The sequence below is a fragment of the Oncorhynchus tshawytscha genome, linkage group LG05 (assembly GCF_018296145.1).
Source record: "Oncorhynchus tshawytscha isolate Ot180627B linkage group LG05, Otsh_v2.0, whole genome shotgun sequence".
In the NCBI taxonomy this organism is placed as follows: Eukaryota; Metazoa; Chordata; class Actinopteri; order Salmoniformes; family Salmonidae; genus Oncorhynchus; species Oncorhynchus tshawytscha.
In genome coordinates this window covers 63,853,181-63,997,359 of record NC_056433.1, presented here as the reverse complement: position 1 = coordinate 63,997,359, position 144,179 = coordinate 63,853,181, and the positions used below count along the sequence as shown (strand labels likewise).

Here is a 144,179-nt window from a genome sequence, read left to right as displayed (position 1 = left end):
ATAATAGTGGAGAGAATGATTTATTTCAGCTTTTATTTCTTTCATCACATTCCCAGTGGGTCAGAAGTTTACATACACTCAGTTAGTATTTGGTAGCATTCCCTTTAAATTGTTTAACTTGGGTCAAATGTTTCGGGTAGCCTTCCACAAGCTTCCCACAATAGGTTGGGGGAGTGAATTTTGGCCCATTCCTCCTGACAGAGCTGGTGTAACTGAGTCAGGTTTGGAGGCCTTGCTCACACACACTTTTTCAGTTCTGCTCACACATTTTCTATGGGATTGAGGTCAGGACTTTGTGATGGCCACTCCAATACCTTGACTTTGTTGTCCTTAAGCCATTTTGCCACAACTTTGGAAGTATGCTTGGGGTCATTGTTTATTTGGAAGACCCATTTGCGACCAAGCTTTAACTTCCTGACTGATGCCTAGAGATGTTGATTTAATATATCCACATAATTTTCCTCCCACCTATTTTGTGAAGTGCACCATTCCCTCCTGCAGCAAAGCACCCCCACAACATGATGCTGCCACCCTCATGCTTCACGGTTGGGATGGTGTTCTTCGGCTTGCAAGCCTCCCCCTTTTTCCTCCAAACATAACGATGGTCATTATGGCCAAACAGTTCTATTTTTGGTTCATCAGATCCGAGGACATTTCTCCAAAAAGTACGATCTTTGTCCCCATGTGCAGTTGCAAACCATATGTCTGGCTTTTTTATGGTGGTTTTGGAGCAGTGGCTTCTTCCTTGCTGAGCGGCCTTTCAGGTTAATGTCGATATAGATACTTTTGTACCTGTTTCCTCCAGCATCTTCACAAGGTCCTTTGCTGTTGTTCTGGGATTGATTTGCACTTTTCGCACCAAAGTACGTTCATCTCTGGGAGACAGAACGCATCTACTTCCTGAGCGGTATGACGGCTGCGTGGTCCCATGGTGTTTATACTTGCGTACTATGGTTTGTACAGATGAACGTGGTACCCTCAGGCATTTGTAAATTGCTCCCAAGGATGAACCAGACTTGTGGAGGTCTACAATTTTATTTCTGAGGCAAAGAGGCACAGAGCTTGAAGGTTGGCCTTGAAATACATCCACAGGTACACCTCCAATTGACTCAAATGGTGTCAATTAACCTATCAGAAGCTTCTAAAGCCATGACATCATTTTCTGGAATTTTCCAAGCTGCTAAAAGGCACAGTCAACTTAGTGTATGTTAACTTTTGACCTACTGGAATTGTGATACAGTAAATTATATGTGAAATAATCTGCCTGAAACAATTGTTGGAAAAATGACTTGTGTCATGCACAAAGTAGGTGTCCTAACAGACTTGCCAAAACTATAGTTCGTTAACAAGAAATTTGTGGAGTGGTTGAAAAACGAGTTTTAATGACTCCAACCTAAGTGTATGTAAACTTTTGACTTCAACTGTACTTAGACTTGGAATCACTGGCAAGTTTAATAATGTAACACTAGTCACTTTAATAACCTTTACATACTGTTTTAATTATCTCATATGTATATACTGTATTCTATTCTGCTGTATTTTAGTCAATGCCACTAGAAGCTTCATTGCTTGATCTAATATTTATATATTTGTTAATTCCATTCTTTTACATCTGCTAAATATGTGTATGTGACCAATGCAATTTGATTTGATTTGGGCCATTTTGGTTAGTTTGTGACTGTACAGTATGAAGCTGAAGGTGTTGGTTGGTCAGAATCAACCAGTGAGATAGCAGACCTTCAGGATCTTGCCCACAGTGAGATACAGTTACTATGATTAATGGAGAGTACCACGTATTGACATTCTGCATTATGACAGTAACTCTCACTGAACGTCTGGAGTTTAAGTAGTGCCCAGAGTTGCTATTGGGCATTTATATTTTCTTCAGAGTGGTCATCTTAGTGAAGTAGTGCCCATTTTTACAGTCTAACCTGGAAAGTATAGAGCCAGCCAAGTATGCAAGTAAGGCTTTATATTGTGAACTGTACTCGACTGACATACATGGAAGAGATTACTCATTGTTCCAATTCCATCTGTATCCTTTTTACAGCTACAATATTGGTTTGGGATCAAAATATATATATATCCCGCTCTAATTTGTTATTTTGCACGGTGACTTGTTCACCTGTCAAAAGGCCTGTAATGGGAAGTCTTAGCCGCCTCAATGCTGGTTAATTGCTTTTCTTTGTCAAAATCCAGTAAAAGGAATATGACTCACTCTGCATATTCTAGACAGCTTCTCCTGTGTCTACCTGATGACTCTCATTCCTTCCTTCCGGTCTGATTTTCTGCATATAAAGCCCACCACTGGCACTTTCTGGAAGATTCTTTTATTTTTCAGTAGCAACAGGAATGTGAGAACGCATCCCTAGGGCCATGAGACGGTGGGCCAACCACCAGCAAGCGTTCATAATATGGTAAACTACCAACAACTGTCAATAATCAAGACCTGTCATGAATAGTGTGGAAAAAAGTAGTCCAGAGAATGTTGGGAACGCACCAAGGCAACAACGATCCTCCCTACCATCACCTGCCCTTAAAGAGGTGGCATGTTAAGCTCTACTGCACACCGTAGTTGTATAGTAGCTAACTATCGTAACGTGAGGTGGGAGGAGAGGAGAGGAGGGGAGCCTGAGGCGTGACCTGGGCATGGGAGTGCATGGGAGTGCCCTCTCCCTCTCCTCCAACATGTTCCTGGAGGGTGTACCTCTGTCTCTGGACTTACATAAGATACAGCTGCTGGGGTCATTGGTTTCATGGGCCCTCAGTCATTGCCACTGCTTATCACAATCAACACTTTATTCATGTTGCTATTTATACATCAATGCATTAAGGCTTAGGCGAGGAGGAGGAAGTGAGTGCTGAACTCTGCCTAGGGGGAGAAAAGATGATGAGACCAATATAACTTAGTTCTTCAGGGATTAACACCATTTATTACAGGAGCAGTACAGGACAAAGTTGTAGTTTAATTAGGCTGCTGTGCAAACATTATGTGTATATGTGTGTGTGTGTGTAAGGTGTTGAAGAGAGTTTGAATCTGTTGATTCAAAAGGTGAGTGACACCCCAACATTAGGTTACACATACAGTAAGCCTCCTGTATGTTTAAACAGAAATACCACAGTTTTGCGGTTCATTCTCCATATGACCTTGTTTGAAGAGGCCGACCCACAGTTACCACAGACTTATCTCCCCAGTGGAACAGATGCGGGTGGTTACTGCTCAGATTTTTCAGGCCAGGGGAACAGATGCGGGTGGTTACTACTCAGGTGTTTCAGGCCAGGGGAACAGAGGCGGGTGGTTACTGCTCAGGTGTTTCAGGCCAGGGAAACAGGGGCGGGTGGTTACTGCTCAGGTGTTTCAGGCCAGGGGAACAGGGGCGGGTGGTTACTGCTCAGGTGTTTCAGGCCAGGGGAACAGGGGCGGGTGGTTACTGCTCAGGTGTTTCAGGCCAGGGGAACAGAGGCGGGTGGTTACTGCTCAGGTGTTTCAGGCCAGGGGAACAGGGGCGGATGGTTATTGCTTCTGGTGTTTCAGACCAGGGGAACAGAGGCGGGTGGTTACTGCTCAGGTGTTTCAGGCCAGGGGAACAGGGGCGGGTGGTTATTGCTTCTGGTGTTTCAGACCAGAGGAACAGAGGCGGGTGGTTACTGCTCAGGTGTTTCAGGCCAGGGGAACAGGGGCGAGTGGGTCCTGCTCAGGTTTTTGTAGGCCAAGGGCACCAAGATAAACACACCACCAGTACAATTTGGGGTGGCAGGTAGCCTTTTTGTTAGAGCGTTGGGCCAGTAACCGAAAGGTTGCTGCATCGATTTCCCGAGCTGACAAGGTAAACATCTGTTGCTCTGCCCATGAACAAGGCAGTTAACCCACTGTTCCCCAGTAGGCTGTCATAGTAAATAAGAATTTGTTCTTAATTGACTTGCCTAGTAAAATAAAGGATCAATTTAAACTAATACAATTGACAACAGGTGGAGGTATAAGCCAATCATCAACCTCTGCCAGTGCACCTGAAGCACTTTCATTGGTTACTGGTAAATCATAAATGAAACCAATGCGCTGCAGTAGTTGCACTTGTGTTTATTACCCTGTGAACACCTGCTCTAATGGTCAGAAAACACACACAGCAGCAGCATACCTGTAGACCTCGGCTAACAAGGCAAAGTTTACCAGCCGCTATTTACGTGTTCAGGAGATTTATGGCAGGGCAGCAAATAAGCCCTGGTTTACCTTTGTGAGCCAGCTGGCCAGCCCAGCCAGACCTCCCTGTTAGGTACACAAACTTTCCTATGTTCATAGGGAACAGGCCCTTGAATAGCACTTATAAGGTGAAGAGTTGTGCACATGGCTGTCCGTAGTCGTAGATTTCAACATAGGATTATAACTGGCCTGATTTCTAGGCCACAACCCATCACATGAAACATACTGCAGTCACACCTAGTGGTTTAGATAGATAGATAGATAGATAGATAGATAGATAGATAGATAGATAGATAGATAGATAGATAGATAGATAGATAGATAGATAGATAGATAGATAGATAGATAGATAGATAGATAGATAGATAGATAGATAGATAGATAGATAGATAGATAGATAGATAGATAGATAGATAGATAGATAGATAGATAGATAGATAGATAGATAGATAGATAGATAGATAGATAGATAGAGTGCCTTGCGAAAGTATTCGGCCCCCTTGAACTTTGCGACCTTTTGCCACATTTCAGGCTTCAAACATAAAGATATAAAACTGTATTTTTTGTGAAGAATCAACAACAAGTGGGACACAATCATGAAGTGGAACGACATTTATTGAATATTTCAAACTTTTTAACAAATCAAAAACTGAAAAATTGGGCGTGCAAAATTATTCAGCCCCCTTAAGTTAATACTTTGTAGCGCCACCTTTTGCTGCGATTACAGCTGTAAGTCGCTTGGGGTATGTCTCTATCAGTTTTGCACATCGAGAGACTGAAATTTTTTCCCATTCCTCCTTGCAAAACAGCTCGAGCTCAGTGAGGTTGGATGGAGAGCATTTGTGAACAGCAGTTTTCAGTTCTTTCCACAGATTCTCGATTGGATTCAGGTCTGGACTTTGACTAGGCCATTCTATCCTGGATATGTTTATTTTTGAACCATTCAATTGTAGATGTTGCTTTATGTTTTGGATCATTGTCTTGTTGGAAGACAAATCTCCGTCCCAGTCTCAGGTCTTTTGCAGACTCCATCAGGTTTTCTTCCAGAATGGTCCTGTATTTGGCTCCATCCATCTTCCCATCAATTTTAACCATCTTCCCTGTCCCTGCTGAAGAAAAGCAGGCCCAAACCATGATGCTGCCACCACCATGTTTGACAGTGGGGATGGTGTGTTCAGGGTGATGAGCTGTGTTGCTTTTACGCCAAACATAACGTTTTGCATTGTTGCCAAAAAGTTCAATTTTGGTTTCATCTGACCAGAGCACCTTCTTCCACATGTTTGGTGTGTCTCCCAGGTGGCTTGTGGCAAACTTTAAACTACACTTTTTATGGATATCTTTAAGAAATGGCTTTCTTCTTGTCACTCTTCCATAAAGGCCAAAATTTGTGCAATATACGACTGATTGTTGTCCTATGGACAGAGTCTCCCACCTCAGCTGTAGATCTCTGCAGTTCATCCAGAGTGATCATGGGCCTCTTGGCTGCATTTCTGATCAGTCTTCTCCTTGTATGAGCTGAAAGTTTAGAGGGACGGCCAGGTCTTGGTAGATTTGCAGTGGTCTGATACTCCTTCCATTTCAAGATTATCGCTTAACAGTGCTCCTTGGGATGTTTAAAGCTTGGGAAATCTTTTTGTATCCAAATCCGGCTTTAAACTTCTTCACAACAGTATCTCGGACCTGCCTGGTGTGTTCCTTGTTCTTCATGATGCTCTCTGCGCTTTTAATGGACCTCTGAGACTATCACAGTGCAGGTGCATTTATACGGAGACTTGATTACACACAGGTGGATTGTATTTACCATCATTAGTCATTTAGGTCAACATTGGATCATTCAGAGATCCTCACTGAACTTCTGGAGAGAGTTTGCTGCACTGAAAGTAAAGGGGCTGAATAATTTTGCACGCCCAATTTTTCAGTTTTTGATTTGTTAAAAAAGTTTGAAATATCCAATAAATGTCGTTCCTCTTCATGATTGTGTCCCACTTGTTGATTCTTCACAAAAAAATACAGTTTTATATCTTTATGTTTGAAGCCTGAAATGTGGCAAAAGGTCGCAAAGTTCAAGGGGGCCGAATACTTTCGCAAGGCACTGTAGATAGATGCTTTGGTCATGTCCTCTGAGTCTGGGTCACGCCCCCAGAGCTCTGCTCCAGATGACAACAGAGGGGATGGAAGATTCTAACCTTTGAGGACTCCAAGACAGACATTCCACACAGGTATAGTAGACCATGTGGTGTGAGAAAAATGAGGCACATTAGTGCAGGATTGATGTTTCATCATCACCTCCATCATTCACTTTCATTGTGCAAATGAAATCCACTTCTTGATTTGATTATCTGAGGCAGCTGTAATATACATCATGAAAAGTGTTACTAGAAACAACCACATAAAAGTTCATTTAAACACCTCTGGATAAATAATAGACTGTGCGTCTATTAGACGGATGAAGAAGACAACTACCTCATCTCTCACTCCTTTTCCCCTCCCTCTTTATCCTTGACCTTGTCTCAACCCCAAACACTGTGCGTTCTCTCTCCTCTAACATTTCCTCCATTCTTTCCCCACACACTCAGTCTTTTCCCCTGCCTCTCATCCTGGCTGGCTATCCTTATTTCTCTGCCCATCTCCTACCTCCTCTTCTCTGTCTCTCTCCCTCCTTCACAGGAAGAGCTTCTCCACTGTGGCAGTATCAGCAAACGCGAATGAGAGCTTTAATAATTTATTCAGAGGAAGAAAGGGATCACATCCAGTGGTGAGAGAGATATCTGCTGAATGAGAGAGAAGGAGAGAGCGAGAGAGCAAAAGGGATGAGTGTGTGTGTGTATACTTGGTTATGAACAGTAGTTACGCACTCCCTACACATTCCCTGTGACACTGTATATGAAGTCATAAATCAAAAAACATTGCACATGGAATGCTTACTTACAAGCCCTTAACCAACAATGCAGTTCAAGAAATAGAGTTAAGAAAATATTTACTAAATAAAGTAAAGTAAAAAATTCTATAAAAAGTAACACGATAAAATAACAATAACTAGGCTATATACAAGTGGTACCAGTACCGACTCAATGTGCGGGTTACAGGTTAGTCAAGGTAATTTGTATATGTACAGTGGGGCAAAAAAGTATTTAGTCAGCCACCAATTGTGCAAGTTCTCCCACTTAAAAATATGACAGAGGCCTGTAATTTTGACAGAAAAAATGAGAAAAAAAATCTAGAAATACACATTAATTTATTTATTTGCAAATTATGGTGGAAAATAAGTATTTGGTCAATAACAAAAGTTTATCTCAATACTTTGTTATATACCCTTTGTTGACAATGACAGAGGTCAAACATTTTCTGTAAGTCTTCACAAGGTTTTCACACACTGTTGCTGGTATTTTGGCCCATTCCTCCATGCAGATCTCCTCTAGAGCAGTGATGTTTTGGGGTTGTTGCTGGGCAACACGGACATTCAACTCCCTCCAAAGATTTTCTATGGGGTTGAGATTTGGAGACTGGCTAGGCCACAAAGACCCAGCCACGTTTCATCTTCAATGTCCTTGCTGATGGAAAGAGGTTTTCACTCAAAACCTCACGATACATGGCCCCATTCATTCTTTCCTTTACACGGATCAGTCGTCCTGGTCCCTTTGCAGAAAAACAGCCCCAAAGCATGATGTTTCCACCCCCATGCTTCACAGTAGGTATGGTGTTCTTTGGATGCAACTCAGCATTCCTGTCCTCCAAACACGAGTTGAGTTGAGTTTTTACCAAAAAGTTATATTTTGGTTTCATCTGACCATATGACATTCTCCCAATCTTCTTCTGGATCATCCAAATGCTCTCTAGCAAACTTCAGACGGGCCTGGACATGTACTGGCTTAAGCAGGGGGACACGTCTGGCACTGCAGGATTTGAGTCCCTGGCGGCGTAGTGTGTTTTGTTACTTTGGTCCCAGCTCTCTGCAGGTCATTCACTAGGTCCCCTCGTGTGGTTCTGGGATTTTTGCTCACTGTTCTTGTAATCATTTTGACCCCACGGGGTGAGATCTTGCGTGGAGCCCCAGATCGAGGGAGATTATCAGTGGTCTTGTATGTCTTCCATTTCCTAATAATTGCTCCCACAGTTGATTTCTTCAAACCAAGCTGCTTACCTATTGCAGATCCAGTCTTCCCAGCCTAGTGCAGGTCTACAATTTTGTTTCTGGTGTCCTTTGACAGCTCTTTGGTCTTGGCCATAGTGGAGTTTGGAGTGTGACTGTTTGAGGTTGTGGACAGGTGTCTTTTATACTGATAACAAGTTCAAACAGGTGCCATTAATACAGGTAACGAGTGGAGGACAGAGGAGCCTCTTAAAGAAGAAGTTACAGGTCTGTGAGAGCCAGAAATCTTGCTTGTTTGTAGGTGACCAAATACTTATTTTCCACCATAATTTGCAAATAAATAAATTAAAAATCCTACAATGTGATTTTCTGGATTTTTTTTCTCATTTTGTCTGTCATAGTTGAAGTGTACCTATGATGAAAATTACAGGCCTCTCTTTTTAAGTGGGAGAACTTGCACAATTGGTGGCAGACTAAATACTTTTTGCCCCACTGTAGGTAGGGGTTAAGTGACTATACATAGATAATAAACAGCCAGTAGCAGCAGATTAAAAACAAGTGGTTGGGAGGTGTGTCAATGTTAATAGTTTGGGTGGCCAATTTATTAATTGTTCAGCAGTCTTATGGCTTGGGGGTAGAAGCTGTTAAGGAACCTTTTGGACCTAGACTTGGCACTCAGGTACTGCTTGCCGTGCGGTAGCAGAGAGAACAGTCTATGACTTGGGTGACTGGAGTCTGTGACAATTTTTTGGGCCTTCCTCTGACACCGCCTAGTATATAGGTCCTGTGTGGCAGGAAGCTTGGCCCCAGTGATGTACTGGGCCGTACGCACTACCCTCTGTAGTGCCTTACAGTCGAATGCTGAGCAGTTGCCATACCAGGCAGTGATGCAACCAGTCAGGAAGCACTCGATGGTGCAGCTGTAGAACTTTTTAGGATCTGGGGACCCATGCCAAATCTTTTCAGTCTCCTGAGGGGGAAAAGGTGTTGTCGTGCCCTTTTCACAACTGTCTTGGTGTGTTTGGACCATGATAGTTTGTTAGTGATGTGGACACCAAGGAACTTGAAACTCTTGACCCGCTCCACTACAGCCCCGTCGATGAGAACGGGGGCATGTTCGGTCCTCTGCATGGCAGATGTGTTGTTGCCTACACTTACCACCTGGGGGCGGCCCGTCGGAAGTCCAGGATCCAGTTGCAGAGGGAGGTGTTTAGTAGCTTATTAATGAGATTAGAGGGCACTATGGTGTTGAACGCTGAGCTGTAGTCAATGAACAGCATTCTCACATAGGTGTTCCTGTTGTCCAGATGGAAAAGGGCAGTGCATCATCTGTGGATCTGTTGAAGCGGTATGCGAATTGGAGTGGGTCTAAGGTTTCCGGGATGATGTTGTTGATTTGAGCCCTGACCAGCCTTCCAAAGCACTTCATGACTACCAACGTAGTAGTCATTTAGGCAGGTTACCTTCGCTTTCTTGGGCACAGGGACTATGGTGGTCTGCTTGAAACATGTAGGTATTACAGACTCAGTCAGGGAGAGGTTGAAAATGTCCTTGAAGACACTTGCCAGTTGGTCCGCGCATGCTCTGAGTATAGTGTCCCGCTCTGAGTACAGTGTCCCGCTCCTTGATAGCGGCAGTTCTAGCCTTTAGCTCAGTGCGGATGTTGCCTGTTATCCATGGCTTCTGGTTGGGATATGTACGTATGGTCACTGTGAGAATGATGTCGTCGATGCATTTATTGATGAAGCCGGTGACTGAGGTGGTATACTCCTCAATGCCATTGGATGGATCCCAGAACATATTCCAGCCTGTGCTTGCAAAACAGTCCTGTAGCGTAGCATCCCATGTCATCTGACCACTTCCGTATTTAGCGAGTAACTGGTACTTACCTGCTTTAGGTTTTGCTTGTAAGCAGGAATCAGGAGGATAGAATTATGGTCAGATTTGCCAAATGGAGGGCGAGGGAGAGCTTTGTACACGTCTGTGTGTGTGAAGTAAAGGTAGTCTAGAGTTTTTTTCCCTCTGGTTGCACATATGACATGCTGGTAGAATATAGGTAAAAACTCATTTAAGTTTGCCTGCATTCAAGTCCCTGGGCACTAGGAGCACCACTTCTGGATGAGCATTTTCTTGTTTGCTTATGGCCTAAAACAGCTTGTTGAGTTCAGTCTTAGAGCCAGAATTGCTTTGTGGTGGTAATTAGAAGGCTACGAAAAATATAGATGAGAACTCCCTTGGTAGATAGTGTGGCCTACAGCTTATCATGAGGTATTCTTTCTCAGGCGAGCAATACCTCGAGACTTCTTTAATATTAGATATCGCGTACCAGCTGTTATTGACAAATGGACACACACCCCCACCCCTCATCTTACCAGACATAGGGAAAACCCAGCCAACTGTATATTATTGGTGTCGTCGTTAAGCCACGACTCATGAAAAATAGTTTTTAACGTCCCTGTGATAGGATAGTCTTGAACGTAAATCATCCACTCGCCCAATGAATTCTCACAAGACACCGCGATATCCGCCCCCTGTAAGTTCTGTCTTTTCTTCACACAAATGACGGGGATTTGGGCCTGGTCTCGGAGAGTATATCGTTTGCGTTGGACTCATTAAAGAAAAAATCTTTGTCCAGTTTGAGGTGAGTAATCGCTGTTCTGATATCCAGAAGTTATTTTCGGTCATAAGAGATGGTAGCAGCAACATTATGTACAAAATAAGTACAAAACAATGCAAAGAAACACGAAATAGCACAGTTGGTCAGGAGTCCGTAAAACTGCAGCCGTCCCCTCCGACACTATTATGTAGTCTGTACACCAAGCCATTCCAAATGCAACCCTTCAGCCAATTTGTAGACCGTGCTCTAAAATATGATTTATTTGCTCCCTTGCTTGTCCGTAACTTTGTATTTACAGAGAGTGGAAAGGTACGGCAGCAAGCTAAGTGAGCCTCCCAGTGCGGTGCTGAGGTGAACGTGACTGTAAATGCCTGTTAATTGAGTGGGTGTCTGAGCATAAGGGTCCACCAGTGCTAGACGCTAGCAGCTAGCACAGCTGGAAAGAGAGCAGAGCAGCTCCGGGCTCCACCTCACCTCGGAGCCGCCCGCGGTTTGGGAAACTCTTTACCCAACCAAGCAAGCATGAGCCTCGGGTTCCATGAAGGCCTGGAGAGGTGCTTTCATACAAACCAGTCTAGTTGCCCCCCCAGCTCTTGTAAATTTAAAAGCAGTTTGAAAGGCAACGCTTGTGGAGAGGTTATGTTGCGTCTGTGTGGTGGGGTTCTGGAGCCGGGCTAGCTGGTAACACCTGCCTCTTACTGAGGGCTGTCCAGAACAGGACTCTCTGGGATTCCACTGAAAACATGACCTACTTTCCTGTGTGTGTGTCTGCATGTGCATGTGCATGTGTTCCACAGACATTAGGGTGTGTTCACCAAAACATACAGCAGAGAGATGTCAGTTCATACAGGACCACTAGAGACACATAAATGAAGAGTGGTGCCAATGATATTCACTCAGGTGTTACTTCTCATTTTCTATTGCTCATTGCACCCTACTTATGCCAGTTAGTGTTCCACTGGGACCCTCCACTTAAAAGGGATAATGGCCACCGGACCTCTTTTTAAATGTATTTTCTCAGGTAGCATTTCACTTCTGCCACCAAGAGAAAGGAAACAAATAAAAGCTTTGACAAGACTACATAAACAATACATGGGACCCAAAAATGACTTCCCATGCTATGCCATGTGATGAAGAATGCATGCTACATGCATGTCCAACTGCTTGACAGATTACAGCAAGCCAAAAGGATGAATGGTTTACAGTGATCAATGCCTATGCATGTTACAGAATACAGTGTAAAGTGAGAAGCATGGTAGACATCTGACCTTGGTGGATGCTCAAGGTCTAGACAGGATGTTTTTTTCATGTTGTTTGACCTACTTTATCCCCTCCACATTTATATATTGATCTCTTTCTTCTTTTACATTTTTTGACACCTTGGGGCAAAAAAAAACATAATTAACTCCCCACAAAAACATAGATATTGACATCTGCTGAAAACTGCAAAATGGTTCACTTGGCAACCCCCTTTCATGATTAAAAGCTATAACCAGGGCAGAAAATATTTAAAGCTCAATTTATGTCTGTTTTCCATGGGTTGGAGGTTGTGTTTTTTATGGTACATTCTTTCACACAAAGGGAAAAGGCAGGAGTTTGAGAGTCCTTGCATCCATTCATATGGGCATTACCATGTTCTTTAATGGACTTTATTGGGCCCAAAGGAGGAGGACGTAACCCTGTTTATTTAAATGCTCAAAAAACAAAAACCTTTGACCCCTTTTGTCTGATGGGCTGGTAGCCCATTTGATTGGGATCTTTTTCCACCAGCATTTCTTAATTGAACAAATTTTTAAGAAAATCCAGGATGTTTCTCCCCCGAACTTGTCCCTGACTTTCAGAGGCTGGATTTCTTTGGCATTCCGGTGGTAATCGGGGCCAGATATCCTGGTCGCTGTAGAGTTCCAATGGGAATCCATCTGCATTATAAATCTAACACTGTTTGATCAACCTCCACTCAGATTGTTACAATCAAAACCTGTTTAAAAAACCATCAAAACAGATTGTATGCCAACCAGATGACTGACTGGTGGCTGGGGCCTAATAGTAAAGACATGTCATTTAACATAAAAAAATGTTTATTGCCTTTTCATTTGGCATGAACACAACCATTGTCAAACAAATCAATTAAAAAAGTAGGCTACCTACGCATGTTCGTCCAGCATCCAAACAGAACACTGTGCACCTGCACCATTGAGGTTAATGGAAAGAGAAATCTGTTTAAAAACACCACAAAGTGTAAAGACATTGGGCAATTGTCATTGGGTCTACACTCTTGTAGCCTGCATTAATTAATAGGTCTTGCTGATAAAAAAAATAAAAGTGGCTGAAATACGGGACTGCCCGGGATGACAAGGGTAGCCACATGTGGATTTCTTTTTTTATACAATGACAGAGTTGGGGGGTGTTCGTTTAATTTAGAATAAGCTTTTATATTTACCACTGTAGCAGTACGAATTGCATTTTAAACAAATAGGAGAATAGTTTGAATTAGCATGATTTAGAGACCCCCCCCCCCAAGTTAGACTTTGTTGCATTTATGGGGGCTCATGTCTCATTCAGAGGGTCTGAAACCCCCCTGAACCCCCCGTAATTCTCACTCTGCACTTATCTCACATTTCTAGGGTTTTGTATAATTTGACTTACTTCCTTTCCTTGTTCGTCCATCATAGGTTGATGATTACCATGACACGATTCATTGGTGTGAGTCTGGGATACGGTGAGTATCAGCAGATGGCTGATGAAACCAATCTGAGCCCGGAACACTCTTAGGCACACTAGACATGATATCTTGGTAGCAGTCTCCTGAGGGATTGCTTTGCTGCTGTCTCTTCACCATTATATTTGTGCTGAGGTGGTAGCGCCATCCCGGATGAGATTCCGCCAGATGGGATGATCCTGAGCAAGACTTTCCCATGACCCTAGATAGATGTTAAAGCTCTTGACGGGAGGATTTCAGGGTGTCTTTATAGAGTTTCTTTGGCCCATCTTATGCTCGCTTCCCTTTCTTCAACTTTTCAAAGAAGATCTGCTTAGGGAGACGGGTAGCAGGCATCCTGGTCACATGGCCCAACCATCTGACCTGTGCTTAAGCAGTTTGGGAATGCTCATCAGTGTGATTCTGTCCTGCCATGTGATCCTCAGGAGCTTCCTCAAACAATTTCCTGGCATGGCGTTGGTAGACTGTATAATGGCTTCGCAGCCATAAGTAGGTGTCGGTAATATGATTGCCAGGTAAACCTTCACTTTTGTTGCCAGTTTGATGCCTGCTCTTTCCCACACCGAATCTCACAGATGGTCAAAGGCTGCACTAGCCTTGGCGGTCCTGATGTTTATTTCATTGTCTTTGTCAGTGCTTCCCAAACTGGGGGAGTGCCCCCTAGGGAGAGCGTGAGGTGTCGGCAGGGGGGCCTTTTTTTTAAGGTATAAACTTACTCTCGAAAGTTGTAAAAGTAAAATGCACAAGGTGCAATTTCATAACTGGGTAGTGCATCATCAGTTCCTCTTGTCATGTTAGTCATTGCATACCTTAGAGAGATATTTATAATTTGTCAGAAATGTCCAGATCAACTAGCCCATGTCAGCTAATGTTTTTTAGCCCAAAGATATTTTTGTAATTTTTATGTCACTCAAATATCACATGAATACACATTAAACATTGCCAAATGTATAGAATTGCAAGAAACAGGACATTGTGCACGGGACATTGTGCTACCAACATAGGTGAATGTTTGCTACCAAGGTAGGTGAATTTGTCCACAGCTGACAGTTTCTGACCTTTCACAGAGACGGTTGGGTCCACGTAAGGATTACCGGGGCAGGTTGGTACATAACTTTGGTCTTTTTTGTACTTAATGTGAGGCCAAAGTTGTTACAGGCAGAAAAGTTGTATGCAGTCATCTGCAAACAAGAGGTCAGGGAGAGTCCCCTCCTCCACTTTTGTTTTGGCATGCCTTCTCCTCAGGTTGAACAGCCCCCCATAAAAGCGGTAGATGAAGCGAATCCCAGTGTGGTCTCTTGGGAAGGCAGCATGGTGGAGAAGATCATGCTGAACAGGGTTGGTGCTAGAACACAGCCTTGCTTCACTCTGTTTGGGGCTGGAAACTGCTCAGATGACTCTTGGTGATCTTGCACACTAGCCATCATGCCATCATGGAACTGCTGCACCATTGTGTTGAATTTTTCTGGGTATCCAAACTTTTCCATGATCTTCCAGAGGCCCTTACGGCTGATGGTGGCAAAAGCCGTTGTCAGATCAACAAAGGTGAGGTACAGGTGTGATTTTTGCTCTTGGCATTTGGCGAGCTGCAAACACCATGTCAGTGGTTCCATGTTTTATTTTAAAACCACACTGGCTCTTGGGCAGCAGGCCTTGGTCTAGGTGGTCTGTTAGACGGTTCAGGAGGATTATAGCTAAGATTTTTCCAACAATTGACAGCGAGGATATGCATCTGTGAAGCTAGGACAACATAGTCCCTGCCTATCTTCCGAAAACATCTGTTACCCTACCTCTTCAAACAGTATTTTAAATAATCCTCCTCCTCACCTCAACCCCCCCCCCAAATTATAAAATTAAAATATAAAAAAATACTTAACCAGAACATGCACTTTACCCTGATTGAGGACTGAGCTGAAGAGTTCGGCCAATCTGGCAAAGATTTTGTCTTTAAATCAAATAAAAGTTTATTTTTCACATGCGCTGAATAAAACAGGTGTATGTATACCTTACAGTGAAATGCTTACTTACAGGCTTTATCCAACAGTGCAAAAAAGGTATTAGGTGAACAATAGGTAAGTATAGATATAAAATAAAAAGTAAAAAAGACAGTGAAAAATAACAGTAGCAAGGCTATATACGGTAGCGAGGCTATAACAGTAGCGAGGCTATAACAGTAGCGAGGCTATATACGGTAGCGAGGCTATAACAGTAGCGAGGCTATATACGGTAGCGAGGCTATAACAGTAGTGAGGCTATAACAGTAGCGAGGCTATATACGGTAGTGAGGCTATAACAGAGCGAGGCTATAACAGTAGCAAGGCTATATACGGTAGCGAGGCTATAACAGTAGCGAAGCTATATACGGTAGCGAGGCTATAACAGTAGCGAGGCTATATACGGTAGCGAGGCTATAACAGTAGCGAGGCTATATACGGTAGCGAGGCTTAACAATAGCGAGGCTATATACGGTAGCGAGGCTATAACAGTAGCGAGGCTATATACGGTAGCGAGGCTATAACAGTAGCGAGGCTATATACGGTAGCGAGGCTATAACAGTAGCGAAGCTATATACGGTAGCGAGGCTATAACAGTAGCGAGGCTATATACAGTAGCGAGGCTATAACAGTAGCGAGGCTATATACGGTAGCGAGGCTATAACAGTAGCGAGGCTATATACGGTAGCGAGGCTATAACAGTAGCGAGGCTATATACGGTAGCGAGGCTATAACAGTAGCGAGGCTATATACGGTAGCGAGGCTATAACAGTAGCGAGGCTATATACAGTAGCGAGGCTATAACAGTAGCGAGGCTATATACGGTAGCGAGGCTATAACAGTAGCGAGGCTATAACAGCGAGGCTATAACAGTAGCGAGGCTATATACAGTAGCGAGGCTATAACAGTAGCGAGGCTATATACGGTAGCGAGGCTATAACAGTAGCGAGGCTATATACAGTAGCGAGGCTATAACAGTAGCGGTATATAGGCTATAACAGTAGCGAGGCTATATACGGTAGCGATATATATGGTAGCGAGGCTATATACGGTAGCGAGGCTATATACGGTAGCGAGGCTATAACAGTAGCGAGGCTATATACGGTAGCGAGGCTATAACAGTAGCGAGGCTATATACGGTAGCGAGGCTATAACAGTAGCGAGGCTATATACGGTAGCGAGGCTATATACGGTAGCGAGGCTATATATGGTAGCGAGGCTATATACAGTAGCGAGGCTATATACGGTAGCGTGGCTATAACAGTAGCGAGGCTATATACAGTAGCGAGGCTATATACGGTAGCGAGGCTATATACAATATACAGTAGCGAGGCTATATACGGTAGCGAGGCTATATACAGTAGCGAGGCTATAACAGTAGCGAGGCTATATACAGGCACTGGTTGGTCGGGCCATTTGAGGTAGTATGTACATGAATGTATAGTTAAAGTGACTATGCAAATATGATAAACAGAGAGTAGCAGCAGCATAAAAGAGGGGTTGGGGGGACACAATGCAAATAGTCTGGGTAGCCATTTGATCACCTGTTCAGGAGTCTTAGGGTTTGGGGATAAAAACTGTTGAGAAGCCTTTTTGTCCTAGGCTTGGTACTGCTTGCCATGCGGTAGTACTGCTTGGCACACCGGTACTGCTTGCCATGCGGTAGTAGAGAGAACAGTCTATGACTGGGGTGGCTGGGGTCTTTGACAATTTTTAGGACCTTCCTCTGACACCACCTAGTGTAGAGGTCCTGGATGGCAGGTAGCTTAGCCCCAGTGATGTACTGGGCCGTACGCACTATCCTCTGTAGTGCCTTGCGGTCGGAGGCCGAGCAACTGCCGTACCAGGCAGTGACGCAACTAGTCAGGATGCTCTCGATGGTGCAGCTGTATAACCTTTTGAGGATCTGGTGAACCATGCCAAATCTTTTTAGTTTCCTGAGGGGGAATAGACTTTGTCGTGCCCTCTTCACGAATGTCTTGGTGTGTTTGGACCATTCAAGTTTGTTGGCGATGTGGACACCAAGGAACTTGAAGCTCTCAACCTGCTCCACTACAGCCCCGTCGATGAGAATGGGGGCGTGCTCGGTCCTCCTTTTCCTGTAGTCCACAATCATCTCCTTAGTCTTGGTTACGTTGAGGGATAGGTGTTTATTCTGATACCACCCGGCCAGGTCTCTGACCTCCTCCCTATAAGCTGTCTCGTTGTTGTCGGTGATCAGGCCTACCACTGTTGAGTCATCTGCAAACTTAATGATGGTGTTGGAGTCGTACCTGGCCGTGCAGTCGTGGGTGAACAGGGAGAACAGGAGGGAACTTAGCACGCACCTCTGAGGGGCTCCAGTGTTGAGGATCAGCGTGGCAGATGTGTTGCTACCTACCCTCACCACCTGGGGGCGGCCCGTCAGGAAGTCCAGGATCCAGTTACAGAGGGAGGTGTTTAGTCCCAGGATCCTTAGCTTAGTGATGAGCTTTGAGGGCACTATGGTGTTGAACGCTGAGCTGTAGTCAATGAATAGCATTCTCACATAGCTGTTCCTTTTGTCCATGTGGGAAAGGGCAGTGTGATGCTCTCATGCATGCCACAGTGTTGCTTGCCTCGAAGCGAGCATATAAGTGATTTCGAGGGTCTGGTAGGCTCATGTCACTATGCAACTCGCGGATGTGCATCCCTTTGTAGTCTGTAATAGTTTGCAAGCCCTGCCACATAAGACGAGCGTCAGAGCCAATGTAGTACGATTCAATCTTAGCCCTGTATTGACGCTTTGCCTGTTTGATGGTTCGTCGGAGGGCATAGCAGGATTTCTTGTAAGCTTCCAGGTTAGAGTCCCGCACCTTGAAAGCGGTAGCTCTACCCTTTAGCTCAGTGCGAATGTTGCCTGTAATCCATGGCTTCTGGTCGGGGTATGTACGTACAGTCACTGTGGGGACGACATCCTCAATGCACTTATTGATAAAGCCAGTGACTGATGTGGTATACTCCTCAATGCCATCGTAAGAATTCCGGAACATGTTCCAGTCTGTGATAGCAAAACAGTTCTGTAGTTTAGCATCTGCTTCACCTGACCACTATTTTATAGACTGAGTCACTGGTACTTCCTGCTTTAATATTTGCTTGTAAGCAGGAATCAGAACGACACAATTACCAAATGGAGGGCAAGGGAGAGCTTTGTACACGTCGCTGTGTGTGGAGTACAGATGATCGAGAATTTCTTTCCCTCTGGTTGCACATTTAACATGTTGATAGAAATTAGGTGGAACTGATTTATGTTTCCCTGTGTTTAAATCTCCGGCCACTTGGAGCGCTGCCTCTGGGTGAACGGTTTCCTGTTTGTTTATTTCCTTATACAGCTGACTGAGTGCGGTCTTATCTGTCTGTGGTGGTAAATAAACAGCCACAAAGAGTATAGCTGAACACTCTCTAGGCAAATAGTGTGGTCTGCATTTTATCACAAGATACTCTACTTCAGGCGAGCAAAATCTAGAGACTTCCTTAGATTTCATGCACCAGCTGTTGTTTACAAATATGCACAGACCGCCCCCACTCGTCTTACCGGAGTGTGCTGTTCTATCTTGCCGGTGCAGCGTATATCCCGCTAGCTGAATATCCATGTCATCATTCAGCCACGATTCTGTGAAACATAAGATATTACAGTTTTTGATGTCCCGTTGGTAGGATATTTGTGATCGTACCTCGTTCAGTTTATTGTCCAATGATTGCACGTTGGCGAGTAATATTGACGGTAATGGCAGCTTTCACACTCGCCTTCTGCAAATCCTTATGAGGCACCCCGTTCTGTGTCCTCTGTACCTGTGTCTCTTCCTCTTACAAATAACTGGGATGTTGCCCTTGTCAGGTGTTTGGAGAATGTCCTGTGCATCCTGCTTGTTGAAGAAAGAAAATGTTGTCTAATCCGAGGTGAGTGATCGCTGTCCTGACATCCAGAAGCTCTTTTTTTGCCGTAAGATACGGTTGCAGAAACATTATGTACAAATATTGCGAAACCCCCCCACATAACAGCACAATTGGTTGGGCGCCCGTATAACTGCTGCCATTTCACATCATAGTGCCTGGCCAGCTGGGTGTCCAACCAGTCTTTGCTGGGAACACTAGTTTCTACCGTAGGCGCACAGCAGGTGAAAGAGGAGAACATCGAGCAGCACTTTCTTAAAACTCTAGGCCACAGTTTGGAGTCCTTAAGCCTCGACTCCAAAGATGCAGAGGTAGATTGGACAGCTATCAGAAATATGCTGCATTCTACAGCTCTCAAAACCGTTTGTGCTGCCACAGGCAAACACAAAGACTGGTTCAATGAGAAGGATGCAGAGTTTTGGCACTACTTCATATGAAACACTGCCTGCACAGAGTCTACCTGAATGATAGCAGCTCAGAGTCCAAGAAAACTCAATTTCTCAACATCCAAAGGACTGTCCAGTTCAAGCTTAGAGCTATGACAAAATCTTGTCCCAGTCAGAAAGCAGAGGAGATTCAATCGTATGCCGACAGCAACAACACAGAGTGTTTCTGCGATGCACTCCAGTCAGTCTATTGCCCACAACCCTCAGGAAACTACATTGCTCACAGAGAAATCCTTGCCAGAAGGACTTACTTCAAAGCTCTACTCTACATCTTATGAACTTTAAAACTTTCGTCTTTCCAGGGAACTGGTCAGAAGATTACTTTAGGGGCTAGCTTTGCAATACTGTAGGCTATACAGTGCATTCGGAAAGTATTCAGACCCCTTTACTTTTTCCATATTTTGTTACGTTACAGCCTTATTCTAAAATTGATTAAAGAAATGCTTTCCCTCAGCAATCTACACACAATACCCCATAATGACAAAGCAAAAACAGTGTTTTAGAAATGTATGTGGAAAAAGTTAAGGGGTCTGAATACTTTCCGAATGCACTGTATATCCACTCGCATCTCAAAGCTATCTGCTCAAGATACAAATCTCATCCTGTCTATACAATAGAGCAAAATATAATGCAATTGTGTAAATATCGTTGCTGGTGCTTTATTGTTCTGTGCATTGGGTTGCTGTATTTATCGGGGCATGGCATAACTGGCTCTGTTTGAGGCAGTGTATGAGTGGCTTTACGAGGTAGTCACAGCTCTCCTGAGAGAGAGTGATGTAGAGGACATAACAGTAACATTGACTGGGGCTAACTGCAGCTCGGCTAGAGACAGCTAAAATCAACACCACAATTACACACTGCACTGAAAGACCGGCCAGTAAAACACATCTCTGAGAAACACTGTTTTAGATTTTCCCCTTGACTTTTTCCTTCCAACAGAATTTGGGAGAAAAATAGTCCTTGTATTGGCGTAACTTTCTCCTCCACATGCATCTTACTCAGAGTGCAGAGAAGTATGAACATAATAACTTATAGACATCTAAAGAACTGTTTTCATGTGATATTTCAATTCATGATGAAATAATATACTAAGGAAGTGAACAAATCCTAGGCCTTGGTAAGTAAGGATGGTGAGTGATCTTTCTCACAGGCGGTAGGGCCTATAGCGTCCTACATTGTGTCTTTGTGGTTTTTCACTCCTCAGGCCTCTTGCTGTGCTTATAGGGGCCCCATACACTGTGGTTAGGTCCCTTCACTGTCCCTCTAAGAGCTTCAGTTCCTGAAGTTTGGGCGAACTCCCTGACTTAAGGAGTATTACATCCTACATCTTTATGGCCCTTCACTAAGCATTTTTAGACCTTACGCACCAGGTAGGGTTTTGGAAGAAAATATTGTCTATTCAACATGAATCACATTGTGACCCACCACCAAATGAGAAAGATAGCAAGGCAGAGACAGAAAGTGAGAGCAGACAGTAATATGAGGTATTTTAAAACACCACATGGAATACCTGATCGTGAAATAATGCACCGGCATTGGGGCCAGGAACTCTGCCTTAGAGCTCCTGGGCAATGTTTCTCTTAACAAGATCATAAATTAGTTTGTCAGTTTGGTTCTAAAACCGGGGGCCAAGCGAGGGTAAGAACTTAACCTGAGATTGAGGCTCTCAGTATTCACTCTCGGCACTAATTTGCCAAGTTGGCCACAATAACTAAATACTTACACAGTGAGGCCCAGTCTGCTGAGACTAGCTGCACCATGAGGCCCAGTGTGCTGAGACTAGCTTTACGGTGAGGCCCAAGGTTAAGATGTGTGAGCTGCACCGGGAGGTGTGTGTGTGTGTGTGTGTGTGTGTGTGTGTGTGTGTGTGTGTGTGTGTGTGTGTGTGTGTGTGTGTGTGTGTGTGTGTGTGTGTGTGTGTGTGTGTGTGTGTGTGTGTGTGTACTGTACTTACAAGTACAGAAGATGGGGAGAGATACTGTACTTAATGTTAGTTAAGGATACAAGTGTGATTTATTAACTAGAAGATGGGGCCGCTCTGCAGAGATATTGTTTATTAAAGGACATTCAAAGAAAAATGGATTTCACTTTTTGTGCAATCTGTTAGATTTCTGCATAAAAGCCTGGGGGTTCTGCACACAATAAGCTTATTACCTAAAATGGATCAATTGAAAGTGTGGGTTCACAGATCCAATCCAGGTTAGTTGGTCATAGCAGCATACCACTGCTGGCTTGAAGCTAAGCAGGGTTGGTCCTGCTCAGTCCCTGTATGGGAGACCAGATGCTGCTGGAAGTGGTGTTGGAGGGCCAGTAGGAGGCACTCTTTCCTCTGGTCTAAAAAATATCCCAATACCCCAGGGCAGTGATTGAGGACACTGCCCTGTGTAGGGTGCTGTTGTTCGGATGGGATGTTAAATGGGTGTCCTGACTCTCTGAGGTCATTAAAGATCCCATGGCACTTATCGTAAGAGTAGGGGTGTTAACCCTGGTGTCCTGGCTAAATTCCCAATCTGGCCCTCAAACCACCATGGTCACCTAATAATCCCCAGTTTACAATTGGCTCATTCAACACCCTCCTCTCCCCTGTAACTATTCCCCAGGTCGTTGCTGTAAATGAGAACGTGTTCTCAGTCAACTTACCTGGTAAAATAATGGAGAAATAAAATAAAAAAGTGTTACAGGAATTAAATTCCTCTATGTTTTAATACCCAATTAAAATGAAACACTTTGTCAAGTCATAAGAATTTGTGAGACTCTTATTTGTATAAAATGGACAGAGACCCGTCTTTAAAATCAACCAGCAGCATTTATTCTCGAGAGTACTGCCCATGATACATTTTACCACAGGTTATAAACTGAAAATGACGTCAGCGTTTTCTAACTGTTCCGTCTCTTCTTGACACTGGTACAAAGGCTGTATAGTTCTCAAGCCTTCCCACATCATCTAGAGCCAAGGCCAGCCTGTGTAGATAAGCATTCTAGCCAGTCTGGCGATATAGTTCATTCATTTCTACCAAGGAACAGACAGTCATTGTTCTAATTCTTGATTATATTTACACACATTATATTCAGTACTAGGATTAAAAAGAAAATTCATACATATACAGTAATATAATAGTATTCTGATTAGTCAGTCCTGATTGAAATGTATACATAATTAGTCATTATTGATAAAATAGTCCCTTAACAAAAATAAATAAAATATCTGAGACATGGTTAAGGAAGAGTGTTGTGAATACTGATGTTAACCTTTCTGGTTATAACCTTTTCGGCAAGACAGATCTTCCAAAGGTGGGGGAGTGGAAATATTTACCAAGGATCACCTTCAGTGCTTGGTTGTCTCCACCAAGTCTGTCCCCAAACAATTTGATTTGCTGGTTTTAAGCATTACACTTTCAAATAGCTCTTTGTTGACTGTTGCTGGGTGCTATCGTCCTCCATCAGCACCAGCCTGTACCCTACCTTCCTTAAGCTCTCTCCTGGCCCCTTACACTAAGTCTGAATTTGTCCTGCTAGGTGACCTATTATTATCAATCCCACAAGGTATGACTCAAACACCCAGAAAACACCCAGAAAACATCACTCTCCTTGATGTTATCCTCACAAATAATCCTGATAGGTATCAGTCTGGTGTTTTCTGTAATGATCTTAGTGATCACTATTTTACAGCCTGTATTCGTAATGGCTGCTCAGTGAAACGACCTGTCCTGATTTGTTATAGACAAAAAACTTCAATGAGCAAGCCTTCCTTCATGAACTGGCCTAATAGAATAGAATCAGTTTGATCCCCTCTGTCGAAGACCCTTGGACCTTCTTTTTTGATATTTTCAGGGGTATTGTTAAAAATAAAATAATATGAGAATAAAAAAACAGTTCAGCCCCTGGTTCGACCGTGATCTTGCGGAGTTACTCCAGCTCAAGAATTGCATTTGGCGAAAAGCTCATCACACACATACTCAGGCTGACTGGCTATCGTTCAGGCTAATGAGAAATAAGTGCCCTCAGGTTTTCCGGAAGGTCAAAGTTAGTTACTTTAAGGAGCAGTTATCTCTCTCTCTGTGGGTCTAACCCCAAGAAGTTCTGTAAAAACGATTCTAGATTCTGCCCGCACACGCCAGCCAGACTAGCATCATTAATCTGGACAGTTCTGACTTAGAATATGTGGACAACTACAAATACCAAGGTGTATGGCTAGACTGTAAACTCTCCTTCCAGACTCGTTTGAAACATCTCCAAACCAAAATTAAATCTAGAATAGGCTTCCTATTTTGTAACAAAGCCTCCTTCACTCACAAACATACCCTCGTAAAACTGACTATCCTACCGATCCTCGACTTTGGTCATTTACAAAATAGCTTCCAATACTCTACTCCGCAAACTGGATGCAGTCTATCACAGTGGCCCCCCCTTAGACAACCCACCACTGCGACCTGTTTACTCTAGTCGGCTAGCCCTCGCTACATATTCGTCGCCAGACCTACTGGCTCCAGGTCATCATTATGTCAAATCAAATTTTATTTGTCACATACACATGGTTAGCAGATGTTAGTGCGAGTGTAGCGAAATGCTTGTGTTTCTAGTTCCGACAATGCAGTAATAACCAACAAGTAATCTAGCTAACAATTCCAAAACTACTACCTTATAGACACAAGTGTAAGGGGATAAAGAATATGTACGTCACTCAATATTAGTGGTGGCTGTTTAACAGTCTGATGGCCTTTAGATAGAAGCTGTTTTTCAGTCTCTCGGTTCCAGCTTTGATGCACCTGTACTGACCTCGCCTTCTGGATGATAGCGGGGTGAACAGGCAGTGGCTCGGGTGGTTGTTGTCCTTGATGATCTTTATGGCCTTCCTGTGTCATCGGGTGGTGTAGGTGTCCTGGAGGGCAGGTAGTTTGCCCCGGTGATGCGTTGTGCAGACCTCACTACCCTCTGGAGAGCCTTACAGTTGTGGGCGGAGCAGTTGCCGTACCAGGTGGTGATACAGCCCGACAGGATGCTCTCGATTGTGCATCTGTAGAAGTTTGTGAGTGCTTTTGGTGACAAGCCAAATTTCTTCAGCCTCCTGAGGTTGAAGAGGCGCTGCTGCGCCTTCTTCACGATGCTATCTGTGTGGGTGGACCAATTCAGTTTGTCTGTGATGTGTACGCCAAGGAACTTAAAACTTACTACCTTCTCCACTACTGTTCCATCGATGTGGATAGGGGGGTGTTCCCTCTGCTGTTTCCTGAAGTCCACAATCATCTCCTTAGTTTTGTTGACGTTGAGTGAGAGGTTATTTTCCTGACACCACACTCCGAGGGCCCTCACCTCCTCCCTGTAGGCCGTCTCGTCGTTGTTGGTAATCAAGCCTACCACTGTTGTGTCGTCCGCAAACTTGATGATTGAGTTGGAGGCGTGCGTGGCCATGCAGTCGTGGGTGAACAAGGAGTACAGGAGAGGGCTCAGAACGCACCCTTGTGGGGCCCCAGTGTTGAGGATCAGCGGGGTGGAGATGTTGTTGCCTACCCTCACCACCTGGGGGCGGCCCGTCAGGAAGTCCAGTACCCAGTTGCACAGGGCGGGGTCGAGACCCAGGGTCTCGAGCTTGATGACGAGCTTGGAGGGCACTATGGTGTTAAATGCCGAGCTGTAGTCGATGAACAGCATTCTCACATAGGTATTCCTCTTGTCCAGATGGGTTAGGGCAGTGTGCAGTGTGGTTGAGATTGCATCGTCTGTGGACCTATTTGGGCGGTAAGCAAATTGGAGTGGGTCTAGGGTGTCAGGTAGGGTGGAGGTGATATGGTCCTTGACTAGTCTCTCAAAGCACTTCATGATGACGGAATTGAGTGCTACGGGGCGGTAGTCGTTTAGCTCAGTTACCTTAGCTTTCTTGGGAACAGGAACAATGGAGGCCCTCTTGAAGCATGTGGGAACAACAGACTGGGATAAGGATTGATTGAATATGTCCGTAAACACACCAGCCAGCTGGTCTGCGCATGCTCTGAGGGCGCGGCTGGGGATGCCGTCTGGGCCTGCAGCCTGGCGAGGGTTGACACGTTTAAATGTTTTCCTCACGTCGGCTGCAGTGAAGGAGAGTCCGCATGTTTTAGTTGCGGGCCGTGTCAGTGGCACTGTATTGTCCTCAAAGCGGGCAAAAAAGTTATTTAGTCTGCCTGGGAGCAAGACATCCTGGTCCGTGACGGGGCTGTTTTTCTTTTTGTAATCCGTGATTGACTGTAGACCCTGCCACATACCTCTTGTGTCTGAGCCGTTAAATTGAGATTCTACTTTGTCTCTATACTGACGCTTAGCTTGTTTGATTGCCTTGCGGAGGGAATAGTTACACTGTTTGTATTCGGTCATGTTTCCAGTCACCTTGCCCTGATTAAAAGCAGTGGTTCGCGCTTTCAGTTTCACGCGAATGCTGCCATCAATCCACGGTTTCTGGTTTGGGAATGTTTTAATCGTTGCTATGGGAACGACATCTTCAACGCACGTTCTAATGAACTCGCTCACCGAATCAGCGTATTCGTCAATGTTGTTGTCTGACGCAATACGGAACATATCCCAGTCCACGTGATGGAAGCAGTCTTGGAGTGTGGAATCAGATTGGTCGGACCAGCGTTGAACAGACCTCAGCGCGAGAGCTTCTTGTTTTAGTTTCTGTCTGTAGGCAGGGATCAACAAAATGGAGTCGTGGTCAGATTTTCCGAAAGGAGAGCGGGGCAGGGCCTTATATGCGTCGCGGAAGTTGGAATAGCAATGATCCAAGGTTTTTCCAGCCCTGGTTGCGCAATCGATATGCTGATCAAATTTAGGGAGTCTTGTTTTCAGATTAGCATTGTTAAAATCCCCAGCTACAATGAATGCAGCCTCCGGATATATGGATTCCAGTTTGCAAAGAGTCAAATAAAGTTTGTTCAGGGCCATCGATGTGTCTGCTTGGGGGAGGAATATATACGGCTGTGATTATAATTGAAGAGAATTCCCTTGGTAGATAATGTGGTCGACATTTGATTGTGAGGAATTCTAAATCAGGTGAACAGAAGGACTTGAGTTCCTGTATGTTGTTGTGGCCACACCACGTCACGTTAACCATAAAGCATGATCCCACCATTGTTCCTGTTCCCAAGAAACGCCCCCGCCCCTCTTCTTACCAGAAAGATGTTTGTTTCTGTCGGCGCGATGCGTGGAGAAACCAGCTGGCTGCACCGTCTCCGATAGCGTCTCTCCAGTGAGCCATGTTTCCGTGAAGCAAAGAACGTTACAGTCTCTGATGTCCCTCTGGAATGCTACCCTTACTCGGATTTCCTCAACCTTGTTGTCAAGAGACTGGACATTGGCGAGGATTGGCGAGGAGAATGCTAGGGAGTGGTGCACGATGTGCCCGTTACCTATTCTATTCTAGGTAAAGATCCGCCTTATCTCAGCTTACTGGTCACGATAACAACACCCACCCGTAGTACACGCTCCAGCAGGTATATCTCACTGGTCATCCCCAAAGCCAACACTTCCTTTGGCCATCATTCCTTCCAGTTCTCTGCTGCCAATGACTGGAACGAATTGCAAAAATCGCTGAAGCTGGAGACTTATATTTCCCTCACTAACTTTAAACATCAGCTATCTGGGCAGCTAACTGATCGCTGCAGTTGTACATAGCCCATCTGTAAATAGCCCACCCAATCTACCTACCTCATCCCCATATTGTTTTTATTTACTTTTCTGCTCTTTTGCACACCAGTATTTCTACTTACACATCACCATCTGCTCATCTATCACTCTAGTGTTAATTTGCTAAATTGTAGTTACTTCGCTACTATGGCCTATTTATTGCCTTACCTCCTCACGCCATTTGCACACACTGTATATAGACTTTCTTTTTTTCTATTGTGTTATTGACTGTACGCTTGTTTATTCCATGTGTAACTCTATGTTGTTGTTTGTGTCGCACTGTATTGCTTTATCTTGGCCAGGTTTTTGTAAATTGTAAATGAGAACTTGTTCTCAACTAGCTTACCTGGTTAAATAATGGTGAAATAAAATAAATAAATAAAATAAAACAGTTAAAGACCTGGAGAGTAAAACCTCCTCCTCACAGCTGCCCATGTCCCTTAATGTTGATAGTGTGGTTGTTACTGAGAAGAAGCACATGGCTGAGCTCTTTAATCACCACTTCATTAAGTCAGGATTCCTATTTGACTCAGCAATGCCTCCTTGCCCGTCCAACATTTACTCATCTCCCACCCTTTCCAATGCGATATCCCTGATGTTTCTCCCTCTTTTTCCCCTGCCCACCCACCTACAAAGTTTCTCCCTGCAGGCAGTCACTGAGTCCGAGGTACTAGAGGAGCTCCTGAAACTTGACCCCAAAAAAACATCTGGGTCAGATGGTTTAGACCCTTTCTTCTATAAGGTTGCTGCTCCTATCATCACCAAGCCTGTCTACGACCTTTTTAACATGTCTCTCCTCTCTGGGGAGGTTCCCATTGCTTGGAAGGCAGCCACGGTTCGTCCTTTATTTAAAGGGGGAGATCAAGCTGATCCTACCTGTTATAGGCCTGTTTCTATTTTGCCCAGTTTATCAAAAGTGTTGGAAAAACTTGTCAATAATCAACTGTCTGGCTTTCTTGATGTCTATAGTATTCTCTCGGGTATGCAATCTGGTTTCAGCTCAGGTTATGGATGTGTCACTGCAGCCTTAAAGGTCCTCAATGATGTCACCATTGCCCTTGATTCTAAGCAATGTTGTGCTGCTGTTCTTATTGACTTGGCCAGTGTTTGATACGGTAGACCATTCCAATCATGTGGGCCAGCTAAGGAGTATTGGTGTCTCTTAGGGGTCTTTGGCCTGGTTTCCTAACTACCTCTCTGAGTGCAGTGTATAAAGTCAGAAAATCTGCCTGTCACCAAGGGTGTACCCCCCCAACTATGTTGTTGTCTTAGGTCTCTATTTATGTAGTGTTGTGTTGTCTCTCTTGTCCTGATGTTTGTTTTGTCCTATATTTAACTATTTTTAATTTTTAATCCCAGCCCCCATCCCTGCAGGAGGCTGACTTGCCTAGTTAAAGAAAGGTAAAAAATGTTTTTACAAAATGATGCAAACAACTAGCCGTAACACTTTATTTGAATAGTCTGTAGAGCATCTACAGATGGACTATTGGTAACATTTCCACTATGTACTCGCTTTAACCCTTAACCCTTACCCTAACCCTAAACTTAGCCCTTACCCTAACCCTAAACTTAGCCCTTACCCTAACCCTTAACCCTTACCCTAACCCTAAACTTAGCCCTTACCCTAACCCTAAACTTAGCCCTTACCCTAACCCTAACCCTTAACCCTTATCCTAACCCTAAACTTAGCCCTTACCCTAACCCTAAACTTAGCCCTTACCCTAACCCTAACCCTTAACCCTTATCCTAACCCTAAACTTAGCCCTTACCCTAACCCTAACCCTTAACCCTTATCCTAACCCTAAACTTAGCCCTTACCCTAACCCTAAACTTAGCCCTTACCCTAACCCTAACCCTTAACCCTTATCCTAACCCTAAACTTAGCCCTTACCCTAACCCTAAACTTAGCCCTTACCCTAACCCTAACCCTAACCCTTAACCCTTACCCTAACCCTAACCCTTAACCCTTAACCCTAACCCTAAACTTAGCCCTTACCCTAACCCTAACCCTTAACCCTTATCCTAACCCTAAACTTAGCCCTTACCCTAACCCTAAACTTAGCCCTTACCCTAACCCTAACCCTTAACCCTTATCCTAACCCTAAACTTAGCCCTTACCCTAACCCTAAACTTAGCCCTTACCCTAACCCTAACCCTTAACCCTTATCCTAACCCTAAACTTAGCCCTTACCCTAACCCTAAACTTAGCCCTTACCCTAACCCTTAAACCTTATCCTAACCCTAAACTTAGGCCTTAACCCTAACCCTAAACTTATCCCTTACCCTAACCCTTATCCTAACCCTAAACTTAGCCCTTACCCTAACCCTAAACTTAGCCCTAACCCTTAACCCTTATCCTAACCCTAAACTTAGCCCTTACCCTAACCCTAAACTTAGCCCTTACCCTAACCCTAACCCTTAACCCTTAACCTAACCCTAAACTTAGCCCTTACCCTAACCCTAACCTTAACTCTTACCCTAACCCTTAGTCTTACCCTAACCTAAACTTAGCAAGCTGTTGCTTATCAACAGATAGTTTGTTGATAGTATTACCATCTGTAGAGCATCTACTATCCAAATAAAGTGTAGCCCAACTAACTTTCCTGCTTCGATATCAAGCTGCTCTGTCCGCACTGATTGATGAAGTAATTCAATGAGCTAAATGATAAAAACTGGTGATTTCAAAGATTTAAAAAAGGAATAGAAAATAATGACAAACTGTACTTTTTGGGGGTTTGAAACAACTTTATTTTGCTCGTCGGAAGAGTGGAACGAAACAAAGAAAAGGATTGTTCTGTTCAGAAGGAAAATAATTTGGGCTCCAACCCCTGCTGGCTACACTTGATTCTCTAGCTGCACGGTCAGAACCAATCAGACTTGTTGATAAGCAATAATAAACCTGAGGGAGAAACTCTTCCTTAACCATGTCTCAGTAATGAGTTTTTACATCCAAATTAGAATGTGTACACCTGGGGAAAGACAAGATCCAGGTTGAACCCCAGGGAGAGATGTGATTGGTTCATCTTGGCGAATGGGGGAGCTGTACTCAGCCAGAGGCCCATAAAACCAACATGATTTATATGAAGAGAAGATCAGGTCCAAGCTCACATCTGAGTTATGTGTTCAACAGGGACCAGTCTTCACACACAGAGGAAGGAGCATCTCTGCACAGACTACTTCAGGGATCCGTGTTTAGTTTTGATCAAAATTAATGTTACCTTGTAGCTAGCTATGCAGTAGATTGTTAGATACAATGTACTTGACTTGATGAAGGGGTGGAATGACAGCCAGATGGACAGTCCATGTGGTGGTTTGTGACTGGAGTTCATTGCAGCGGGGTTGAGATATTCAGGTCTCTCCTTGGTGCCTACAATACAGACACTAGGGATGGCTGTCAGGAGTGGAGATGTGGGGACCAATCACAGAAGTGAACAGAGTTATCAAGGCTTGATCTCGAATTGAGACCCTGGGATACCCTGGGTTACTGAGGATGTTATGGCTATCATTGACAGCATGTTTTAAAAAAGTAATATCAACGAAAGATGTGTAATCATGCCTGTAAAAGCTCTACACTCTGAAATATGAGCCAAATTAAATCTCTGCTTTGCTTGTTTTCTGCTTCACTAACTCAGGTCATTTTTTAATCTATGTTTTTAACTACAAGCATTAGAGAAATTACATGCTTCAGGCAAAGATACTGTTAAATGATATCTGATGAAGAATTACCCAGTGTTTGCACTGGAATTAAGAATATGGGCTATTTCAGTGTTGGAATGCCACATCTTAATCCAACAAGGCTTCAAGGCAATTGGTATTATTCTGTATGTAAATCTGTAATATGCCATATAGTATGATATGTTACCTTACGTTAAATTACATTATGAATGAAATAGCGGTTGTACAGTATCATACGGGTTAGAAGACTTATAGTATCATACATCTTTCCCGGACATGCAATAACATACGAATTGGATGATATAATTTAATATCTGCCTTGGACGACGTGTTGTATTTCACGTTTTTCTCTAAGACCAGGTTGCTTGTTGCTCTATGACAACAAAGTAGAATTACAGGGAGAAGTGAAGTTGGCAGTTCCGGAACTATAATGACAAAGTTATAGAATAAGTTCAGAATAAGAGTTAAGAAACATGCTACAATTGTCCCAGACACGACTCGAACACGCAATCTTTGGATTGCTAGATTGTCATCGATTACGTCCGAACAACCTCCCTACTTTGGTTTCTGTGTCAAGTAACTAGACCATTAATTGGTATCATACAGTGTCTATCTACCTACCCATGAATTCTACCTACCCAATACAGTTGAAGTCGGAAGTTTACATACACCTTAGCCAAATACATTTAAACTCAGTTTTCCACAATTCCTGATAATTATTCCACGTAAAAATTCACTGTCTAAGGTAAGTTAAGATGACCACTTTATTTTAAGAATGTGAAATGTCAGAATAATAGTAGAGAGAATGATTTATTTCAGCTTTCATTTCTTTCATCACATTCCCAGTGGGTCAGAAGTTCACATCCACTCAATTAGTATTTGGTAGCATTGCCTTTAAATTGTTTAACTTGGGTCAAATGTTTCGGGTAGCCTTCCACAAGATTCCCACAATAAGTTGGGGGAGTGAATTTTTGCCCATTCCTCCTGACAGAGCTGGTGTAACTGAGTCAGGTTTGGAGGCCTTGCTCACACACACTTTTTCAGTTCTGCCCACACATTTTCTATGGGATTGAGGTCAGGGCTTTGTGATGGCCACTCCAATACCCTGACTTTGTTGTCCTTAAGCCATTTTGCCACAACTTTGGAAGTATGCTTGGGGTCATTGTTTATTTGGAAGACCCATTTGCGACCAAGCTTAAACTTCCTGACTGAAGCTGTTGCTTCAATATATCCACATAATTTTGCGACCAAGCTTAAACTTCCTGACTGAAGCTGTTGCTTCAATATATCCACATAATTTTCCTCCCATCTATTTTGTGAAGTGCACCATTCCCTCCTGCAGCAAAGAATCCCCCCTCCCTCTCTTCGGCTTGCAAGCCTCCCCCTTTTTCCTCCAAACATAACGATGGTCATTGTGGCCAAACAGTTCTATTTTTGGTTCATCAGACCCGAGGACATTTCTCCAAAAAGTACGATCTTTGTCCCGATGTGCAGTTGCGGACCGTAGTCTGGCATTCTTATGGTGGTTTTGGAGCAGTGGCTTCTTCCTTGCTGAGCGGCCTTTCAGGTTATGTCGATATAGGACTTGTTTTACTGTGGATATAGATACTTTGTACCTGTTTCCTCCAGCATCTTCACAAGGTCCTTTGCTGTTGTTCTGGGATTGATTTGCACTTTTCTCACCAAAGTACGTTCATCTTTAGGAGACAGAACGCATCTCCTTCCTGAGCGGTATGATTGCTGCGTGGTCCCATGGTGTTTATACTTGCGTACTATTGCTTGTACAGATGAACGTGGTACCTTCAGGCATTTGTAAATTGCTCCCAAGGATGAACCAGACTTGTGGATGTCTATAATTGTTTTTCTGAGGTCTTGGCTGAATTCTTTTGACTTTCCCATGATATCAAGCAAAGAGGATCTGAGTTTGAAGGTAGGCCTTGAAATATATCCACAGGTACACCTCCAATTGACTGAAATGATATCAATTAGCCTATCAGAAGCTGTTAAAGCCATGACATAATTTTCTGGAATTTCCAAGCTGTTTTAAAGGCACAGTCAACTTAGTGCATGTAAACTTCTGACCCACTGGAATTGTGATACAGTGAATGATAAGTGAAATAATCTGTCTGTAAACAATAGTTTGGAAAAATTACTTGTGTCATGCATACAGTAGATGTCCTAACCAACTTGCCAAAACTATAGTTTGTTAACAAAAAAATTGTGGAGTTTTGAAAAACGAGTTTCAATGACTCCAACCTAAGTGCATGTAAACTTCGGACTTCAACTGTAAATACCAAAAAGAAGCCTTGAATCTCTTTTTTTGACACGCACGCACGCACACGCACACGCACATGCACACGCACACGCACACAGACATATGCTGGAGCAGACTCAAGGGGTTTGTCCCTAGTCTGCTTATTCCCTGGGATCCTTTTAAGTTGTTGGTTGACACACAATGGCCCAGAGTGACAGCCTGTCCTCCAACGAGCCCAGATAGCAGAAGAATGCCTCTCTAGAAAGGGTGGGCTGAGTGGTTTATATTGTCTCCACACTGAGGTCCTAACCCCCTGTGTTGGCTCCCTCACCTCTCACCTCCTGTCTTCTCTAACATGCCTTTATTGACTGTTACACACTGGCCATGGAGACAATGACCCAACAATTAAAAGACCCCCAAAGGAAGGGCCAATGGAGTCACAAGACATCCCCCACATCTACCAGGGTGTGTACGTGCGTGTGCATGCATGCGTATGTGTGTCCATTGTATGTGCATTGTGTGTGTTTGCTTGTGTGTGTGTGTAAAGCGTTTAATTGAAAGTGTGGTGATAAAACCCTAACAATACTGGACCACTGAGATGCTACTACCATCCCAGTCCCCCCACCCCCGTCAGGCCATGAATATTAACAAGGGGGTTTTTATCTTTCTCCACAAACAGCAGCAGAGACAACAGACACCTCTGTGTTCATCATGCTGATCATGCTGCCTTTCATTTAGGATGAATTATCAGCCGAGCCCATTGGATCTCAGGGATCAGACACGTAGAGGGCAACCTCTATTTTTATCCAACAGCTGCACCTTAAGCCTTAACTGTTTACCTTTAGTATTATATTGTGATTTGTCCAAAGATTATTTCACAAATGTCCATCATCACCTTCATATGCCTCCATATCTTTCTAAGAGTGGTGGTTCAGGACTCCTAACTCAAGTAATCAAAGATTCCAAGTCCTTAAGAGCTAGAGCAAACTTCTCAGAGATCATGTAGATTATGATCATTTTCAGTCAGGAGTATGTTCAGCTGTTAGGTAAAGCTCTCTCTCTCTCTCTCTCTCTGCTAGGGCTGGTCTTTAATGAAGTGGAGAGAAAGACCTCTTAGCGGCTAATGCTCTGTAAGAAACACACGCACACATACACACACACACACACACACACACACACACACACACACACACACACACACACACACACACACACACACACACACACACACACACACACACACACACACACACACACACACACACACACAGGCATGCACACACACACAGGCATGCACACACACAGTGCAGCTCTATCAAGCGACAGTGGTGCTTCTATTGTATCTCTATAGAGCCTCCTGCTATATATGGCTGTACCTGTTTCTGCTCTAGCTACCGTGCTAACGGTGCTGTTATTTCTGTGGCATGGAAATGTGAAGTGAAGCCCTGTAATGAGGCTGCTAATAGTCTGGTTGATCTCTGACATTGTGTTTCTGTCTGGGTTCTGCAGGGCGATGGCCACGCCAGATAATCACCTCCACGAAGGACTCCCGGGCCTTTCAAATGTGACTTTTAGCCCTGCTTAGGAGTAACACGTTCATTTTGTGAACTTCAGCTAATGCTCACCTGTCACTTGTCATCAGTTTTGATGAGGTTCGTGAGTTGCTGTTTGTCCTGCTTTATTAGTTTGCGCTGCGATGAAACGATCTGTGTTTCATTACGGCCTTCTGGAAACAATCCTCTGTGTCATTTAGGTATGGATTACACACACATGGGTACACACACACACACACACACACACACACACACACACACACACACACACACACACACACACACACACACACACACACACACACACACACACACACACATAGGGAGTATACTCTTTTTGTTCAACAGACTATATGGGAATTAATGGAAATATATGGGAATTAATATTAATACCATTTAAATGTAGATGATTTTTGCATTGGATATATTTACCATATCATATGGAGACAGAAACATAAACCTTTTACCTTATCATAAGTAGACATAATTGCAAATGATTAAATCCTTCCAATATAATTTTTTTTAAACTATTTAGTTTCGATTTGAACTTTAATTAAATGAGTTGACTCTTCACATGGGAGGATTTCACTGAACAACAAAAGAAAAGGAATATTGGATGATCCCCAATGATCCATCGCATTTCCCAAAAACAAAACTAAGGAGAAGATTGTGGACTTCAGGAAACAGCAGAGGGAACACCCCCCTATCCACATTGATGGAACAGTAGTGGAGAGGGTAGTAAGTTTTAAGTTCCTCGGCGTACACATCACAGACAAACTGAATTGGTCCACCCACACAGACAGCATCGTGAAGAAGGCGCAGCAGCACCTCTTCAACCTCAAGAGGCTGAAGAAATTTGGCTTGTCACCAAAAGCACTCACAAACTTCTACAGATGCACAATCGAGAGCATCCTGTCGGGCTGTATCACCGCCTGGTACGGCAACTGCTCCGCCCACAACCGTAAGGCTCTCCAGAGGGTAGTGAGGTCTGCACAACGCATCACCGGGGGCAAACTACCTGCCCTCCAGGACACCTACACCACCCGATGTCACAGGAAGGCCATAAAGATCATCAAGGACAACAACCACCCGAGCCACTGCCTGTTCACCCCGCTATCATCCAGAAGGCGAGGTCAGTACAGGTGCATCAAAGCTGGGACCGAGAGACTGAAAAACAGCTTCTATCTCAAGGCCATCAGACTGTTAAACAGCCACCACTAACATTGAGTGGCTGCTGCCAACACACTGACTCAACTCCAGCCACTTTAATAATGGGAATTGATGGGAAATGATGTCAAATATATCACTAGCCACTTTAAACAATGCTACCTAATATAATGTTTACATACCCTACATTATTCATCTCATATGTATATGTATATACTGTACTCTATATCATCTACTGCATCTTTATGTAATACATGTATCACTAGCCACTTTAACTATGCCACTTTGTTTACATACTCATCTCATATGTATACACTGCACTCAATACCATCTACTGTATCTTGCCTATGCCGCTCTGTACCATCACTCACTCATATATCTTTATGTACATATTCTTTATCCCCTTACACTTGTGTCTATAAGGTAGTAGTTTTGGAATTGTTAGCTAGATTACTTGTTGGTTATTACTGCATTGTCGGAACTAGAAGCACAAGCATTTCGCTACACTCGCATTAACATCTGTTAGCCATGTGTATGTGACAAATAAAATTTGATTTGATTTGACCTCCTCAATGTCCACCTCTTGAACATCAGACTCTGAGGCCTCATCTTTACTGTCATTTTCCAACCCTGTTGAGGATGGTTCGTTGTCAGGCTCAACAAGCCTCAAATTTGCCCGGATGGCCACCATTTTTTCAACCCTTGTATTGGTCAGCCTGCTTTGGTGTGTGTGTTCCCAAACAAGGACCAGTTGCACTCTGAGGCGGCTGATGTTGGTGGGATTTGGAGGAGGATGGAGGCAACAGGGGAAAGAGCCTCAGATCCACAAAGTCCCTTCCACCAGGTGGCTGATGAGATATGTTGGCATGACTGCCACATTTAATCTCCACCCCAAAGCCCTTGCTTGGAAGTGTACTTTGCCAGACTGCCAAGAACCTTGCCCTCATCCAGGCCAAGGTGCCGAGACACGGTAGTGATGACACCATAGGCCTTGTTGATCTCTGCCCCAGACAGGATGCTCTTGCCAACATGTACACTGCGGCGTGAATGAGCTTTAGGCAGAAGTCTTCATGCTTTTTGATGTATTTCAAAACTGCAGTTTCCTCTGCTTGGAGCAACAGTGAAGTGGGCAGGGCAGTACGGATTTCTTCTCTTACATCTGCAAGCAGAGTCTGAACATCAGACAGGATGGCATAGTTTCCTTCAATCTGTGCAGTGGCTACTGCTATAGGTTTCAGGAGTTTCAGGCTGCCTACCACTCTCTCCCAAAATACATCATCCAAGAGGATCCTCTTGATGGGGCTGTCCATGTCGGCAGACTGTGATATGGCAACTTCTTGGAGAGACTCCTTCCCCTCCAGGAGATTGTCAAACATGATGACGGCACCACCCTAACAGGTGTTGCTGGTCAGCTCAAATGTGGTGCTCTTATTCTTCTGACTTTGCTTGGTGAGGTAGATTGCTACTATAACTTGATGACCCTTCACATACCTAATCATTTCCTTGGCTCTCTTGTAGAGGGTATCCATTGTTTTCAGTGCCATGATGTCCCTGAGGAGCAGATTCAATGCATGAGCAGCATCGCCAATGGGTGTGATGTGAGGGTAGGACTCCTCCACTTTAGACCAAGCAGCCTTCATGTTCGCAGCATTGTCTATCACCAGTGCAAATACCTTCTGTGGTCCAAGGTCATTGATGACTGCCTTCAGCTCATCTGCAATGTGGAGACCGGTGTGTCTGTTGACACTTGTGTCTATGCTCTTGTAGAATACTGGTTGAGGGGTTGAGATGATGTAGTTAATTATTCCTTGCCCACGAACATTCAACCACCCATCAGAGATGATTGCAATACAGTCTGCCTTCTCTATGATTTTCTTGACCTTCACTTGAACTCTGTTGAATTCGGCATCCAACAAATGAGTTGATAAAGCATGTCCAGTTGGAGGGGTGTATGCTGGGCGAAGAACATTCAGAAATCTCTTCCAATGCACATTGCCTGTGAGCATCAGAGGTGAACCAGTTGCATACACAGCTCGGGCAAGACATTCATCAGCATTTCTCTCACTACGTTCTTCCATTGAGTCAAAATAACTTCTGATTCCAGGAGGACCGTGAGCTGTTGCTATCAATAAGGTGTCTGCTTCATCATTTTCACCCCGAATAGAAGTAGAGGAACTTTTGTCAGAGGTTTCTTGTTGTGAGCGCTGAGGGAACTTTATGCACTTGGCCAGATGATTCTGCATCTTTGTTGCATTCTTCACATGATTTGGCACAGTATTTGCAAATGTACACAGCTTTTCCTTCTACACCAGATGCAGTGAAATGTCTCCACTCATCAGATAGTGCCCATGGCATTTTCCTGTAAAGATTAGAAAGAAAATTGTAAAACAAAAGATAATACAATTACATGTACAGATAAATAGTTAATCAGTAAGATTAGATTAGATTCCTTTGTAAATGTTTTAAAATGAAACATGCATGGAAACAGGTGAATTAACACACTAAAACCCACACGGTAGCAAAAACTAACTAGCAGAAATTGATAAGAAGTTAGATATGATTTAAACACTTTGCTGTAGGCTACTATTTCCTAGTTAACAAAAAATCATGTATGTCATATAAAATATATTCACCCCACCCAGTATTGAAATCAAAACTTACCAGAAAGCATGTAGTCCTTGGCTCAGACAGTGTAATAGTGTGGGCTAAATGGCATCTCATTAGTGTGCAAGATCTTGAGAATCAGCTGTACATGTGATGGAAGAGTGCACTGTGCATGCAGAGGGTTGCAATTCCATTGAATTGGGGATAGTTTAACCAAAATATGCCACAAGACCTAGAATTGCCTTGTGTATCCCACAAAAAAGGTTCACTGTTATAAGCTAATGTTTCAGATGAATTTAAGCAAAATATCCCAAATCTCCGGAAATTTACCGGAAAGTTTCCGACCCTTTGCAACCCTAATCCTCTGGACTCAATATTTATCATGTAATCAAAATTGGTAGTGTGATACTTTGAGTTGAGCATGTTTACTTGGATGGACAAAGCACACAAATGGATACATTTAGTGATGTCATAGCAAACGGGCAACAGCTTAAGAAAGAGGAGTGAAACCTGAACAAACGATTGTTGAAATCTGAAAGTAATTCAACTGGTACGACCATACTTTTGTATGTCTATATTGTAAAGACATTTTACAGGCCGGTTTCCCATCAGAAGAGCTAGAGATGTGTTTGATAAATCCCTACATCAACATCTGTTGGCATGCAGCAGCTACTATCAGTAAACTTTATCTGCGTTAAACTTTTACCAGATCCCTCCACTGAGACGCTTTCCTTACCATCGGAGATTACATCAGTCCATAACGCTCAGCCCTTTCATCTTATTTGTGGATTTCTGAGAGTTTGAACATGACTCCTTTAGCCTGACATGGTTTAAAAGCCAAGACGAGTGGTTTCCTTAATTTTACAGGAGTAATCACAAACAAGCTTATGAAAACCCTCCCCTGTGGACTTAATTTAAACAGACACAGGTGATGTGTTTATAGCCTAAACTACAGAGACCAGATTGGGTGAGTATGAATCTGTTAGACAATATTTTTCTCAATGCCTATTATTGTCCTTTCTATCATCCTGCTTGTCCATTATTTGGGTTGATCCCCTGTCACAGCCACAGACACCTACTGTGTGGTTAATAGTTTCACTTGTCTAGTTTCCTGGAGTTATTGAGAGAGAAAGGCATCTCCACAATATAACGTCCTTCAGATGGTTCTGGAATATTGTGTCTCAGCTGTTCTGCAGTTACTAGTGTCTGAATATGATGATCTCTCCCATTTTACCATGCTTATGTCTATGGCACTTACAGTGCCTTCGGAAAGTATTCAGACCCCTTGACCTTTTCCACATTTTGTTACGTTACAGCCTTATTCTAAAATAGATTCAATGAATAAAAACTCCTCAGCAATCTACACACAATACCCCATAATGACAAAGCAGAAACAGGTGTTTAGAAATGTTTGCAAATTATTTCCATAAGTATTCAAAACTAAGCCATGAGGTCGAAGGAATTGTCTGTAGAGCTCTGAGACAGGATTGTGTCGAGGCACAGATCTGGAGAAGGGTACCAAAAAATGTCTGCAGCAATGAAGGTCCCCAATAACACAGTGGACCATCATTCTTAAATGGAAGAAGTTTGGAACCACCAAGACTCTGCCTAGAGCTGGGACTGAGCAATCTGGGGAGAAGGGCCTTGGTCAGGGAGGTGCCCAAGATCCCAATGGTCACTCTGACAGAGCTCCAGACTGAGCTGAAGGACAACGACCTTCAGGACAACGACCTAAAGCACACAGCCAAGACAATGCAGGATTGGCTTCGGGACAAGTCTCTGAATGATATTTCAGTTTTTTTATATATATATATAAATTAGCAAACATTTCTAAAAACCTATTTTTACTTTGCCATTATGGGATATTGTGTGTATATTAATGAGGGGGAAAACTATTTAATCAGTTTTAGAATAAGGCTGTAACCTAACAAATTGTGGAGAAAGTCAAGGGGTCTGAATACTTTCCAAAGGCACTGTATACATACTCCTTTGGGAGCAGACCTCCATCCATGGGATGAGTCCCAAATGGCTCCATATTCCTTATATAGTGCACTACTTTTGTCAGAGCCCTATGGGCCCTGGTCAAAAGTAATCACTTTTTAATAGCACCTCTCACAGAAAAATACTGTGGAACAACATGCCTTTGCTAATTTGACTCACATTCTCAGACACTTTTGAAACGCGTCACAACCTTTTGGTAAGAACAGCACATCTGTAATTATCGCAAACCCTTAGAAAAATATGTAAAGTCCAACTATCCTGCGCAGTCTAGTGTGACAGCATGTTACCTCTGTGTCCTCCTGGTGAGTTACCTACTACTGCCATCTGCAGGTGGTCACAGGAGCATTTCCCTGGTCCTACAAACTGTTACTTCTGCTTTCTGACCATGTAATACTGTATAACTCTAAACAATGCTTTGGACCTTGATAACAATAGAGAGTTCTACCAAGGAGCTGTTAAAATCAAACCCATTTACATTTAAAACATGTTCAAGGGTTATTTACATTCTTGTATAAGCTCACAAGACTGGTGTCAGAGTACTGTTGGTCTTAAAACCCAACCCAGAACAGTACACAGTAAAAACATCAACCCAGAGGAACACAGCCACATGAGTCACTAGCTCTAATGGGTTCAGGGCAGACGGCTGCACGTTGGGCCTTCCCCGGTTGCAGGTGCCATAAAACAAAAAACTGAAACTCTGGTCTCATAAATAATTTCTGAATGATGAATTATCGAAATGTCCTGGCCAACAAATCACCCCTAAGCTAGGTTTAAAACACAAATACCCTCTCAAAGGGACTTCTTTCTGAAGGAGATTTAATGAGACTGTTGCTCTGGGACTTCTCTTACTAAGAGATTGTTTTACAGCCACTCATCCATATACCGTGGACAAGTCAGAGACCCATAAAGAGAAATACAGTATCACCAGCTTACTGTTTTTACCTCAGTCTAAACTGTCATTCAAAACCTTCAGGCCATTTCGTATGTTCTGTCTGCAAACCGTACAAGGTACACTGTACCCCACTTATCTTACTATGATTTGGATGGTGTATTGTAATGTCGGAACATGGAGTAAATAACAGTGTTTAAATTAATACAGTACTACATATACAAATACATTATTTCTCAGGTGCTGAGTAAAAAGGACAACGAAGACCAGACAATGGTTGAAACTTCAGTCAAGCAAACTTTGGGAACATAGATCAGAGTACAGCTGAAATCTGGGTAGAAAATCACCAGTTGCAAGGCATTCATGTCAATGCTGTAACTTTTGAATGACTTTTTGGGTCTAATTCTTTTCACACCAAGCCGTTAGTGGAGCAGTGTTATAGGAAGAATGGAACAACACTAATGCCTTTTGAGACAGTGCCACCTTCTGGAATGGCATAGACAACATGGACCAGTTGTGGACCGTAGAGTAACCTAACACTGACTTCTATCATAGACTTGTAGTAGGCAGGGGTTTACGTTGCCTATGATGATGTACTGTATGGAGTGCGTGGATGGTTACTATACCTTAGTATACTAAGTTAATGTGGTGTGAGGATGGTGGAGGAATTTGGAGAGAAAGGATGGTGGTGTGTTGACCCTGAGGATAATGGTGTATGGTGTATGGAGAGTAAAGGTGTTAGCATACTGAGGTTCGGTTAGCTCCTAGCAGAACTTGGCTTGTCGAAGCGATCGTCATACTCCCTAAAGACCTTAGTTTGAAAAAACTGGAAAGAAGTGTCAATATTACTGTTGTTTGTCCCTCTTAAGCCACCGTAACAACAAGATGGCCAGAAACATTTCCACAAAATAGTCCGAATTAATCTAAGATAAATCAAGAAATCTGTCATTAAGTTTTTGCCAAGGAGGTCATAGTCGCACAATTACATCTAGCTAATATGTATGGTCAGTATTGCTCAAGTACAATTTTTTGTCATGAAAACTAGTAGTACCATTGGACTAATGATTACACCCCTGTTGACCAATCACAGACGAATGGGTGTACACTTTGGCTACCGAACTTCGACTTGCCTCAAAATGTATTTTGGTGTGCACAAACAGCTGAATAAAACCTTGCCGAAGACCAAAGTGAACCCCCCATAATTTGCATAATATATATATGCGCAAACTGTTTAGACTGGGAAGCATACGGTAAGCTTTAGGATTGTGGTCTGTTGACCATGAGGGCAGTGGTGTGTAGGGTATGAGGATGAATAGTTATAGTGGAGTGTGCTGTTCACACCAGCTCATAACTCAACGCAAAATATCTGTGTCTCACCAGGAGAACATTGATTCACTTCAGCCATATCATTCCCGTCACAATACACAACATCACCATAACAGTACAGAACTACACCATAACAGTCTCTAATTAAACACCTCTAGGAACATCCACATGGATTTGAGGAGATTAACGGAACTGCCTCGCTCTCCTCATTCACTCATCTGCCATGACCAAACCCCAGTGGAATGTCTGTCTGCCCAGAGAGGTTGGTTCCATAGAGATTAGAAGAGTGATGGCCGTGGACAGAAGGTCCTGTGTGAAACCTTCATCCCTGTCTGGAAGGGAGGGGCCAGACACGTCCTGAACCAGGGGTCCTCACTGCTGGGAATCTGCACCTGCTCTGACCAGTCGCAAGCCTGACAACCACATCTTATAGTGTGACTACCTCAATTGTAGCCTATAAAATAAACATGCAACAGTAAGAGGAAAATATGTGTGATTATAATCCATTGGAACAATGAACCATGGAGTCCATTATGTTTATCCAGGAAGAGATGCTCAGTTTTGAGTATTGATATTTCATCAACTATCAGAATGATGGGCTATGTGTATGAATGCATATTGTATTTTCTGATAATAATAAAACATGTCAACTCCACCAGGCCATGGTTACTCCCCTGGGTGGGGGCTTTACGGGGCTGTCCTCTGGATAACCTTCCCTGTGTCCGAGGAGAAAATGCCAGGCTGTTTAGTGTAAAGACTTTAACAGGGGACAGCAGTCAATCGGCGACCAGCATGCTTTCTTTTCATCAACACAGTTCTTGCATCACAACCAATCACGTCTCTGTGTCCCTGTCTGACACGAGCAGTGCCGGCACTGGGCAGTCCAAACATCTGATCCTGTCATCCCGGCACAGCACACAGAGGTGAGGGGTGAAATCACTCGCACATGGGCCCTAACACACACACTACTGTGTTTGGAGAAATGGCATGCTCCACACTCCTGACCCCTGACGCACAGAGCGGATTGCTCCGAAAGAATATAAATACATTCACCGGGAAACATGAGATGGTATCAGGAGAGGTCCAGACTTTTTGTGGAGTAGTAGAAGAGGCAAGAACCATACAGGAAGCAAGATAAAGAGTGTTCCTATAGACGTTGAGTACCTTCGGAAAGTATTCAGACCCTTTGACTTTTTCCACGTTTTATGATACAGCCTTATTCTAAAATGGATAAAAATTTTAAAAATGTCGTGATCAATCCACACACAATATCCCATAATGACAACGAGAAAAAGGGTTTTCGAAATGTTTTCAAATAAATAAAAAAACATTTAAATAAGTATTCAGACCCTTTGCTATTGATCTCAGGTGCATCCTGTTTTCATTGATTATCCTTGATATGTTTCTACAACTTGACTGGACTCCACCTCTGGTAAATTCAATAGATTGGACATGATTTGGAAAGGCACACACCTGTCTATATAAGGTCCCACAGTTGATAGTGCATGTCAGAGCACCAAGCCATGAAGTCGAAGGAATTGTCCATAGAGCTCCAAGACAGGATTGTGTCGAAGCACAGATCTGGGGAAGGGTAACAAAACATTTCTGCAGCATTAAGGATCTCCAAGAGCACAGTGGCCTCCATCATTCTTAAATGGAAGAAGTTTGGAACCACCAAGATGCTGGTGGCAGCATCATGTTGTGCCGATGTTTTTCAATGACAGGGCCTGTGAAGACTAGTCGGGATCGAGGCAAAGATGAACGGAGCAAAGTACAGAGAGATCCTTGATGAAAACCTGCTCCAGAGCGCTCAGGTCCTGACAACAACAAGGTTCACCTTCCAACAGAACAACATCCCTAAGCACACAGCCTAGACAAAGCAGGAGTGGATTCGGGAAGTGTCTCTGAATGTCCTTGAGTAGCCCAGCCAGAGCCCGGACTTGAACCCGATCGAATATCTCTGGAGAGACCTGAAAATAGCTGAGCAGCAACACTGCAGAGAAGAATGGGAGAAACTCCCCAAATACAGGTGTGCCAAGCTTGTAACGTCATACCCACAATTGTGTATGTGATTGATTGAGGAACCTAGAGTGTGTAGGGGCATTTGTGAGTGTGTGTGTACATGGCCTTATTCTGCATAGTAGGCTCTTTGTGTATCCCTGTAAACTTCAAGAGGCACCACCACTCAGCGTGCTCCAACTTTATGTCAACGCATTTCTGACAACATTTATATAACGTTTACATAACCCCATAAATATACAGGTGTATTTACCTGCTGAGACAGGAGAACAGCCTTTCCCATGTATGCTGTGAGAGCTGGCTCTGTGAAACACATCGGAGCAGTGATTTGTATGTTTTTTTTAAGGTTCAGGTTTCAGGTTGACACGTTGGAGCCATTGGCCATGTGACACTCTGCAAGGTCAGCTAGAGTTTCAGACTTTTACTTAGTGGTTAACAAACTCTTTTCATTTCACCTTCAACACACTTTTCTCCCCTGTCATTCCACAGTGGGTTGTAATTACTAATTATTTGTACTCCAATTTTCCCACCTAAAGGACCTGTTTTACCAGGATGCTCTGCTCTCACTGCAGTGAGGGTTGATGCTGAAGCGTTGTGGTGACACTGTGCTAAAACGTTTAAATGAATCACCCAGCACAGCGGTTTTCCTCAGTCTGACCTGGCTGGCTTCTCCCTTCCTGGTCTTAATGCTGTGGTATTAGCTCAGTTGAGACTGATTTACAGACTCTTCACAGCACAGTATATTAAAGCGACGCAGCCTGCCAATTTGCAGGGGTGTTGCAGGTGTCACTGGGAGAGTGTGAGGTGAGCTGGACCAGTTCAATGGCCCCATTATGAACCTAACATGTGCAGAGAAGCACAAATATACTGCTGAAAAAGATCTCTCTCTCTCTTTCTCTCTGTCTCTCTTTCTCTCTTGCTCTCTCTCTCTCTCTTTCTCTCTGTCTCTCTTTCTCTCTTGCTCTCTCTCTCTCTCTCTACAACTCAAACGCACCTGTTCTGGACAAGACACGTTATGTACTTGTATATACAGAGAATCTTTCCCACAAGCACGCTGTTCGGCATATACACAGGCACACACTCACACACACACAGGCACACACTCACACACACAGGCACACACACTCACACACACATGCACACACACTCACACACACAGGCACACACTCACACACATAGGCACACACACTCACACACAGGCACACACTCACACACACAGGCACACACTCACACACATAGGCACACACACTCACACACAGGCACACACTCACACACACAGGCACACACTCACACACACAGGCACACACTCACACACATTGGCACACACACTCACACACAGGCACACACTCACACACACAGGCACACACTCACACACACAGGCACACACTCACACACACACAGGCACACACACTCACACACACAGGCACACACTCACACACACACAGGCACACACTCACACACACACAGGCACACACACTCACACACACAGGCACACATTCACAGGCACACACTCACACACACACAGGCACACACACTCACACACACACAGATGGACCAACAAAGTTACAGCTGGAGTGTTAATATTGTTTAACCAGCTGTCATTTAGCAAAGAACGATAATCAACCATTTTGTTTGAGGAGAAACTTGGTAAACATGTCTCAGACTTCCATGTTGCTTTTACAGTATTCCCAAAATATTTAGTTAGCTTTGGCCAGAAGCACTGAAGGGGACTGTGCTGAGATGTGCTGCGCTGTGAGGTTTCAAGACACTTGACACACTAGATTTGTCTGAACAAAACCGAATACACAGAGGTTACATAAACATGCCTTCTCTTCCTCTTGACCAAAACATGTCTATACAGTCAAAGACAGACAGAGAGAGAGTGCAGAAGAGTGAAAAGGAGAGAAACAGAGAGGAAGAGGCGTGGTTTTGGACTGCTTTATTGTTATATCCACTATGGAGCAGATAACCTTGCTGCTCTGAGACTGTTCATCACCTATACAGGAAGCAGCTTCTACATGTTACAGTAGGTATCTTGTGGTAAACATCCAACTCTTCTGTAATCTGTGAGGAGGGTGAACTATTACCGTTTTTTTCGATTGCTAAACGACAGTGGGCACAACTGGAGTCACATGTGCAAAACTCTAACTACAGTCTGCACTACCAACAGTCACCTGAGCTAAACAGTTCACATCACCTGCAAAACTCATTCCAAGCAACACAACTCTTAACACATGGCTCAAAACACGCTCAGTGCAGCCAAACACTATGCACAACCCTCACTGAGATAACACACACTGTCACTCAGAACACACTGAGAGTAAAAACACTAGCATCAAACACCAATACAGAAAATACAAACTTTTCATCTAGTAATACTTTATACTTTACAAAGTAATATTTTCTTCAAAGAAAAGAGTGACATTATTTCACATGATTTATAATTTTTTTAGAACATAACAATTCTTTAAGGTAAATGAAAATTAGCCGTTTGCTTCAATAGTCTGTAGTAATTTACGGAATTACAGTAATGAGAAAAAAAAGGTAGAAACTAAAAGTACATATTGTAATTCGAACAAATAATTGAGGGGCTAATCCTGCCTCTCTCTAGCATCAGGCCACAGGTTTTCTTCAACATCACATCTAATGTTTTCTCTTGCCATGCACCTGGGGAAGAACCTTCTGGAGTGCCTTATCCATCCCTGGCAGTCCTCTGGACTCGTGTCCTCACATCCGGCACGCATGGCTTCCAAAAGAGACATTTGGTCATGTGGGTGGTGACCAAACACTTTCCACCTCCAGGCAGAGAAAAACTCCTCTATTGGGTTGAGGAATGGTGAATATGCAGGCAGGTACAAAACCATAAATCTGTGATGTGCTGCAAACCAATCTGTGACAGCTGCAGAGTGGTGAAAAGCAACGTTATCGCAAACTATGACAAAAACTTGGGGGTTTCTTACTGGCTCCCCCTGTTCTGCTGACACTAGCTGAGCATAGAGCTGTTCTAGGAAAGCTATAAGCCTTTCTGTGTTGTATGGGTCAAGGTTAAATCCAGCTTCATCGATAAATACAAATGAATGTGGTCTTTCCAGTGCTTCCACCTCCATTACTCTCTGAAAAACAGTAAGTGCACAGTTTTACTGTAGAAATGCTAGTGTTTTTTTTTACTGTAAATATTTTGTATAGCTGTGTACGTAACCTCAGACGTCTTACCTGGACATATTGGTATCTTTGCTCTTTTACCCGTTCACTGTTTCTCTCGAACGGTACAGTGTATAACTGTTTCATTGTAACTTGGTGTTTCTTTAGGACTCGAGCAATAGTTGTTGTGCTGACAGAATTAACATTTTCAAATATATCATTATCAGCTAGCACTCTATCTTGAATCTCCCGCAGTTTTATTGCATTGTTGTCAACAATAGCATTTTCCTGCGCATCTGAAAATATTTTTCCTCTTCCCCCTGTTGGGGGCAGCCTTTGGGTCCTGTTGTAAAAATATATTTTACAGTCAAACTTACTGTAATATATATCTGTGTAAACATTCTATAATTGCAATACAAAATAGATTCCTGTAATGTTTTCATTTACTGTAAGGATGTAACTCTCACCTGTTTGCATGATGGAAAATTCGCATTACAGATGCCACTGTGGATCTTTGCAGATTGGGTTGCACCCTCAACCCTGCCTCTCTCAATGAGAGACCATGGTTCATGGTCATCTGAAATAACAGCTCTTTGTCTTCTTTGTCTTCCTCCACGCATCCGCCCTCTCCCTCCACGAACCCATCTTCCTTGTTCCATTTCCAAAATGAGTCTTTCTGAGCTCTACCTATATATACTGTAATATGTGTGTGTGTTCACTAACAAGTCTAAAACAAGACACCTGCTTAGCCTTTCAGCTGAAATTGCATTCAGCAGTGTTTGAAAGGCACAAGGCTGAAATCTATTCTGTTTTGAATGTGTGGTTCACAGTTTTGACAGCAGTGTGTTAGCATTTGAACAAAGTGCTGTAAATCCACAGTGTTGTGCAGGTTGTGGTTAAAGTCATGGGATAAGTGTGTAGAGTTTTGAAAACTGTGTTCAAGCAATGAAAAACGAACTAGAGTTTGGTCCACATGAACTGCTGCTGTGCAGACTGTAGTTAGAGTTTTGCACATGTGACTCCAGTTGTGTCCACTGTCGTTTAGCAATCGAAAAAAACTGTAACAGTGGGTCATCAGTCACTGGACCACAGGGTCTGTGAATCATATCAATCATGGTGAATCACACATCACCTCTTCTGCTCTGGTGTTACAATGTAGGCCACACACGGACACACTGTGACCCAGAGACAGATCGATGCATAACATCCCCAACATTAACTATCAAATATCCCATATTTCTCAGATGAATGTGACATTTTTGTACATGTGTGGGTGGGGAGGGGGGACAGTTAAATGCAGCAGAAATATTCATAGAGCACATGTATCATGTTGTGTATCTAAAATCCTTCTCTTCATTTCCTCAGCCTGGTTTCCCTTATAATTTCCAGTACTTGGCGTCTCATTCTCTCTCTCCCTTCCTCTCCCCTCTCTGTTTCTTTCTCTCTACCCACCCCGGTCTCTCTCTTCTCTCTCCCCACCCCTGTCTCTCTTTTCTGTCTGCCTCTCTCTTCTCTCTCTCCCCCCACCCCTCTCTCTTCTCTCTCTTTCTCTATCTTTCCCTACCCCTGTCTCTCTCTTCTCTCTCCCCACCCCCCTGTCTCTCTCTTCTCTCTCTCTTCTCTCTCCCCACCCTTGTCTCTCTCTTCTCTCTCTCCACCCTTGTCTCTCTCTTCTTTATCTCCCCACCCCTGTCTCTCTCTTTTCTCTCTCTCCACCCATGTCTCTCTCTACTCTCTCTCTCCACCCCTGTCTCTCTCTTCTTTATCTCCCCACCCCTGTCTCTCTCTTTTCTCTCTCTCCACCCATGTCTCTCTCTTCTCTCTCTCTCCACCCCTGTCTCTCTCTTCTTTATCTCCCCACCCCTGTCTCTCTCTTTTCTCTCTCTCCACCCATGTCTCTCTCTTCTCTCTCTCTCCACCCCTGTCTCTCTCTTCTTTATCTCCCCACCCATGTCTCTCTCTTCACTCTCTCTCCACCCCTGTCTCTCTCTTCTTTATCTCCCCACCCCTGTCTCTCTCTTCTCTATCTCCCCACCCCTGTCTCTCTCTTCTTTATCTCCCCACCCCTGTCTCTCTCTTCTCTATCTCCCCACCCCATCTCTCTCTTCTCTATCTCCCCACCCCTGTCTGTCTCTTCTCTCTCTCTCCAACCCTGTCTCTCTCTTCTCTCTCTCTCCAACCCTGTCTCTCTCTTCTCTCTCCCCATCCCTGTCTCTCTCTTCTCTATCTCCCCACCCCTGTCTCTCTCTTTCTCTCTCTCTTCACCCCTGTCTCTCTCTCCTGTCTCTTTCTCTCTCCCCCACCCGGTCTCTCTCTCCTGTCTCTTTCTCTCTCTCTTCACCCCTGTCTCTCTCTCCTGTCTCTTTCTCTCTCTCTTCACCCCTTCCTCTCTCTCCTGTCTCTTTCTCTCTCTCTCTCTTCACCCCTGTCTCTCTCTCCTGTCTCTTTCTCTCTCCCCACCCCTGTCTCTCTCTCCTGTCTCTTTCTCTCTCCCCCCCCCCTGTCTCTCTCTTCTCTCTCTCCCCCACCCCTGTCTCTATCTTCTCTCTCTCCACCCCTGTCTCTCTCTTTTCTCTCTCTCCACCCCTGTCTCTCTCTTCTCTCTCCCCACCCCTGTCTCTCTCTTCTCTCTCTCTCTCCACCCCTGTCTCTCCTTCTGTTTCTCTCTTCTCCCCCCCACCCCTGTCTCTCACTTATCTCTCTCCCCACCCTGTCTCTCTCTTCTATCTCTCTCTTCTCACTCCCCCCACCCCTGTCTCTCTCTTCTATCTCTCTCTTCTCTCTCCCCCCACCCCTGTCTCTCTCTCCTGTCTCTTTATCTCTCTCTCTTCACCCCTGTCTCTCTCTCCTGTCTCTTTCTCTCTCCCCCACCCCTGTCTCTCTCTTCTGTCTCTTCTCTCTCTCTTCACCCCGTCTCTCTCTCCTGTCTCTCTCCCCCCCCACCCCCGTCTCTCTCTCCTGTCTCTTTCTCTCTCTCTTCACCCCTGTCTCTCTCTCCTGTCTCTTTCTCTCTCTCCCCACCCCTGTCTCTCTCTTCTCTCTCTCTCCCCACCCCTGTCTCTCTCTCCTGTCTCTTTCTCTCTCTCTCTTCACCCCTGTCTCTCTCTCCTGTCTCTTTCTCTCTCCCCCACCCAGTCTCTCTCTCCTGTCTCTTTTTCTCTCTCTTCACCCCTGTCTCTCTCTCCTGTCTCTTTCTCTCTCTCCCCACACCCCTGTCTCTCTCTTCTGTCTCTCTCTCTCTTCTGTTCTTCTCTTTTCTGTCTGTATATTATAGTATTCCCTTCAAAGAAATCTCAGCAGCGTTTCCCTCTCCATTAATCTCAGCTAGGTCAGTCTTAAGCATTGAGCTCCTTAATGTGACCTGACAGTTGATTGGACGATCATTAGCCATCAGAAAGTTACTACCGTTTAGACCTCATTACATTGATTTCCCTTTGAAGGCTGAGACCCTGAATCACAAATCTGCTAGGACCAATTTAATGTCACGATAACCAGGTGGCTGGGCGCTTGCAGAATAGGTTAATGACAAAAACAGAGGGCATTTCATCATGACCATGTAAGGTTTTCTCCTATTGCTAATTCAAGCCATAATAAATCTCCATTTAAGTCAGTGCAGAGTTTTTATAGCTTCAACACAAAGTAATCTGTGATTAATAGGTTCATTCATACTGTCTAGTTGTAGCATACAGTCACATGTGTTTGTTACTGGGCATATATGTTATTAAATGTGGCAACACATTGAAAATAACCTACGGATTCAGTCTTGTATATTTAGATACAGATGTTGGATCTTAATTTGATCACCCTGTTGCAGGATAACTTTCCTGAAATGCAGGAAATGTAAAACTTATAGTGTATATGAAGTTTAAATAGGCTTCTGAAATGTGCCATTTCCACTTTGAAATTTCAGACTTGATTTTCCCTTACGAAAAATGTATTAACCCCTACATTTCCTGTTGCTGTAGGATTATTTTCCTGCTGTATCAAACTGGCTCAGATTAAGATCCTACATCTGTGTCACCTGCTTCATTAATGAAACATACAAACCCGCTGTTAACTACACTTCTCACTCAACTTTTAGCAGAATCAAAAATCCCTTATTGTCAATATCCCCACTAAGCCAAGTTTGTCTCGAACTTACGCCAGCTTGTTTAGATTGTGTCTGATTGGTTTGTGTATGAGGGACATTACTCCTTCCCTCTCTCTTTCTCTCTCCTCCAGTAGGTAGAGCTGACATGTCAGGGCCCAGGGCTGAACCCGGGTTTGATTTGCGAGTTAAAAGAGCAGAGATAATCACAGGGCCTCTGTCTTAAATGACCAAAGCACTTTGTGTTTATGGGCTCATGATGCAAGCCAGAGACACAGACCAAACCGTTTTTAATTTGTCCAACAAGGTTTTAGTTAAGACTCCACAAAGCAGGGACCTGAGGAGCTGGGGACCGGGGGAGGGGAAGGAGAGAGAGGGGAACAAAGGGAAGTGGAGGAGAGAGAAGGGGAGAGAGGGAGAGGGAAAGAGGGGGGAAAGGGGAATAGCAATGAATCAAGCTGAAAAAGTGTTGCCACTGAGCCTCAAGGTGCCCAAATGGAGCCAATTATAAGTGAAAACACCCATTGCAGACCAGCCCATTGGGGGACATTAACGGGCAGGGTGGAGGGGTGATGTTTGCAGACACAGGGAGATGGGAGGGAGGGAGGTGGGGGGGGATTGCTATCTTATAACGCAATTATCCTGTGTTTGTTTTAGCTCTGCCGATAGCTCTACAGGCGTTTCTGAAATGATGCATCCTTGGTCTAGTGTTCTCAGCAGGATAAGAAAATATATCACATCATTTTACTCACTGTGACAAACTAAGCAGATTTCCAAACAGACAGTATAACATTTCACCCAAAGCAGTTCCAACACGTGGCATTTCTTGATCATTCCTTCCTTAACACACTTTAAATGGCTCATTTGTAGGGTCAGTCGAGCACACTTTAGTTGGGATTTCCTGAAGTATTTCAGATCCATGCATTGATAAACTCAAGCCAACATCTGTGCTAGTAATTAGAAATAATATGTATATTGTTTGGCAACTGTAGTGTAGTGGGCTTTAAGGAAAGAGAAGCAGGGACTGGGGTGGGCCCAGGTTGCATAGAACCCGACCTGAGGAATCAGACTTTAGCCAGGAACAGGAGAGGGGAGAGAGGGGGAGAGAAAGAGAGCAGGAAGAGGGGGGATAACATGTAAAAAATAAAAAGGGATTCTAAACTGTTGGCAAACCTGAGGTGTGTGATTCATAGAGCCTCAACTAGACATAACATACTCTGACTGAAGCCGTCAAGACGGTTCTGCCTTACCCAGCTTTTCCATCCACACAGATCCTCAGCCTGGTGGTGCTCATCAGAGCTACTGTAGACATGAACACAGACAGACAGACAGACAGACAGACAGACAGACAGACAGACAGACAGACAGACAGACAGACAGACAGACAGACAGACAGACAGACAGACAGACAGACAGACAGACAGACAGACAGACAGACAGACAGACAGACAGACAGACAGACAGACAGACAGACAGACAGACAGACAGACAGACAGACAGACAGACAGACAGACAGACAGACAGACAGACAGAGACAGACAGACAGACAGACAGACAGACAGACAGACAGACAGACAGACAGACAGAGGAAGATGGGAAGGTGAACAAGCTACAAATTCATCTTTTTTTATATACAAAAGACAGGGTGGAAACTATGCATGGGAAATGAGGCTGATTATGTTTAAATCTGAAATATCTGCAGTAAGCTAGGGCATTCCTGAAGATGGGCTGTGATGTATGGATGTAAGATGTTTGTGGAAAAGTGTAATGCCCTGATGGGGCAGCAGGTAGCCTAGCGGTTAGAAAGGCGAGCCAGTAGCCAGAGAGTTGCCAGTTTGAATCCAGGGTCTGACGGGAAAAATCTGTCATGAAGTGAGCTGGTAACAAATCCTAGATGCCATTGCCTGCTATTGTGCCCTTGAGCAAGGCACTTAACCCCCCACAACAACAGCTCCCTGGGCACCCAGTGTAGCACCTCCCTGCACCGCACTAAAACCTGTGTATATATGTGTGTCTTTCAGCAGGATTGGGTTAAAAGCGGAAACCACATTTCGTCTGGACTTTGTGCAATTGACCAATAAAGTGATCTTAATCTTAATTGAGTCATCCATCATTTTGAAATCAATTCCATGTACATTAGCCTACAGTATACTTAAAACAGGACATGCTAATATCAAGGATTCAGTCAAAAACATGAATTCATGCCTAATAAAGTCTATGATTCATGATAAGATGATATGGGCCCAAATCCTGTAAAAACATGAATTCACCTTATACACATAACCATGGTAGTATTAGTGCTTGTTGCCAAATATAATTCACAATCCTTCTTAAATAAACATTTGATGTATCACCCCTTTCCTCTCTGCGGCGAACGTCTGTTATTTTACAAACTAATTCATGAGTAGCCGGTTTATTCCCTATACCATTTCCTAGCCTCACATTAATGACTGATATCCTTCATGTAAATGACAGGAAACAGGACAACTGATATCCTTCATTTAAATGACAGGAAACAGGACAACTGATATCCTTCATGTAAATGACAGGAAACAGGACAACTGATATCCTTCATGTAAATGACAGGAAACAGGACAACTGATATCCTTCATTTAAATGACAGGAAACAGGACAACTGATATCCTTCATTTAAATGACAGGAAACAGGACAACTGATATCCTTCATTTAAATGACAGGAAACAGGACTGCTGATATCCTTAATTTAAATGACAGGAAACAGGACTGCTGATATCCTTCATTTACATGGCAGGAAACAGAACAACTGATATCCTTCATTAACATGTCAGGAAACAGAACAACTGATATCCTTCATTTAAATGACAGGAAACAGGTCAATTGATATCCTTAATTTAAATGACAGGAAACAGGAATTCACCACTTTATCTGACCAGTTAAATATGATTTATGGATCAAATCTGCCCATTTGAATGTATTTCCCCTTTAGTCCCTGGGGTCCTACTGCAGATTCCTGTCATATCTGAAAACCTTAGCAGATATACCTAGCCAGTTGGCCTTACACTGTGAAGGTTGAAGGCACATAATTTATCTTTGTCTCAAACTACGAGTAGACAGAGAGCAGACAAGCTACTGTGGCTGACTGTTTTTCTCCTTGGAAGTCTTGATTTACGAAGTATTTCTGAAGGTCGCCCTAATAGAAAATAAAAAATTATTACTGAAGTTTATGGATAGGCTCAAGTTGTTTCAGCACCCATATTTACTGGACAGGCAGGAATTGCTAGTTTTCTAATGAAAGTCAGATAGAACCCTTGAGCATATAAAGATGGGCAGGCATGTCACACACTCCCAGAGTACAGTATATCTATACTGTACATTAAAGCACACACACACACACACACACACACACACACACACACACAGAGAGAGAGAAGCAGAAGACCGACGACATAAATTATAAGTCTGTTACATTTTACCCACATGCTATACCTGAAACATATATGTACATTATAAAATAAAAATGTCTTATATCATTGCCTTGCTATGCAAACATTTTGCACGTCTGCTCCATAAATCAGTACACAAAATGTGCCGTGGAGAATTATAACACAGAGAGAAAACATACAGAGCCTTTTAGCTGTCCAGGCAAATATGGATTCGCTGTGCTTCTTTAAAGGGGAAATTTATGGATGTGTGCTGTTTCCTCTAGAGGACGCTGCTAATTCCCCTAAAGAGGAAAAGATACTGTCTCGGAGAGGCGTAAAGAATTGGCTCCAGATTCACTGGGAGCACAGCCCCGGCTTAGACGTACTCCACTTTATTTATTAAAGAAAGAAAAGTTGTTACAGGACTGTTTCCCTTGAACGCAGCCCAAGCGTATCCAGTTCTGCGGTCACAGGAAGAAAATGTATTTCTCAGTCCACTGCATACTAACACAGCTGACAACACTAAGTCCCCCTCTCAATCACTCTTTCTTTCTCCGTCCCCCTCTGTCTCTTCACGTCTCTCTCTCTACTTTTCTCTCCTGTTCTCTGTCCCTCACACACACTCTGTCTCTCTTTTACAAGGGCTTTCAACTGCTCCCTCTCTCTCTTTTTCCATCAATGTTGGGAACAGTTTGTACTGTTCAGGCTACTGGTATGGATATGGTCGAGTACTGTAGAATACTCAAAAGCTACAGTATATGCCAGTTACAGTATGCAGGTTACCAACGTCTTTGGTAAATGGTGGAAACTTCTTTATACGAGTTTGTCCCCCCACCCCCGTCCCACACACACATCCCTTTTCCTTGTCAACATTTCGAGGGACATAATACCTCCAGTAAAGTACAGTACAGGTTAGTGCAAGGTGAGCATTAAGGGAACGGGAGGTCATTCCCAGCTAATATCGGTATACGGGACTATTAGAGCACAGTGTCTGGGGCTGGACATGACAATGACAGACAGACAGACAGACAGACAGACAGACAGACAGACAGACAGACAGACAGACAGACAGACAGACAGACAGACAGACAGACAGACAGACAGACAGACAGACAGACAGACAGACAGACAGACAGACAGACAGACAGACAGACAGACAGACAGACAGACAGACAGACAGACAGACAGACAGACAGACAGACAGGCAGACAGGCAGGCAGGCAGGCAGGCAGGCAGGCAGGCAGGCAGGCAGGCAGGCAGGCAGGCAGGCAGGCAGGACTATTAGAGCTGCCTCAGAGCACTACCGACAGCACAATGCTAATACAAACATATCATCATGACTTCTGGCATGGCAATTTAAGACTGGTTGTGTCACCGGAGGACAAAAGAGCTCACACAATCACAAAAATACTTGTGTGCAAATGTATTATGATACTAAGTGTGCACAGTATGTTTTCCAGCAAATGGGTGTGGTACTCCCACCTTCGAACCCAACACCAACAGGAATGTGAATGGAGAGGATGCCCGTGCCCATAGCTGGCCATGGCAGGTGAAAACTGATTACTTCCATTGAACCATAAATTGATCATGTTGGTCATGAACTGTTTTTATTGTCTGTGCATCTGTAGACTGACATCCTCAGATTTCAATGCAGATAAAGCATGGCAGCCGTTGGCATCACACCTGTGGGGGCACTGTGATTGGCTCTTACTGGATCCTGACTGCTGGACACTGCATATGGTGAGAACCACTGCCAGGATGGAGTCCAGAGTGTGAGGTATTACTAGAGAATGTGAGTAGGAAGAGGTCATTGAGGTCATGAATGTGAAGCAGAATATTGGGAAAGTATAGTGTACTGTAAGTCTGAGTATGCAGATACAGTATCATTCAAGGTAACTTGATGTAACCCTATGATGTTTGGTATATCCTCCCCATGCATGCCTGGAGATGTGTACCATGTGGTGATGGGAGAACATGACCAGAGTGTACAGGAGGGAACTGAACAGGTCAGAGACGTGCTGCACATCCTGGTTCACGCTGACTGGGACATTCACATGGTCGCCGCTGGTGAGTATCCATCTGATAGACCTAAAAAATGCCAAAGACTGCCACAAACCTTGTATAAAATATGTTGAATTTGTACCTGTGAAACAACGTCAGATCTTCAACATTATATATCCACTATAAGAAAAAAAACAAGGCTGGGCAGCACTTCCTTCTGGAGAGTTGATTTATCTACAGCTATTCATTTGGTCTCCCATCCAGGTTTTTAACCAAGCCCAGCTTTAATATTTGCCACTGACTACTACCAATGTGCTATCTTGAGAATGATTATTAAGAGATCTCTTAAAGGGAAAGTTCACAATTTTTCTACTTCGTAATCATCATTTCCATCACCACTCGAACATGTGTGAAAATGGCACGTTTCTATGATTAATAGTAAAAACTATAGAGAAAGATAAGTGTTTCCACTGATATCATCAACCAATTAGTAGACAATTAGTAGGCGATGCCAACTCACAATTTGTCAAAATCACAAGATGCACACCGATGATGTCTTTGGAAATACTCACCTTCCTCTATCTTTTTTACTACAAAACATAGAAACACACCATTTTCACATAGGTTGATGTTGGGGTGTTGCTGGAGATGAATGAATATGAAGTTCAAAAATGTGGAAGTTTCCCCTTTAATAACTAAATCGATGCACTGTTGCTATTGAAGTCATTGCATTTTTGTTTGAGATGTGAATTTAACATATAAATTATTAATATGTAGAAACTGAATATTGAACAAACAAACCAAATATCAACGTTTGACGGAGATGTATCTTCTGCTTGGATAGTTCCATCTATACCACTGATTTAGTGTTTGTCTACAAAACTCTATCTCAAACAAAAAGTTAAAGAATAGGACTAAATGAAATCAAACTTAAAATGCACTTTAAATAAAGAAATTAAATTAGTTCTATTCTTTAACTTTGATTCTTGATTGAGATGGAGACATGAATCCAACATATCAATTATTAATTTGTAGAAGAACTGAAATTAAAGCCAGACTAAGTCAGTGGCACAAAATCTCCTTAAATTGTTGATATTTGGTTGCGTTGAAAACCAAATACAATTCAATATCACTTGAATAGCCTATTAACTTGTTGACAAGCTAACAAATGATATGTTGTATTCACATCTCCAACTAAACCAAAAAAGTTCAAGAATAGGATTAAGCCAGTGACTCAGATTAAACCATACAAGCATTAGATAACCTTTCAATGTTGATATTCAGTTGTGCTGTCAACCAAACACAATTCAATAATATTTTTGTAATAAAGTAAATATCCTAAACTAATGTAACAGTATTTATTCAACCTTAAAATGAGTAACACATCCATGGCAACATTTTGAGGTCAGCCTACGGTAACTATAAATATCTTCTTATGTAATCATAGAAAGCTTGCCTGTTCAAGTTAGCATGCAAAGGTCGCAGGTCTGTGTAGATCTTCATAATTGCTATAATAATTAGTGCAGAATCTTGAACAGCAATCATTACACTATGTATTTTAAATGTAATATCATCTGCAATCCAGGTCATTTGGTTGTGCTATTAGATAAAGCACAGTGATGACACATTAAGTTGTTGTAGAAATACAACATATCTGATATTGTATTCCCATTTTAACTTTGATGTGCTTTTAAATGGTTGAATACGCAGTGATAACACAATTAGATGACAAGTAAACCAAAAATCATACATTGTTTTGTTTCCATTGGAATTTGGCTGTGCTTTTTGAAGGCATAATGATACCACATTGGGAAATCAACAAACTTCTGGCTGTCTTTTTGAGTGGGTGAATAAAGTTTGAAATATCATTGATCAAAGTCTCAACCAAATATTACCTAGTGTGACAATGCTTGCAATGCAAGGATTGTGGGTTAGATTCCCGCTGGGGCCATCCATATGAAAAAAACGTATGCACTACTGTAATGAACGGATGAAACCGTCTGCTCAATGGCATATATTATATGTGTGGCTATGAGAAGACTGTGGGCTTGTGGCATTTGAAGTTTCATTTCAGGCTCACTATTTGCCCCTGTTGATGTCAAGTCACGCAACAATTTTAAAGGGACAGTGCGAGATTTTAGCAATGAAGCCCTTTTTTCTCTCTACCCAGAGTCAGATTCATTAAGGATACAAATTGTATGTCTCTGCTTGCAGTTTGAAGCATGCTAGCTGTACCTGAAGACTTCCAGTCATTGCGCTGACGCTGGCTGGCAATGGCTCATAAAACTACCTTCAACTTCCTTCAAACTGCACGCAGAGACATACAAATTGTATCCATTAATTAATTTGACTCTGGTTCAGGGCTTGATTGCCGAAATCTCACACTATCCCTTTTAAACTGTAATCCTTATTTGCTACATTTATTTTACTTATAAATGAATGACATATAGCCATTTATTTTTGAAGAATATAACTAATAAATGCCGCATGAGTTTAGTTTAACTGTCTTACCCCATGAGAACCCAAAATGTTGTTCTCCAATGTTTGTAGACAATATAAATGTAAACTAACACGGTATATCCTCAAAACATGGTTAAAACTACATCTGTCTACATCTGTCTATGAATTTGAATTTCTCCAGGCCCATCCCTCAGCTTTATACCAAATGTGGAAGGACCACCAGAGGGCAGGCTGGGCTCACGGATAGTAACCCAACAAGGCATGGGAGACAAGGTAACCAGAGGCAATTAAGCACAGCTGACGGTACTAATGACATACTCTCCTTCCCCTATAAGAGAGAGAATGGAACCAGCAGAGAGGGGAGGGGAAAACTATCTCTGGAAGATGGCCACCGAGAGAGAGGAGCTATCCAGGAAGAAGCACTAAGACGGTGACAATCCCGTGACTTTTGTTGTAGTTTAAAGATAATCCTATTGTGTTCCTGTTTCATCCGGAGAAGAAGATGTATGTTTTTCCTTGGAAGATTTTCATTGATTATGTTGGAGTGTTTGTGTTGACCAAATGCCCTCAATAGAGAACTGTGTTCAATCAAGAAAACCTACTCATGACTCGTTTATTCCACCTTCCCGCTTTAGAGTGACGCCCAATTACTTGGTCCGCTCACATTGGTGGAGAATGCGGGCATTAGGTGGACGAGTGACACAAGGATAAGTGAGTAAATCAAGATTCTTCCAGTAGACCCGGAGGAACCATTCAAGAACGATGGATAACGCCCTACTACAACAATTGATCACGGCACAGCAGACAACCATAGAACTCCTGCAACAACAGCTGAGCCAACGAGAAGAACCTAAAGTTAAGCCAAGAGCGGCTGCTCACGCCATCTTATTTCGTCTCTCCAAGGAGGATGATATTGAGGCCTTCCTCATGACCTTCGAAAGGGCAGCCACCTTGGAAGAGTGGCCGCCCACAAAATGGGCGAGCGCATTAGCCCCTCTTTTGACCAGGGTGGCTCAGGAAGCCTATTTTGATCTGGATTCCCGCGAAGCTGCGGACTATGGGCGACTAAAAACCGAGATCCTGTCCCAGTACCAGCTGACTGCCAGAGATAGGGCTGTAAAGTTCCATCAATGGACCTATACAGCTGATCAACCCGCCCGTGCCCAGATCTTCGCATTAATACGACTGACGAAACAGTGGCTAGAACCTGGAAAGGGAGTAGGACATGTGATAGAGACACTCATAGTGGACAAGATATTGAGAGAATTACCCAGTGACATAAAAAGGGTTGTGGGGCAAGCCAACCCGTTGTCAGCCGACGACATAACCCAGGCGGTGGAAACATATCGGTCTACAGGGGAGTTGTTAAAAAGTGACAAGGAGGAATGGAAGACGTCTTCCAATCCCGTACCACGACTCACCCCGGCGCGCCCGCCACCGAAACGTCCAAGCCCCCCACGGAGGTGGGAGAAGTCAGCCACCACACAGCAGGGTCGGTGTTATAAATGTCAGTCTCCCGACCATTATGCCCCACAATGTCCTAGCAAGGATGAGCCCATGGTCACGGAGTCATCACTGCCTACCCCCACACATCCCGTTTTGAGGGGGCAGGATCAACACTGTTGGTTAGCAGAGATAGCCCCAGCCTCAGAGATTCCGGTTCGAGTTGAAGGACAAGATGTGGTAGCAATTCTTGACTCGGGAAGTATGGTTACGTTAGTAGAGGATCGGATGGTGACCTCCGCAACACTGCTACCAGACAAAGTAGCCGTATCCTATATCCATGGAGACACCCACTATTACCCCACTGTGAATCTGCCTATTCTCACTCTCACTCGCAGGGAAAGTGCCCCAGCTGAAGGTGCCATTATTGATCGGGAGAGACTGTCCCCTATATAAGGAGCTTCGGCAGATGACGTTAGGCACGGGAAGAAGGGGGACAGGAAAGAAGAGAAAATCCAAGCCTGAGGTAGTAGTCCTACAAGGAGACGTAGCCGCGTCCTCGTCCTCTGCAGCAGAGGAAGAAATAGCGACCCAACGTTTACGACAGATATTCCAGGAAACCACCGATGAAGACACATGTGAAGGGTTATACACAACGCAGGAAGGAAGGAGCAACCAGGCGCTAAGGGATATATTTGAAGCTCCATCCGAGGAGGGAACCTGTAAGGGATTTTCCTCGGTCACCCCTGATGGGGATAGGGCATAACCTCCACATCCCTCTACCGAGGTCGACCTGCCCCAGGAATTAAAGGGACAGTTCGGCACCTCGCAGCATAGAGACCCAGCCTTAAGGGAGGCCATGAGGAAGGTGAAGGTGATCGACGGGAGGAACGTTGACGGATCAGGTGAGCCCCCTCTTCCTTACTATGCAATCAGGCGGGGTCTCTTATACTGGGTCATACGACAAAGGGGGGAAAACCAGGAATTACTAATGGTGCCTAGACCATACAGGGATACAGTTCTACAGTTAGCCCATTCCCACGTCCTAGGAGGACACCTGGCACGAGACAAGACTATTGACAGAATCATGCAGAGATTCTATTGGCCCCGGGTCACCCGGGATGTGGCCAGGTATTGTAGGAAGTGTGATCAATGTCAACGTACAGCTCCACGGCCACACCTACGTAACCCTTTGATTCCTCTCTCCATCATAGAGACTCCCTTTGAACGCATAGCTATGGACCTCGTAGGACCCCTCCCAAAATCCACCAGAGGACACGAGTACATCCTAGCGGTTATAGATTATGCTACCAAGTTCCCGGAGGCCAAACCCCTGCGTAACATGTCGTCAAAGGGAATTGCCAAGGAGTTATTCCTGATGTTCTCTCGTGTGGGCCTCCCCAAGACGATCTTAACCGATCAAGGAACCCCATTCATGTCCCGGTTGATGAAGGACTTGTGTCGGTTATATCAGGTTCAACAGATACGTACAAGCATATTCCACCCTCAAACAGATGGGTTGTGTGAAAGTGCATATCCGCCTTTACAGGATTCCTGAGGCTCGCCGAGTCATCGCTAAGAAAGAGGTAAGGGAGATGTTGAGGATGGGCGTGATCGAGCCATCGACGAGTGAGTGGTCCAGTTCCATAGTCCTGGTCCCCAAATCCGATGGTAGTATGAGACTCTGCAACGACTTTAGGGGCGTGAATGCCATCTCTACATTCGATGCGTATCCCATGCCCCACGTGGATGAACTCCTGGAGCGCTTAGGAAAGGCCAAGTTCATCACTACCCTGGTTTTGACGAAGGGATATTGGCAAGTGCCGGTGGCTCCGGAGGATCGCCCAAAGACTGCCTTCGCCACCCCAGAGGGGCTTTTCCAGTACGTGAGGATGCCCTTCGGACTGCATGGTGCCGCTGCAACTTTCCAACGCCTCATGGATGCCATTCTACGGCCCCATCAAGAGTATGCAGCGGCGTACATAGACGATGTGGTCATCCACAGCGAGGACTGGGATAGTCACCTCCTGCGATTACGGGCGGTGCTCGTGAGTTTGGAAGCCACAGGGTTGACAGCCAATCCAAATAAATGCTGCCTGGGCCTGTCCGAAGCGGAATACCTGGGGTACACTGGGGAATGGGAAAATACGCCCACAGGCAGAAGACCAGGGCAATTCGTGACTGGCCTCGACCCCGGACCAAGCGAGACGTTCGGGCCTTCTTAGGGATAACAGGATATTATCGCCGTTTTATCCCGGGATATGCAACCATTGCCAACCCCCTCACAAACCTCATCAGGAAAAACCTGCCAAACCAGGTAGAGTGGAAAGACTAGACGGAAGAGGCCTTTCAATTGCTAAAAGATGGCCTGTGTTCTGATCCCGTTCTACAGGCTCCGGACTTCTCACAAGAGTTCATTGTGTAGGTCGATGCCTCGGATACCGGGCTCGGGGCCGTACTAGCTCAGGGTAAAGGTGAAGCAGAGAAGCCGATTCTCTTCATTAGTAGGAAGCTCAGCGATCGGGAACAGAGGTATGCGACTGTAGAGAAAGAGGCCTTAGCCATCAAGTGGGCCCTCGATTATCTCCGGTACTACCTACTGGGTCGGAGGTTTGCATTAGTTACTGACCATGCGCCCCTCACGTGGATGGCTGGTAAGAGAAACAATAACAACAGAATAGCCAGATGTTTTTTTGTCTTTACAACCGTTCTCTTTCTATGTCATCCACAGGGCCGGATCGAGGAACGGGAATGCAGACGCGCTGTCTCGACGCGACCAAGATGGTGTGTCTGGTGCCCGACCCTCCGGTTCGGTCCTGGGGGGGAAGGTATGTGGAAGGACCACCAGAGGGCAGGCTGGGCTCACGGATAGTAGCCCAACAAGGCATGGGAGACAAGGTAACCAGAGGCAATTAAGCACAGCTGACGGTACTAATGACATACTCTCCTTCCCCTATAAGAGAGAGAATGGAACCAGCAGAGAGGGGAGGGGGAAACTATCTCTGGAAGATGGCCACCGACAGAGAGGAGCTATCCAGGAAGAAGCACTAAGACGGTGACATTCCCGTGACTTTTGTTGTAGTTTAAAGATAATCCTATTGTGTTCCTGTTTCATCTGGAGAAGAAGATGTATGTTTTTCCTTGGAAGATTTTCATTGATTATGTTGGAGTGTTTTGTGTTGACCCAATGCCCTCAATAGAGAACTGTGTTCAATCAAGAAAACCTACTCCTGACTCGTTTATTCCACCTTCCCGCTTTAGAGTGACGCCCAATTACTTGGTCCGCTCACACAAAACAGAGGCGTGGTGTCCACTTTGTTGTTCTTCAAATAAGGATTCTAGCTTTAAGATGTATGGAATGTAGACATATACAATATAAACCTGTTATGTAGAATATGATATGTAGACATACTGTATAGTATCTAATCCTGTTACGTAGTGTTTATGTCCTAGTGTATAGTGTGTAACTGTACCCTCCGTGTTCTGTTCCAACCCAAGGTCCCATGCCTGATCAGCTGCAGCAGGCCCTGCTGCTCTTAGTGGGGAACAGTGTGTGTAGCCAGAGTGACTGGCGGGACATGGTGGTGAAGGACACCATGATCTGTGCTAGAGGGGGTGAATTGTCAGGATGAGTGAGTGAGACAACAAAATATCTTGAGATCATATTCTTAGGATAATACAGTATCACATTCACCACAACCTGTGTCATAACTAATGTTTGTAAAACAAGTTCTCTCTCTCCTTCTGTCTCTCTCTCTCTCCCACCTCCCTCATTTTCTCCCTGTCTTTCAGGGGGACTCTGGAGGTCCTCTGAACTGTAAGCGTACTGATGGTAAGTGGTATGTCCAGGGTGTGACCAGCTTCGTGTCCTCTTCTATCTGTAACGAGGTGAAGATATCAACTGTCTTCACCCTGATCTCAGGAGGAATAGCAAACTTTACTGTCTACATCTGTGGTGAGGAGTATTGTGGAGGGGGAAACGGTCATGTGAACCTGGTGGTCACATGATGGGGATATTGTTGCATTAGGCTTTCAGATGTCAATTAGACCAAGTATAAAGTGTTTAGTGTAGTGTATCAGGAAACCTTATGATATAAATCATTCATCAGTAGGTTTATTGGAGATCAGCACATATTCACATTCCATGAACATTTACAGTCACACACTTTTAATGTGAATGTATAAAGAAACCATACCTGTCAGCATTACCTTTGTCTGAGTGAGTTCTGTCGGCGTTACCTTTGTCTGAGTATGTTCTGTCGGCGTTACCTTTGTCTGAGTATGTTCTGTCGGCGTTACCTTTGTCTGAGTATGTTCTGTCCGCGTTGCCTTTGTCTGAGTATGTTCTGTCGGCGTTACCTTTGTCTGAGTATGTTCTGTCCGCGTTGCCTTTGTCTGAGTATGTTCTGTCGGCGTTACCTTTGTCTGAGTATGTTCTGTCCGCGTTACCTTTGTCTGAGTGAGTTCTGTCCGCGTTACCTTTGTCTGAGTGAGTTCTGTCGGCGTTACCTTTGTCTGAGTGAGTTCTGTCGGCGTTACCTTTGTCTGAGTATGTTCTGTCCGCGTTACCTTTGTCTGAGTGTGTTCTGTCCGCGTTACCTTTGTCTGAGTGAGTTCTGTCAGCATTTTTCTTGGTCCTGGAGAAAAAGAGCTCCGGGGTCATGGTTTCATTCCTCATCTCCTGTGTGATTTAAGATAAATGAGCAGCCGTCCATACGGAGCACCTTGGAGGGAGCGTTGCTGATCAATCACCGCCGAGGCCTGAGATGTGTCAGCGTTGGCGAGCCTGCCTTGGAACGGGCGGGAAGAGAGCAGAGTCAGGAGTAGGGGAGGGGGGCAGTGGATAAATTGGTGGTGATGGCTAACCTTGACATTAAATTGCTACCACTCTCCACTGGTTGGATCAAACAAGGGAAGATATGGAAAATATAGACCCCCCCAGGCCCCTCCCCTCCTGTTCATTTTGTTTCTCTGCCATTATATTAATGTTTCTAAAGCGTTGCTGTGCAGGCCTATATTAAAAGTGTGAAACGATTACCGTCAAAAGACCTTCTGTTTTCCAGTCAGCAGTTTTCTACTCAGGCAGAACTCTGTGATCAGGACTGAGCGTTCACCGCAGTGTGGTGATGTCACTTTAAATAAACCTTTTTCCCCTGTGTAAGCTGCAGTGCTCCCAGCACTATTTTGCTACATCGCCTGATCCTATAGCGCCATGCAGGATTATATTTGGGATGACAATGGCCCTATTAAAGTAAGCTATAGGCCTAGTACCTATTCTTTTTTCTGTGGTAACCTGATTACCCTCTAGTTTTCCTTCCCTGAAGATACTTATGTGTATCAGTACAGTACGCACTAAAGTAGACTATGCCCACATCCACTTGGAAAACATTGTAAAATTGAATAGAACATTGAGACATACCCTGAGGTATCATGTGACAGCTGGTTGGGATAAAGTTCTACACACAACGAGACTGATCTGATCTGGGGTGAATTTCGGCTGGAGTTTCTCATGGCCCTCGCCTCGGCCTGCTTACGTAATGTGTGTGTATGCAGATGTCTGGATGAGTTAGGTCTCCAGGGGGCCACATACTGTACCTTGTGGAGATGCAGCCTGCTGCTGCTGGGACAGAAGAAGCTAGGCTACACAATGCAGTGGCTGTGGGGGTGTGGAGGGTGTTCCATATGTGTTCCCCAGTTAACACTCAACACAGCTGAAACTTCTGTTCTCAGAACACTATGAATTAACTGGAAAAACAAGCAGAAATGTTAGTCCTAACATAAGGCTCTTGTTTTGGTAGAAAGTCAGGGCTTATCTATCAGATCTACCACAGCTAGGTGAGATGAGTATACAGTATGTTCAAGTGTTGCAGTATAATTTGTGTTATTACCAGTCATTCATTACCCTCTGCTGGTGATCAGGGGAATCTCAGGAGCTGGGCCACCTTGAGGATAGACTCCTTAAAGGAGAGGCTACAGGGCCATGAGGGTGGCAGAGTAACACCACTCAGTGGAGCGCAGATGAGCTCCCTAAATCAAGTCTACTGTCTAAGACTATTTTGATAGAAAAGTCCAAAGGACTGTCATCTATATGAGACCGGCAGGCACAGGGATAGATATGGGTGTTAATAGTTAACCTAGTAAAGTGGAGCAGCAGGTAGCCTAGTGGTTAGAGCATTGGGTCAGTAACTGAAAAGTCGCTCGATCAAATCCCTGAGCTGACAAGGTAAACATCTGTCATTCTGCCCCTGAACAAGGCACTGTTCCTAGGCCATCATTGTAAATAATATTAACTGACTTGCCTAGTTTAATAAAATAAAGGACACACCTCGTGGAGAGTTCCAACTCTTTATATTTTTTATTTATTTAACCTTTATTTAACTAGGCAAGCCAGTTAAGAACAAATTCTTATTTTACAATGACGGCCTACCCCGGCCATTATAGACCGCTCTGCCAGTCCACAGTTTGAGATGGTTACAGCACATCTGATTTAGAACATACTAGAACATGAAAGCTCAACTTGACATTCAGTATCTGAATAAGGTTTTATATTACAGTACTCAGGGCTTTCAGAAAACGTAATCCCGAACCTGAAAAGGTAAATGAGAAGCAAGGAACTCAAGTCCATAGTGACTGTGTGTGCTGATGCTGCTAAGTAGTTTTCCATCATCCCAATGCAGTTTGGTAGGCCCATGTGGTGACCTTGACTGCAGATACAGCCTCTCTCTCTCTAAAGCCTCCCAGGATTAACTAGATGAGATGAGTTCAAGCAGTTGAGAGTGTTTATGGCTTTATAGACTCCTAACAGAGTACTATAGTGCTGGGTGGACCCTAGCAGTAAGGAGACAAGAGAATAAACTCTGACCCTGCGTGGACTACAGAGCCAGCGCGGCAGATAGCTACGCAGCATCAACTCAAAAGCGCTCTGGGCAATCATTAACCACTATGCCATAATTGTGCATCACGGAATAAATCAAATAAGACGATATCAGATGCAATGCAATTTGAATATATAATTCGATAAGGCCTCTTGAAAAAATAGTTCATTCCATGCCAAAGATTTCGACCATGGTCATGTTTCAGCATGTTACATTGTATATGATCGTGCTGTAAACTCAGTTTTAATCCATCCAAATATATATTTGATTAGAGTGTGGGTGGAGGACCAATCCAAGCAGGGTAAAGGTTGTGCCACAGAATGTGGGATTCCTTAAGTCGTATGGAAAAAAACGAATTGTATCAGTATCCATGGTTAATAAATGACTGGATGAATTGTGAAACAAAGTCACATATAAAAGTTTCTGTAGTATTTGAGGTTATTTGAATTATGAACCCTGTGTAAAGTGACGTGTATTATAGGGTAGCAGACACTCAACCTTCCCTCCCTTCACCTTTCACACACTTATCGCCATTGTGGGTGTATTTGAAATGTAAAATGTGTGCACTCAGAATAGGTCAAGAACATCTATCCTGGGACAGTATACAGACATTTGTATACATTGTCTGGAGGAATGAAAATGAAAGGGGATAGAAATATTCCACGACATTTGCATACATTAGAGTTTAAACACTAGCTTAAGCCAGGAGAGGCGTAGCTCTATGAAATGTAATCGCACAAAGCTTATTATTTGGCAGGGAAAACTATTTGTAGATCAATGTTTCTACACCTCACTCTGCTCAAGGTGATCCTCTCCAACAGACACAATCCCTGATCATCGGAGGTTATAAAAATAGGCTCATTAGGTCAGTTAAAGGGGAGAGACTATGAATCCAGCCAGAATCAGATTATCACTTGAAAAAAGAGTGTGTCAATACCCCGCTGGGACGTTATTTGCAGATGACAACAATATATTCTGTAAAATATATAATTTCGCATTAGATTATACATATGGAAAAACAGACTACACAGCAAATGAGGCTGGTGAAGAGAGCTATAGGAGGACGGGCTCATTGAAATGGCTGGAATGGAATCAATGGAACGGTATCAAACATATGGTATCAAACATATGGAAACCACATCTTTGACTCCATTCCATGAATTCCATTCCAGCCATTACAATTAGCTTGTCCTCCTATAGATCCTCCTACCAGCCTCCTCTGATACAGAGGACACATTATGCTGTCTAGGAAGAATGCTTCTACCCAAGACAGCTTAGATAGCTGACAGGTCATGCCGTGGAGGATATAGTGAAATAGTCTCATCTTTACATAACAAGACAACATTAATAAGCAAAATATTGCACAACATATTCTTTGTCTGTTCTTAAAATATAGGTATGATTGGCATTTTTATATCAGAAAATGTAGAGGGGGAAATGTAGACTATTTTCAGACAGTGGTGATTTTAGCATGTAAATCTTGGTGGGGCAAACAAAAAAATGTAGGATGCCTGCAAAGCAACAACACAACACTAAACAATACATTCATTGCACCATAACGGTGACAAACGGTGCCCACAAACTGTTTGGGCCTACATAAAGCTGTCCCAACAGCAGGGTGCCAACAGCAGTCCCAACACCTTACCACTGCTACAGTTCATTCAGCCTCATTTACTGCCTTTAAAAAAAACACAGCTGATATGGCTGACTTGCTTAAACAAATGTGGTTTCTACTGACAATTGAGATGTACAAACTATGGTATAAGGGGACGACAAGCGGATAAGAGGCAATCCGTAATATTGATTAAGACATTAATGAGCGAGAGACGACGGACGTAGTTAATATAACTATTTGTTCAGCACTTTTGAAATGTACAGCGACATAATTCAGAACATTGGCCGTTCTTACATATAAACAGACAATGAAAGCTCTTACAATATTCGATGATTACATTTCTCTAAAACAGATTATAGGCAAACAAGCCCACACCGGCCACAAACGATGTGCTTACAATACAACAGCTAATGAATAAGTTAAATATTTATTTTGATAATGGTCTTAAGTTAGGCTGCTGATGAGAATAATTGTCGGCAAACATTTAATTTGAAATCAATCCACATTGTTGCCAATTTATTTTGTTTTGTACTAAATGGATAATTATATTAGATGATGATGGTATGCACACGTGACAATTCATTCACACTTGCTGTGAGGAGGTGCTATATAGGGCTCTTGAGGTCGGATGACTGAAATGCTCTGTTGGAAAAAATGACCAAAACGCCCAGACCTACCCATTGTTACATCAGCAACTGCCACACCCTCTACTGCTCATTGTCTCCCTAACCTGCCACCCCTCCCCAGTGCTCTCTCCCTGTGTGTGTGTGTGTGTGTGTGTGTGTGTGTGTGTGTGTGTGTGTGTGTGTGTGTGTGTGTGTGTGTGTGTGTGTGTGTGTGTGTGTGTGTGTGTGTGTGTGTGTTTGTGTGTGTGTGTGTTTGTGTGTGTGTGCATGTGTGGGGGCAGAGACAGGTGTGCTGGAGGCAGAGCAGATCCCCACCAGCTGCAACCTGTTCCATAATCAAGACCTCTACAAATACTTAGCCCTGCCACTTCCATACTGCCAGATCGTAAAATCTGCTCATTCTGCGTTTTTAGCTGTTTGTTCTTGCATAGATCCTGTTTTCATGGTGTGCCTGTTGTCCCTTGCCTGATGCTGTTTTCCTATCAGCTACAGTTCTGTCCACTCTAACTTTGGTCCCTGTCTCCAGTCCCACGTCTTGTCAGTCCTGCTATCCTGTCGCGGACCCCCCACTTTACTGCTTCCTTGAATTCCTCTCCGGACCTGCTTACCTAGCCCCAACTCCCCTTACTCCGGCCTTAGCCTCAGCATCTGGCTCCCTGCAACCCGCCCAAGCTTTTCCTGGCCTGCACACCATCTTCCCACTGTTTTTCAGTCAATACCTTGGTTACCTTATCCCAGTCTCCTCGTCTGAGTTCTCTTGGGTTCAGCTGCTCTGCTCCGCGTAACACTCAACTCTAATCACCTTTAATAGAAGATGAACTATGTAGCCTACCAGGGGCAATAATAGATCACACCCGTATCTGTTTTTATGATTGTATTGCAGTAGTAATAGTAATCTGTGAGTCAGTGATTACGCTCATGTGATAAGCTGATTAATGCCATTCTCATCAGTGGGCAATGGGCATCTCTCTATGCCATCATGATGTGAACTTTAGTTATTGTCATGGCCACTGTATGATGTCATGGGACTGCAGATGAGACACATTTGATGCAATGTTTGTTGTACATGATCCCCGTCAAAAAATGTAACGATTTTGAGGTAAATATTGCAATTGATATGGCCAAGCATTAAATATTGTAGTTACTTTTGAAGCTAGGGCACGCATGGAGGCCTACATCAAATCAAAGTGAATTGTTCATGTACACAGATTGCAGATGTGATTGCAGGTGCAGCGAAATGCTTGTGTTTCTAGCTTCAACAGTCCCGTAATAATACCTCGCAATACAAAACAATAAGCACAATATTCAAAAAGTAAAAAGAAAGAAATTAAGAAATATCAGAACGAGCAATGTCAGAGTCCGGATTTTATATATATGGCCTGCACCCCATATATCAAGAGCCCTATATACAGTGGGGCAAAAAGAGTATTTAGTCAGCCACCAATTGTGCAAGTTCTCCCACTTAAAAAGATGAGAGAGGCCTGTAATTTTCATCATAGGTACACTTCAAATATGACAGACAAAATGTATAAGTATTTGGTCACCTACAAACAAGCAAGATTTCTGGCTCTCACAGACCTGTAACTTCTTCTTTAAGAGGCTTCTCTGTCTTCCACTCGTTACCTGTATTAATGGCACCTGTTTGAACTTGTTATCAGTATAAAAGACACCTGTCCACAACCTCAAACAGTCACACTCCAAACTCCACTATGGCCAAGACCATAGAGCTGTCAAAGGACACCAGAAACAAAATTGTAGACCTGCACCAGGCTGGGAAGACTGAATGTGCAATAGGTAAGCAGCTTGGTTTGAAGAAATCAACTGTAGGAGCAATTATTAGGAAATGGAAGACATACAAGACCACTGATAATCTCCCTCGATCTGGGGCTCCACGCAAGATCTCACCCCGTGGGGTCAAAATGATCACAAGAACGGTGAGCAAAAATCCCAGAACCACACGGGGGGACCTAGTGAATGACCTGCAGAGAGCTGGGACCAAAGTAACAAAGCCTACCATCAGTAACACACTACACCGCCAGGGACTCAAATCCTGCAGTGCCAGACGTGTCCCCCTGCTTAAGCCAGTACATGTCCAGGCCCGTCTGAAGTTTGCTAGAGAGCATTTGGATGATCCAGAAGAAGATTGGGAGAATGGCATATGGTCAGATGAAACCAAAATATAACTTTTTGGTAAAAACTCAACTCGTCGTGTTTGGAGGACAAAGAATGCTGAGTTGCATCCAAATAACACCATACCTCCTGTGAAGCATGGGGGTGGAAACATCATGCTTTGGGGCTGTTTTTCTGCAAAGGGACCAGGACGACTGATCCGTGTAAAGGAAAGAATGAATGGGGCCATGTATCGGGAGATTTTGAGTGAAAACCTCCTTCCATCAGCAAGGGTATTGAAGATGAAACGTGGCTGGGTCTTTCAGCATGACGATGATCCCAAACACACTGCCCGGGCAACGAAGGAGTGGCTTCGTAAGAAGCATTTCAAGGCCCTGGAGTGGCCTAGCCAGTCTGCAGATCTCAACCCCATAGAAAAAGAGGGAGTTGAAAGTCCGTATTGCCCAGCAACAGCCCCAAAACATCACTGCTCTAGAGGAGATCTGCATGGAGGAATGGGCCAAAATACCAGCAACAGTGTGTGAAAACCTTGTGAAGACTTACTGAAAACATTTGACCTCTGTCATTGCCAACAAAGTGTATATAACAAAGTATTGAGATAAACTTTTGTTATTGACCAAATACTTATTTTCCACCATAATTTGCAAATAAATTCATAAAAAATCCTACAATGTGATTTTCTGGATTTTTTTTCTCATGTTGTCTGTCATAGTTGAAGTGTACCTATGATGAAAATTACAGGCCTCTCTCATCTTTTTAAGTGGGAGAACTTGCACAATTGGTGGCTGACTAAATACTTTTTTGCCCCACTGTATATACATATACAGTATATACTGTAGCTAAACACAATACCCCATGATGACAAAGCGAAAACAGGTTTTTGGAATTGTTTGCAAATGTATAAAAAAAGAAAAACAGAAATACCTTAGTTACATAAGTATCCAGACCCTTTGCTATGAGACTCGAAATTGAGCTCAGGTGTGTCCTGTTTCCATTGATCATCCTTGAGATGTTTCTACAACTTGATAAGAGTCCACCTGTGGTAAATTCAACTGATTGGACATGATTTGGAAAGGCACACACCTGTCTATATAAGGTCCCACAAAACCAAGCCATGAGGTCGAAGGAATTGTCCGTAGAGCTCCGAGACAGGATTGTGTCGATGCACAGATCTGGGGAAGGGTACCACAACATTTCTGCAGCATTGAAGGTCCCCAAGAACACAGTGGCCTCCATCATTCTTAAATGGAAGAAGTTTGGAACCACTAAGACTCTTTCTAGAGCTGGTCGCCTGGCCAAACTGAGCAATTGGGGGAGAAGGGCCTTGGTCAGGAGGTGACCAAGAACCCAATGTTCACTCTGACAGAGCTACAGCGTTCCTCTGTGGAGATGGGAGAAACTTCCAGAAGGACAACCATCTCTGCAGTACTCCACCAATCAGGCCTTTATGGTAGAGTGGCCAGACGGAAGCCACTTCTCAGTAAAAGGCACATGACAGCCTGCTTGGAGTTTTCCAAAAGGCACATAAAGGACTCTCAGTCCATGAGAAACAAGATTCTCTGGTCTGATGAAACCAATATTGAACTCTTTGGCCTGAATGTCATGCGTCAAGTCTGGAGGAAACCTGGCACCATCCCTACGGTGAAGCATAGTGGTGGCAGCATTATATTGTGGGGATGTTTTTAAGTGGCAGGGACTGTGAGACTAGTCAGGATCCAGGGGAAAATGAAAGGAGCAAAGTACAGAGAGATCCTTGATGAAAACCTGCTCCAGAGCGCTCAGGACCTCAGACTGGGGTGAAGGTTCACCTTCCAACAGGACAACGACCCTAAGCACACAGCCAAGACAACACAGGAGTCTCTGAATGCCCTTGAGTGGCCCAGCCAGAGCCCAGACTTGAACCCGATCGAACATCTCTGGAAAGACCTGACAAAAGCTTTGCGATGCTCTGCATCCAACCTGACAGTTTGAGAGGTTCTGCTGAGAAGAATGGGAGAAACTCCTCAAATTCAGGTGTTCCAGGCTTGTAGCGTCATACCCAAGAAGACTGAAGGCTTTAATTGCTGTTAAAGGTGTTTCAACAAAGTACTGTGTAAAGGGTCTGAATACTTATGTAAATGTGATATTTTGTATAAATTTGCCAAAATTTCTAAAAATCTGTTTTTGCTTATGGGGTATTGTGTGTAGATTGATGAGGGAATAAGGCTATAATGTGACAAAATGTGGGAAAAATCTGAATGCGCTGTATATAATGGTGTGTATAGACTGTATGGGCAGTATATGAATAGAAAAGGTGTTTACAACAGCATTTATATAGGATGAGCCTTGACTAGAATATGGTATATAGATATAAAACAGTATGTAAAGTAAACATGATGAAAGTGACCACTGTTCAATGACTTTATGTGCATAGGGCTAAGCAGTCTCTAAGGTACAGGGTAGCGTACAGGGTGGTAGCTGGCTAGTAACAGTGGCTAAGGTTCAGGGCAGGGTACTGGGCGGAGGCCGGCTAGTGGTTACTGTTTAACAGTCTGATGGGCTGGAGATAGAAGCTGTTCGTCAGTCTCTTGGTCCCAGCTTTGATTCACGTGTACTGTCTCCTTAGATGGTAGTGGGGTGAACAGGCCGTGGCTCGGGTGGCTGAGGTCCTTGATGATCTTCTTGGCCTTCCTGTGACACCAGATGCTGTAGGTCCTGGAGGGCAGGCAGTGTGCCCCCGGTGATGTGTTGGGCTGAACACACCACCGTCTGGTGAGCACTGCGGTTGCGAATGGTGCAATTGCCGTACTAGGCGGAGATACAGCCCGACAGGAAGAAGTTTAGAAGTTTGTGAAGGTCTTTAGGGGCCAAGCTGAATTTCTTCAGCCTCCCGAGGTTGATGAGGTCGCTGTTGTGCCTTCTTCACCACACTGTCTGTGTAAAGGGACAATTTCAGGTTTTGACCCTCTCCGCTGCTCAGCTCCTTAATTTTGTTGAGGGAGAGGTCATTTTCCTCAGCAAGAGCCTCAGCAGATCAAATCAAATCAAATCAAATGTATTTATATAGCCCTTCGTACATCAGCTGATATCTCAAAGTGCTGTACAGAAACCCAGCCTAAAACCCCAAACAGCAAGCAATGCAGGTGTAGAAGCAGATGAGTTGTGTTTTGCAAATAACATTTTGTCTTTACTATTTATCACTATATCTTGAAAAAATGTATCTTTAGTAGACAAACATGTAAGCACAAAACAGTGGGGGAATATCCTTGATCAAGCATTTTCCATTGATTTGAAGTTGGTTGGTTGCATGGTTATGAACTTCAAATGTCATTCATCACAAATCAGTCACCAATTATGTGTGTGGCATATAGGCTTGAACTGAAGTACACTTGGATTTATGATGGCACAAACAAGGTCCTAAACCTGATTTTAAATAAATGATACCTCTCTGCGACATACTGTAATACTCAACATTTATTTTATTTAAAGGTAGATTTCGAGCAAAAATCAGCTACTGATGCAAGTGACCATGTCACCCAATGGTTTCAGGGGTTGATTTATATGAATTCAACCAAAACTGAATGTTGATCTGATATACACTGAGGGTACATAACATTAGGAACACCTGGTCTTTCCATGACATAGACTGACCAGGTGAATCCAGGTGAAAACTATGATCCTTTATTGATGTCACGAGTTAAATCCACTTCAATCAGTGTAGATGAAGGGGAGGAGAAATGTTAAAGAAGGTTTTTTAAGCCTTGAGACAATTAAGACATGGATTGTGTGTGTGTGTGCCATTCAGAGGGTGAATGGCCAAGACAAAAGTTTTAACTGCCAGGGTGGCGCTGCAGTCTAAAGCATCGCAGTGCTTGAGGTGTCACTACTGCCTGGGTTCAATCCCAGGCTGTGTCACAGCCGGTGGTGACTGGGAGACCCATGAGGCAGCGCACAATTGGCACAGCATTGTCCGGGTGGTTTGGCTGGCTGGGATTTCCTTGTGTGTGTGTGTGTGTGTGTGTGTGTGTGTGTGTGTGTGTGTGTGTGTGTGTGTGTGTGTGTGTGTGTGTGTGTGTGTGTGCATAAGAGAGAGGGAGAGGGAGAGAGGTACTAAATGTAATTACATTTGCCAACTTGGATTCATAGTCTTTCTTTGCCATACTGTATTACATTTTAACGTAAAGTTACTTACTGTAGGGCTATCATGTTTTAGACTTTTCTTTCCTCACAGTTGCTTAGACTGTTATAAAAATGTGATAATCACAGTTGAGCTCTTCAACCCTGTATGATTCAGTATGAAACTGTTATTTTAAATTCCCACATACTGCCAGAGTCATAATAAGAGTGTCAACATGATAATATTGTCTATCTTATAGTCCTGATCAAGCCAAGCTATATCAAACATTAATCAGATAATAGTCTTATCTCTGATATACTGAAGTGTATTGCCTATGGTCATTTGGTTGTTTACATAATAAAGTAGGCCTATATACAGTGGGGCAAAAAAGTATTTAGTCAGCCACCAATTGTGCAAGTTCTCCCACTTAAAAGATGAGAGAGGCCTGTAATTTTCATCATAGGTACACTTCAACTGACAGACAAAATGAGAGAAAAAATCCAGAAAATCTCATTGCAGGATTTTTAATGAATTTATTTGCATATTATGGTGGAAAATAAGTATTTGGTCAATAACAAAAGTTTATCTCAATACTTTGTTATATACACTTTGTTGGCAATGACAGAGGTCAAATGTTTTCAGTAAGTCTTCACAAGGTTTTCACACACTGTTGCTGGTATTTTGGCCCATTCCTCCATGCAGATCTCCTCTAGAGCAGTGATGTTTTGGGGCTGTTGCTGGGCAACACGGACTTTCAACTCCCTCCAAAGATTTTCTATGGGGTTGAGATCTGGAGACTGGCTAGGCCACTCCAGGACCTTGAAATGCTTCTTCTTTCCGGCGCCGACAGAGATGGCCGCCTCGCTTCGCGTTCCTAGGAAACTATGCAGTTTTTTGTTTTTTTACGTGTTATTTCTTACATTGGTACCCCAGGTAATCTTAGGTTTCATTACATACAGTCGAGAAGAACTACTGAATATAAGAGCAGCGTCAACTCACCATCAGTACGACCAAGAATATTACTTTCGCGAAGCGGATCCTGTGTTCTGCCTTTCACCCAGGACAAAGGAATGGATCCCAGCCGGCGACCCACCCAAAACAACTAAGGAGATGATTGTGGACTTCGGAAACAGCCACTCGACTTCGTAAAAGAGGGAAACGAAGCGTCTTCTGGTCAGACTCCGGAGACGGGCATATCGCGCACCACTCCCTAGCATACTTCTCGCCAATGTCCAGTCTCTTGACAACAAGGTTGATGAAATCCGAGCAAGGGTAGCATTCCAGAGAGACATCAGAAACTGTAACGTTCTTTGCTTCACGGAAACATGGCTCACTCGAGAGACGCTATCAGAGTCGGTGCAGCCAGCTGGTTTCTCCACACATCGCGCCGACAGAAACAAACATCTTTCTGGTAAGAAGAGGGGCGGGGGTGTATGCTTTATGGTTAACGAGACGTGGTGTGGTCACAACAACATACAGGAACTCAAGTCCTTCTGTTCACCTGATTTAGAATTCCTCACAATCAAATGTCGACCACATTATCTACCAAGGGAATTCTCTTCGATTATAATCACAGCCGTATATATTCCCCCAAAGCAGACACATCGATGGCTCTGAACGAACTTTATTTGACTCTTTGCAAACTGGAATCCATATATCCGGAGGCTGCATTCATTGTAGCTGGGGATTTTAACAAGGCTAATCTGAAAACAAGACTCCCTAAATTGTATCAGCATATCGATTGCGCAACCAGGGCTGGTAAAACCTTGGATCATTGCTATTCTAACTTCCGCGACGCATATAAGGCCCTCCCCCACCCTCCTTTTGGAAAAGCTGACCACGACTCCATTTTGTTGCTCCCTGCCTACAGACAGAAGCTAAAACAAGAAGCTCCCGCGCTGAGGTCTGTTCAACGCTGGTCCGACCAATCTGATTCCACGCTCCAAGACTGCTTCCATCACGTGGACTGGGATATGTTTCGTATTGTGTCAAGCAACAACATTGACGAATACGCTGATTCGGTGAGCGAGTTCATTAGAACGTGCGTTGAAGATGTCGTTCCCATAGCAACGATTAAAACATTCCCAAACCAGAAACCGTGGATTGATGGCAGCATTCGCGTGAAACTGAAAGCGCAAACCACTGCTTTTAATCAGGGCAAGGTGACCAGAAAGATGACCGAATACCGAAAGATGACGAACAGTGTAGCTATTCCCTCCGCAAGGCAATCAAACAAGCTAAGCGTCAGTATAGAGACAAAGTAGAATCGCAATTCAACGGCTCAGACACAAGAGGTATGTGGCAGGGTCTACAGTCAATCACGGATTACAAAAAGAAAACCAGCCCAGTCACGGACCAGGATGTCTTGCTCCCAGGCAGACTAAATAACTTTTTTGCCCGCTTTGAGGACAATACAGTGCCACTGACACGGCCCGCAACCAAAACATGCAGACTCTCCTTCACTGCAGCCGAGGTGAGTAAAACATTGAAACGTGTTAACCCTCGCAAGGCTGCAGGCCCAGACGGCATCCCCAGCCACGCCCTCAGAGCATGCGCAGACCAGCTGGCTGGTGTGTTTACAGACATACATGCTTCAAGAGGGCCATCATTGTTCCTGTTCCCAAGAAAGCTAAGGTAACTGAGCTAAATGACTACCGCCCCGTAGCACTCACTTCCGTCATCATGAAGTGCTTTGAGAGACTAGTCAAGGACCATATCACCTCCACCCTACCTGACACCCTAGACCCACTCCAATTTGCTTACCGCCCAAATAGGTCCACAGACGATGCAATCTCAACCACACTGCACACTGCCCTAACCCATCTGGACAAGAGGAATACCTATGTGAGAATCCTGTTCATCGACTACAGCTCAGCATTTAACACCATAGTACCCTCCAAACTCGTCATCAAGCTCGAGACCCTGGGTCTCGACCCCGCCCTGTGCAACTGGGTACTGGACTTCCTGACGGGCCGCCCCCAGGTGGTGAGGGTAGGTAACAACATCTTCACCCCGCTGATCCTCAACACTGGGGCTCCACAAGAGTGCGTTCTGAGCCCTCTCCTGTACTCCCTGTTCACCCACGACTGTGTGGCCACGCACGCCTCCAACTCAATCATCAAGTTTGCGGATGACACAACAGTGGTAGGCTTGATTACCAACAACGACGAGACGGCCTACAGGGAGGAGGTGAGGGCCCTCGGAGTGTGGTGTCAGGAAAATAACCTCACACTCAACATCAACAAAACTAAGGAGATGATTGTGGACTTCAGGAAACAGCAGAGGGAACACCCCCCTATCCACATCGATGGGACAGTAGTGGAGAGGGTAGTAAGTTTTAAGTTCCTCGGCGTACACATCACAGACAAACTGAATTGGTCCACCCACACAGACAGCATCGTGAAGAAGGCGCAACAGTGCCTCTTCAACCTCAGGAGGCTGAAGAAATTCGGCTTGTCACCAAAAGCACTCACAAACTTTTACAGATGCACAATCGAGAGCATCCTGTCGGGCTATATCACTGCCTGGTACAGCAACTGCTCCGCCCACAACTGTAAGGCTCTCCAGAGGGTAGTGAGGTCTGCACAACGCATCACCGGGGGCAAACTACCTGCCCTCCAGGACACCTACACCACCAGATGTCACAGGAATGCCATAAAGATCATCAAGGACAACAACCACCTGAGCCACTGCCTGTTCACCCCGCTATCATCCAGAAGGCGAGGTCAGTACAAGTGCATCAAAGCTGGGACCGAGAGACTGAAAAACAGCTTCTATCTCAAGGCCATCAGACTGTTAAACAGCCACCACTATCATTGAGTGGCTGCTGCCAACACACTGACTCAGCCACTTTAATAATGGGAATTGATGGGAATTGATGTAAAATATATCACTAGCCACTTTAAACAATGATACTTAATATAATGTTTACATACCCTACATTATTCATCTCATATGTATACGTATATACTACTGTACACTAGCTTTAAACTATCATCTACTGTATCTTCTACTGCCTTGCCTATGCCGCTCTGTACCATCACTCATTCATATATCTTTATGTACATATTCTTTATCCCTTTACACTTGTGTGTATAAGGTAGTAGTTTTGGAATTGTTAGTTAGATTACTCGTTGGTTATTACTGCATTGTCGGAACTAGGAGCATAAGCATTTCGCTACACTCGCATTAACATCTGCTAACCATGTGTATGTGACAAATAAATTTGATTTGATTTGATTTGACGAAGCCACTCCTTTGTTGCCCGGGCGCTGTGTTTGGGATCATTGTCATGCTGAAAGACCATTGGGGTGGCAGGGTAGCCTAGTGGTTAGAGCGTTAGACTAGTAACCGGAAGGTTGCGTTAGACTAGTAACCGGAAGGTTATTCAAACCCCCGAGCTGACAAGGTACAAATTTGTCATTCTGCCCCTTGACAGGCAGTTAACCCACTGTTCCTAGGCCGTCATTGAAAATAAGAATTTGTTCTTAACTGACTTGCCTAGTTAAATAAAGGTCAAATAAAAAAATAAGAAAAAATAAGAATGCCCTTGCTGATGGAAGGAGGTTTTCACTCAAAATCTCCCGATACATGGCCCCATTCATTCTTTCCTTTACACGGATCAGTCGTCCTGGTGCCTTTGCAGAAAGACAGCCCCAAAGCATGATGTTTCCACCCCCATGCTTCACAGTAGGTATGGTGTTCTTTGGATGCAACTCAGCATTCCTGTCCTCCAAATACAACGAGTTGAGTTTTTACCAAAAAGTTATATTTTGGTTTCATCTGACCATATGACATTCTCCCAATCTTCTTCTGGGGGACATGTCTGGCACTGCAGGATTTGAGTCCCTGGCGACGTAGTGTGTTACTGATGGTAGGCTTTGTTACTTTGGTCCCAGCTCTCTGCAGGTCATTCACTAGGTCCCCCCGTGTGGTTCTGGGATTTTTGCTCACCGTTCTTGTGATCATTTTGACCCCACGGGGTGAGATCTTGCGTGGAGCCCCAGATCGAGGGAGATTATCAGTGGTCTTGTATGTCTTCCATTTCCTAATAATTGCTCCCACAGTTGATTTCTTCAAACCAAGCTGCTTACCTATTGCAGATTCAGTCTTCCCAGCCTGGTGCAGGTCTACAATGTTGTTTCTGGTGTCCTTTGACAGATCTTTGGTCTTGGCCATAGTGGAGTTTGGAGTGTGACTGTTTGAGGTTGTGGACAGGTGTCTTTTATACTGATAACAAGTTCAAACAGGTGCCATTAATACAGGTAATGAGTGGAGGACAGAGGAGCCTCTTAAAGAATAAGTTACAGGTCTGTGAGAGCCAGAAATCCTGCTTGTTTGTAGGTGACCAAATACTTATTTTCCACCATAATTTGCAAATGTATTCATTAAAAATCCTACAATGTGATTTTTTTTCTAATTTTGTCTGTCATAGTTGAAGTGTACTACCTATGATGAAAATTACAGGCCTCTCTCATCTTTTAAGTGGGAGAACTTGCACAATTTCTTTGCCCCACTGTAGATCTTAAACATTTTTTACCCACAACATACTTTACTGTTGTTTTTGCTCTCTACAATATTTGCCGAAGAATTTGGCTTAACCTACAAATGCCACCACAAGCCACCACCAGAGAGCATGTTTTCTCCACTCAGAAGAGAAATGCATTACACACAAATGCAAACTGAGCCGGCCAGGACAACCTAAAAACATGCCACTTTGATACAGCTCAAATCGAAAGCGACTTTTTTGTGGCAGGTTCTCGGGGAATTTACGCAGCAGGTTAAGATAATTAACGTAGCAGTTCAGGATAATTAGGTTAAGGTCAGGAAAAGGGCTAGGGTTAGCAATAATCTAGATGGTCTAAACCTGTTTAAAGTCTTAATTAAATTTGGAAGACAAAACTTATATAAATCTGTTATTTGAATACCCTATTCTTAATCAAAGTGTGATAAATATTCACAGACTGGCCTTTTAGATATTTGAAAATGTGGCAATACAGTACATCCATGTTGAAATCATCAAGGTTATTTGGTTACGCCTAGTTCATTTGCTACTTTTCTTTTCGCCATATTCTGAGATTGACTGCTACTATCATCCCGCAAAAAAACAACAAAAAAAGTTTATGACAGGCATTAGCCTACTTTCTACCTAGTGCCAACAAAGTTGTAAAAACCCATGCCAGAGTAGTAATATTCCATCATACACTAATCATTTGATGTTGCCTGGTCTACATTCACTGCAGATGCTCTGGTAAGATCACTCACTCACTGTCAGAGCGCCCCTTTTGCCACGGACTTTGAACAGTCAGGGTCCAGCGTGTTTTGTGCTTTATAAGCAGGTTGCGGTACCCAGGTAGCTCAGGTGAAGGACTCCTGCAAAAGCCTCCACTGCAGGTGTGTATTACCACTCTTCATACTGCAATACACCATACATTACAAACAAGACTCATTCAGGTAATATCACAACAAAATAAAACTACAACAAACAAACAAGGATATGTTAGGAATTGTTACCTATAGCTGTATTTGCTTATAACCTCTAAATGATTATTATTATTATTGTTGGCATGCAGCTACACACAATGTGGAGCCAATGACTGGTCGAGCTTGTTTTCAGGAGTGCTACCTTCTGCTGTTTAACCTTGCTTTCTTTTTTTGTCAAATGTTGCAAAGATAACGATGATATAACTATTATTGTTATTATTAGAATAATAGGTATTCATTGTATTAGTTATAGCCTAGTAATAGGCATAGTATGCCTCTGTTGTACACTATTTTTGTTTGAGATAACTCATTTTGAACCTTGGAAAATCTGAGCTTAGAGAGCTTTTCTGATTCAACTTGTTGTATGGTTTCTTGAGGATTGTAGGCCCCTACCATACAGTCATATTTGTATTTCTCTGTCGATTTTATCAATGTGGATGTGAAAAAGCAACATCACCATGAGTTATTCCCATGGAATAAGTTTCCATAATTTAAAGGAGAAATTCTCATATTTGGAAACATCTTGTGACAGACACAAGATTGCTTGGCTATGCGCTGGAGGATACAAAAATATAACATATTTAGGAACTATCAAATAGAGGTGTCTCAATATAAAAGGACTGTGTATTTGTTTCCTCTGAGAGAGAAAAAGATTTAAAAAGTGAACCGTTACTGGCTTTTCACATTTAAATGTTTTTCTTTCCAAACTGTTTAGCCTTACTCCAATATACCTTGAGGTTTGCTACATGATCTTCATGGTTTACCGCAAAGTAAGTTATTTTTTCCTATAGGGCAATGCCTCTTCATCCAGAATTTAGAGATACTCCGTCTCCCACTCTTGGTATGTACAGTAGGCTACGCTTTACTATCTATGAAGTCCATACCTCACCACCAGGCAGCATCACCACACACAGAGGCAACCTCCACTCACAATTATCCTAATCTCACAGATGATGCTGGTAAGGCACCTAAAGACTCAGTCGTCCTGTCGGCATATTCTACCATGGACCTGGTGGACAAGGACCTGGATGAGGATGACCCCTGGAACCTCCCTGAACTGCAGGACACTGGACTCAAGTGGTCAGGTGAGATAGAGTGTGGTTGCATCTGAAATTGTACCTCATTCCCAAAAAAGTACCTTTGACCACTGGGCGCTCAATACAGTGTGCAATACAGTGCCTTGCAAAAGTATTCATCCCCCTTGGCGTTTTTCCTATTTTGTTGCATTACAACCTGTAGTTTACATCGATTTTTTATTTGGATTTCATGTAATGGACATACACAAAATAGTCCAAATTGGTGAAGAGAAATGAAAAAGAATTACTTGTTTTAAAAAAATCTAAAAAATACAAAACGGAAAAGTGGTATATGCATATGTATACACCCCCTTTGTCATGAAGCCCCTAAATAAGATCTGGTGCAACCAATTACCTTCAGAAGTCACATAATAAGTCCACCTGTGTGCAATCTAAGTGTCACATGATCTGTCACATGATCTCAGTATATATACACCTGTTCTGAAAGGCTCCAGAGTCTGCCACACCACTAATCAAGCGGCACCACCAAGCAAGTGACACAATGAAGCCCAAGGAGCTCTCCAACCAGATCAGGGACACAGTTGTGGAGAAGTACTGATCAGGGTTTTGTTATAAAAAAATATCAGAAACTTTGAACTTCCCAAGGAGCACCATTAAATCCATTATAAAAAAATTGAAAGAATATGTTACCACAACAAACCTGCCAAGAGAGGGTCGCCCACCAAATCTCCTGGAACAGGCAAGGAGGGCATTAATCAGAGGCAACAAAGAGACCAAAGATAACCCTGAAGGAGCTGCAAAGTTCCACAGCTGAGATTGGAGAATCTGTCCATAGGACCACTTTAAGCTGTACACTCCACAGAGCTGGGCTTTACCGAAGAGTAGCCAGAAGAAAAGCCATTGCTTAAAGAAAAAAATTAGCGAACACATTTGGTGTTCGCCAAAAGGCATGTGGGAGACTCCCCAAACATATGGAAGGAGGTACTCTCGTCAGATGGCCATCATGGAAAACGCTATGTCTGGCACAAACCCAACACCTCTCATCACCCCGAGAACAGCATCCCCACAGTGAAGCATGGTGGTGGCAGCATCATGCTGCGGGGATGTTTTTCATCGGCAGGAACTGGGAAACTGGTCAGAATTGAAAGAATGATGGATGGCGCTAAATACAGGGAAATTCTTGAGGGGAACCTGTTTCAGTCTTCTAGAGATTTGAGACTGGGACGAAGGACCTTCCAGCAGGAGGGTGAACCACCATCCCAATGACACTAAGCATACTGCTAAAGCAACACTTGAGTGGCTTAAGGGGAAACATTTAAGTTTCTTGGAATGGCCTAGTCAAAGCCCAGACCTCAATCCAATTGAGAACCTGTGGCATGAAACCTACAGCTACAATTGCTGCAACAGGTGGCTCTACAGAGTATTGACTTTTTTTGGGGGGGGATAGTTATGCACACTCTAGTTTTCTATTTTTTTAATCTTATTTCTTGTTTGTTTCACAATAAAAAATACTATGCATCTACACATGCTGTGTATATCAAATGATACAACCCCCCCAAAAAATGAATTTTAATTCCAGGTTGTAAGGCAACAAAATAGGAAAAATGCCAATCACGGGGATGAAAATCAATGTTGAAGTGAGAACCTGTGTGACTACACCAACAAAAATGCAGTCACTTTTTGGAAACAGAGTTGGATGCCAAAGGGAAGGTTATGCGGGTTCTGACTTCCATCGTCAAGTTTATTCTGCTGGTTGGATTTCTCTACATGTTCGTCTGCTCTCTGGACGTCCTGAGCTCTGCTTTCCAGCTAGTTGGAGGTAACATTAAACCCGCTCTCTCTCTCTGTCAGTGCAGACAAAATGAATTCAACCCAACCCAATCATATAATATACAGTCATAATCAAATTAAAGTAATTAAAAGTGAATCTTTGTTGTCAACCAGGTCCTGATAAGGGACCTATTGTCCATACTTATGTTTTAGCTCTGCTCATTTAATGATACTCTCATACTTTCATGTTGATGACATTACACAATATTATTCACAATTACAACTGTCCTCTTATTCTGTTTCTAAATATCATAAAATTGGCTGTTTATGGATATCAAAGCATTTATGGGATGTTTTCATGATGAATTTGGCTGTGTGTCACTGTGTATCCATAGGTAAGGCAGCCGGGGACATCTTCCAAGACAATGCGGTGCTGTCCAACCCTGTGGCTGGCCTGGTGATTGGAGTGCTGGTCACAGTGTTAGTCCAGAGTTCTAGCACGTCCTCCTCTATTGTGGTCAGCATGGTGTCTTCTGGATGTGAGTATACACACACATACAAGTACACATGGGACACATACACACATGCACACATAGACATTCACGCATGTACAGGATGCACATACACACACAAACAGATAGCCTAGCGGTTAAGAGTGTTAGGCCAGTAAACCAAAGGTTGCTAGTTTGAATCCCCAAGCCAACTAGGTGAAAAATCTGTATGTGTCCTTGTGCAAGGCACTAAACACAAATTGCTCCTATAAGTTGCTCTGGATAAATACGCATCTGTATACATAACTACATGATCAAAGCCAAGTGATTGATTATTGTCTCATATAAACCTAAAGTGATTGTATCTTCATTGAAGTGCTGGAGGTCCAGTCTGCTGTGCCTGTCATTATGGGAGCCAACATTGGAACCTCAGTCACCAACACTATCGTGGCGATGATGCAGGCAGGAGACAGAAATGAGTTCCGCAGGTACATCTGACTGGATCACTTTCTAAGCAGCCTAAATTGATAGAAGTTTACTTCACCATTTTGGACTATAAAAAATCATTCTAATTTGTTCCTTGGTAACAAGCAGAATTGTATCATGCTGGATAAATAGTGAGATGTCGATCCTGGTGTTATTTCTTCCAGGGCGTTTGCTGGTGCCACGGTGCATGACTTCTTTAACTGGCTGTCTGTGCTGATCCTGCTGCCGCTGGAGGCAGCCACTGGTGTCCTGTATAAACTCACCAAGATTGTCATCGACTCCTTTAACATCCAGGGGGGTGACAATGCCCCTGACCTGCTAAACGTCATCACTGACCCCCTCACCAGTGCCATCATAGAGGTAGGAGCAGCATTTCACCATCATGAAGCATCTTGTTAATCACAATATAAAATGCTATTCTGGATGATGTCATCTGGTGTACATCATGGGATGTTAACTAACTATGAGCAAGCAAAGGATAGTACTTTTGCTCCTGCCCAGACATTGCAGACATCAACCAATGGTTGCCTGCAATGTCATCGACTGTGTCATCGACTGACCGATTGCTACAACATAGGTGGTCCTGTGTGGCTCATTCGGTAGTGCATGGCGCTTACAACAGCAAATCTTGTCGGTTTGATTCCCGCTGGGGCCACCCATATCTAAAATGTATGCATGCATGATTGTAAGTTGCTATGGATAAAAGTGTCTGCTAAATGGCATTTATTATTATCACATGAGTGTCCCTAATGCACCTGACAAAATGAAAACAGGTTTTTAGAAGTTTTCGCAAATGTATAAACAATTTAAAACAGAAATCTAGTTTTTTTTATTTACATAAGTATTCAGACCCTTTGCTATGAGACTCGAAATTGAGCTCAGGTGCATCCTGTTTCCATTGATCATCCTTGAGATGTTTCTACAACTTCATTGGAGTCCACATGTGGTAAATTCAATTGATTAGACATGATTTGGAAAGGCACACACCTGTCTATATAAGGTCCCACAGTTGACAGTGCATGTCAGAGCAAAAACCAAGCAATGAGGTCGAAGGAATTGTCCGTAAAGCTCCGAGACAGGAAAGTGTCGAGGCACAGATCTAGGATACCAAAACATTTCTGCAGTATTGATGGTCCCCAAGAACACAGTGGCCTCCATCATTCTTAAATGGAAGAAGTTTGGAACCACAAAGACTCTTCCTAGAGCTGGCCGCCTGGCCAAACTGAGAAATCGGGGGAGAAGGGCCTTGGTCAGGGAGTTGACTATGAACCCGATGGTCACTCAGAGTTCCTCTGTGGAGATGGGAGAAACTTCCAGAAGGACAACCATCTCTGCAGCTTTCCACCAATCAGGCCTTTATAGTAGAGTGGCCAGGCAGAAGCCACTCCTCAGTAAAAGGCACATGACAGTCCACTTGGAGTTTGCCAAAAGGCACCTAAAGACTGTCAGACCATGAGAATCAAGATTTTCTGGTCTGATGAAACCAATATTGAACTCTTTGGCCTGAATGCCAACCGTCACTTGTAGAGGAAACCTGGCACCATCACTGTGGTGGTGGCAGCATAATGCTGTGGGGATGTTTTTCAGCGGCAGGGACTGGGAGACTAGTCAGGATTGAGGGAAATTTGAACTGAGCAAAGTACAGAGAGATCCTTGATGAAAACCTGCTCCAAAGCGCTGAGGACCTCAGACTGGGGCGAAGGTTCACCATCCAACAGGACAACGAGCCTAAGCACACAGCCAAGACATCGCAGGAGTGGCTTCGGGACAAGTCTCTGAATATCCTTGAGTGGCCCAGTCAGAGCCCGGACTTGAACCCAATCGAACATCTCTGGAGAGACCTGAAAATAGCTGTGCAGTAACGCTCCCCACCCAACCTGACAGAGCTTGAGAGGATCTGCAGAGAATAATGGGAGAAACTCCCCAAATATAGTTGTGCCAAGCTTGTAGCGTCATACCTAAGAAGACTCAAGGCTGTAATCACTACCAAAGGTGCTTCAATAAAGTACTGAGTAAAGGGTCTGAATACTTATGTAGGTAGATGTTATATTTCAGTTTTTTAAATTTTTTGATAAATCAGCAAAAATCCTGTTTTTGCTTCATTATTAGGGGGTATTGTGTGTAGATTGATGAGGAAATATTTGTTTTAATACATTTTAGAATAAGACTGTAACGTAACAAAATGTGTAAAAGGGGTCAAGGGGTCTGAATACTTTCCAAAGGCTAGCAAGACACCTATACAACCCTGAAACATATTTGAAACATCAGCTTAATGTTACATTTGAGTTGATAGAGAACTTTAGTAGGCAAAAATAAAATGATATACAACTGAACAGAAGCCTTTCTTTTCCTCTAGCTGGATAAAACGGTCATCAGTGACATTGCCACGGGTGACCCAGCAGCCAGAAACAAGAGTCTGATCAAAATCTGGTGCAAAACAGAGAAAATCACGGTAAATCACGGGATTATTCATCAGATAGTCAAACAATGGGTTATTATTGACCAAGTTTGTGATGATTGATGATGAAGACTTTTCCAACAGTAAGAAAACAAGATAAATCTGTAGTATAGCTGGGAGTGTTATCTCTTAAGCCCTCTGTCGCAGGGTTAATGTTTGACAGCTTTTAGCTTGGCCAGAGTGATTCTACTTATAAGGACCAGTGCTTTATTGCCACTATATCATGATGAAGGTGGTATTTTTCAAGGCCCAGTGCAGTCAAAAACGTGATTTCCTGTGTTTTTATATTATATTTTACACTATGAGTTTGGAATAATACTGTGAAATTGTGAAAATTATTATAATGCCCTTTTAGTGTGTGCGCTGTTAGAAAAGACCGCCTGAAATGTCAGCCTATTTTGGTGTCAGCCTGTTTTGACATGCCTTGTGACATCACCAGGTGGTAAATCAGTTAATAGACCAATAAGAGAGTTCCAAACCTCTCTGCGAAAAACAGTACATTTTCAGTTTTCCCCTCCCAACTCAGACCACTCCCAGACAGTCCTATCAAAATTCCAGCTTGAATTAGCTCTTTGCTAAGAAGCTATTTTGTTTCTTTTTGACCATTTGATTGGTAAACAATTACAGTAAAATACTTAACTGTTACCCAGAAAGGATTTGATATTGAGGTAAAAACGGCTGTGTTGGACCTTTAATAAAAAGCCCTTTCTTTACTAGTCAATGTGGATGTTATTGTTTCCATAGGTTTTGATTACAATGATTATGCACTGTGCATTTTATCTGTATTGGCGAAAAAACTTGTATTATTCTTTTTTAGACTCTTTTAAATATAACAGTTCCCTCAGCTGCCAACTGCACGACCGGCGTCCCCTGTTGGGAGGAAGGCAACAAGACATGGACGCAGATAAATGTTACTGAGACGATCAATCTAGAGAGATGTAAGTACAGTCCAATCACTGTGCCATGATCCCATAAAAGGCCTATACAGAGCCATTTGGATTACCTGATACGCTCAGCCAAACATCTGTGAAACCAGAGAACAACCCCCCCACCACCACCACCTGTCACAAGGACAATGACTTCCATTCAGTCGATTTAGTGACTCATCACATACCCTCCCCTCACCTCTTCTACCTGCTCAAATACCCTCCCCTCACCCCCTCTACCCGCTTAAATGTCCCATTCATTCTGGCCAGCTGAAGCCCAAGGCCGATCGACGGGCCAGCACTCCACACAGCCAAACAAAATTAATACCTGTATGCTTGGAAAATCAGCCAATCAAAATAAGGGAAAGGGTCATCACTCATTTTGGCTTGGATCAGATCCAGTTGTAAAGTAACCCATTACTTTGGGTCACCAGACATGTCAGGGCTAAGTGTAGAAGCTATGGGGGAAAAAACATGTTGACTGTTGAAGTAACATTCTTCCTTCCTATCCTTTCCATCAGATCGGTGGAAGTCCTGTCAGGACAGAAAAATGACCTTATCACTAATCTCAACAAAATAATTACCTTCTCTCTAATCTTTCAGTTTTATCCCACCCTTGTCTCAGGTATATACTTAATAACATTTGGCATCTTCCCATGCAGGTAACCATATCTTTGCCTATGCTAACCTGCCTGACCTGGCTGTGGGCCTCATCCTGCTGGCCCTGTCCCTGCTCATCCTCTGTACCTGCCTCATCCTCATCGTCAAGCTGCTCAACTCCATGCTCAAGGGACAGGTGGCCGTGGTCATCAAAAAGGTGCTCAACACAGGTGAGAAGACATTGGCTATCTTCCCAATCTACGCAGAACGCTGGTAGAACATACACCCTGTTTGATAACACAGGATTAGCCACTCTGCAGATTGAAGGTCACATCAGGTGCTCTGGTACTGTTACATGACTATCCTGTGATTCTTATGGTCACTTAGATGTTCATGTTGAAAGTAATCCTAAAATTCACTTTGATGTTTATGTCGAAAGTAATCCTAAAATTCACTTTGATGTTTATGTTGAAAGTAATCCTAAAATTCACTTTGATGTTTATGTTGAAAGTAATCCTAAAATGCACTTTGATGTTTGTTGAAAGTAATCCTAAAATTCACTTTGATGTTTATGTTGAAAGTAATCCTAAAATTCACTTTGATGTTTATGTTGAAAGTAATCCTAAAATTCACTTTGATGTTTATGTTGAAAGTTATCCTAAAATTCACTTTGATGTTTATGTTGAAAGTAATCCTAAAATTCACTTTGATGTTGAAGGGGTCATAATACAGTCAAAGTGACCTTAAGGTTATGGTCTCCAAGCTTTTTAACTTTTATTTAACTAGGCAAGTCAGTTAAGAACAAATTCTTATTTACAAGGACGGCCTACCCCGGCAAAACCCTAACCCGGATGACGCTGTGCCAATTGTGCGCCACCCTATGGGACGCCCAATCACAGCCGGTTGTGATACAGCCTGGAATCGAACCAGGGTCTGTAGTGAGATGCACTGAGATGCAGTGCTTTAGACCGCTGCGCCACTCGGGAGCCCATGCCTAACCTGCTCTGTCTTGTCTGTTCAGACTTCCCCTTCCCCTTCGGCTGGGTCACTGGTTACATTGCCATCCTGGTCGGAGCAGGAATGACCTTCATCGTTCAGAGCAGCTCTGTCTTCACCTCTGCAATCACGCCCCTTGTTGGTGAGTAGTTAGGCATATTTGTTTAGCGTCTATCTATCCATTTACCTTTAGCTGGCTCCTATGGCATCCAAACCTACTGGTACACTCAAGTATTCTTTCAGTATCATGTAACCCTGCTTGTATTATTTTTCTCTGGCCCATGTCTTATTCCTTCTCTCTATCGTCCAACAGGTATTGGTGTTATTAGCCTTGAGAGAGCCTATCCCCTGACATTGGGCTCTAATATCGGCACAACTACCACTGCTATTCTTGCTGCTATGGCTGCTCCCGGGGAAACCCTGGCCAACTCACTGCAGGTTTGTTGTAGTAATCATTTATTTTTATGGCGGTGTCATATTGCTCTCTGTCCACTCTGTCTCTCTATACATCAGTGTTATTGAAGTCTCACTCACCCTGTTTGCATCTCCTCTGCAGATTGCACTGTGCCATTTCTTCTTCAACATAGCGGGGATCCTGCTGTGGTATCCTATCCCCTTCACTCGGATCCCCATCCGCTTGGCCAGAGCCCTGGGGAACCGCACAGCCAACTACCGCTGGTTCGCAGCGATCTACCTCCTCCTCTGCTTCTTCCTCATGCCCCTAACCATCCTGGGGCTCTCCCTGGCCGGCTGGCAGGCCCTGGTGGGGGTGGCCGTGCCCATCGTTGTCCTGGCCATCTTCATCATCATCGTCAACCTGATGCAGACGCGTTGTCCTCGGTACCTGCCCAGCAGGCTCCGGAACTGGGACTTCTTGCCCCGCCCCCTGCACTCCATGGCCCCCTGGGATGGAGTGGTTATGTCTGGCATGGCCTTCTGCGGCACCCGCTGCTGCTGCTGCTGTAAGTGCTGCCAGAAGACTGAGGATGAAGAGAAGGGTGGTAAGGAGAGGAAGAAGAGTCAAGAGATGTATGACAACCCAGCCCTAACCAGAGACGATGAGCCACTAGAAGCTCCCAAGGAAACTGTGAAAGCTACACAGCTCTGACACAGTTATGAATTCACTGTAACATATCTGTAAGACATATATAACCTATTTGTAACATATATGTAATCCTCCACATTTGCTCAGGCTTTATGGAGTTAACCGGTCTCTGTTTAGGTGATACTGTATCATAAAGTGGTGAAGGCCTGAACACAGCAACTGTACTTCTTGTAGGAGAACATCACCATATATAGCTAAAACCACTCCATGGAATCATACAGACTCATTATGTACATCCGTCATATATTTTTGATCATGTTTATTGAATGTATCATTTCAACTTTCATGATAAAATAGAATGGGATAAACATGCACTTTAAAAAATGTTTTTATTAATGCATCACTGACTATTTAAAAATGTTTTACCTTTTGATATTTGTAAATAATACAAATTGTTAGTTGTAAACAGAATGTTGTGATATATTTCCAATTAGTGTAATGTTCCTATTTGATCATTTACTGTATTGCATTGTGTATTGTATCATGACTGACTGTAATTTTACATTCTGTCGGACTGAATACATGTTGGTATTTGTTTTATATGGGTTTCACAGTATTGTCTCTCATCAATAAATATTAGAAACCAATGCATCAGTTTGTGTCATGCTTATAGGTAAACAACTGAAAGGTTATTTGCATGGCTGAGCTTTGTATTATGATATATTTTATGTTGTAGATTTCAAAATGCCTGGTCATGTGGTTGATAATGCATAACTGTCAGCTAATGGGTAGATATAACTGTAACATAACTGTAAGCTAACAGTAGACTGGTTACACCGGGTGAGTTGTGCTCCAATGCTGTAGCTGGTTTTTGGGAGGTTGAATCAGTGTGTACTACTGATAGTAGTAAGTGAAATGTATCAGATGTGCCTTTGGACAGTAGCTATCTGGGCAGAACCTTTCCTTGGTCAGGAGTGAAGGCCAACATCCTGCTGGCCCATAGAGACCAGCAGGTACACTGTGCGCATGCTGCATCACCTCCTGCCACGCATTTGCATGTCCTGCCCTATAGTTCACCTGGGAGACCACCCCTGCTCAAGCCAAGGTGCACTTCATGAGTAGAACTCTGAATACGGTGATAGTACTTTATAGTTAACTACAGTGTCTACATCAATTGGCACAAATGGCAGCAAATCAGAAAACCAAATACAAGGTTATCATTGCTATGATTTCTCAAATATTGATTCATACATTACCAATTCAATCTATTCTTTCAGACTGAGTAATGTTATAGTAATTAAAGAAAATATGCAGGTAGAGAAAGTTCTGGAACTGGTGATAACCTTGGATAGATAGTTGAATACTCAGCTGTTTCAAATAAATGTTGGTCTTTATTTTCTGAAAGGACAGTTTATAGACTATGGTATAATGCATGGCTGAGACCACGCATCAACTCAATCTCTGTATGTCCTGGATGTTGACAAAGTCAAAAAGTCTCCATGAAAAAAAAAAACAACCCATAAATGATTATAAAGGTTGCCCTTGGGAAACATTTCTATTAAATGAGTTTGACTAAACAGAACAGTATTACAAAGTACAACGTGACAGCAGTTAAACTGTCACATTTATTACATTTGGCCACAGTGTTTGTTGTTGCATAAGGTAATATCAATCGTCATATAATGATTAAATAACTGCATATTAATGAGAGAGAAAGAGAGAGCCCTCCAACAGTTGCAGTTTATGCTGTAAATAACAGCTGATCAAGCAAATACTAGAAAGGATGCTGCAGTTTAGCTCCTCGAAGTTCCCCAACCTATTATGAAATCCATAACTCAGATACAGAGTAACAGTTCTACCATCCCCATAATACGAAATCCTTATCTGAAGTACTGTATCTACATGAAGACGGGGCTTAGTGTGTTTCACAGAATACAATCATATCTCACACATTGACCCACATACTGAGAACAGACAGTTCATTGCATGAATAAAATTCAGACTTAAACCCTGGGCAAGGGTCTAGGAATGCTGCACACACTGCACATACTCTTGCGGACCCACCATATTTACTCTGGGAAACCCATTATAGTTACAGTTGAAGCCGGAAGTTTACATACACTTAGGTTGGAGTCATATAAACTAGTTTTTCAACCACTCCACACATTTCTTGTTAACAAACTATAGTTTTGGCAAGTAATTTTTCCAATAATTGTTTACAGACAGATTATTTAACTTATAGTTCACTGTATCACAATTCCAGTGGGTCAGAAATTACATACACTAAGTTGACTGTGCCTTTAAACAGTTTGGAAAATTCCAGAAAATTATGTCATGGCTTTAAAAGATTCTGGAAGGCTAATTGACATAATTTGAGTCAATTGGAGATGTACCTGTGGATGTATTTCAAGGCCTACCTTCAAACTCAGTGCCTATTTGACATCATGGGAAAATCAAAAGAAATCAGCAAAGACCTCAGAAAAAAAATTGTAGACCTCCACAAGTCTGGTTCATCCTTGGGAGCAAGGAAGGAGACGTGTTCTGTCTCCTAAAGATGAACGTACTTTGGTGAGAAAAGTGCAAATCAATCCCAGAACAACAGCAAAGGACCTTGTGAAGTTGCTGGAGGGAACAGGTACAAAAGTATCTATATCCACAGTGAAACGAGTCCTATATCGACATAACCTGAAAGGTAGCTCAGCAAGGAAGAAGCCACTGTTCCAAAACCACCATAAAAAAGACAAGACTACGCTTTGCAACTGCACATGGGGACAAAGATGGTACTTTTTGGAGAAATGTCCTCTGGTCTGATGAAACAAAAATAGAACTGTTTGGCCATAATGACCATCGTTATGTTTGGAGGAAAAAGGTGGACGCTTGCAAGCCGAAGAACACCCTCCCAACTGTGAAGCCCGAGGGTGGCAGCATCATGTTGTGGGGGTGCTTTGCTGCTGGAGGGACTGGTGCACTTCACAAAATAGATAGCATCATGAGATAGGAAAATTATGTGGATATATTGAAGCAACATCTCAAGACATCAGTCAGGAAGTTAGAGCTTGGTCGCAAATGGGTCTTCTAAATGGACAATGACCCCAAGCATACTTGCAAAGTTGTGGCAAAATGGATTAAGGACGACAAAGTCAAGGTATTGGAGTGGCCATCACAAAGCCCTGACCTCAATCCCATAAAAAAAATTGTGGGCAGAACTGAAAAAGCGTGTGCGAGCAAGGAGGCCTACAAACCTGACTCAGTTAAACCAGCTCTGTCAAGAGGAATGGGCCCAAATTATTGTGGAAGTTTGCCCGAAATGTCTACCCGAAATGTTTCACCCAAGTTAAACAATTTAAAGGTAATGCTACCAAATACTAACTGAGTGTATTTAAACTTCTGACCCACTGGGAATGTGATGAAAGAAATAAAAGCTGAAATAAATTATTATCTCTACTATTATTCTGACATTTCACATTCTTAAAATAAAGTGGTGATCCTAACTGACCTAAGACAGGAAATTTTTACTAGGATTAAATGTCAGGAATTGTGAAAAACTGAGTTTAAATGTATTTGGCTAAGGTGTATGTAAACTTCAGACTTTAACTGTATGTATGGTTCATAACCCTTACCAATAAATCAAGCAGATTCTGGACAACTGTTCAGACAAAAACTGTAATAAGTTAACCAGCAGAAACTAGTCCTTCTGATCGGCCTTGGACCAACCTAATGTACCGGCCCCAAACAGACAGACGTTTAGGAGCCAGAGAAAAAAACGTGTGATTCAGCACCATGTGGCTGAAACAAAACAACCAGATAGCAGACTCATACACCTACAGATGTAAGATCTTAATTTGCCCTATATTGTCACAGAAAAATAATCCTGCAGCAACAGGTTTTGAACATTTAGTCCACAATGTTGCTCAGCGGTTAGACTATTAGCTGGCCAAAAGTAGGCTACATGAAAAGTGCAATACTGTTAATGTATCTGTTTGTAAATGTGAGTTTTCAGTGAATTTATGCAAATCACAAAGTTCATCTGCATTTCCTGCTGTACAGAAAACTTCTCAGCAACAAAACAGTAATCAAATTAAGATCCTACATCTGTATCAGTCATATGAGTCTGTTCACTCCCACTTGTCAGTTAAAATTAGTCAGATATCTCAGAAAATGCAGTTTTATAATATTTACAGGCTTGCTTCCCAACATAAAGCATATACATTCCTTTATATGTTATCTTCTGTCTTAGGCATTTCCTGTGCTGTGTAAGACAACTATCAGAGCAGATGATGGAGGATCAATGTGCAGAGGACACAGAGACACACCCCAGACACAGTAACAGCCAGGTCAACTGTCTGCTGCACTCTCTGTCCATCCCTCGGTAGAATGGACCATAGACCCTGGGCCATTCTAACAGTTCTGGACATTCTGTCTTCTCTCCTGATGGGGTCATTCTGATCCTGCTGTCCATTCCCATTGACTTCTGCTTGATTGACAGGGGATGTCCCTGTCCTGTCATCTACTGCACGGTCAGTGGTATGCCTACGTTGTCTAGCTGGGATGTGCACTTGGAGACACTCTGGAGGCAAAGAAACTGTTTACCAGTCAAGCATTGATGTAATAAATCACAAGAGTTTGTCATGACAAAACAATGGGTCGGTTTTACAATTTAACATGGTCTTTCTATATTTACAATGGAGGGGTCAAAAATAAATATGACACGTGCAGAACGGCACAGTATTCCAATGGTGGCTAAATCGGAGGACTTGCTCATTGTAATGACTGGAATGGAATAAATGGGCCAGTATCAAACACATGGTTTCCAAGTTTTTGATACCATTCCATTGATTCCAATCCAGCCATGATTATAAGCGGTCCTCCCTTCACCAACCTCCTCTGATGTATTTAACATTAGGCTGTAGCTGTAACACAACAAGTTTGTGACAGATAACCAACTGAGGCAACAGTACCACCGTGTGGAATACATATGTAGATGCCTATACAGAGGTGGTGATAAGATATGGAAATGTGATCATGATAGGTGGACATTAAGACTATTCACTATTACACTGAAATGAAACAGTATTTTAGCAAGGAGGTATTCAGGAAACTGACTTACCCAGAGCACTTTGGATTAGCACAGTAATGAGAGCAATGATGAGAGTAACGACAGATATATAAACCTGGAAGACAGGATTTACAGGATCACATTTGCATTTCCATTATACAGCTTTGAAATTGTCTTGCATTTTATTTTGTTAAAAACCATGAGCTATCCCACTTGGCCTTAAACAGGTTGAATAAACATTGTTCCCATGTCATTTCAACCAAAATAATCGATGTGAAGAGGTTGAATCAATATGGAAATTCTGATTGGATTTGCAAAAAGTCATCAACGTAAGGCCATTTGGTCTTTTTTTCACCCAAATCTTAACCTAAATCCAATGACATGACGGAATTTGAGCTGACGTCAGTGGCCAGTGGGATGTGATTGATTAAGACATTGTCATATGGGTCTGACTAGTCATGGTCAGATCACATGATGAGCAGGAGAAACCCTGGTGTCACGCCCTGGTCAAAGTATTTTGTGTTTATTTTTATGTATTTGGTCAGGCCAGGGTGTGGCATGGGGTTTTTGTAATTGTGGTGTGTTTGTCTTGGGGTTTTGGTGGTGGTATTGGGATTGTAGCTTAGTGGGTTGTCGAGCAAGGTCTATGGCTGTCTGGAGTGGTTCTCAATCAGAGGCAGGTGCTTATCGTTGTCTCTGATTGGGAACCATATTTAGGCAGCCATATTCTTTGAGTTTGTCGTGGGTGATTGTCCTTAGTGTCCTATGTGTACTCGTTGTTAGTTTGCACCAGATAGGCTGTTTCGGTTTCGTTTATTGTTTTTTTGTAAGTTCGTGTTTCTTTGGTATATTAAACATGGATCGCAATCGACACGCTGCAGTTTGGTCCGACTCTCTTTCATCACCACTAGAAAACCGTTACAGAATCACCCACCACCAACGGACCAAGCGGCGTGTCAACAGGCAGGAGCAGCCGAAAAGGAGATGCTCACCAAGGATTTCTGGTCATGGGAGGAGATCTTCGACGGGAGAGGACCCTGGGCTAAACCAGGGGAGTGTAGCCGCCCAAAGGAGCAACAGGAGAAGAGGCAACAGAGGCAGCAGCAGCAGGAGCAGCAGCAGCTACAGTGGGAGAGGTTGCACCACCTGGAGTTATGGACATGGGAGGAGGAATTGGACGGTAAAGGACCCTGGAATGAGCCTGGAGATTATTGTCGCCCCAAAGCCGAGCTGGAGGCAGCAAAAGCAGAGAGGCGGCATTATGAGGAGCTAGCACGGCAGAGCGGATGGAAGCCCGAGAGTCAGCCCCAAAAATTTCTTGGGGGGCTTACAGGGAGTATGGCTATGCCAGGTAGGAGACCTGCGCAAACTCCCTGTGCTTACCGGGGGCTGGAGAGACCGGGCAGGCACCGTGTTATGCTGTGGAGCGCACGGTGTCTCCAGTGCGGGTGCACAGCCCGGTTCGGTATATTCCAGCTCCGCGTATCGGCCGGGCTAGATTGAGCGTCGAGCCAAATGCCATGAAGCCGGCTCTACGCATCTGGTCCCCAGTGCGTCTCCTTGGGCCGGCTTACATGGCACCAGCCTTGCGCTCGGTGTCTCCGGTTCGCCTGCATAGCCCAGTGCAGGCTATTCCACCTCGCCGCACTGGCAGGGCAACCGGGAGCATTCAACCAGGTAAGGTTGGGCAGGCTCGGTGCTCAAGAGCCCCAGTGCGCCTGCACGGTCCGGTCTATCCAGTACCACCTCCACACCCCAGCCCTCCGGTAGCAGCTCCCCGCACCAGGCTTCCTGTGCGTGTCCTCGATCCAGTACCACCAGTTCCAGCACCACGCACCAGGCCTTCAGTGTGCCTCGCCTGTTCAGCGCAGCCAGCGCTTTTCTCCTCTCCTGCGCTGCTGGAGTCTCCCGCCTGTTTAGCGCAGCCAGAGCCTTCCTCCTCTACAGCGCTGCCGGAGTCTCCCGCCTGTTTAGCGCAGCCAGAGCCTTCCTCCGACACAGCGCTGCAGGAGTCTCCCGCCTGTTCAGCGCAGCCAGAGCTGCCAGTCTGCATGAAGCAGCCAGAGCTGTCAGTCTGCATGGAGCAGTCAGAGCTGTCAGTCTGCATGGAGCAGCCAGAGCTGTCAGTCTGCATGAAGCAGCCAGTCTACATGGAGCAGCCAGAGCTGTCAGTCTACATGAAGCAGCCCGAGCTGCCAGTCTGCATGAAGCAGCCAGTCTACATGGAGCAGCCAGAGCTGTCAGTCCGCATGGAGCAGCCAGAGCTGTCAGTCCGCATGGAGCAGCCAGAGCTGTCAGTCTGCATGGAGCAGCCAGAGCTGTCAGTCCGCATGGAGCAGCCAGAGCTGTCAGTCTACATGAAGCAGCCCGAGCTGCCAGTCTGCATGAAGCAGCCAGTCTACATAGAGCAGCCAGAGCTGCCAGTCTGCATGAAGCAGCCAGAGCTGTCAGTCTGCATGGAGCAGTCAGAGCTGTCAGTCTGCATGGAGGAGCCAGAGCTGTCAGTCTACAGGAAGCAGCCCGAGCTGCCAGTCTGCATGAAGCAGTCAGTCTACATGGAGCAGCCAGAGCTGTCAGTCCGCATGGAGCAGCCAGAGCTGTCAGTCTACATGAAGCAGCCCGAGCTGCCAGTCTGCATGAAGCAGCCAGTCTACATGGAGCAGCCAGAGCTGTCAGTCTGTATGAAGCAGCCAGAGCTGTCAGTCTGCATGGAGCAGCCAGTCTGCATGGAGCAGCCAGTCTGCACGGAGCTGTCAGTCTGCACGGAGCTGTCAGTCTGCACGGAGCTGTCAGTCTGTAAGGAGCTGCCAGTCTGCAAGGAGCTGCCAGTCAGCACGGAGCCGCCAGAGCGGTCAGTCTGTAAGAAGCCGCCAGAGCTGTCAGCCTATATGGAGCAGCTAGTGCCGCCAGTCTGCCCAGCGCCGCCAGTGCCCCCAGTCTGCCCAGCATCGCCAGTCTGCCCAGCATCGCCATCAGTCTGCCCAGCATCGCCAGTCTGCCCAGCATCGCCAGTCTGCCCAGCATCGCCAGTCTGCCCAGCACCGCCAGTCTGCCCAGCGTCGTCAGTCTGCCCAGCGTCGTCAGTCTGCCCAGCACCGCCAGTCTGCCCAGCACCGCCAGTCTGCCCAGCGTCGCCAGTCTGCCCGGCGCCGCCAGTCTGCCCGGCGCCGCCAGTCTGCCCGGCGCCGCCGGTCTGCCCAGCATCGCCAGTCTGCCAGACTCTTCCAGATCTGCCAGTCAGCCAGACTCTTCCAGATCTGCCAGTCAGCCAGACTCTTCCAGATCTGCCAGTCAGCCAGACTCTTCCAGATCTGCCAGTCAACCAGACTCTTCCAGATCTGCCAGTCAACCAGACTCTTCCAGATCTGCCAGTCAACCAGACTCTTCCAGATCTGCCAGTCAACCAGACTCTTCCAGATCTGCCAGTCAGCCAGGATCTGCCAGTCAGCCAGGATCTGCTGAAACCACCAGCCAGCCAGGAGCTGGTAGATCTATCTACCTGCCTGAGCTTCCTCTCACTCCTGAGCTTCCTCTCACTCCTGAGCTTCCTCTCACTCCTGAGCTTCCTCTCACTCCTGAGCTTCCTCTCACTCCTGAGCTTCCTCTCACTCCTGAGCTTTCTCTCACTCCTGAGCTTTCTCTCACTCCTGAGCTTTCTCTCACTCCCGAGCTTCCCCTCAGTCCCGAGCTGCCTCGGTCCCGAGCTGTCCTTCAGTCCCGATCTGTTCCTCAGTCCAGTGGGGTTCTGGGTGAGGACTACTAGGCCATGGTCGGCGGCGAGGGTGGACTATCCAGGGACGAAGGGAGAGGGGACTAAGACATTAAAGGAGTGGGGTCCACGTCCCGCGCCGGAGCCGCCACCATGGACAGACGCCCACCCGGACCCTCCCTATTGTTTTGAGGTGCGTTCGGGAGTCCGCACCTTAGGGGGTTCTGTCACGCCCTGGTCAAAGTATTTTGTGTTTATTTTTATGTATTTGGTCAGGCCAGGGTGTGGCATGGGGTTTTTGTAATTGTGGTGTGTTTGTCTTGGGGTTTTGGTGGTGGTATTGGGATTGTAGCTTAGTGGGTTGTCTAGCAAGGTCTATGGCTGTCTGGAGTGGTTCTCAATCAGAGGCAGGTGCTTATCGTTGTCTCTGATTGGGAACCATATTTAGGCAGCCATATTCTTTGAGTTTGTCGTGGGTGATTGTCCTTAGTGTCCTATGTGTACTCGTTGTTAGTTTGCACCAGATAGGCTGTTTCGGTTTCGTTTATTGTTTTTTTGTAAGTTCGTGTTTCTTTGGTATATTAAACATGGATCGCAATCGACACGCTGCAGTTTGGTCCGACTCTCTTTCATCACCACTAGAAAACCGTTACACCTGGTCCTTGTCATACTTAAAGATAAAGGCCTACCAGTGACAGCTGTATAGGGTCTTGAGTCATTTTTCTCCAGGATTTTCCCATGCGGACTCTGAGTAGAGCTAAAGTACATGGTGTCAGATCCTCATCTTCATCCAACTCTACACATCTATGGGGGAAAAACAGAACAAAACAAAGCATTGGCATTGGCATAAACGATCTATTATTCATTAGCCATGATGAGTCTGATATGATTCTGCTTTATAGAAGGGGAAGTACCTTTGTAAGAGTCTCTCCACCACAATGTCTAGTCCATCATGAATTGATATGTTTAATCTGTCTCTGATGATCAATGGGACATCATGTCCCTCTTCTGCCAAAACCACCAACTTATATATTCCCTGAGGGTTCATAAGGAAAAAAATCATTATAAGAACAGTAAATCAAAAACATGCAAACTGACATGTATGAACGCATTATAATTCTGATTACTGTTACTTTTATAGAAGGCTCAAAGATTCTGGAGGCTTAATTGTAGCATGTAAATGACAGTGATAATACATGGTAAGACACCTGAGAACTGCCTGCAAGGGCTGCTCTGCTGTACAGTGATATAGCCTGATCAACAGCTCCTAGCCTGCTGCTTGAGTAGTAGTAGTCGCCCATCTTCAGCAAACCTGGAACCAGAGCGATAGCCTGAGTGTCAGTCTGTGCCATCATGCCTACTCATTGTCACTCTTTGTAATGCCAAATGTTTGGTTTGACAATGAAAGCAATGGAGTTGGCAAGAGCACAAACAGATCTGGGACCAGGCTAACAGAGAAACATGTGCTTTATGTCAACTAGCTTTTCCACTACTGACTATAGTCTGTGAGGACACTGTAGGACAGGAACTCACCAGAATCATGTGGGTCATAGTTCATTGTGGAATGGTTATAATACCTCCATTGACAATCATAGCTCTGCTTCAGCTCCTGCAATCAAAAAAGAGTGGTAACTCAAGTGTATGATATGGCTTATGGTAATGAATGTCTCTCTGTCAACGCCCTGGGGTGTCTTTGTGTGTCTCTCAAATGAATGTGTCACTAAATCTGAACTAATTGGCTTTAGAAGACTATGAGAGATACAGTATCTTTCTATGAGAAAATAAGAATTCAAATGCCAGACTCCTTACCTCACATAGGTAGGCAACATTATTCTGGGCCACTCCCAAACCTGTTTCAGCGGCAAGGGCATACCTGACCAGAGCCTCGCCCCTTTAGGAACAATACAATACAACCCATACCCATGTACACACACGTGCACACACATACACGCGCACACACACACACACAAACACTGTAACATCAGTAACTCGATTTGACAAATCAAATGAATATGAGGGAAATTGGATTGATGAACTAGAGTCTATTTTGCTTCTCTCACCAGAAGCCCTGGAGGTACGCTTGGAGAGCCTCTCTTACGATGTATCCCAGGTAACCATTCTGCTCACAGATCTGTTTCAGCATGCTAGAGGGCAGGACAACAAAATACATAAAACATGTACTGAATCAGAGAGGTTCATCACATAACGACATCAACAAAGTATTGTTATTATCATGACATCATTACTACCGTAAAACAACAGAAAGTACAGTCGTGGCCAAATGTTTTGAGAATGACACAAATATTATTTTTTCCACAAAGTTTGCTGCTTCAGTGTCTTTAGATATTTTTGTCAGATGTTACTATGGAATACTGAAGTATAATTACAAGCATTTCATAAGTGTCAGGATTTCATTGACAATTACATGAAGTTGATGAAAAGAGTCAATATTTGCAGTGTTGACCCTTCTTTTTCAAGACCTCTGCAATCTGCCCTGGCATGCTGTCAATTAACTTCTGGGCCACATCCTGACTGATGGCAGCCCATTCTTGCATAATCAATGCTTGGAGTTTGTCAGAATTTGTGGGTTTTTGTTTGTCCCCCCGCCTCTTGAGGATTGACCACAAGTTCTCAACGGGATTAAGGTCTGGGGAGTTTCCTGGCCATGGACCCAAAATATCGATGTTTTGTCACCCGAGCCACTTAGTTATCACTTTTGCCTTATGACAAGGTGTTCCATCCTGCTGGAAAATGCGGTTCGTCACCAAACTGTTCCTGGATGGTTGGGAGAAGTTGCTCTCAGAGGATGTGTTGGTACCATTCTTTATTCATGGCTGTGTTCTTAGGCAAAATTGTGAGTGAACCCACTCCCTTGGCTGAGAAGCAACGCCACACATGAATGGTCTCAGGATTCTTTACTGTTAGCATGACACAGGACTGATGGTAGCGCTCACCTTGTCTTCTCCGGACAAGCTTTTTTTCCGGATGCCCCAAACAATTGGAAAGGGGATTCATCAGAGAAAATGACTTTACCCCAGTCCTCAGCAGTCCAATCCCTGTACCTTTTTGTGGAAAATCAGTCTGTCCCTGATGTTATTCCTGGAGAGAAGTGTCTTCTTTGCTGCCCTTCTTGACACCAGGCCATCCTCCAAAAGTCTTCACCTCACTGTGCGTGCAGATGCACTCACACCTGCCTGCTGCAATTCCTGAGCAAGCTCTGTGCTGGTGGTGCCCCGATCCCGCAGCTGAATCAACTTTAGGAGACGGTCCTGGCGCTTGCTGGACTTTCTTGGGCGCCCTGAAGCCTTCTTCACAACAATTGAACCACTCTCCTTGAAGTTCTTGATGATCCGATAAATGGTTGATTTAGGTGCAATCTTACTGGCAGCAATATACTTGCCTGTGAAGCCCTTTTTGTGCAAAGCAATGATGATGGCACGTGTTTCCTTGCAGGTAACCATGGCTGACAGAGGAAAAACAATGATTCCAAGCACCACCCTCCTTCTGAAGCTTCCAATCTGTTATTCGAACTCAATCAGCATGACAAAGGGATCTCCAGCCTTGTCCTCGTCAACACTCACACCTGTGTTAACGAGAGAATCACTGAGATGGTGTCAGCTGATCTTTTTGTGGCAGGGCTGAAATGCAGTGGAAATGTTTTTTGGGGATTCAGTTCAATTGCATGGCAAAGAGGGACTTTGCAATTAATAGCAACTCATCTGATCACTCTTCATAACATTCTGGAGTATATGCAAATTGCCATCATACAAACTGAGGCAGCAGATTTTTTGAACATTTAAATTTGTGTCATTCTCAAAACGTTTGACCACGACTGTACACATTTGGTACAGAACACCAAGGACTACAATAAGCTCAGTGACTAAAGGTTTACTCTTACTCTGACGCATCAGCCCTGATCTAAGATATTTTTGTGACACTAACAGCTTCATCTGGGGATTCATAAGACGAGTAACTGCACTACGCAGGGTCTCTCGCTCTAAGCCACGCTGTGACAGTGGCACTTATTTTTATATATGCAAATACACAGGTCCTTAAATTAGTCCAGCATTTAGTCAGATGACACTTTTCTGCAGCTACCCTCTGGTGCAGTGGACCATACAGGGGTTTTCTTCACTCCCTGAGCTGTGCGGAATAGATACTTACATCACAGCCCTCTCTGTGTCCCGGGAGACCCCCTCCAGGTGTCCCGTGGACAGGTACCAGGCCGCCTCCACCGCCCCGTCCACGTGACCATAGAGGGAGGAGTTTAGGAAGAGATGAAACGCAGCAGTCTGGGGAGTACAGAAAACACAATGAGTATTAGACCCTTCATAAACCTGAAAAAGGCTTCCAACTTAAAACTCAAGTTGATTTGAAAAAGGATGGGTGAAGTTGGTCCTACCTCATTCTTTTCTGGGTTGTGTGGGTTCTTCCCATTTAAGTGATACACACCCAGGTTAAACATGCCGTCATGACTGCCATTGTGGGCAGCCTGTTCAAAGTACTTGTAGGCAGTCTTGTAGTCTCTCCGTATGGTGCTGTAATACCATCCCAGCCCATTCAAGGCTTGGACTGAACCCTGGGGGTCAGAGATGCACATTAAAGGCAAGCACACATAGACACACACAAACACACACCACAAGGTAGACTATTACAGCACACATACCTTGGCTGCAGCTTTCTCCAATATCTGAAGACCCAGAGTCATGTTCCTCTTCACCCCCTGTCCCTGGAGAGACCATTATCAATCAGTCGTCTAATCAGTCTACACATACACAACACATATCTGGCAATATTGAACTCCTATATCCCCTACTTACACAAGACATGATGCTTACCTTAAATAATAAGATAGAGTACTCATACATGGCTGCAGGATCCTCCAGCTCCATGGCACTCTTAGCATACCACTTAACTGCACTCCCAACGTCCTTAGAGACACCATTTTGACCCCAGAATAGAAGCTTTGCTAGATGTTTCTGCATAAATGAAGTTGTGTCATTTTCAGATTTATTCCCTTGAATCATTCCTAACTTGACGTAGAAGACACTTCTAAGTACTTTAGTCTAGACTAAAAGCGCAATGATTTCTAAGTATTTTGATATATACTGTACCTGTGATTCAACGTCTCCTCTGTCAGCTTGAAGTTTGATATACTGAAAGGTGTCACCTGTCTCATGAGTTAGGCTGTTCAGGTGGTCCTCGTTGCTTATAAGAATGTGCTCTGTGATATATTGCTTGGGGTGAGAGGAAATGTATGGTTAACAGTTATACTAACGTAACAGTACAACTAAAGTTCCTCAAGTCCTTTTTTTATAAATTCACCTGATTCCCCAGTACCCGGCCTTGGTCAATACTGGTCTGTGCCCCAACATTGGAGTAGTAACTGTACGCCATGTCAAAGTCTTTGGGGAACCCGTCAATTCCTTGTGTGTGTTTGTAGCCCAAATGCATGAGGGCTAAACGGTTGTCTCCCAGTGCACCAATCAGACTGTAGACATGACCCTGGAATACACAGAGGTCATAACAAGGTCATGACAAAGGTGGTATTACCCGTGACGAGGTCAGGTGACTGGTCGTTACCTGCTGTTGGTCCACAGGGGCCCCCAGGCCAGCCAGGTGGATGGTGGAGAGCAGCAAGGAGGAGTGGTGGTAGCCATAGCAGGAGGACATCTGCAGCAGGGCTATCAGGGAGGAGGTGGTGGTGGAGTCCATCTGGTTGCTTCCTCTATTGGACAGTCTATTCACTACATGCTCAAACAATCTGCTTCCAAGGTAAAGGGGTGTTCTCCTGTTCTTAGTTCCTACAGGTATCAATGGAGTAGATACAGTAAATGTAACCAAGAATATGTGAGGTGCAGTCAAACACTACCTGCAGGTGATGTAGGTTTAAGTACATAAGGCACCTGTATGAGATGGGTAGCCTATAGGTAATATACCTGTGGTGAAGTCCTTTAGCTGGGTCTCTAAGAAGGTGAAAAGTACACGGTGCTTCTTCTGTGCTTCCCAGGTCCATGTCTGCCTACATGTATTCTGTCCAAACCTTCTCCATAAACTGATGTAGTGAGAGTGACACAAACCTGAAAAATCTAACTCAGTCAGATCTGGTTTCTCCAAAATAATGTGGCATAAAACTACCCCAGACTCCATATTCACAGTGCTAGAGTTTGCCTTCAAGACACAGATCCATTTGGTGTTGGCACACCACTCACACAGATGACTAAACATGCATCTACACAGTATAGAGCTCACCTGTCATAAAGACTTCCTGGTTGTGTGTCACAGCCTGAAGAAAGGCTGCAGTGACTTCTCTGATAACATCACACTCTCTGTGAGTCTTTTCCAGGCCCTCTAATGTCTTGGCAGGGGAAAGGTAGTTGATCACCTGTAATATATTTAACTGTCATAATACTGTAACAACATGAACATATACCTCTTAATACAGTAGTACAGTAAGGCCTATATAGTACATTTCTGTACATTTTCATTTCTCATATTGAACAATTGTTTTAAAAAAAGTTAAGGCATCTGGACACACCTTTTCTGTGCCCAAACGATAGTATTTGATTGGTCCAAAATAGCCACGGAAACCTGGCATGAACCTGCCCCCTCCAATCACAAAGTATCCACCAGTGTCATTGTAATGGATGTCACTCTGAAAGCTGCAAAATATTCAACACTCAACATTCAAAATAAATATTGACACTAAGTTATGCAAAGCCCTCCTCAAGGCTTTTGGTGCAGTTTTAAAAACACCTAAGTTCACTCCAATCCCTTTTCTGTGTTTAAATATCAAAATATTTATGTCTGAAAAAGGTTTGTAATTATCCAAAAAGTTTTGATGCCTTACTCAAATATGTGTGTGTTCCCCACCATTCCTCCTGATGTCATTTCAGGTTTAACTTGCAGTGTCACCTGAAAGACACACAAGACATAAATTCAGAATCATAACCCCAAAACTCCAATATATAAAGTATATATAAATACCATGATGTGAAAAGATGGGATGTAGATTCGGACTTTAATGATATACCCCATTCCTAACTGTAGAACCCTTAGCTACCAATTGTGTCTCTGATGCATATGTTGTTGCTGTATGTACACTGAACAAAAATATAAACAAAACATGTAAAGTGTTGGTCCCATGTTTCATGATCTGAAATAAAAAATCACAGACATTTTCTATACACACAAAAAGCTTATTTATCTCAAAGGTTGTGTACAAATGTGTTTACATCCCTGTTAGTAAGCATTTATCCTTTACCAAGTGTATCCATCCACCTGACAAGTGTGGCATATCAAGAAGCTGATTAAACAGCATGACCATTACACAGGTGCACCTTGTGCTGGGGACAATAACAGGCCACTTTAAAATGTGTAGTTTTGTCACACAACACAATGCCACATGTTTTGAGGAAGCATGCAATTGGCATGCTGTCTGCAGGAATGTCCACCAGAGCTGTTGCCAGATAATTTAATGTTCATTTCTCTACTATAAGCTGCCTCCAATGTCGTTTTAGAGAATTTGACAGTACATCCAACTGGCCGCAGACCACATGTAAACACGCCAGCCAAGGACCTCCACATCCAGCTTCTTCACCTGTGGGAACGTCTGAGGGGTGGTGGGTGATGAGGATTATTTATGTCTGTAATAAAGGCCGTTTGTGGGGGAAAACTAACTCTAAATGGCTGGGCCTGGCTCCCCAGTACCACTGGCCAGTCATGTGAAATCCATAGATTAAGGCCTAATGAATTAATTTAAATTGCCTGATTTCTTATGAATATGAAATGCAACTTAGTAAAATATTTTCCATTAATGCATGTTTCATTTAGATTTCTGTTCAGTATATCTTGCTGGTGATAAATCCAATTTCCAATCATTGGAATAATAGTTTATTAAATTCAATTATATGGTACCTTAGAGCCTTGTATGAAGCAGTCTAGTCTGATCCAGGTCCAGAGAGGCAGAGCTGTGTGGGCTCTGAATGCCTTATCTCCCCCAGACACCATACGAACCTGAATTATGATATCTCCTAAACAGTAGACAGTACTTTATTAAATCCTAAGACAGACATCTACCATAATGCATGCTGATATCCAATCATAACACTACCTACCGCTCAAAGACACAGCAGCTTGATCACATTCACAGCCCAACATTACATCATAAGTATCAAGTGAGACCATGCTATGCCTCACCTGTGTTAGTGAGCTGCATCAGAGGAGTGTCGTATTTGCTGTTCTGATCAACATGATGGATGATTCCACACAGTTTCTTGTCACACCACTGCACCAGAAAGACCCATATAGACACTGTGATACTGGGGAAAGGGAGATTAATGAGATCTTTCACATTACATTTTCTGTGTCACTGTTCCATAGCTGCCGCAGGGAGGAGATTTAATGAATTTGTGTAGTTGTAATCTGTGATTATATGTTGATTAGATTTTAGATTATGCATCCATCCTTAAGCATCCATAAAGCATGCCCACTGTTATCATCTTCTACATAGGTTAGTTCGCTGATCTTTCAATGCATGGTTTAAAGCATGTAAACAATAAAGAACTGTAGCACATGGAAATGTATATGCTAAGTGAATTAAAAATGGAAGTGAAATGAGCTGTCAGCATTGAACAGACAGAGATCTTTCTGTAACTGACCTAAGGAGGTGCATGGAGTCAGAAATATCAGATGACTGAAACTATCATTTTCAAAATGCTAAATCATGGACCCTTTTATTTGAACCTTAAAATAACTCACTTTGTAAGAGAGGTCATAATATATATTGTATAATTAATTTGGCATTATACTGGTTATACTTGTTCATGTTTATGTGAGTCATTCCAGGTGACATTGTCAGTGCACTTGCAGTTGTTGTCCACAAGACTACCCAAAGGATCAGCTCTCATGATAACGTAGGGAAATGTATCATGAATGCAAATAAATACTATTTAGAGGGAAGTTAAATCCAAACCTGGGCTGCTCCACAGTGAGGACACGATTTCTCTCAAGATCTCCGTTGATGAAAGGGTGGATCTTGCGAATCACTCCAAAACTCTTTCCAGTGCTAACCATTGGAAATGTCAATATATCCACAGTGTCTACAAATCAATTCAAGAAAATATTAGTATACACTAAAACTATAACAAGGACTGAGAATAGCTTCTTTAACAAAATAAATAATGTCAGTATTTTTCTTTCTATGTCTCAATTCACTGGCACCAAACTGTTTATCATAAAGTGTACTTGACAGCAATGTGAGTCTAATTGTAACACACACATATAGTACAAAACCTGATTGGTTGATTGAGACCAGACCTGACTCATGTGGGCACTGGCGGATTCTGTCTCTGGTCAGCTGCCACACAAGATCAGCCATCCAGGAGGGGCACCCAGGATAAAGTCTAGCTGGACGCTCAGAGGGAAGTACTGCCTGAAGCACTTTGAACGTCCTCACCAGGGACCCATTGTATGTGCTGGTCCTATTCACATGGCCTTTGTCTCCTTTGCCTTGCACAAGGTGGTCCAACCAGGCTCGAACCATCACATTATGGACGTCCAATGTGCGCCTCATGGAGAGGTCCTTTCTGTAGGCCATGCCTGGAGGGAACCAAAGCTTCACTGGATGAGTCCTGGGGACACGGAGGCGTCTGTGGTTGGTCCATCTCCTCCTGAAGACAGCCACTCCTGTCTTGGTCTGTGTGGAGACCACCACCTCCACTCCCACCTCACAGGCCCTGGAGCACTGGTAACTAACTTGGACCACTGAGCCATGCATCACTATGTCTGGGACCAAGTCAAACTGTATGGAATCACCATGCAGCACTGAGCTCTCTCCAGCTGGGGATGAGGAGGTAGGCATGATGTGGGATGAAGACTCACATAGTGCCTGGTCGAGATGAATTAAATATAGGTGGAAATTAGCTGGATTCAACAGTAAAGTTAAGTCCATTGCACAGCATGCTTGCTTGGTGTTCAGAAGACCTCTCTGTGAATGGTTTACTGTAATAAATGGGTAATGTCTCTAGTGTATTATCCCTTTATAAAACCAAGAAAACTGAAATAATGAGTAAAGCTTGGGGGAATTTTCCTCAATCTAACTTGTTTGTAAGATTCATTCGGAGATGCCTCCAGGCAGCACTGGTGACTATCAGTGTGTTATGGCTGGAATATAATCACTTTTGTTGAAATTTAAGACTGGTAAAATGCATATTCATACAGATTTAAATTGCTGAAAATGGCCAAAAGCATCGTGGGCCTAGTCTGGTATGTACATATTAAACATCACATTTGAAACGAGGTCAGCTAATGACCAGGCACTAAATGTGACATTTGTGGATATTAGTTGTGAGTTGTGATGTGTGGTGGTAGTCTGTAAACTACACACAAATATTTACACAAGTTTGCAATTTATTCAAATAGATTACCGTTTACATAGCCATATTCATTATCCTTGTATTAGATACTCAATTGTGTATATTTCTTACCAGCGACAAAACAATTACAACGGTGACAGCATGTCCACAAAGGTTAAAACTTTCAAAAACTTTCATTTTCAAGTGTGCATTTCATACAATCCTTGAATTCTGTCTTCCCGATTTTTTTAGGACTATATCGAATGTTATTTAATGTTCAAATCGTGGTTATAGTTGTATTAATGTGATAAATTCAATGTTATTAATCCAAATACGGCTTTCTGTTGCGTTGCCTGGTTATTCCTCACTTCCGTGATACAGGTGGAGCTATGTGGTAGCACCTGTTCTGCATGTGGAGCCTATTACGCCGTGCAAAATTAGCCTGACGATACACTAAATCTTTCCGCTACTCTGTCGTTCGCCCCCGACAGAACCAATGATCCTTTGGCGAGGTTGTGCAGAGTGGCAAAAAAAAAATTATTTGTTAAACATCATCACTGGATACATTCCTAGGCAGTATTTCAGCAACACGCTTCTCCTCATACATCATAATCTCACAGCACCAATGTTCTATAAACACGAGGAAATCAGTTTATCGCACGATAAAGCCAAAGACAGTACAGTGTGAAGATAAGCATAAAGTGCTTCTCCAACAGAAATCCCCCATCACACTTGTAGGCGATGTATTGGCTGTGCAAAATCACATCAACTGCGCATGTGCAAGTTTTACAATCCTAGGCACTCGTTCGATATAAAGTTGTTTTTGACGCAAATTAAAATGTGTCAGTTTGTCACTTTCACGAGGTTGGAGTAATAACAGGTTCAACTATGTAAATCATTTGCTGGAATCTAGGTTGTGCCTTTAGATTTTGAAAAAATTTACAACTAAGGAAGAATTGTTCACCTTTCTCATTGACTTCTCAAACCCCTGCCTGGTCTGTTTCGCAATCGTTCCCGGAAGTCTCACGATGTTGCGCCTATGGGTTTAGAAACGGTCTTTACCTTCAGCAGCCTGGCGTCAAAATTATCAACAGATATGAACTATGAGTCTACCATTCGAATTTAAGACCCAATTTAGCACAAAACAGACACTGGCAGAACATACACTTACAGAAAGGGAGAAATACAGTCCCTAGTGAAAGTCTACACACCCCTTGCATAGTCTAAATATTTTGCTGCGTTAAAATTAAATCTCAAAGAGAATAAATTCGATTATTTTTCTTACTGAACTACACAATTTACTCCACATTTTCTAAGTCAAAGAACAAATATAGAACACTTTCCAAGGTCACACATTGTTTTCCAGTATATGTTTCATCAGGAGAACTTGCATGTGTGAAACCAAAATTCAGACAATCGATACTTCAGAAAATGTAGGGGCAAAACCAAACAAATGGCCAGGCCTTTAATGGACAGTTTTGGGTACCTTTATAGAGCTGCAGAATTTCACTAACTGCTCTCTCAAGGCAGCAGGCATCAGGAAGCATTTCAAAGGGAGTAATACAGACTAATTGTTAAACTCATCAGAATACTGGGTAGGGGAACCCACATCCTCTCCTGGAATAATTTGTTTTCAGTATGCTAAATCTTAAATCAGTCCAAAAAGGTCAATATTCGCTATTACTAGGCCTATGTACCTCCCTCTCTTTTCTAATCAATCTTAATGCATTTTGTCAGGAAGCCTAGATAAAACCATACATATACTCATACTGGAGACACATCAGACAACACATCAAATAAAATACAATTTATTTATATAGACCTTCTTACATCATCTGATATCTCAAAGTGCTGTACAGCCTAAAACCCCAAACAGAAAACAATGCAGGTGTAGAAGCACGGTGGCTAGGAAAAACTCCCTAGAAAGGCCAAAACCTAGGAAGAAACCTCATAGAATCAGGCTATGAGGGTTGGCCAGTCCTCTTCTGGCTATGCCAGGTGGAGATAACAGAACATGGCCAAGATGTACAAATGTTCATAAATGATCAGCATGATCAAATAATAATCACATGGTCCCATTAAGCAAATAGGAACCTACTTAAGTAAAACAATCCCAGACATCCTTCCATTTGTAATCTTATCGTCTAGACCTGTTGCATTGACGTATGGCTTGAGTTCTGTACTTTCTGTCCCTGGGACATCAAATAGTCAAAACATGAAACCTGTTGTTTAACAATTCTGGCCTGAAAAAGTTGGTGCCGGCTTATCAGCTCTTTTTGTTTCACAACACCTTGTACTAAAAACATTTCTTTGGATCTATTTAATTACATTTTCAAATAAAATCTTATTGGTCATGTACACATATTTTGCAGATGTTATCGCAAGTGGGACGAAATGCTTTATGTTTCTAGCTCCAAAGGTGCAGTAATACATCATTCAAAGCAATACATACAAAACCAAAAAAGAAAAAGAAACACATTAAGACATTGTGGATAGTGTTCCACGCAATGGAAACATTTTTTATATGAAATTACCGTCTTACTTAAATCACTGGAGTTATTCAAACTCTATCGAATTGAGAAATAATCATTTGAAATCATGTCAGATTGACAAAAACTGTTACAGTGATGCTTGTACAAACTCAATCCCAGTAGCAGAGAAACACAGCAAGCAGAGGTAAGAGTAAATACAGATCTTTACTAAAAGTATTGACAGAAACAAGGCAATAGCACAAGAGTGCACTAAACAAAACATAAGACATAAGCAAGGATCCAGGCCAACAGAGGAACCGAAATAGCCAGGCAATCAGGTGAACAGAGAGGGCAATCAAACACAGGTGAAACCAATAAGGTAAACTGGAAACAAGGTAAGGCTGCCATCCAGCAGTAACCTAAGGAAACACACTCAAAATAAAACAGAAACTGTGACAAAAACGCATCCTATTCAATTGTTTATATATCCTACGTATGTTAAACATTTTTCACTGTGTCACTTATAGTCTGTTTGAGTTCACAATGCCAGGGGCACATCTTATCTTTCACCCAAATAAGAATTTGTTCTTAACTGACTTTTGGGTTCATGGAAGCTGCTTTCATTCTCCCACTGTTTGAAATGTCCTCATAGAAAGGAGGAAAAGAGAGTCACTTTCCTCCAAAGAAAAAGTGTGTAATGTTAAGATTTTTTTTTAAAGTATGCTTATTCCCAATTGGAATTTAGCCTCTGTGTAACCTCTCTAGGGTCAGAGGTCACCATAAAGCAGAACCTGCTTGGTATTCAGGCCCTTAGCTGTAATCCAGTCAGGGTTACTCTCAAGCAATTAAGATGTTCAAATGTATAGCCTACTTTGACCAGAGTGGTCTCAGCTCTGATTTAATGTTTTTACCAGGGGCCCGGAACACTTGGAGGATGAAAGTGCTTGTCTCCCCATACGGATATGTCTGTCTATTGTTTGTCTAATAAACCTTTATAGAATTTGTTCGCCTTAACCTTGTATACAGAATTTCCACACCTTGGGCAAATTCATGATTCCTGACCAGTGTAGCCTACTTTTTTTTAACACAGGTGTGCAAGTTTTGGGCTCACCAATAGGGGGATAGACTGAACTACAGACACATAATCTCATTTCATCAATCTAAATCAACGCCAGTACAATCAGCATATCAATATGATTTATGAGACAGGTATCGTGTTCAAAAGCACAGTTTTTGATGACTGGCGTGGCTTACTCCACACTTTTTCTGCGTCCCAGTAATGAGGTAATGTATAATGCTATTGATGTCATGCTACTTGTTTGGACAATACAACTGAGGGATCATTTACTATATAAAAGGATGTGATTTACTACATTTAGGTCAGTGCATCCCCAATCACAGAGACAAACAGACCCCGACCTGGACTCTCAAAGAAAAAATAGAAGAATCAATGATTAACGGTGGAGGGGAATAAATATGGATAAATAGGTTACATTATATATTGAGGGACACATTTTTCAATGGCATTACAAGATCTGTGTGGTTTCAAGGACTCTTTTCTCAACTCTAGATGGAATTTTCCAGCTTCACATCGCATGGCCCAGGAAGACACCTCCATGCTTTTTGGGAAGAGAACCAGAGATATATCAAGCAGGGGATTGTCGTGGAGTAACAGTGAGAGCCCACTGCATCTTTATATACCAGCTGCGGAATACCTCAGTGAAAGCCCGATACAGTTTGGCCAAATCAACCCCAACACTGCACCATACCATATCACCCCCCTTCACCAGGATTCAACCCTACCTTTCCTCTCTTTTCCTCCTGGCTTTCCTCCCTCCTCCTCTCCCTCTGTCCCTCTGCCTTTCCCCATGTCTCATGGCACCACCACCCTGGCCTTCATGTTCCAGGGGGGAGTGATAGCTGCAGCAGACACACGGTCCAGCTGCAATGGGCTGGTTGCCTGCCCAGCCTCGCAGAAGATCCTGCCTGTCCACTCCCACTTGGTGGGCACCACCTCGGGCACATCTGCCGACTGTGCCCTATGGAAGAGGATACTGGCTCGGGAGCTCCGGCTTTACCAGCTCCGCCATGGCAGAAGGCTGTCAACAGCTGGCGCTGCCAAGCTACTAGCCCACATGCTGCACCCGTTTAAGGGCACTGAGCTGTGTGTGGCAGCCACTCTGTGTGGTTGGGACGGAGGTGAGGTGGAGACATGTCCTCTTGAGCATGGCAGCAAAGGGGCGGATCAGCAAGAGAACAGATCAAAGATGGGGAATGAAACAGATGATCTGGCAAAGACATCAGAAAGTGACTCAATCTCTGAAGCAGAGGCACGGGGAAGGAATCCGTGCCTCTCACCAGCCATGAGTCGGCAGCACTGTTCTGCTGGAGGCAAACAGCTAGTGCTCTCTGGCCCCAGCTTGTACTACGTCTGCAGTGACGGGACTCGCCTGCAGGGAGCGCTGTTCTCTGTGGGCTCTGGCTCGCCCTATGCCTACTCTGTGCTGGACGGAGGGGTACGGTGGGGGCTGACGGTGGAGGAGGCCATCTCACTGGCCAGAGAGGCTGTGTACAGGGCCACACACAGGGATGCATACTCTGGGAACTGTGTGGATGTGTACCATATCACCTCACATGGGTGGACTCGGAGGGACAGAGAGGAATTGAGAGAGGAGTATTACAGAGAGAAGGAGAGAGAAAGAGTGAAGGTGAAGGAAAGGAGGGAGAAACAGGAAGGAGTGGAAGATGGGCAGAGCAGTGGTAGAAATAAGTGAAACTAAAGAAGGCAAAAGAGAGTTGGAAATAAAGGCTTAGAAGAAGAAAGAAAACAAGAAACTTGTAAGTGACCAATATCTGTACCCTACAGGGTTTTACTGAGATTGTTTGAAGACTGATGAATATTGATCCTTTTTGTAAACATCGGAGGTCATGTGTTAATTTATGTTCAAAACCAGAATTATGGACTAGATTATTCACATTGATTCTTGATAGAAATGTACTTGATGTGCTTGATTTAGAATTTAGTCTTAAACCACAATGACGTTGAATTAAAAACATATTTATTTCGGAGAATTGCCAAGACGTCTCTGGAGGCATTAATGCAAGATGTCTCTGGACTGCAGAAGGAAGGTGGGCCAAAACCTGGTCCTCAACCTGCATCTATCTTGTTTCCTGTGAATGGGACCCTGTCCACATGCTGGAGGCTCTGTGCCCCTCGGGAGATAAAATGGGCACGATCTGACAGTAGAAAGAAGTACTGTCACTGTTGGGTGCACCTGCATCTTATCAAAGGATATGTATGCATGGTTCCTTGGGGTACTATGGTTGAGACGTCCAAGACTTAACAGTCAGCAGCAGACAGGTCATCTCTGAAACTATCCATAAAAAGGACAAGGAGGACATTAACACCCTCAAATTCGCCAGTCCAAGAAGGTTGCGTGTCGATCCATAACCAGCAGATCTCTTGTCCATAGCTGGTATTGTCCTTATATTTGTCTTTGACAAAGTCTGGGTTTGCTTTGGTAGTTCTCTGTATTTTACTGTAGCTGTGGGTGGACTCCACCTTGTCTGTATAGCCATAAGAAACATGTACTCACACCTTTCCTCTTAATTTTACATTTTCAAAATTAAGCTCTTGGAAAGTTTCTTGTCTTTATAAAATAAAATAAAAATTTAGAAGCATAATTCAAATCTAAATCAAAATCAAATCAAATAGTTTTTGTCACATGCGCCGAATACAACACTGAACGTGAAATGCTTACTTACAAGACCTTAACCAACAATGCAGTTTTTAGAAAAATACCTAAAAAATTGCCATGGAAACAGAACACAATATAGCTTTTATGACATTATAAGAACTGTGATGTCATTCATTGTTTAGGTATGTTGAATGGGAGAATGGGGAGGTGGGATAGGTTAATAATAATAATAATTATATGAATTTATTACATTTCTATAGCGCTTTCATAGAATCTCAAAGTGCTTCAAGACCAAAAAAACAAACAAGCAATATATCATGACAGGTTAACCAAGGACAAAGATTTGTTGAGGTGGTAAAATCCATAAAATTATTTTTTAAGGTAAATCAATCATACTGTGTGTTCAGAGATCTTCAGTACAGTAAAACCACATGTAATTTCTCTCAACAAATAAGAAATATGTATCATGAAGCCTAATACTGCATTTTCATTATTGTGAACCATCATATTTTCATAAATATTTTTCTTTTTTATGTGTTAAACAAACTTCTACCAAATAATAACCCATAATGAACTTCTATAATATCGAAATACCCTTTTCCTCTCTGCCTATAGACGGGTTGGTTGTTTAGCAACAAAACCAGCTTGTGCGCAACTATGGGGCAAAACAGAGGGGGTTGGCTTAGATTGTTGACAACATATAAACTATATTTCGTCTCCAATGTTTATTGAACATTTTTAAATAAATGTGCACGATGAGCACTTGTTGTCTCTCAAATACATTGTTACAGTTATTGGTTAGCTAGCGAGCAAATTTTTTGCCATATTAGCATAGACTTGACATCAGTCAAAGCATCTCAAAACAAGACATGGTATCAAGAACGAGCCACCTACGATTACACACATGGCAGCTTCTTGACATTGTCAACAATTAAAATAATGTACATTACAATGATATACAGTGCCTTGCGAAAGTATTCGGCCCCCTTGAACTTTGCAACCTTTTGCCACATTTCAGGCTTCAAACATAAAGATATAAAACTGTATTTTTTTGTGAAGAATCAACAACAAGTGGGACACAATCATGAAATGGAACGACATTTATTGGATATTTCAAACTTTTTTAACAAATCAAAAACTGAAAAATTGGGCGTGCAAAATTATTCAGCCCCTTTACTTTCAGTGCAGCAAACTCTCTCCAGAAGTTCAGTGAGGATCTCTGAATGATCCAATGTTGACCTAAATGACTAATGATGATAAATACAATCCACCTGTGTGTAATCAAGTCTCCGTATAAATGCACCTGCACTGTGATAGTCTCAGAGGTCCGTTAAAAGCGCAGAGAGCATCATGAAGAACAAGGAACACACCAGGCAGGTCCGAGATACTGTTGTGAAGAAGTTTAAAGCCGGATTTGGATACAAAAAGATTTCCCAAGCTTTAAATATCCCAAGGAGCACTGTGCAAGCGATAATATTGAAATGGAAGGAGTATCAGACCACTGCAAATCTACCAAGACCTGGCCGTCCCTCTAAACTTTCAGCTCATACAAGGAGAAGACTGATCAGAGATGCAGCCAAGAGGCCCATGATCACTCTGGATGAACTGCAGAGATCTACAGCTGAGGTGGGAGACTCTGTCCATATCACAACAATCAGTCGTATATTGCACAAATCTGGCCTTTATGGAAGAGTGGCAAGAAGAAAGCCATTTCTTAAAGATATCCATAAAAGGTGTTGTTTAAAGTTTGCCACAAGCCACCTGGGAGATACACCAAACATGTGGAAGAAGGTGCTCTGGTCAGATGAAACCCAAATTGAACTTTTTGGCAACAATGCAAAACGTTATGTTTGGCGTAAAAGCAACACAGCTCATCACCCTGAACACACCATCCCCACTGTCAAACATGGTGGTGGCAGCATCATGGTTTGGGCCTGCTTTTCTTCAGCAGGGACAGGGAAGATGGTTAAAATTGATGGGAAGATGGATGGAGCCAAATACAGGACCATTCTGGAAGAAAACCTGATGGAGTCTGCAAAAGACCTGAGACTGGGACGGAGATTTGTCTTCCAACAAGACAATGATCCAAAACATAAAGCAAAATCTACAATGGAATGTTTCAAAAATAAACATATCCAGGTGTTAGAATGGCCAAGTCCAAGTCCAGACCTGAATCCAATCAAGAATCTGTGGAAAGAACTGAAAACTGCTGTTCACAAATGCTCTCCATCCAACCTCACTGAGCTCGAGCTGTTTTGCAAGGAGGAATGGGGAAAAAATTCAGTCTCTCGATGTGCAAAACTGATAGAGACATACCCCAAGCGACTTATAGCTGTAATCGCAGCAAAAGGTGGCGCTACAAAGTATTAACTTAAGGGGGCTGAATAATTTTGCACGCCCAATTTTTCAGTTTTTGATTTGTTAAAAAAGTTTGAAATATCCAATAAATGTCGTTCCACTTCATAATTGTATCCCACTTGTTGTTGATTCTTCACAAAAAAATACAGTTTTATATCTTTATGTTTGAAGCCTGAAATGTCGCAAAAGGTCGCAAAGTTCAAGGGGGCCGAATACTTTCGCAAGGCACTGTATTTTATTTTATGGGGACTGAATGCTGAGTTAAGGCTCCCAGGCTTGGAAGGACTTTGGGCCCAACAAGTGTCAGGAGTCTTTGAAGCATCCTCTGAAGCCCCCTCCTGCTGTTCAAAGACCATTCATTCATTTTCTACAAGAAATCTGCCTCCAGAAATAAAAGCTTCTCCCAAGTGGGTGGGACACCTACCCCTGTTGTCTACTGCACTGCTGCTTGGATTTCACCTGGTGATCTGTTCACCATCTGCCCTGGCCTGTCTCCCCCTGTCTGGTACAGGTACCTCCACCACACTCACCACTCTCTCCTGAGCGTTCGCTCGCCTCCAGCACACACACACTGTTGCTGTGAGTGACTGAATTTACAATGGTTAGCCCCAACTCGTTATATATTTGATTTTTTTCTTATGCATTTTGTTATTTTGCTATTTGCCTCATGATTCCTGCATACTTTGTTGACTACAAACTTTCTTTACCCAACCATGGGACAGATTATGTATGTTCCCACACTCGGGACTCTGACTCTCTATTGGTTACTCAGGCTTTTGGCCTCCCATCCTATTCTAACCACCTCTCGCTTTGTAATCATGTTACCTGATGAAATTGCTGTACAATATGATCTTGTTGCCATCTGACACACATTCAGATGTCATAAATCAGCACTGCAGAACTCTTCCTGTCCTGTGCCGTGCCTTGATTGTATTACTGTTGATCATATCTGGAAATGTGCATGTACACCCTGGCCCACCTACTGTTGATGATATCTGGAAATGTGCATGAACACCCTGGCCCACCTACTGTTGTTAGCCCCAATTCTCTTTGTGCTCTGATATCTGCTTCACTGATTTCTGCTCTCATAAAAGCCTGGGTTTTCTGCACGTTAACACTAGAAGCGTATTACCTAAAATGGATCAATTGAAAGTGTGGGTTCACAGCTCCAGTCCAGATGTGTTGGTCATTACTGAGACGTGGTTAAGGAAGAGTGTTTTGAATACTGATGTTAACCTTTCTGGTTATAACCTTTTTTGGTAAGACAGATCTTCCAAAGGTGGGGGAGTGGCAATCTTTACCAAGGATCAACTTCAGTGCTCAGTTGTCTCCACCAAGTCTCTCCCCAAACAATTTGATTTGTTGGTTTTAAGCATTAAACTTTCAAATAGCTCTTTGTTGACTGTTGCTGGATGCTATCGTCCTCCATCAGCACCGGCCTGTACCCTACCTGCCCTAAGCTCTCTCCTGGCCCCTTACACTAAATCCGAATTTATCATGCTAGGTGACCTAACCATGGGACAAGCTTAAACCACCTGACCAAGTCCTAAAGCAATGGGACTCCCTAAATCTTTCTCAGATTATTAACAATCCCACAAGGTATGACTCCAAACACCCAGAAAAGGCTACTCTCCTTGATGTTATCCTCACAAATAATCCTGATAGGTATCAGTCTGGTGTTTTCTGTAATGATCTTAGTGATCACTGTTTTATAGCCTGTGTTCATAACGGCTGCTCAGTGAAACAACATGTCCTGATTTGTCATAGAAGCTTGCTAAAAAACTTTAATGAGCAAGCCTTCCTTCATGAACTGGCCTCTGTAAAATGGTATAGAATCAGCTTGATCGCCTCTTTCCAAGACACTTGGACCTTCTTTTTTAATATTTCAGTGGTATTGTTAAAAAACACGCCCCCATAAAGAAAATTAGAATAAAAAACAGGTTCAGCCCCTGGTTCAACCGTGATCTTGCAGAGTTACTCCACCTCAAGAATTGCATTTGGTGAAAGGCTCGGCACACACATACTCAGGCTGACTGGCTATTGTTCAGGCAAATGAGAAATAAGTGCACTCAGGCTATCCGGAAGGCCAAAGTTAGTTACTTTAAGAAGCAGTTCTCTCTCTGTGTGTCTAACCCCAAGAAGTTCTGGAAAACAGCTAAAGATTTGGAGAATAAACCCTCCTCCTGACAGCTGCCCATGTCCCTTAATGTTGATGATGTGGTTGTTACTGACAAGAAGCACAAGGCTGAGCGCTTTAATCACCACTTCATTAAGTCAGGATTCCTATTTGACTCAGCCATGCCTCCTTGCCTGTACAACATTTCCTCATCTCCCACCCTTTCCAGTGCGACTATCCCTGATGCTTCTCACTCTTTTCCCCCTGCCCACCTACAAAGTTTCTCCCTGCTGGCAGGCACTGAGTCCGAGGTGCTAAAGGAGCTCCTTAAACTTGACCCCAAAAAACATCTGGGTCAGATGGTTTAGACCCTTTCTTCTATAAGGTTGCTGCCCCTATCATCGCCAAGCCTATCTACAAACGTGTTAACTTGTCTCTCCTTTCTGGGGAGGTTCCCATTGCTTGGAAAGCAGCCACAGTTAAGCTGATCCTAACTGTTATAGGCCTATTTCTATGTTGTCCTGTTTATCAAAAGTGTTGGAAAAACTTGTCAATAATCAACTGACTGGCTTTCTTGATGTCTATAGTATTCTCTCGGGTATGCAATCTTGTTTCCGCTCAGGTTATGGATGTGTCACTGCAACCTTAAAGGTCCTCAATGATGTCACCATTGCCCTTGATTCTAAGCAATATTGTCCTGCTATTTTTATTGACTTGGCCAACGCTTTTGATTGCTATGTTGTTATCTTAGGCATCTATATGGTGTTGTGATGTTTCTCTTGTTGTGATGTGTGCTTTGTCCTATATTTATATTGTATTTATTTTTTATTTTGTATCCTGCAGGAGGCCTTTTGGTAGGCCATCATTGTAAATAAGACTTTGTTCTTAACTGACTTGCCTAGTTAAATAAAGGTTAAATAAAGTGTCGCATTTAAAACAACTTGGAACTCGGAAAAATACGAAGTCAAATCATGACATCGGTGATCCGTTCCGGTCGAAAAGTGGAGCTCCAGAAAGAGGTCTAAGTTCCCGAGTTGAAATTCAGAGTTGGGTGACCGTTCAAATCGATTTTTTCCATTCGGAGCTCGATTTTTCAGAATTCCCAGTTGTTTTGAACGCACGGAATTCAGAGATTTCCGAGTTCCCAGTGATTTTGAACGAGGCATTATTTATAAATAATCTTGAGAAAACCCCGAACGATGTTCAAAACAGTGACGTATTTCCTTTTTCAAAATTGCTTCGATAACAACAGAAGCCCTACCCTATCGTCATCATCATCATCATCCATAGTTCAAAGATGGCGCTTGCTAGTGTGTTGCAGAGTGAGTCAGTAGATTTTTCCAACTATGGTCGCCAGCGTCATGGCTTCGCCAGTGGTTTGTATGAAGCAGAGTTGGGTTTGGAGTCTGTTGGAGGAGATCGACTCTCTTTCGCTCTGAGCACCTCGTGCTCTAACGGAGATGGACCAGATAGAAAGATTGAATTCCTTCATGGCACAACCACATTAGCCTTCAAAGTAAGTATGCTAAGCTAATTTTCTTGGTAGCTAGCTAGCTAATATGCTTGCGAACGGTGGCTAACGACATAGCCAACTTTAGTTAGTTAAAGAATAGTTCGCCAACAGTTTGCACGATAGTTAGCTAGCTTGTATCATCAATGAATTAACTGTAACGCTAACGCTGTGAAACGCCATTGTCGCAGTTTAAGAGAAGTTCATCACGCGTCCACGTACATTTTGTTTTCTAGACCTAGCTAACATTAGTTAGATCTTTAGTTGAGCCATGTATTGCTGAATATGAAATAGCTAACTACTGCGTTCCAATGCAAAAACATTAACTTACTGAACCAACGTGAGGTGCATCCCATAAGCAATTCTCACCTGTGACAGCTAACACTTCCAGGTCACCTGTGTACCTACATCAAGTGACCTATAACCCCATGTGAAAGGGCCCCCAGTAACATCCTTAGACAGACAACACAAACAACATATTGAATGAGAACATAATCAGACTAAAATGGCTCCTCCATGGCCATTTTAGTTCTCGATAGGCTACTTGTTTAAACAATTACATCTGAAATAATCAAGGCTAACCATTGTCTTCTGCCTCATATCCATTCTCCCTAGTTCCAGCATGGTGTCATTGTGGCTGTGGACTCCAGAGCCACAGCTGGCTCCTACATCGCCTCCCAGACAGTGAAGAAGGTAATAGAGATCAACCCCTACCTGCTGGGCACCATGGCTGGAGGTGCAGCTGACTGCAGTTTCTGGGAGCGTTTGCTGGCCCGCCAGTGCCGCGTCTACGAGCTCCGCAACAAGGAACGCATCTCAGTGGCAGCCGCCTCAAAACTGCTGGCCAACATGGTGTACCAGTACAAAGGCATGGGCCTTAGCATGGGAACCATGGTATGTGGCTGGGACAAGACTGGACCAGGTATGGATATGATATGAACTGTGTGTGTCAGGCTTCACTGTTCTAGCTTAATAGCAGTATAGCCTCCCTCACTGTCGATGTCCTCTTACTGGGCTCAAACAAGTGATCCTCTGCTTCGCAAACGTGCTAGCCAGTTGCGCCACCAAAAAGTAAGCCATTCGGCAACATGAGTGGAGACATTTGAAGCTGTGGAGTGAGATTACAGTACGATCTTATCTCTGTTACACGTGCACCAACTGACATCATAGTCTAAGCTGGATAGGGATAATAGAATGGGTTAGCCTATATATCACACAAGATCAGCCCTGATAAATCTAGGGCTAGGTTCATCAGGATGGAAGATGTAAAGGGATTTTCCGATTGAGCCAACGCACAATTTCTGTCAAACATCTTTAAATTTCAATCACAATATAATGCGGATATTCCATGGTCTGGATGGAATCTAGACCCAAACCTCTATCAGATCTTGCAGTCTTAGACTGTAACATTGGACAACTAGGGATCTGAATTTGAATTACACACGTGAGCCACAAACTCAGCAAAAAAAGAAACGTCCTCACTGTCAACTGTTTATTTTCAGCAAACTTAACATATTTGTATGGATATAAGATTCAACAACTGAGACACAAACTGAAGAAGTTCCACAGACATGTGACTAACAGTAATTGAATAATGTGTCCCTGAACAAAGGCGGGTCAAAATAAAAAGTCCGTATCTGGTGTGGCCACCAGCTGCATTAAGTACTGCAATGCATCTCCTCATGGACTGCACCAGATTTGCCAGTTCTTGCTGTGAGATGTTACCCCACTCGTCCACCAAGGCACCTGAAAGTTCCCAGACATTTCTGGTGGGAATGGCCCTCACCCTCCGATCCAACAAGTCCCGGACGTCCTCAATGGGATTAAGATCCGGGCTCTTCGCTGGCCATGGCAGAACACTGACATTCCTGTTTTGCAGGAAATCACGCACAGAACGAGCAGTGTGGCTGGTGGCATTGTCATGCTGGAGGTTCATGTCAGGATGAGCCTGCAGGAAGGGTACCACATGAGGGAGGAGGATGTCTTCCCTGTAACTCGCAGTGTTGAGATTGCCTGCAATGACAACAAGCTCCGTCCGATGACGCTGTGACACACCACCCCAGACCATGATGGACCCTACACCTCCAAATCAGTCCTGCTCCAGAGTACAGGCCTCGGTGTAACGCTCATTCCTTTGACGATAAATGCAAATCCAACCATCACCCCTGAGACACAACCGCGACTCGTCAGTGAAGAGCACTTTTTGCCAGTCCTGTCTGGTCCAGCGATGGTGGTTTTGTGCCAATAAGTGACGTTGTTGCCGGTGATGTCTGGTGAGGACCTGCCTTACAACAGGCCTGTCTTGTTTTGCACGCTTTGTACAAAATAATAAAAAGCAGTACTACAGGATATTTCTTAACGCAGCTCTTTATTAGCTAGTTATAACTTGCATGTCTACGTATCTCCATCCATGATCAACTGCCCATGACCTAACCATCTGGGTGGGGTTAACCAATCATAGCACAGTATGATACGGCGGTAAAATGCATCCATTTATAATTCAGTATGTTTACACATATCAATATTACATCCCCCTTAAAAAAAATGTTTACATATTTTAAGTGTTTCTTTTGAAAACATACCTTGAGTTCAAACTACAGAGCAAGTAACCATTTATATTGCCTACTACACCAACTGAATCAACAGACTGAACAATGATCCAACATACTGTTACTTTTCAAACAAGCGACTCTCAGCAACTCCGCTTTCGCAGTAGAAATTACATCTTAACATTTCAAACAAATACAATGCCAAAGCATTAAGTGAACTTTCAATAACAAGTTTACAGTCTGGAACTCTTTTAGGGCAGCGATCCGCCTACACCCTTTGACATTTCACAGGTCTAGGACAGCTCTGGGCTTGACCTCCCTGACCTTGTGCGATATGATGCTGAGCATGCTTCTGTGTCAGTCAACAGCTCTTGTGGTGTTGCAGGTAAGTATGGTGTATGTTGTGCTGTGTGTGTGTGTTTAGTCCATCACATTCTCTTTCAGGGGAACAGTTCATCTCCTCGGTGTGTTGTTCTTTTGTGTTCAGTAGGTGACGACGATTGCGGCGGTACACCGCTCCTTCTGCGGTGCGGGCGTGATATGAACGTTCAGTGTCAGCTGGCTGGATGACGACTGCTGTCTTCCAGAAGCCATGCTAACTGACTCTCCGTCGATCAGTGGTGGCAGTGGTCTAGCTGACCTGTCGTAGTATCGCTTTTGTTGTCTGTGCACGTTTTTCATGCATTTCCTTGTAGCTGACGACCTCAGGTTGCAGTTGGTGCTGGGAAGGGTTGAGCGAAGTCTATGGCTCATCAACAGCTGGGCCGGTGATTTGAAGTTGTCAACTGGAGTGTTGTGGTATTCAAGGAGACTGATATAGGGGTCTCGTCCATGAGTGATTTAGCAATCTGCACAGATTTTTCAGCAAGGCCTTTACTTTGAGGGTAATGTGGGCTTCTGGTGACATGAGTAAACTCCCATGCTTTTGTGAAGGATTCAAACTCATTTGATTTGTAACAGGGCCCATTGTCAGATATTAAAGTCTCTATAATACCATGCCTGGCAAAGGCTGCTTTCAGCTTGTGTATCACGGCTGCATATGTGGTGCTGTGAAGCTTGTCGAGTTCGAAGTATCTGCTGTAGTAGTCCACTGTTACGATGCAGTCCTCGTTGTTCCAGGTGAACAGATCGGTTGCCACGACCTGCCAGGGTCGGTCTGGGATACAGTGAGGTAACATTGGCTCTTTGGTGTTTGAGGGGTGTCGTTCAAGACATATGGCGTATTTACCAACAATGTCCTCTATTTGTTTGCACATTCCGGGCCAAAACAAAATGTCCTGTGCTCTCTGTTTGCACTTTTCCACACCCATGTGTCCAGCATGGATCTTTTTCAAAATCTCTGAGACTGGTAGGAATAATGATTTTTCTCATTTGATATTTATTCCGTTGATCTGTGATAGTTCATCACGATGGTTCCAGAATTCTGAGACGCTCTGAGGGCATTTTCTCCTCTCCTCAGGCAGATGCAGCTCAGTCACAAACTGTTCAAAAGACTTGCTAGCTCCCTGTACTTTCTCATGGAATTTGTACCTAGCGAAAATCGTATTGGTCTTCGGCACAACACATGCTTCAAATCGATCGTAGTATGTTTTCAGTACCTTTTGATTCAGCCACGGTAAGTGTCCATGTGTTGTAAATATCTCTCCCTGTTTCACCGATCCAGAGGAGCAGGTAGCTGCACTTTTCCTCTTCTCCTCTTTCCTTCAGAGGACCCGTGAACATTAGCTCCACATGCTGTTTGTACTTACGCCATGCATCGGGTACGTTTGTAGACTCCCAGTCCATTCGAGGTGAAGGAACTCAATCTTTTAAGACCTTTTACTCTGACACCATGTCTTGTTTTGCACGCATGTGTAAACATACTGAATTATAATTGGATGCATTTTACCGCCGTATCATACTGTGCTATGATTGGTTAAGACCACCCAGATGGTTAGGTCATGGGCAGTTGATCATGGTTGGAGATACGTGGACATGCAAGTTATAGCTAGCTAATAAAGAGCTACTTTAGGAAATATCCTGTAGTACTGCATTTTATTATAATTCAGTATGTTTACACATATGAATATTACAAGGCCTACTAGCCCTCGGTCCAGCCTCAGCCTATTGAGGACAGTCTGAGCACTTATGGCGGGATTGTGCGTTCCTGGTGTAACTCGGGCAGTTGTTGCCATCCTGTACCTGTCCCGCAGATGTGATGTTCGGATGTACCAATCCTGTGCAGGTGTTACACGTGGTCTGTCAGAGTCAGTAGAAAGGCCTCTTTAGTGTCCTAAGTTTTCATATCTGACCTTAATTGCCTACCGTCTGTAAACTGTTAGTGTCTTAAGGACCGTTCCACAGGTGCATGTTCATTAATTGTTTATGGTTTATTGAACAAGCCTGGGAAACAGTGTTTAGACCCTTTACAATGAAGATCTGTGAAGCTATTTAAAAATATAAAAAAATTACATAATCTTTGAAAGACAGGGTCCTGAAAAAGGGACATTTTTTTGCTGAGTTTACATATTGCAGTAGCGTAAATGTCATATCTCCCATGATTTTATAAATGTATGGCACATCCTTCCCCTTAGGGAGGGAAAGCTCCTATTAAAGTGCACTAAAGACAAAAATCCAAAAAGGGAAACACACCGTCCTATCACCTCAGACCACAGTACAGCAGCCGTCATTTATTTTTTTTTCCCAACGATTCTACATGTTCAATCTCTTCCATTCGGCGACACCAACAGGTGATTTACTGCACATGGCTAACGTTCGCAAATATTAACATTTCACTTTCTCCCCCTTCCAGGTCTCTACTACGTCGACTCTGAGGGGAACCGTGTGTGTGGGGACCTGTTTGCAGTGGGCTCTGGCTCCATGTACGCATATGGCATCGTGGACAGCGGTCTGAAGCAGAAGGACCTGACAGTGGAGGAGGCCTGTGATCTGGGTCGCAGGGCTATCTATCAGGCCACATACCGTGATGCCTACAGTGGAGGACAGGTCAACCTCTACCACGTCCACAGTGAGGGCTGGACCAGAGTGTCCCAGTCAGATGTCCTAATGCTGCACCAACAGTACCAGGCAGAGAAGGCATAGAGAGGAGTTGGTTAATGTATGGTGAGAGAAGGGCAGGGGTTAATAGAATGTATTGGAGGGTAGATGATATGTGACAGCCTTGGGGACCATTCAATCAAAAAATAATGGTGTTTACACACATCCAAACTTGGCACAGGATCTGGATGACTGAAAATGACCTTTAAAGATATTTGTAACCTGGTTGTCACTACATTTTCCATGCTCTGCCAGGGATAAAGGGGTGTTGCTATGTAGTGGTGTTGCTGACTTTTATGTTTTATTTTGACTGCTCTAACATTTTTAATAAATGTTCTCATTCATTCTCATCTAACGTGTGCTTTTTAATAACATTTGTTTTATTTTGGTAACAGTGAATTGAACAGACCAGTAATTTACGATTCCATTATTGTCATGAAGAATTAGGGCAAAGGAAATGTGAAAACAGCAATAGCGCTACTCTCACTTTCAAGGCTTAAGGAATTAACCAGGTTCAATATGCAGCCCAGACATTAACATTTTATTTTTCACGTGCGCAGACCTTACAGTGAAATGCTTACTTACAAGCCCTTAACCAACAATGCAGTTAAGAAAATACCTAAAGGGGAAAAAAACCTAACATTAAAGAGCAGCAGTAAATGGCTATATACAGGTGGTATAGAAGTAATATGTAGAGTTAAAGTAACTATGCATACATAAGAGTAGCAGTAGTGAGGGTGGGGTGGGCAATGCAAATAGTCTCGTTAGTCATTTGATTAGATGTTCAGGAGTCTTATGGCTTGGGGGTAGAAACTGTCTAGAAGCCTCTTGGACCTAGACTTGGCGCTCCGGTGCCACTTGCTGTGCGATAGCAGAGAGAACAGTCTATGACTAGGGTGGCTGGAGTCTTTGAAAATTTTTAGGGCCTTCCTCTGGCACCGGCTGGTATAGAGGTCCTGGATGGCAGGAAGCTTGGCCCCAGTGATGTACTGGGCCGTAAGCACTACCCTCTGTAGTGCCTTGCAGTCGGAGGCCTTGCAGTTGCTGTACCATATAACAATAGCATCCACCGGGGCTTCCATACACTTGAAGTTGTGCAAACTTGGTAAAACATTTTATTTCCTGTCATGTTTCCACATGTAAAAATTGAAATTATTAATGTTCTTATCACACTAGTATAGGCATCCTATATGTATTCACCACAGGAGGCTGCTGAGGGGAGGATGGCTCAATAATGGAAAACACAGAAACCTGAGCTGTGTTTGAATACCCATACTTTTATTTTTTTACCTTTTATTTAACCATGTAGGCTAGTTGAACAAGTTCTCATTTGCAACTGCGACCTGGCCAAGATAAAGCATAGCAATTCGACACATACAACAACAGTTACACATGGAATAAACAAAACATACAGTCAATACAGTATAGCAAAAGAAAACAAAGTCTATATACAGTGAGTGCAAATGAGGTAGGGCAATAGGCCATGGTGGTGAAGTAATTACAATATAGCAATTAAACACTGGAATGGTAGATGTGCAGAAGATGAATGTGCAAGTAGAGGTACTGGGGTGCAAAGGAGCAAGATAAATATAGTATGGGGATGAGGTAGGTAGATAGATGGGCTGTTTACAGATGGGCTATGTACAGGTGCAGTGATTAGCTTCAGAGATTTTTGTAGTTCATTCCGGTCATTGGCAGCAGAGAACTGTAAGGAAAGACGACCAAAGGAGGAATTGGCTTTGGGGGTGACCAGGAGATATACCTGCTGGAGCGTGTGCTACGAGTGGGTGCTGCTATGGTGACCAGTGAGCTGAGATAAGGTTTACCTAGCAGAGACTTGTAGATAACCTGTAGCCAGTGGGTTTGGCGACGAGTATGAAGTGAGGGCCAACCAACGAGCGCTTACAGGTCGCAATGGTGGGTAGTGTATGGGGCTTTGGTGACAAGACGGATGGCACTGTGATAGACTGCATCCAGTTTGTTGAGTAGAGTGTTGGAGGCTATTTTATAGATGACATCACCGAAGTCGAGGATCGGTAGGATGGTCAGTTTTACGAGGGTATGTTTGGCAGCATGAGTGAAGGATGCTTTGTTGCGATATAGGAAGCCGATTCTAGATTTCATTTTGTATACTAACATGCAACATACTTAATGCGTATATATGATGTAGTTGAGGACTTGGTGGACTGTATATTCTTAAGGGTTAGGTTATACTTAGCACTATGTGTTCTCTCCTAGGTGCTTGTAAGGGCACAGGTGACAGACCGGTAGGATTCCAGTTGTGGTTGTTTAATGACGCTGATTCACATAGAGCAGTAATGGCACAGTGTATGGCCTGACAATTGTGTTAACCAAGAGTGTGTGGTTCTGAAAAGGGGGAAATTAAATACAATAGTAAATGGCAGGTATAGGCTTAATACAACCTCCAATTACATAACCAATTGTAGCCATATTATGTATAGCTTATCCTCTGCACAGGGCAATACAACCTAACAACATGGCTGTGACTTCACTAATGAATGATCAGGAGAGTGCAACTACACAGCACTACTGAGCAGCACCATCATCTTCACACAACTGCATGCACTTGATTGTATAATGCATCCACAAAACACATTGCTAACGAAATACCCACATAATCTATACAGTATACATCCAAATATCCACAGGGCATATAAGACTAGACACTGAAATGCTAAACATCTGAAATGAGATGACAGAAACAATAGGGTTAGCAAGCGTACAGTTGCTAGGACGTAGTAAAAAACGCTCATTAGCATAACAAAGGAGTGCATCCACAACACACGAATTGTAAGAAATATGAACACACATTTCTGAAGGACGCACACTGGCCTTGGCTAAAACAAAGAATACTAACTAGAGGTAATCACAGGAGATGACTGGAACTTATCACGGCTTGTGTACTTTCTCAAGTTACTTCCTTCTCCTCAGTTAGAGATTGCCCAGCATGCTCTGCTCCACATCACCGGTGGGTGGAGCTAAAGCTCTCCTATGATGAACTAATATTTACTCTAAATAATCTTTCATACCCCAAATTGCAACGCCAATTTGCTCCTGAGAAAGGCTAAGGGTTCTTGGGAGTGGTTACGACAGACTTTGTATTTTCTGTCCGGGAGAGCTGGCAGGACTACCAACCGGGCAAGAGGACGGGTGTATGTTCTGTCCTTGATCCTACCTCGGCTGACCTCACATGACGATCTGCGCTTGGGTGAACTTTAATGACACGTCCGATGTGCCAGAGGGCTCTTGGAAGCTGGGGGTCCACCAACATGACCACCATATCCATTTTGAGGTCGGCAGGGATGGCATGCCACTTCTGGCGGGCTTACAGGCTGGGGAGGTAGTACCTGATGTAGCTGCACCTGAAGTGATCCATCAGGAACAGGCAGTGTCTCCATCAAAGTCTGCTGAGGAGCTCAGTCTCCGGGTACACCACTTGCGATAGGGATCCATCTGGCCGCCCCATCAACAGGAGGCTAAGGGTCACGGGGTCCAGGTCTGCGATACTGGAGGACACGTAGCCCAAGGGCTTCGAATTCAGGATACCCTCCACTTCAATGAGGACAGTCCTGAGCACTTCTTCGGTCATTGACTGGGCACCCACTGTAGTGTAGAGGGCAGTCTTAAGAGAGCAAATCTCTTTCTCCCAAACTCCTCCGAACTGCGGTGCTGCAGGGGGGTTGAAGAGGAAGGGAATCTTCTGTTTTGCAAGCTGCTCTTGCAGGTTGGGAGCCTTCTCTCCTCTCCAGAAGTTTGTTCCCTGGTCAGAGAACAGCTTAGCCGGCATTCCAGGGCGGCCTATTAATCTTCTAAGGGCCATCAAAAAGGAGTCGGCATCGATGTTGGTCAGGAGGTCCAAGCATACACCTCTCGTGGTGAGACACTTGAAGATTATCCTCCATCTCGTCTCGATGCGCTGCCCCAGTTTGACCTGGAAGGGCTCAAAGCAGTACATGCCCATGGAGTGGAAGGCTGGCTTGAAGAGGCGCAGGCGTGCAGCTGGCAGGTCAGATATCTTGGGGACAGCAGGTCTGGATTTCCATCGACAGCATTCTGTGCAGGTGTGCTGGAAGCGCAGGATGACTTCCCGCCTGCAGAGGGTGCGGCTGATCTCTGCAAACACCCTCTCAGGGCCAGGATGGCACAAACGGTTGTCGTAATCTTTGATCAGGAGTCTGGTGGATGGATGACCAGGATCGAGGGGGATGGGATGAACTGTAGCATGTTCTAGATCTTCGGCACTACGTAGTCTACCACCAACTCCGATGAGCTCTTCGGACTCGTCAAGCTCAGGTGACAAAGTAAGTAGGCGACTGCTGGACAGGACAGGCTTACCAGCTTTCAGGAGAAGGAGCTCATCTGGGAAACTCGCTGGGCTCTCTTGTAGCTGACGGTCTCCGCTTTCTGGTAGTCTTCGGCAGTAGGATCACTACCATGACCTGCTGCCCCGTGTAGCACTTGCGTAGTGACTTCTAGAAGCTCCTTCCATGTGGTACACTGGCTGACATCTGGTTCTTGGGGACCAGCAACTGAAGGCCCCTTTGATCTGCAAACTGGTCTTGGGTTGCGAGGCAGGAGAGATGTGGAAGGTCACTGATGCACCATGGAGGGTCTGGATGTCCTGGTGAATGGTTCTGAAGGCTAGTTCTTCCGGGGTCCCCTGTAACCCAGACTTTCTGTGCAGCATCTGGAAGGAGTATGGTATGCTCGGGCCCGTTATCCAGAATAAGCGTAAGTGATCACCTTCAGTAGGATGCGATTACAGTCAGCTGGTCTATCTAAGTAGAGCACCTATGTGGTTGTGCTTATCAGGCAGCTCTCCTCTTTGGGTGCCTCTTTGGGGGTTGACCTCATGAAGGACTTGTAGATGCGTTAACTTGCAGAGACTGCAGGGCTTCTTGAAGGTGCACTGGGATGCCTGATGGTCCCTTCCACAACACCAGCACTTCTTGTTGGTCTTGCTCCACTCTGTTACTTGCTCCTTGGTGAGTGTCTGGATGGCTGAGCACTGTTGAGATAGTGCTTGGGGCTGTTACTATAACGACAGTATGGCTTCACCTTGCCTTTCTTCTTGCAGCTGAACTGTTGAATGCTGAGGCAGCGGCTCCACTCTCAGGGTTATCTTTAGCTCAGTAAAGGATGGACGTTGCACGTTTCCCATGGTGACCTTCTGACTTCTGCCCAAGTCTGTCCTAATGCCCTTTGCTTGATGACTGGCCATCATAGTGTTGACACCAGGACTCATACTGTAACCACTCTGAGAACTCGAGTAAGGTGTATGTGGTACCTGACTGATGAAACATGCGACGGCAGAAGTCTGACCTCATCTCGGGTGGTAGCTTGCTGAGTAGGCATGCCACATGAGGCCCACACATCAGCTCTATGTTGCCATCTGGACCCAGTGTCTGGAGCATGCCCACTAAGGACTGGACCTGTAGTGCGAAGTTCTCGAAGGCAGCTGTATCTCTACGTCGTACATCGGGAGAGTCCATGACACTGGCTATCTTCTTCAGGGCGACATGGTGTGGCTGTCCAAACTTCCCATTCAGGGCTGCCATGGTGTCTGAGTAAGGCGTGGGGGAGTTGAGGTATGAATCTGCCACTAGCCAGGTTTCTTCTAGCTTTAAGTGATCCACTACGATCAGATGAAGAGCTTGTTCCCGTTAGCTGGCATGAGGTTTCCTAGTACGATCTTCAGGAGAGCAAACTCACTTGGGTCTCGGCTGTTGAAGTTATGGATGGTTGGTCTAGGCCCTCTGTAGGTCTGCACTGCTGCTGCGGCATTGAAGTCTCTAGTGGGCTGCAGATGGGGTTGAGTGTCTGGCCTAGGTATCCATGGAACCTGACCTGGTGGGTGCTCTGGTTGCCTTTGGCTGGCGGCTCTTTGTGGTAGCTCAGCACAGCACAGTGTATGGCCTGACAATTGTGTAAACCAAGAGTGTGTGTGGTTCTGAAAAGGGGGAAATGAAATACAATAGCAAATGGCAGGTATAGGCTTAATCCAATTACATAAGCTATAAATAATATGGTTACAATAGGTTATCTTCTGTACAGTGTAATACAACCTAACAACATGGCTGTGACTAAATGTCTGAAATGAGATGACAAAAACAACAGGGTTAGCAAGCTACAGTTGCTAGCTCGCAATAAAAACTATAATTAGCATAACAAAGGAGTGCGTCCACAACACATGAATTGTGAGAAATAGGCACACTGGCCTTGGCTTAAACAAAGAATACTAACTAGTGGTTGTCACAGGAGATGGCTGGAACTTATCACGGCTTGTGTACTTTTTCTAGTTACTTCCTTCTCAGTTAGAGATCGCCAGCAAGCCCTGCACCACATCACCAGTGGGCGGAGCTACAGCTCTCCTATGATGAACTAATATTTACTCTCAATAGTCTTTTGTACAATATACTATATAGTATTAGTTCATTTAAGTATATTTTAAAGGGATGGCATTGTTTCAGTTGAGCGTACTAGCGCTTCGCCTGTCTACTGGGAAATGATGCTGTTGCTATGCAACCTCTTGTTAGCATAACAAATGACTAGCTAAACATTTTACAATTTTGAAGTGTTCGTAAATTCAATCTGGAGTGCCAGAGTGACCTCTGGGCGTTCGTAACTCCATAATGTTGTCAGATTGTCCATTCGTAAATTCAGAGTGTGCAGATTACACACTGGACCGGTCTGGCCGAGGAGTAGGATTGATCCAAGCATTCAACGGCAGTTACGCACCCAAGCTAACTGGCTAACGTTGGCTAGCTACTTTCAGACACAGAGAACGACTCACTGTGACCATTTTACTCGCCCTAGCAAAGCTAGTTAGGCTGTTTTCATGTTATCCAGAACGTTGGTGACTGTAACTGTAAGAGTTGGTTGCTGGCAACAATTGAATTACTCATTTTTTTTTGCCAACGTTTACTGACACCGGCCATATTCAACGGGTGTTGAGCATTAGTAAATTCATCAGTTATTCTGTGCTCTGGCACACTCAGACGAGAGTGCTCTGAAATCGTAGCAGATAGCCAGACAATGTCCATTGAGAACGCACAACGACTATACCACTTAGCTAAGAATGATGTGAATAGTCAAGTCACTAAACGTTGGGTAGTTAGTTAGATAGCAGATAGTTAATATACTGCCTGTCATTTGTTCGGTGTATTAGTAGCCAACTAACGTTAGGTAACTAACTTAGCTAACAATGGTAACATACCGGTACATACTGCTGTAATGCTATGTGGTTCGTAAGGATAGCGTAGCAAACAAATTGACAGCTAACATAACGTGTAACATAAATTATTTGAAAAGTCATTACTTTATTACATTGCTCAACATTTTCTTAACATTTGTCATAATTAGTTAAAGCAATTCATTTGTATCTGCTCTCGTCGGACTCGGCTGCATATTTTCCACCAATTTCTTAAAATCTGAAAATGTTGTGAGGCCACGCCCATTTTCTGAAGAATTGCATTATGGGCCCTAAAAGCACGGAAATGGTGTCCACTGCGTGTATACTTTCTATTTTGGAGAATTTAGTACGATGTCCGGGAACTTTTGGCATTTTAACTATATCCATACTGTGACCAATAAACATACTACATACTCAATTTACATCACAAATAGTACGGTTAGTATGAGTATTCGAACACAGTGTATTTGTTTGATGTATTTGATACCATTCTGCTATAGCCATTACCACGAGCCCGTCCTCCCAAATTAAAGTGCCACCAACCTCTTGTGGTATTCACCAACTTCAGTTTGACTCTACTCAGCATATTCCTACCTCAACAGCCACCACCTCGAAGAGGCCATTGAAGAGTGACTGATAGGGAGATGACTAATGCAGAGCATTATTATTTGTGAGTGCAAGGCTGCGAGGCGACGGACTATTTTCAGACTCAAACTATTGCACTTTCCCATAACAAAAACACCATATTGTTTACAACTGGCTGATGGATGCACCCTCTGACTTCAGTGATAATGTGTACTGGGTCACAGGTGCTAGGATGAGTGTACAAGAATAGGCTATATCAGCGGTTCCCAAACTTAAGGGTTGCGTCCCTGAAATGAAAATGGGGTCATGGGAAAATTTCCAGAACTCTGAAGAAAAGATATATATGGTGCATTCAGAAAGTATTCAGACCCCTTGACTTTTTCCACATTTTGTTACCGTTACAGCCTTATTAAAAAATGATGAAATCGTTTTTTCCCCTCAATCAACACGCAGTACCCTATAACGACAAGGCAAAAACAGGTTATACTATACATTTTAGAATATTTTGTTACAAATACAAAACTAAATATCACATTTACATAAGTATTCAGACCCAGAACCCTGAAGAAAAAATATATACAGTGCTTTCAGAAAGTATTCAGACCCCTTGACTTTTCCCACATTTTGTTTCGTTACAGCCTTATTCTAAAATGTATTGACATTGTTTTTCCCCTCAATCTACACGCAATACCCCAAAATGACAAAGCAAAAACAGTTTTTAGCAAATTTATTACAAATACAAAACTGAAATATCACATTTACATAAGTATTCAGACCCATTACTCAGTACTTTGTTGAAGCACCTTTGGCAGCGATTACAGCCTTGAGTGTTGGCACACCTGTATTTGGGGAGTTTCTCCCATTCTTCTCTGCAGATCCTCTCAAGCTCTGTCAGGTTGGATAGGAAGCGTCGCTGCACAGCTATTTTCAGGTCTCTCCCTCCAGAGACATTAGATCGGGTTCAAGTCCGGGCACTGGCTGGGCCCCTCAAGGACATTCAGAGACTTGTCCCGAAGCCACTCCTGTGTTGTCTTGGCTGTGTGCTTAGGGTCGTTGTTGGTGAACCTTCACCCCAGTTTGAGGTCATAAGCACTCTGGAGCAGGTTTTCTTCAAGGATTTCTCTGTACTTTGTTCCGTTCATCTTTCCCTCAATCCTAACTAGTCTCCAAGCCCCTGCTTCTGAAAAACATCCCCACTGCATGATGCTGCGATGCGTCACCGTAGGGATGGTGCCAGGTTTCCTCCAGATGTGATGCTTGGCATTCAGGCCAAAAAGTTCAATCTTGGTTTCATCAGACCAGATAATCTTGTTTCTCATGGTCTGAGAGCAGGCTATCATGTGCCTTTTACTGAGGAGTGGCTTCCGCCTGGCCACTCTACCATAAAGGTCTGATTGGTGGAGTGCTGCATAGATGGTTGTCTTTCTGGAAGGTTCTCCCATCTCCACAGAGGAACTCTGGAGCTCTTCTCCCCAGATTGCTCAGTGTTGCAGAGCTGCCAGCTCTAGGAAATTCTTGGTGATTCCAAACTCCTTCCATTTAAGATTGATGCAGGCCACTGTGTTCTTGGGGACCTTCAATGCTGCAGAAATGTTGTGGTACCCTTCCCCAGATCTGTACCTCGAGACAATCCTGTCTCGGAGTTCTACGGACAATTCCTTTCGACCTCATGGCTTGGTTTTTGCTCTGTCAACTGTGGGACCTTATATAGACCGGTGTGTGTCTTTCCAAATAATGTCCGATGAATTGAATTTACCACAGGTGAACTCCAATCAAGTTGTAGACACATCTCAAGGATGATCAATGGAAACAGGGTGCACCTGAGCTCAATTTTGAGTCTCAAAACAAAGGGTCTGAATATTTCTGTTTTTAAAAAATTATAAATTATAAAAAATGTAAAAATCTGTTTTCGCTTTGTCATTATGGGGTATTGTGTGTAGATTGATTAGGAATATAACTATTTAATCAGACTGTAATATAATGAAATGTGGAAAAAGTCAAGTGGTCTGAATACTTTCCGAATGCACTACATATGTATTCAACAACAAAAAATATGGTCTTTGCATTTTAAAGTCATTGTAATGTGGTTAACCGTAAAAATCTAAATGAAAATCAGTCAAATCTAAAAGATAAAATTCAACAGAGAGCGCCCTTAGATCATGAGAAAGTGCCGCAGTTGACCATTGCACTTGAATCATTCCCACGGTGAATGGCTAGGCCTGCTACGCTATGAAACCACACATTATTGCAGAGACTTTGATATTACTGGCCACAATTGATATAGTAAAAGCAATGTGTGGGGAGACAGAGGCAGAGAAACTCACATCAATACCTTTGTCAGATAACACTGTTAAAAGAAGAATTTATGCTATTGCTAGCAATCAAGACTCCCCAGCTTATGCTTTCCAAGTGGACATTAGCTGTGAGGGCTGAGATGCCCATGTTTTGGCCTTTGTTCGCTATACATGTCAGGGGATGATATTCATGAGGACATATTGTTCTGTCTAACAATTCCCGAGCATGAAACAGCACAGGGGATGTTCAGTGTGCTGCGTGGCTATATTGACGAAAAACATATTCCATTGGATTGAATGATGGTCGTTTGCACGGATGGGGCTCCATCTATTGCGGGACGGCTGGCAGGCCTCTGCACTTTAGTTATTAATGTGTATCCCTCTGCCACATGGACGCATTGTATAATACACCGAGAGCAACTGGCGGCAAAAGAGCTGAGTACAGAACTCTGAGATAAACTGCAGCAGGTAACTTCGATTGTACAGTACACTGAACAAAAATATAACACAACATGCAACAATTTCTAAGACTTTACTGAGTTGTAGTTCATATAAGATAATCAGTCAATTGAAATAAATTCATTAGGCCCTAATCTAAGGATTTGACATGACTGGGAATACTGATATGCATCTGTTGGTCACAGATGAAGGCTTGATCAAGATGGCACCAGCAGAGAGTGCTGCCTCGCTTCTAGTCCGTAGAAATCTTTGCAGTATTTTGCATGTATTATTACTTACATTGTTAGCACAGAAAATCTTTAAGTGTTATTACATACAGCCGGGAAGAACTATTGGATATCAGAACGACGTCAACTTACCAGCATTACGACCAGGAATACGACTTTCCCGAAGCGGACCCTTTGTCCGAACCACCCAGGGCATTTGAACTGATTCCAGAGGCTGACCCAAAACAACGCTGCCGGAGAAGAGGAAGACGGAGCGGTCTTCTGGTCTGACTTTGTAGGCGCGCACACCACCCACCACTTCCGAGTATATTACTCGCTAATGTCCAGTCTCTAGATAACAAGATCAACGAAATCAGGGAAAGGGTTGCTTTCTAGAGAGACATCAGGGATTGTAACATACTCTGTTTCACGGAAACATGGCTCTCTCGGATATGCTGTGGAATAAACATCTCTCCGGGAAGAAGAAGGGCGCTGGTGTATGTGTCATGATTAATGACTCATGGTGTAATTCTAACAACATACAGGAACTCAACTCCTTTTGTTCACCTGACCTACAATTCCTCCCAATCAAATGCAGACCGTATTATCTCCCAAGAGAATTCTCTTCGGTTATTGTCACAGCCGTGTATATCCCCCTCAAGGTACTTCACTGGACTTTATGCAAACTGCAGACCATATATCCCGAGGCTGTATTTATTGTAGCTGGGGATTTTAACAAAGCAAATTTGAGAACAAGGCTACCTTAATTCTGTCAGTATATCGACTATAGCACTCGCTCTGGAAAAACACTGGATCACTACTACTCTAACTTCCACAATGCATACAAGGTCCTTCCCCGCCCTCCTTTCAGCAAATCTGACCACAACTCCATGTTGCTCCTCCCTTCCTATAGGCTGAAATTCAATCAGGAAGTACCCGTGCTAGGACTATTCAACCCTGGTCTGACCAATTGGAATCCACACTTCAAGATTGTTTTGATCATGTGGACTGGGATATGTTCTGGGTAGCCTCAGAGAATAATATCCACGTATATGCTGATTTGGTGAGTGAGTTTATAAGGAAATGTATAGGAGATGTTGTACCCACTGTGACTACTAAAACCTACCCTAAACAGAAACCGTGAATAGATGGCGATATTCGCGCAAAACTGAAATTGCGAACCGTCGCATTTAACCATGGAAAGGTGACTGGGAATATGGCCAAATACAAACAGTGTAGTTATTCCCTCCAAAAGGCAATCGAACAATCAAAATGTCAGTATAGAGACAAAGTGGAGTCGCAATTCAATGGCTCAGACACAAAACATATGTATCACAAACTACAAAAGGAAAACCAGCCACGTCACGAACACTTGACGTCTTGGATTCAGTTTATTTGCAGGGACTTTGCAATTAATTGCAATTCATCTGATCACTCTTCATAACATTCTGGAGTATATGCAAATTGCCATCATACAAACCGAGGCAGCAGACTTTGTGAAAATTAATATTTGTGTCATTCTCAAAAGTTTTGGTCACGACTGTACTGTATTTTATACCATCTATTGCATCTTGCCTATGTCGCTCGGTCATTGCTCATCCATATATTCCTTTACTTAGATTTGTGTGTATTAGGTTGTTGTTGTGGAATTGTTAGTTTACTTGTTAGATATTGCTGCACTGTTGGAACTAGAAGCACAAGCATTTCGCTGCACTCACAATAACATTTGCTGACCATGGCACGCCTGCTCCTGCTTCTCCTCTCTGGCATTCGAAGGCACCAGGCTGCCCATCATTACGCACACCTGTCACCATCATTATCCGCATCAGTGATCATTGGACTTACCTGTACTCCTTCACCTTGTTGATTGCCCCATCTATATCTGTCTGTTCCTTCGTAGGTTCGCCGTGTCAGCATTATTGTCATCATGTCATTTTGTTCCTCCTGTCCAGTTGCTGTTCTTGTTTTGTTTGATGTCCTTTTTCCATGAAATGTCCACTCTCTGTACTTGCTTCTCGTCTCCAGTGTCAGTCCTTACAGAATACTGACACCACTATTTGAAGCATCAGGGAGTTCTTGTTTTTTGGTTTTGGTGGTGACGTCGGGTCCTGGTGCCGCCGCCAATGGAACCGGGGGTGTCTCAGGTGGCTCGTTGGGCTTCCACTCCTTAGCTGACTTGAGAAGTTTCCTTGCCTCGGTTGGCTTGGTAGGCTCCCATCCCACATCATGCCTCAGCTGGCTCGTCGGGCTCCTACAACTCAGCCACCTCAGCCAGCTCATCAGACTCCCATCCTACGTCATGTCTCAGCCGGCCAATCAAGCTCCCATGCCTCAGCCAGCTCGTTAGGCTCCCACGCCTCAGTGGGATCGTCAGGCTCCCACGCCTCAGCGGGATCGTCAGGCTTTCATGCCTCAGCCAGCTCGTTAGGCTCCCACGCCTCAGTGGGATCATCAGACTTTCACGCCTCAGCCAAGTCATCAGGCTCGCACGCCTCAGCCGGCTCGTCAGGCTCCCACGCCTCAGCCGGCTCGTTGGGCTCCCATGCCTCAGCCGGCTTGTCAGGCTGCTACGCCTCAGCCGGCTAGTTCAGCGCCATACCTCGTCTCGTCAGGCTCGCCCAGGTGGGACGCCGTGTGGCACCTCTAGAGGGGAAGTACTGTCATGCCTGCTCCCCCTTTTCCTCTCTTGTGCTCGAGGGCGCCAGGCTGCCCATCATTACGCACACCTGTCACCATCATTACGTGCATCAGCACTCATTGGACTCACCTAGACTCCTTCACCTTGTTGATTGCCCCATCTATAAATGTCTGTTCCTCCGTTGGTTCCCTGTGTCAGCATTATTGTCGTCATGTCATTTTGTTCCCCCCGTCCAGACACTGTCCTTGTTTTGTTTGATGTCCATTTTCCATTAAATGTTCACTCCCTGTACTTGTTTCTCATCTCCAGCGTCGGGCTTTACAAACCATGTCTATGTGACCAATACAATTTGATTTGATTTGATACCTTAAAAGAAACAGGGCATGGATCAGAAAATCAGTCAGTATCTGGTGTGACCACCATTTGCCTCATGCAGCACGACAAATCTCCTTCCCATAGAGTTAATCAGGCTGTTGATTGTGGCCAGTGGAATGTTGTCCCACTCCTCTTCAATGGCTGTGTGATGTTGAACTGGATCATGCCGTTGTACTTGTCATTTTCAGCTTCCAGGAATTGTGTACAGATTATGGCAATATGGGGCAGTGCATTGTCATGCTGAAACATGAGGGGATGGCGGC

The 144,179-nt window shown here is 43.8% G+C and overlaps 5 protein-coding genes across 6 annotated transcripts in view; 4 read left to right on the top strand and 1 right to left on the bottom strand.

Moving 5' to 3' along the window:
- LOC112251590 (chymotrypsin-like elastase family member 3B) overlaps nucleotides 1–58,023 on the top strand; it is a 113,772-nt gene extending 55,749 nt beyond the window's left edge. Inside the window, exons 3-6 of the mRNA XM_042322714.1 lie at nucleotides 57,211–57,299; nucleotides 57,393–57,490; nucleotides 57,690–57,817; nucleotides 58,016–58,023. Coding sequence (XP_042178648.1) covers nucleotides 57,211–57,299; nucleotides 57,393–57,490; nucleotides 57,690–57,817; nucleotides 58,016–58,023 — 323 coding nt within the window. The remainder of the gene's footprint in view (nucleotides 1–57,210; nucleotides 57,300–57,392; nucleotides 57,491–57,689; nucleotides 57,818–58,015) is intronic.
- A 25,275-nt stretch (nucleotides 58,024–83,298) lies between these two features.
- On the top strand, nucleotides 83,299–93,935 carry LOC112251102 (sodium-dependent phosphate transport protein 2B-like). Its single transcript, XM_024421804.2, has 13 exons — nucleotides 83,299–83,389; nucleotides 84,271–84,320; nucleotides 84,430–84,564; nucleotides 86,207–86,335; nucleotides 86,682–86,825; nucleotides 87,154–87,265; nucleotides 87,428–87,623; nucleotides 89,620–89,715; nucleotides 90,539–90,659; nucleotides 91,310–91,477; nucleotides 92,269–92,385; nucleotides 92,557–92,681; nucleotides 92,800–93,935. The coding sequence occupies exons 2-13, from the start codon at nucleotides 84,275–84,277 to the stop codon at nucleotides 93,349–93,351; spliced, it is 1,941 nt and encodes a 646-aa protein (XP_024277572.1). The 5' UTR covers nucleotides 83,299–83,389; nucleotides 84,271–84,274; the 3' UTR covers nucleotides 93,352–93,935.
- A 2,997-nt stretch (nucleotides 93,936–96,932) lies between these two features.
- On the bottom strand, nucleotides 96,933–113,128 carry LOC112251101 (protein sel-1 homolog 3). 2 transcript variants are annotated; one of them, XM_024421802.2, is made up of 24 exons: nucleotides 112,541–113,128; nucleotides 111,372–111,942; nucleotides 111,028–111,154; nucleotides 110,253–110,374; nucleotides 109,971–110,086; nucleotides 108,904–108,968; nucleotides 108,592–108,715; nucleotides 108,306–108,438; nucleotides 107,993–108,133; nucleotides 107,637–107,857; nucleotides 107,379–107,558; nucleotides 107,168–107,290; nucleotides 106,892–107,032; nucleotides 106,720–106,782; nucleotides 106,456–106,632; nucleotides 106,218–106,345; nucleotides 104,114–104,197; nucleotides 103,863–103,944; nucleotides 103,587–103,662; nucleotides 103,262–103,365; nucleotides 102,968–103,089; nucleotides 102,743–102,857; nucleotides 98,396–98,459; nucleotides 96,933–97,870 (listed from the first exon to the last, which is right to left on the bottom strand). In XM_024421802.2, the coding sequence occupies exons 1-24, from the start codon at nucleotides 112,604–112,606 to the stop codon at nucleotides 97,554–97,556; spliced, it is 3,462 nt and encodes a 1,153-aa protein (XP_024277570.1). In that variant the 5' UTR covers nucleotides 112,607–113,128; the 3' UTR covers nucleotides 96,933–97,553. The 2 variants fall into 2 exon arrangements, with proteins under 2 accessions (XP_024277570.1, XP_024277571.1); XM_024421803.2 differs by having other exon boundaries at nucleotides 96,933–97,855; nucleotides 112,541–113,126.
- Nucleotides 113,129–116,747: 3,619 nt separating this feature from the next.
- Nucleotides 116,748–118,002, top strand: LOC112251589 (proteasome subunit beta type-11-like). Its single transcript, XM_042322744.1, has 2 exons — nucleotides 116,748–117,078; nucleotides 117,283–118,002. The coding sequence occupies exons 1-2, from the start codon at nucleotides 116,748–116,750 to the stop codon at nucleotides 117,651–117,653; spliced, it is 702 nt and encodes a 233-aa protein (XP_042178678.1). The 3' UTR covers nucleotides 117,654–118,002.
- Nucleotides 118,003–124,290: 6,288 nt separating this feature from the next.
- LOC112251100 (proteasome subunit beta type-5) lies at nucleotides 124,291–130,496 on the top strand. The gene is made up of 3 exons (XM_024421801.2): nucleotides 124,291–124,567; nucleotides 125,177–125,483; nucleotides 129,902–130,496. Exons 1-3 carry the CDS (start codon nucleotides 124,349–124,351, stop codon nucleotides 130,189–130,191), a joined length of 816 nt encoding a protein of 271 aa, XP_024277569.1. The 5' UTR covers nucleotides 124,291–124,348; the 3' UTR covers nucleotides 130,192–130,496.
- Nucleotides 130,497–144,179: the final 13,683 nt, after the last annotated feature.

Bases quoted from the DNA above. Each gene is read 5' to 3' on its own strand.
- LOC112251102 (XM_024421804.2), top strand. From the start codon at position 84,275: ATGCCTCTTCATCCAGAATTTAGAGATACTCCGTCTCCCACTCTTG. The intron at 86,826-87,153 runs GTGAGTATACAC...TCTTCATTGAAG, and splicing joins CAGCATGGTGTCTTCTGGAT to TGCTGGAGGTCCAGTCTGCT. The intron at 92,386-92,556 runs GTGAGTAGTTAG...ATCGTCCAACAG, and splicing joins TGCAATCACGCCCCTTGTTG to GTATTGGTGTTATTAGCCTT.
- LOC112251101 (XM_024421802.2), bottom strand. From the start codon at position 112,606: ATGAAAGTTTTTGAAAGTTTTAACCTTTGTGGACATGCTGTCACCGTT. The intron at 107,858-107,992 runs GTATATTACCTA...TGATACCTGTAG, and splicing joins GCTAAAGGACTTCACCACAG to GAACTAAGAACAGGAGAACA. The intron at 103,663-103,862 runs GTAAGGAGTCTG...TTTTGATTGCAG, and splicing joins ATGTTGCCTACCTATGTGAG to GAGCTGAAGCAGAGCTATGA.
- LOC112251100 (XM_024421801.2), top strand. From the start codon at position 124,349: ATGGCGCTTGCTAGTGTGTTGCAGAGTGAGTCAGTAGATTTTTCCAAC. The intron at 124,568-125,176 runs GTAAGTATGCTA...CATTCTCCCTAG, and splicing joins CAACCACATTAGCCTTCAAA to TTCCAGCATGGTGTCATTGT. The intron at 125,484-129,901 runs GTATGGATATGA...TCCCCCTTCCAG, and splicing joins CTGGGACAAGACTGGACCAG to GTCTCTACTACGTCGACTCT.
- LOC112251589 (XM_042322744.1), top strand. From the start codon at position 116,748: ATGTCTCATGGCACCACCACCCTGGCCTTCATGTTCCAGGGGGGAGTG. The intron at 117,079-117,282 runs GTGAGGTGGAGA...GCAAACAGCTAG, and splicing joins TCTGTGTGGTTGGGACGGAG to TGCTCTCTGGCCCCAGCTTG.